The sequence below is a fragment of the Aedes aegypti genome, chromosome 1 (genome assembly GCF_002204515.2).
Source record: "Aedes aegypti strain LVP_AGWG chromosome 1, AaegL5.0 Primary Assembly, whole genome shotgun sequence".
Lineage (NCBI taxonomy): Eukaryota > Metazoa > Arthropoda > Insecta > Diptera > Culicidae > Aedes > Aedes aegypti.
This window is the reverse complement of record NC_035107.1, coordinates 209,903,796-210,021,653: the sequence shown is the minus strand read 5'-3', so window position 1 is coordinate 210,021,653 and position 117,858 is coordinate 209,903,796. Positions and strand designations below refer to the sequence as shown.

At 38.4% G+C, this 117,858-nt stretch overlaps 5 protein-coding genes across 10 annotated transcripts; 2 read left to right on the top strand and 3 right to left on the bottom strand.

Moving 5' to 3' along the window:
* Positions 1-3,341: 3,341 nt before the first annotated feature.
* On the bottom strand, positions 3,342-32,339 carry LOC23687402 (transforming acidic coiled-coil-containing protein 1). Of its 5 annotated transcripts, XM_021857438.1 has the most exons (6): positions 32,164-32,339; positions 21,668-21,821; positions 16,234-16,371; positions 15,427-15,555; positions 12,952-13,615; positions 3,342-4,622 (listed from the first exon to the last, which is right to left on the bottom strand). In XM_021857438.1, exons 2-6 carry the CDS (start codon positions 21,785-21,787, stop codon positions 3,526-3,528), a joined length of 2,148 nt encoding a protein of 715 aa, XP_021713130.1. In that variant the 5' UTR covers positions 21,788-21,821; positions 32,164-32,339; the 3' UTR covers positions 3,342-3,525. The 5 variants fall into 5 exon arrangements, with proteins under 5 accessions (XP_021713130.1, XP_021713131.1, XP_021713132.1 ...); XM_021857439.1 differs by lacking the exon at positions 15,427-15,555 and having other exon boundaries at positions 32,164-32,338; XM_021857440.1 differs by lacking the exon at positions 16,234-16,371 and having other exon boundaries at positions 32,164-32,337.
* Positions 32,340-40,419: 8,080 nt separating this feature from the next.
* On the bottom strand, positions 40,420-65,893 carry LOC5567840 (mediator of RNA polymerase II transcription subunit 7). Its single transcript, XM_001657699.2, has 2 exons — positions 65,385-65,893; positions 40,420-40,973 (listed from the first exon to the last, which is right to left on the bottom strand). Exons 1-2 carry the CDS (start codon positions 65,712-65,714, stop codon positions 40,644-40,646), a joined length of 660 nt encoding a protein of 219 aa, XP_001657749.1. The 5' UTR covers positions 65,715-65,893; the 3' UTR covers positions 40,420-40,643.
* Positions 65,894-74,631: 8,738 nt separating this feature from the next.
* On the top strand, positions 74,632-76,135 carry LOC110681513. The gene is made up of 2 exons (XM_021857436.1): positions 74,632-74,815; positions 74,881-76,135. Exons 1-2 carry the CDS (start codon positions 74,757-74,759, stop codon positions 76,040-76,042), a joined length of 1,221 nt encoding a protein of 406 aa, XP_021713128.1. The 5' UTR covers positions 74,632-74,756; the 3' UTR covers positions 76,043-76,135.
* A 23,400-nt stretch (positions 76,136-99,535) lies between these two features.
* LOC5572339 lies at positions 99,536-101,074 on the top strand. 2 transcript variants are annotated; one of them, XM_021857435.1, is made up of 3 exons: positions 99,536-99,620; positions 99,702-99,764; positions 99,840-101,074. In XM_021857435.1, the coding sequence occupies exons 2-3, from the start codon at positions 99,706-99,708 to the stop codon at positions 100,993-100,995; spliced, it is 1,215 nt and encodes a 404-aa protein (XP_021713127.1). In that variant the 5' UTR covers positions 99,536-99,620; positions 99,702-99,705; the 3' UTR covers positions 100,996-101,074. The 2 variants fall into 2 exon arrangements, with proteins under 2 accessions (XP_021713127.1, XP_021713126.1); XM_021857434.1 differs by having other exon boundaries at positions 99,573-99,764.
* Positions 101,075-110,020: 8,946 nt separating this feature from the next.
* On the bottom strand, positions 110,021-112,650 carry LOC5572338 (zinc finger protein 366). The gene is made up of 2 exons (XM_021857433.1): positions 112,522-112,650; positions 110,021-112,451 (listed from the first exon to the last, which is right to left on the bottom strand). Exons 1-2 carry the CDS (start codon positions 112,542-112,544, stop codon positions 110,720-110,722), a joined length of 1,755 nt encoding a protein of 584 aa, XP_021713125.1. The 5' UTR covers positions 112,545-112,650; the 3' UTR covers positions 110,021-110,719.
* Between the last annotated feature and the right edge of the window lie 5,208 nt (positions 112,651-117,858).

The following is a 117,858-nucleotide window of genomic DNA, read 5'->3' as shown; positions in this document are numbered from 1 at the left end:
ACCAGTGCTGAACGCGTCGAAAAGAAAGCACATGCTGGTAGGAGAGGAATTTTGCGGAAAGAAGAGAATCTGCAAGCACTTGGAGTATTCGAACCACGGGTGCTCAGGACCATCTATGGCGATATGCAGGAGAACGGTAAGTCGCGACGGAGAATGAATCTCGAGCTGAATCAGACGGACATTTTCTCTTTATAAATTAAAACCCGAAGACACAAACGAAATCACCTTTAAAATACGTTTATTTACCACTAGAAGTTGGCAATCTTCTTTGCTTATGTAGGTATTCGCGAAATCAAATTCGAGATTTTTTGCTTCAGGGAAAAATGAACTTTCGTTGCCTGACGTGTTAATCGAAATCGAAGGACGATAAATGCATTCCTGTTAAGTTAGAATTATAGCCCGTGAATGTTACTGCTACTGTTTACCTATAACCAATTTATTATATTTGACAAAGGAAACTAGTTATAAAGGTACACTTTCGGTCGTTTGTATTGAACTAGTTTTTTTTTTAAATTGTGATAGGAAAAACCGCGGCATAAGAATTATGACAACACCTCATAGTATTAGTTGATTCTTGTAACTTTTATTTCAACTAACTTGTTGCTGTAGTTATTTTTGGAATTATCGTCTTTAACCTATAATTGTCTGTTGAGTGCTATTAGCGGTAAGTGAGCTAAAGTCTTGTAGGGATTAAAATTGTATCACGAGATGGTCGTCGTCGTTGGCTCAATATGAGAAACTTAAGAAGGGGAGAACGTTGTTGGAGATGTACCCGGCGGCCAAGTACTGTGCTGGGTGGTCGTCGCGTTTAGGCCTTCTTCGGGCGTCCTCTGCCACGACCGGTCGCTGCAACCGCGGGTTTTTTGGCACCCTTCTTCGGTGGTCGTCCACGTTTTTTCTTCGGCTGATCCTGATCCTCGGTCTTCTTCTTGGCTGGGGATGCACTAGCCTTGCGCTTCTGTGGGGGCGATATGAAAAAAATACCTTTTATATCCGAGTTCTACGCTGTTTTCCACAAACGTATTTCACTGCTGACTTACTGGTTTCGATGTAGAAATTTGTTAGCTATGTAATGATTTAGCCTGCCCCGAATGGCATTAAGTCATTCAACATAAGGTCAGTTGGCATAATTAAAAAATGACCCAAGGACCATTTGGAATAATATGAAGAATATCCTAATTGAAAGAAAGAAGCATAACTATGATGAAACACAAACTAAACCACATGTTCACTCATTTAATATGGCTATGCTAAATGGATGTATGCCAACTGAACTTATGTCAAATGAGCCGGTCATCTAAAAATACGAAAAATACATGCTAACTTGAACCCGTCTTCTCCAGTTTGTTTTGGTGGCATCGAAACCTCTTCCGGATTTGAGAAAGTAACGATTGGTTGCTTAAAATACCTATATGAACTTACTAATGTCTAAAAGAAAAGAGACTTTCTGTTAAGACGAGGAGACTAATTTTGTAAAAAAAATCTTCAACGAATACGAAAAGACTTCTCTCAGAGAGCACTTCAGATTCTTTTGAAGATTCCTTCTGAAATTTCAGAAAAAAAATTCCAAGATTGATTTAAAATTTAATTCAGTAATTCTTACACGGATTACTCTAGGAATTCCTGCCAGATCTTTGTTCATGAGTTCAACCAACAATTTTCCAAAAATTGCCTTCAGCAGTAACTCTTTCAGTTTCTTGCTAAAATTCTCAAGAAAGTCTTTTATTTTCAAGAAATGTAACCAATAATTCTTCCATAGACTTACTCCTCTTGGAATTCCGGTAGAAAATATTCTGACTTTCTTAGGAACCTTTCTTTAAAAGTCAAGAAGTTCTCTATTGATACCCTCAAGAGTTATCTCAGATATTTCTTCTGGGCTTCCTATATGAATCAAGACAATGTCGAGAAAATTTTCGTAAATGATAGAAACAATCTTGAGTCTTGAAGTAATCTCTTATAAAACTCCTACATGGATCTCGAAAAAAAAACTAGAACCTTGAGGAGATCTTAGAAAATTCTCTTGATTTCAGCATTTCCTGGTGTAAACTTTTTGGAAAATCCATGTTAAATTTACTTGAGAAATCCCTGAAGAAGTCTGTTGCAGCAGTTTACTCCAGATGAAATGCAGGAAAAATCGTAGATCTCTGTAAGATATTCCTGGATTAACTTCAAAGCTTGAACGAATTTGAAAAAAAATAAACTCTTTCTCGAGGAAACTGAAGGAACATCTGCAGAACCTGTGGAATTGTTCCATCCTCTAGGATTTATACGAAAATTCTTAAAAGAACTTTTCCACGAATTGTAGAAATTCCAATGATCGATTACATAATAGATTTTTTCCATTATTATCCATAACATTTTCTGAAATTCTGTAGGAGTTCCTGAAGGATTCTTTGCCCCGAATTTTGGAGGAAACATTCGAAAAGCTCTCTTATTAGAAGAATTGAAGCTCTGGAGATATTAAATGAGTACTTCTGCGGTACTTCTCTGCAAGTATCTGGATGTGTGATCTTCAGTAGACTTTTGACAGATACAAACTGATAACTTGTTCTGCCGAAAAGTTGCACTGCAGTTAGTCCATTGTGCAAGTAAAGGAGGCAGCCTGTTCAATTTGCTATGCTTATCCTTTTCTTCCCCTGATAGACTATTTCTTTACGAAAAGCGCTCGATAAACAATGTTGTAAATTGACTAAAATGATCTAAATTAGTTTATTTTTGTAGTTGTTTTTCAATAATAAAATCGATAATTTATCAATAGTTTTACTATTGAAATCATAAAAATGTATTAGCGCGATTAGGAAATTGACTTTAAATACCATTTGATTTTAGAGCTCTTTCATTGGAAACATAATTTGTTAGAGCCTTGCACCACAAGTCTCTAAAAAGAAGCCAGCTACCAGCTACCAAGGATGCAAGTGGCGGAAGTCTGTCAACTCAAAATATGATTTTTGGGTTTAAAGCATAGAAGAAGTATCGGAATGCATCCTCTGCAGTCGTTATATAAAGACATCTGAATGAATCGAACCAGCATTCAATGCACTTTTATGCACCATTTCTGCCACAATTATATTCCTCGGTCGATGATGCCATACCTAGCAGAGCACACCACTATGACTCATCGTTCCAATGGAAAATATCCTTTTTGGTACGAAACGGTACGACATCATCAGACAGCGTTTATTGAGGAAATAATTGAGCACTTCCAAGCACCAGAGGAGACACACAGAAAAGGAAATCGATAAAAACACAAACACGCATTCATCTCGCACCTCTTCTCGTCATCCGTCGTCACCCACCCACCTAGAAGGCAAAGGCAAGGCTATTCAGAAGACATCCATAGCTCAGAAGAGGAAACGCACTTTCCTTGCTCTTTATTAAAGTTGAAGGTTTAACATGTGTATTTCAGTTATTAATATACGATTACCGCATTTCAATGTCTTATCGTTACATTGTTTTTTTTTTCGCACACTCAATTCACTCTTAATCACTATTATCATCACTCCGTCGCCGTTCGGATTAGTCCAATTAATTAGCACCTCCATTAATTAGCTCTTCACAGATCTTCACCAGTTCTTCGTTCTCCCGCGACTTTTGGCTTAGCTGTTCGTTCACCGAGGCCCGGTAGATTTCCTCCTTCTTTAGCAGAGCCTTCAATTTGGTCACCTCTTGGGCATGATTCCGGACCAGTTCGGCCAATTTGTTGTTGGCAATGTCCAGCTGCGCCATGGCGTGGCTCTTCATGTTTTCGTAGCGCTTTTCCTGCATCCGAAGGCTCTCCTCGAACCGGTTCCGCTCGTTGATGAGTTCCTCCTCCCGTTCCTTGTACTCCACCGTGATGACTTTCATCCGTTCGTACTTGGCGTGCAAGTCGGAGAAGGTTTTCTCCAGCGATTCCAGATGCTGGGCATTGATGTCACTGTCCGCCTTGAGGGCTTCGCAAGTTTTTTCGTAGCTTTGCGTCGTCTGTTCCTTCTGGGTGATCAGATCGGCGATGGCACGTTCGTACGCTTCCACCACTCCACTCATTTTAGAGATGGTTTTGTCCTTGTCGGTGATCCGTTTCAGCAGGGCTTCCTCCCGGAGTTCCGCCTCGCTGAGCTTTTTCTGCAATTCCTCGATTTTTAGCGATTCATTTTTGCTCTTCTTGTCGGCCAGTTCATTGCTGGTGTTGCTGCTGCTGCTGTTGAGGCTAACGCCGGTGCCATTGAAATCCTGATCCGCCTCCATGTAGCTCATGTTACGTTCTGCCATCGAGGAGGAGCTTTCGCCACCGTCCAGTATCATCGTATTGTCAACGCTCATTTTTTCATCCGCTTCTTCGTCATCTGCGCAGTGTGGTTGCGGATTTTTTGCCTCCTCGTCGACGTTCATACTCATGCCAGTCGTGCAGGCGGATGGTGAAACAGCGGCAACAGCAACAAATCCACTCGTCTCCAGTCCCGTCACCAGAACACCTCCACCTCCAAGCTCGCCCACAACACTGCTGTTCTGCTCCCCCTCTTCCAGCTGCTGCTGCGGGTCGAGGCTTTTGCCTTCGCCGTCTTCTGCTGCGGGTGCAGTTTCTACGATTATTGGCGGCAGTGGGTTGTTGGTGCTGCTGCTGCTGTTTATTTCTATGACACCTACACATGAACCGGGGGAAAAAGTTTGTATGTTCAATATCCCGGGCTTCTGGCTATGCATGCCGGGATAGGGGCGTCAGAATTTCGTGAAATATCGACCTATTTTGAGGGGGTTCATATTTGGTAAACCGTTCGTGATATGTGATATGTGTTTTACCATACTCATAAAGTTGCTTCTCATTTGAACAGTAGTATATTGACAATACACAACGAAAGGAATCATACCCAGGTAATTAAACTACTTGGGCACAAGCTGACTCAGATTTACGGAAAAGGTGGTTGTCTTTAAAACTGTCTGATAAAAATCCGATGATTAAATCGCTGTGGAGTATGGGTCTATATGACCCAAAGTCGCTTGACATAACCATGAAGTGGACATTATGCATTACGCTTAATGTCAATTTTCGGCATAACTGGTTTTTTATCATACATAGGGGAATTATTGGCATAATGGGCACGTTAATCAAATGTTCGTTTTAAGAACTGCTGTTTTTAATTTAACCCCGGCTACTTTTCAAGTTTGATGCTAGTACGACGTGCTACATTCGTTCATGACGATAGAAATCATATTATATGTCAGAAAAGCGAGATAGAAAACAAGGTTGGTAAAAAGGTATCGGGGTGAAATGAACACTTGCATGAAATTTAGTGATTCCAATATATTTAATGACTGTCAACGATCCTAAAGGTATTAGGTGTAGATTAAAGAGTCTAAATTATAAAGAGACGAAATCTGATCATATTCAAAATAAATCAGCTAGCAACTATGCCAAATCTATTACGCAGCACTGCCAATGTTTAATCCCACGCTAAAAGTGAGTCACAGGTTTTATGTGTTGAGTTTTCACAGGTTTGGGTAACGAATGAAAAATTGACTGAATGTGTGGAAAACCAATGTAATGAGTAGAGCATTCTTTATGCAAAGCATGAAAATTGCAACCGACACTCAAGTATTCAGAAAATATGCTACTTCAGAAAAAGCAAAATTTTCGTGGGCGGTAACATTTTTGTGTGAGCCGTTTTCAGCTTGTGTGAAACAGTGTTTGACAAGTCTCCTGCTCGATTGGAATGACATTGACAGTAAACTTGGAATTCCAATTGGAACATTTCGCTTCTTTGCTTATAGTTTCTTTAGTGTAGATGACCCCCGTGCGCCAAATCGAGCTCGCTGATCTAGTATACGCAACATAAGTACGAAAAGCCACTAGTAAAACAAATTCATAATCAGCATAGAATTTTAAGTAAAAATGGATTTTATACTGTGGATATCTGACATAAAATTAATAACTACGATGGGATCGTTCAAATATTACGTAACGCAACAGGGGAACGGAGGTTACGGTCCATACAAAAACATTATTTTGTTTTCATGTAAAAGTTGTTATGTGAGCGAGGGAGAGGTCTAAAGTTGGCAAATTTTGCGTTACGTAATATTTAAATCATCCCAAAGAAAACAAACTTTTATGGTGATTATCAACGCGCGCAGAACAATTTGTTACTGGTGGCATTTCGTCCTCATGCTGCGTGCACTAGAGCAGCGAGCTCGATTTTGCGCACGGAGCCATCTACTCCTAATACCTTCAGGGCCGTTGGGGGACCACTTAGCGTCCATGTACGGATTTCAAATTTTTACCTGATTTTTTCTTATCAAAACGAGCACTCTACAATGACGAACTTTTAACATTTCGCATTTTCGAAAAATAAGGGACAGCCTAGTGTCAATTTCGCCCCAAATGTTCATTATGCCCCCAATCCCCCTACGGTCGGTATTCAGACAGACTGGACCAAGTGCTTTTTAATGGTTTCAGGAAAGCGTACCCGAGCTATTCGAAATATCAAAATACTTGTATTATTTGTTGTGATAATGGAACCTATCTATTAGGCGGCGTCCATTTATTACGTAACGCTAAAATTGGAAATTTTTGACCCCCTACCCCCCCTCCGTAACGCTTGAGCCTACTCCCCCCTCCCCCTAGAGCGTTACGTAATTTGTGGATGCCGCCTTAGACGATACATCTGTATCAAAATAGCATCGAAAAAAAAAATTGAAACTATGCAGTCCTGAACCTATCTTTAGAACGTTAAAATAGCATCTATTCCGGTCTGTCTAAATACCGATATTTATGATTTTTTTTTAACAGCCTGTATTCTTTACGTTATGGTGGTGAAGTAATTGTAAGAGCATAGCATGCTGTTTTGCTCGAGAAAAGTAAAAAAAAATCTTGAAAGAATGGGTCAATGCACTGTTTTGATTTTGTATGGGATTTTGACGTTTACTGGCCTTGTTGTTTATCAATTTTATGAAAGAGTGAAAGAGAACGACTGATTCTCGTGCAGAGCCACATAAACTATGAACAGAGTTCTATTTGAAAATACATGTCGCAGCTGCGTATTGCGATCAAAGAAAATTAATTTTCTTGACCATTTCGGGCAAGTATTTGCCACGCATCGCATCAAGATGTTTTTATATTGAAATAACTCAAGTTACCTACTTGTAAGATGTATTCGGCTTTAGGGGCCATGATTTAACCCGTATCCGCCCAGCATATGGGAAACAAATCAAACTGCTGTAATTCTTAACTTAACTTCTTAATTTTTCTATCATCACTGGATCCCCCGAAAATGTTCACCGGTTTTGAATTATTCCGGTGGGTCACTGAGTCATGTCGTGTAAAAATGACCTCAACTTCCTTTTCAATAAACTTTTACCTAACTAATTATTATACTTGTTTTTAATTATGAATCGTGGTTTACGGCTAACCAGCCGAGTGGAAGTTCAACTAACGAAAAGCTAAACATTACATATACTTTGCAATTGGATTAAATGGACAAATTGATGTGAAGTTTTGCGAAAAAGCTACACGTCTTCTCAGTGAGAATCGAACTCACGACTCCCTGATCTCTAGTTAGCAGCGTTGCCAACCTTCCAGATTTGTCTGGAATGTTCCAGATTTTAGAGGCTCCATTTTACAAAAATCTGGAAGATCCAGATAAAATTTGAATTGAATTTGTAAGGTTTTGTAAATAATATGTAAGATTCTCCATATACGGCATAAGCGATCCAGACTTTTCCAGACAAATTTTCAAAATCTACCAGATTTTTGAAAAATTGACTTGGCATCACTGCTAGTTAGGGCGCATTACCACTACGCCATGAAAGGACTCATGGACGCAGAGACCGTTAGACATCCAGATGATTCCGTTCGAACTAAAACGAAGGCAATCCGACAAGAATTGCCGAAATGGCAGCAATTTTAACTTTTTTCCATTTGCTGGACAGATACGGGTAAAGATTTTTCAATAGGGGAAAGTGGGGCAGTTTGGCCACCCTAAGGAAAAGTCGATAAAAGTGCTGAAAATATTATTATTTTTTCGAATGTTTGCATGATTTCCAACAATTTTTAGATGAATACACTAGATCCGCATAATTTCCTTTGGCTTATAAAGTTCAGGGATGAATGATTGATTTTTCAAAATTTGTAATTTTTCGAGTCGACACCCCATTAGTAAAAATGGGGTGGTATGAGCACCCCATTTTTGATTGCAAAATAATCTCATAAAATCTAAAAATTCATTTATTTTGTTACTACACTTGAAAGTTATTAGTATTTATGAACACTCCGTGCAAGAAGATATATTTTTTAAAGAACATTCTAACAGTCAAACATCATCATTTTAAAATGATAAAATTGAAAAGAGCCATTCGGGGCAATATGAGCAGTTTTTTCGAACATCATTTATTTATGTTTCTTTGAGTTTTGAACACTGACTTATAACTTGCCTATTGCTCATTCCCTCATCAGCTTTGGGATTGCATGTTGTTTCAGATGAAATTTCAAGAATTTATGCAGTTTTCAAGGGGTGCTCATTCCATGATCAATGTTACCCCATATCAGCTGAATAAAAAAAATGCCTTAAATATAAAACATCCTTAAATTTGTAAAAACAAAAAAAAAATACAGCATATAGTTACGAAAGGTGTGTTGCCAGTACTTTTTTTAATATAAAACTTGCAACAATTGCATTTTATATCATTTTCTTAAAATGCAGTCCACTCTCCATAACTCGATATTCAAGGGACCATCTTCTTATAGAATTATCGATTTGTAGAACGTACCGCCACAACAATATTAACATCAAATAAACAATTTTCAGTATTTTCAAAAGTTTTGTGTTCACTTCTGAGAGAAAGCAATATAATTTTATTGATAGTATTTTAAAAACTTTTATTTGGAAACTTTTGAAATTTTCGAAAAATCATATTTTTATTTTCAGGTTTTTTAACTTTCATTGCAACTTGCAAACAATTTTTCACCGCACGGTGCATGAAAGTTATATCGAGTTATAGAATATATCGATTTAGAGTATTTAAAGCTGTGGAGAGTCGACTGTATAAAAAAATGATCAATGTTACCCCGGATTACAACAGCAACATCCCAAATTTTTCATGATGTCAGTAGTGGATTTGAAACAAATTTGGATACATAGAATGTTTTTTACGAGATATTTTCTAAACGGGTTTTGTACCGTGAGATTTTTTACCGGGTACTTGTTTGTTGATTCTTTTGAAAAATGTGTGCCTTTGAAGTTTTGATACAACTCTCCAGTCAAATTCTGAGATGTTTACTTTCGCAACTTCATTATATGGGTATCAATATTATCCCAAATGAACAAACTCAAAATATCAATTAAAACCAAGGATGGAAAAAAATCATCTCTAGCGACAAACAAAACGGTATTTGAACGGTCTAAGAGGGCCGTCGCTCTTGCAGCAACATGATTTGAACACCTCACTACGCACGATTTGTACCGATCAGGGAGTGAAATTATCGGTCACGGCGATAATCATAAGCCTATCGCTCAAGCCGATTTTCCGGCGAAAAGAGACGTGCGATAATATCCTACCCGTCCAGTACTGCGAGAGTGTGCTCTCACGAGATCTGCAGCAGCGAATTTATATTATCACCAGCAACGAAAAGTTGGCTTCCTTCTTTTCTTCTCTTGTTTCATCGTTTTGAGTGTCCTTTGCTTCCGCATGTAGCTTTTATATACCAAATTCCTCTCCTCCTTCGTTCAGCTGACGTGGTCGAGTGGTTATGGTGCACGCGCGTTTTGACAATGTTTTTGCTCATGGATATGGGTTCGAACCCCGTCGGCGGCAAACATTTTTGTTATTTCCCGTCTGATAATTATCGCGATAAGTTTAGAGCCGATAAAGTTGGATCAGTGCATATTATCGGATCGATCTTGGCTTCTCGTCAGCACAATGATCAACAATTATAGCAGTTCACGAAATCTGTTTCTCGCAGATAAAGGCTTCTACTAATTGTCGGGTTGCTTGAAAAACGCCTATTTTCGTCTCATTTACGCGATAATTTCATTCACTGGTACCGATATATGAAGCATCCGATGTACTGTTTGTCATGGGACAAAGAGTTCATCGGATGTTGTTACAACTAGCGATCAACTCGAATCGTGCCGTCTGCACGCTATAATTTTTCGCACAGCCCATGCTAAAATGATTTTAGATTCATTAACAGCATATTCGAAAGTAGATCACTAATTAAAAACGGAAAAATCATTAAAATACCTAATAAAACTTTGACTCGTGAACGATTACTCGCTAGGGCACATGCAGAACGATGCATTATTTGCGGAGCGTAGTTTGTTGTGATAAGGGGTCGTCCATAAATGACGTAGCTTTTTAGGGGGGAGGGGGGGCTTCACGAATCTGTGACGATGTGTGACGAGGGGGAGGGAGGGGTCCTAGCTAGTGGACGTAGCATTTTGAATCACGTCGGTAAAATAAGAGGCGCTGAAAAAATGACATACAATTATTTTTTTATTAAACTTCTTTTTTCATTGTTTGACTTATAAAGTTGGGTTCTAAAGTGATGATTCAGCTTCAAAACATTCATATGACAAGATTGGAAAAAAAGTAAGAAATTTTATATTTTCTGTAGTGCAATCAAACAGATTTTTTGATGCTTTAAGAATTTTGTAAACATTATATTCATGTAATAATAAATTTATTTATAAATAAAGATTAAAGATAGATAAATTAATTTAAAATCAAGGCATTAATGACTTGGAAAACATTGTTTCTTTTATTCATATTTTCTGTTAGAGCAAATTTCTTTAAAAAACATATGTTCGTTTTGGCAAATATTATATTAAAATAAGATATTCATTCCGTGAATTATGCTCTCAATGTTGCAGAAGATCTCCACCCTATCAACTCATCGATTTGTTTGGATATATCAATGCTCTTGATGGAATAGCCTGAATTAAATTTGATGGAAAAGCCTGGACAACAGATTCGATTGTTATCGAAATTGTTCTATCATTCAATTTTCTTAATAACTCGGTAATATGAAGAAAGAATATTTTTAGTATTTATTTGTTTCGTTATAGTTTGTGTAAGATTATTTCAATATGGGGAACGATAATGAAGTTAAGCTGAAATATCAATAAAGTTGAATAACTTGTACAATAATCGCTAAGATTTTCTGAACATTTCAAATATTACAAGTGTAATCTTTTCTACATCTGGCACCTGACTGCTAAATGGATTTGAATTTGGATGATAATGACAAATATCCATTTCAAATCAAATATATCTTATCTTGATCATTTTCATTGAAATCTATTTCCTAACAACGAATAATTAAAAAACAATTCTTTAATATAACTAATTTTCTTTTCAACATATTATAAAATCTATTGTACCCTAACTCGTTACTGTTAGCTTCATCAATCCAATCAAAGATTTTTCCTTTTTTCTATATTTTCAGCTGTAAACTAATTTTTCATGGTAACAACAGCAATACAGTAATACAATTTAGCCAACAACTTAAACAGAAAAGTTCATTTAAAACTGTTTTCCAAATTACTTTCGAGCGCTACTGCAAATCAATCATTTATTCGTTAAATTATCCTTACATTTCAGTCAGTAATTAATATCAAAATCTGTATTGAACTTTTGAATTCCAATTTTTTGTTTTAACCCAACTGTTGAGGAAAACAAATAAAAAAAATATAGGGGGGGGGGGTGGGGGGGTTTGCTTGAAATGCTACGTATTTTCCAAGGGGGGGTATCAAAATTTGTGACGAAATGCTACGAGGGGGGAGGGGGGTGTAAAAAATCAGTGAAAAAATGCTACGTCATTTATGGACGGCCCCTAACATAACGACAAAAGTGTGACAAAAGGTTAATCGTTGTTGCTATGATCGCAGTTTGTTGTGATAACTTAACGACAAAAGTGTGACAAAAGGTTAATCGTTGTTGCTATGATCGCACGATAAAGACAACCGCGATGCATCATGGATTTTGTCATGATCACTAGATTTCCATACTTGATGAAAACATTTTCGTGAATATGCTTAAATTATTAAGAAACTATTTAAAAGTCCCGAATATATAGACGTCATATTTAAGTAGCTGTTGAAATGAATATTCAAATAGGCCAAAACAAATTAGAGGCTGTTCATAAAACATTTTTTAGATTTCTCGATTACTTTTTCAAATCGACGTAAGTAACTTTTATACGGTTTTGAGAAAATTAATTAGGAAAAATCACAATCTATCTTCTAAAACTGTTTTAAAATGAATCACCTTTTTAACATTTTTTTGCCGTGTACTTCGCTCAAATTTTGCATACACTCAGCTCACGTTCAAAAACTAGGTAGTTTCTATTATTTCCCACAAAAATAATTATAAGAAAATGATAAGCCGTTTCATTCAGTTACTTTCGACGTTTTTCTACCAGTGTAAAATCGGCTCAAGTAGTGTTTTGTTTTGATTCGTGGTTAAGTCACTTTGTCACTCCATACAGCGGGGCGGCGAAAGTAGTGGTTAGGTTGCGAAAGTTGAAAATGTTACTTTCGTCGTTTTGTAAATCCGGAAGTCAAACGTTCTAAAAGTGAAAAGTTGAGTTGGTACAGAGCGGTACGTGTAGAATTCCGCCTGCTTAACACGTAGGATCGATAAAGTAAGTTTGTATACTTTTTTGACTTGAGTCTGTATGTAGTTTTCGAGATTTATTGGAATCAGACTATACAAAACACTCAAAGTTTTCATGAACCTTGGTGGCCAGAACACCCAATAATGCATAATGTCTGCTGTTAATGACAAACGTTAAGCAAAACGCTCGCTTTTAGCATTTTTCTGGAAAAAGAAGCAATCTACTGTTATTTTATTTCTCTTCTAGGACTAGGAAAGGTAAACCTTTTTAACCGAATGTATTTCACGAAATTCTGACTAGACCCGCAAATCGGGGCACCATTATGAACCACCACCACCAGCAATGTGACTCGCAACAAACAATACCTTCGACAAAATCCGGTAATTCCTGCAGCTCACTGGTACCAACTTCTTCGGGTGTTTCCTCGCGCGTCACGCTGAGCCGCTGACTGTTGATCAGAGCAGGTGCCGTTTTCAGCAGAGGATCAAATTTCAACAGCAGTGAATCGCGAGCTGCATCCACTGTCTGATCCTGTCCTCCGCCCTTCGACAGTAGAAAGTCGAAATCGGACGCCGCAAACTGAAAGTTTTGCGCTGGCTGGAACTGATCCTCGTCGATGGTGGCGTTGATTTCAATGTTCGTTATGAACTGATTGTCTTGTTGGCTCGCAAGATCCGAAAACTGTAAATCCGTCGAGGACGTTGTGGACGATGGAGCGGGCGAAAATGCTGCGACAGGTAAGTGCTGAGAAGGCAGGAACTGAGTATCGAACGTAACCGGAAGTGGTGGCACCTTGAATTCACAATTGATTGGTGCTCCCTCTAGGGGCGTTGCTGACGGTATTTCGGCAACTTTTTCGTGTGCAGGCTGTTCCTGTGCGGACAGAACTGCTGGGGTTGCCGTTTGTTTTGCAATCGGGTTATACCACTGCTCGGGAGAGCGGGGCTCTTCTGGTTGGTTCCTCGTCGGATCACCTGCCACCGAATGATACGGGAGGGGAGCACCAGGGGCGATGTCCTCCTCCGCAGCCTGTTTCAAAGGAAACAAAATCAGAACACCGTTCTAGAGCACCTCTCGGTCTAAGTGGACATACGTAAAACTACAAAGTTAGAACAGCTGGCTCGCTTCTTGCACTGGGATGGGATCTTCCGTGGAATCCGAAAAGATGGCGATTTCACATCACACACAACTGGTTGGTTGGATGGTTAGTAGGTGTATGTATATATTAAAGTCGCGAGAGGCTTTCCTATGGTTTTGTTAGTTTACAGTTTTACACCACGGAAAAATGACATGACATCTCACACAATGCACTGTTGTCATTGACTGGCTTGACTTTTGATTGAATGAAGCTAACAGAGGCCAAGAGGCCCCACTGGATGTCCGATGGAGTCTATCCTACGTCAAATCAATCTAACGAATCATGGAAGGTGAAGCAACAATGGGAATGTGTTGGTATGGAACGTAGAGCTGGATTCTGTGCGAGTAGTGAGAAGCGGTCCGTTCACACAAACATGCTGTTACAATCACAAAGAACGCCTCCGGTCATTAGTCAGTTCCATGTTAATTGCCAAACGTGTGCTTCCCCCTATGTACAGTGGCGGACAAAACTTTAAGACCACCATACTCAAATTTTCCATAATTGGTGAATTGCTTCTACAATTTTACTTAACTATCTTATTTTACGAGTAACGCATTTGCAAAACGTAACGAAATAATGGGCTGGAACATATAAACATGAAGTTCTTGAAGTGCGCGATGAAACATAAGACCTACTGGAACATGTGTTGTACAATGTCATACATGATTTCTTGTAGAATATCCTTCTTCTTTAGCAGTACACTGCAATTTTCAAGGTAAACGTTTTGATGATGTCTTGGAAAACGTGAAGTACAGAAAATTTATAGGATTTTTTTCACGAAATCTCCGCTAAACTAAAAAAAAGCTTTGCAAAATAACTTAATTTTATTTAATGATTTTTCGAAACAACATTTTGATTAAACGTGGACCAAAAACCCGTAATTTTTGCATAAAATTCATGTCTAGGTCTTCAAATTATATTTTAAAATAAATATGAATTAATGTCAGTGGCAAATTAAGTAAGCAAATGTTGTATTTCCATACTTTTGTATGAAAAACCAAAACCCAAGTTTGGGAATACTTTATCATAGCTTTTGATAGTCAAATTACCTACTGAAATTTGAATTGAAAAGCTACGAATAATCTGAACTTGTGTGTATGGCACGCTCATCAGATTTCACTTCACGCCATTTTCAAAATTATTTATCTGGGAAATTTCAGCGTATTGCTGGAAGATAATGGTTGTTGTACAAGGAATTATGGGTTGTTTACAATCAATATATATTTGGTGTAACACTATTTTCAAGTAGATAGTGGTCTTATGTTCTCATTTATTTTTCAAAGCTCATGTATTCATACGTTTCTGCTCATTCTGTGTGCTTCCGTTGTTTTACAAATTGCGTTAAAATACCAAAAATAACAGCGAATATGAAAAGTTTCAGTGAGGGTGTCTACCCTAAATGTGTCCGTCACTGTATATGGGAGAGCATAAGTTATGCTGCACGCTACGTAGAGCAATGGCGTCGGTTTGGAGTGGTGAGCGAGTCGAATGTTAAAGAGAAATCAGAGAGAACGAGCATCACACGCCACACATTCCAGAGGGAGCATTCCATGCGAAAGCAACAACATCGGTGAACCGACTCCTTTCGATTTCTATGAAACTTTATTGGAGAAACGTGAATAATTGTCAAGCGTCGAAACGGGAGAAAATTGGATCTAAGTTTCATAGAAATCGAAACTTTTGCGAAACCGTTTGTACTCACTACTGCAACAGCACACGGTTCTGGACTTGGGGACAGTTCGGTAGGGAAGTCGCTGCATCTGACGGCCGCTGCCGAATCGGCAACAGTAATACCGGTAGTAGTAGTAGATTGGCCAGGCACTTCATGATGCTAATATCAATTAAAGTAGGTTTTTGGAAGGAACGGAAAGGGAAACTACAATTAGAACGTTCAGATATCCTCAATGTTCTGGAACTTATTCACAAACGACATGGAGAGTTGTTAGCGACCTGAGAATTACAACAATGTGAATGGTTTTCGAGTTATTAAAGGGGGGACGAGACAATTGTGTAGTTTTCATGTAACAAAACAGTAATGAAAGTGAGCGAGCTGTTCTAATTTTGTCAAATTTTAGGTATGTCACATATGACCTGATGCGTTTGGTTAGAGCAGTGTAAGTAATTTTGAATCCTTAGAAACTAGAAATCGGTAATGAGTACTATATCGACAATGACAGTAGATACAAGCAGCAACAAATCTGGGAACACATATCTGGTTTGAGTATGAAATATTGCGTTCTCCATAGTCCAGTGATGAATTAGACCATATATTGAAGCTTTGTCAAAGACGTCTTTGTTTCATTGTACTCAAACTTTGTATGTGTCCTGGATATAAGTTGAACAATGTTGTAATTCTTAATGATTTCAAATGAGCTATTATTGCGCAGTTTTAACCACATTCACCCCCTCTCTCACATCATATTTCTGATTAGGCGTTAGATCTTGCTTGGAAACACAGTTTATTGAGCGATGATTGCACACAACTTGATTTTCACTTGCGATTACCAACCACTAGAATGTGTCCCACCTGGGGGACCGATGATCCCGGCGTTGCCGAGTGACCCCACAGGGTACCCTTGAATGCGGTGAGCATTGATTCCAGCTTTTCAATCACAGCGTTCGCTCGGAAACTGCTGCTAAGCTCGCGCTGAGGAATATATTGTTTTTATTGTTGATACTTTTGTGATGTCCTAGCGTAACAATTTATAGGGGTCGATTTTTAATAATCGATTCAGAGCTGGTAAAATATATCCCTTCTAGCTCTAAACCGAATAGCGCCTTCCCCTTTTTTACTAGAGTTTGCTTCCCTGTACGTTAAACCTAATTTCGGAACTAATGGCCTGTATAGATCATCAGATGATAGGAGTAACGTACAGGAAAGGCAGTAAAAAAGCGGAAGGCGCTATTCGGTTTAGTACTAGAAGGGGTATATTACCGTGAATATGTAGCCGATAATGTTTGATAATGAATCAAAAGCAGTGAATTGATCAACAGAAATACTGCCCATAACTGCAATTTGTCACATTCGACATTTTTGACAATTTCGAGTTAATACCGGGGAGAGTCATCAAATGATAAATACTTTCGGTCAACTCACTGAAATCTGTGAGTTTGTTATATAAAATCCGGAAAAATACCAATTTGTTTTGTCCCATTGGTTATTGTAACCGCATAACAGTCACATTTAGATTATATATGAGTCCAGTGATAAAGTAGCGATGAAATTTCTATCAGAATTTTTTTTCGACTGTTCACCCAGTATGCGATATGAATTGTACAAAATTTCAGCCTCAAATAAGCAGTTTTAAATTCTTGGTAATTTTTGGAAATTTTATTTTCGTCCCATATTGCCATAAATTTTACACTGGGTATTCCATTTACTCAATGCCTACTTTTATCGAATGTTACAAACATGCAGTTATGGGCAGAATAGGCCCTGTTGAAAATGTGCGGTGAAAAGGTATATTTTTTATATTTCAATTGTTGTTTTTGTTACTACGTTAAAGCCAAACCATAGAAAGCATGAGTTGCTAATATCATAATAATGATTCTCAGTGACGATTTCCTAACCTGAAATCTACTTGTTCTACGAATAGAAATTCATGAGTTTTCGCAATTATTGCGCATCCAATTAGTAGGGAATGGCAAAAAACTTGTCAAAATATCAATTTCTAGTGCCGTGAAACAGGTAAAAAGTTAGGTTACAAATCCCCTCTAGATATGATGTCCAAAAAACATTCTAAATTCTATAGCATTACCTAGAACGTTATGTTTCTTTTAAACTTGTTTTCAATAAAAAAAAAACGCTATCAGAAGTTGCATAGCACAGGGTAACATTTTCGAGGTCATGAATGTGAACAAAATTCCGACTTCAGTTCCTGAAAGTGCATGCCCATATTAGCAAAACCCTTTATTTACGGAATAATTGAGTGGCATTTTCCGTACACGCAAAAAAAAATGTGTGGTAGAATTTACCATATTAAGGGGTTAACTCAAGCGCTCGCACCGACAATTTTCAGCTGATCACAAATGCGCATGATTTTACCATATCTGTAGTCAAAATCAGATTGACGAAAAGAATTTCTGTCAATCTAATTTTGACTACAGATTTTTTTTCCCGTGTACGGAACAGTGACAGCTCCGTTTGATTTGTACGGTAGGCGTTACCGACGTTATGAAATCAGCTCTACTTCTCAGCAGCGTACAGCTCAAGTAATTTCGGTAGCGGAATCATTCCTTGACCATTTCTTGTCCTATATTTTTGCACAGTACTTTTGATCAGCGTACCAGCCATAAGACGAAACATCTTGGAATAGGCCTTTTCATGTGACATGAATATGCATTTGTTTACATCGGTGTAGGACCGATGCTAAGACGGGCCTGTCATTTTCTTAGAAAAACTGTCAAACAGCTTCTGGATCAGCTGATTTGAAACGTCTTGTGAAATGGCCTATCCAAAGATGGCCGACTTTTGCCACTACTCACGTTTTCAGCGGCTTGGATTCCAAACTGTTTCACCATAAGGGAGTGGGTGAGTGTTTACAGCTCATTCAAAAATTCTTACGAAAGGCATTACGATGGTGTCAAAAATGGCTGTTTTTGGCATCATCAAATTTGTGGATGAATATCATATCTTAATTGGGGTTGTTGAGAGATGAAAAAATACAAGTTTTCGTAGCTAGATCGAAAGAGCACATTTTTTCTAAGTATAGGGGAACAGCACTAATTTTCGACCTAGCACTGATTTCGACCCATTCATACGATTTTAGCCTATTTTGTATGAAAATCCGAAAATTGGCACGGATTTCTTGTAGGTCGAAAATTAACGCTTTTCCCCTAATACGATTTTATTGCGGTTCAATATTTTAATTTTGACATTACATTACGGCGGTTGCGTTTTGAAATTCGCTGTCACATTTTGTTTCGTTTCCGATGCAGATAAGTAAGAAAGTTGATGTTTTCGATAGCCCTTTCGGTACACGTCTGATTAGTTGGATTGTTGGCAACTGAGGGGGACTAGTGAGCTGAATATTTTAAAACCTTGTGTATCGAAATGCTGATAACTTAGTTGTAGTTATTGTCGACAGAAATATTCATTGCTTCTTCTCAGTTGGGAGCCATTAAATTTTGTGTTTCCGGTTTTAGAAACCTTTGGTGTTCGTTTGCTTTCGTAATACCAGATTATGGAGAAACCACATACAGTTAACCCTCTTACTCGATAATCTGTATCTCGATATTTCCTCTAACTCGATGGAATGCGCGGTCTCTTCAATCTAGCATGCTTTGATACTTCTGTAAGTCGATACCTCTCTAACTCGATGTACCCTAACTCGATGCTATCTGTTTCAGTTTCCCATGTGAGTTTACCTCTCTAACTCGATATTTTTATACAAAGTTACGAATGTCCTCCAAATGTTAATAAGTTTCATTAATTTCAATATTATGATTATATTGATAGTAAAGTTAAGGTTTACTGCCCATTTCTGGGTTATAAAATTTTCAATTATAGTCTTTTAAAAAAATGTCACAAAGGTAAATGTGGTAAAATTGTATTATTTTTCACGTCAAAATTACTGTTTTGAATGTATTTTGTCAAAATAATGAAAAGCTTAAAATTTGAAAAACATGTGTTCTGTATCTCGGTACCTCCCTAACTCGATGATCCCTTCAATATCGAGTAAGGGAGAGTTCACTGTATAAACTTGATGGAATTCGATAATGGCGAACGATAGTAAAACTTTTCCGAAAGCATAAATCTTCAAAATTGAGTTAACCCGTATAGGCCTGAGTGAAAGAAAAAATACTGAAACCCTCACCGCTCAGCGAAATCTTAACGGATTCAAATGATTTTTTTGTCAGTTCACTGGCCCACATATCTAGTTTCTGGAAGTGGCCAGAGAAACTCTGAAATATTCATGTGGCCGGAGTTATTCCGGTGGGTTACTGGGTCAAGTCGAGTAAAAATGGGCTATTTGTTGGGACATGCCAAGTTACCTTTATTTATTTGCAATGACAATCATTTCAATTTGCATAAATCATTAAGATCTGATGTTCAAACATTATAAATGAAGAGTTTTGCACCGTTTAAAATATACCTGATGTGGCCATTCGGACGTAATGCCCGGAAGAACCGGCTGTAGATTTGTTAGCTATTAAACCGTTTAAACTCTTCGGGCATCTCGGGACCCGAAAATGGTCATTTGTAGAATTCATCAAACGCAAAACTCATAATTATCCAACTCAATCGTTCCTCAAAAAGTTTACACTGATGCAATATTCTTAAAATCCCGTCATGTAGTGGCCACATTACAGCCGATTCCGGAAATTATCTGTGACTTGAAATTTGCCTACCTTCAGGGGCACAAACGCACAGTACCTTTCTCACCCGACCTGACCCAGTGATCCACCGGAATAACTCTGACCACAAGAATATTTCCGCGTTCCTCTGTACACTTCTAGAATTTAGATATGTGTACCAGTATACTGACAAAAAAATCATTTGAATCCATTAAGAATCCGCTGAGCGGTGAGGGTTTTAGAATTTTTGCTTTCACTCAGGCCTATACGGGTTGAGAATCTTGAAGCATATATAAGTTTGAAATATTTGATGCTCACCAGTGCCTCCTAGCGGCAGTTTTTTGAGTTAACGCTCAACGCTCCGTCATCGTAATCATCGTCATCATCAAAACTGAAAATTATTCGACGAAAATGTGTTCACCGTGTTGTGCTAGAAGAATTGAATACAGTAAACACTTTTTCCTGTAAATTTTCTTGACTTTGAACGAAAAAACTGCTTTTGAAAATTCCGAAATCGATGACGCATCCTGCCCCCTTAAGCAGTAAAAGTAAAATTTTATATACCTAGAACTCTTTCTGAGATATAAGTGTCAAAAGATTAAAAAATTCCTCCAATAAACCAGTGGCGATTCCCTAACCTCAAATCTACCTGTTCTACGTATAGAAGGGGCCCAGATAGCCGTAGCGGTAAACGCGCAGCTATTCAGCAAGACCAAGCTGAGGGTCATGGGTTCGAATCCCACCGGTCGAGGATCTTTTCGGGTTGGAAATGTTCTCGACTTCCCAGGGCATAGAGTATCTTCGTACCTGCCACATGATATACGCATGCAAAAATGGTCATTGGCATAGTAAGCTCTCAGTTAATAACTGTGGAAGTGCTCATAAGAACATAAGCTGAGAAGCAGGCTCTGTCCCAGTGGGGACGTAACGCCAGAAAGAAGAAGAAGAAGACGTATAGAAACTTTTGAATTTTCACAACAAATGCGTACCTACTTAGTAGGGAATGGCCTAAATAGTCGATTTCAATCATTTGTATTTTGAATTAGATAGTAAATTCGCCAAAATATCAATTTCTAGTAACGTAGAACAGGTAGATTTTAGGTTAGGGAATCGCCCCTGCAATAAACCCTCCACGCGATCGACCAGCTCCTTTGATTTTTTTTTTTAATTTTTTAGTAAAACTTACCGTAAAGTGCCCTAATTCAGCGCATTGCCTAATTCCGCGCATTTCATACAAAATTATTTATACATAGAAATACAGATTAATATTGCAGTAACTTTTTATACTAATGCTACCTTTAAACAAAATGCTCTTCGCACAAAAATCATAACTTTTGTGAACTTTATCACAATCTGTAAAAATAGTGTTTCGTGCCTTGAATTACCTTCAATAGAATAATAATGAATTTAATTTGTGTATTTAGTAAGTTGAACAAAACAAAAAGAAACAATAAGAAATCGTCATGTTATGATTTTGAGAAGCAAAACAATATAAATGCACTAGATGAGTGAGATACAAATTTTTGAACAAAAAATTGCCCAATTTTTCATATGAAATATTCAATAAACTGCTATAACATCGAAACCACAGTGAAAAAATATCAGCAGGAAAATTGTTTGCAATCAAACTAAAACAAGCAACTTACCTCTGCGCTGGACGGAGTCGCAGCAGCTGCCTTCTTGGGACGGCCGCGACCTTTTTTCGGGCTGGTTGCTTTCTCCTCCCCCTCTTCGCTACTCTCAATCTGGACCTCGTCTTCAGACATGGTGGTGGTAGTAGATGTAGGTTTTAGCAAGTCGCTAAAATAAATTAATAAAAACAATGAGCATGTATTAGTACTTAATTAAACTTGGCGAATCACAGTGCTGTTAAATGTAAAAATTGGTTCTATAACATTCCCCAGAACACGATATACCTTGAAATATATTTATATAAAACTACACATAATATATTTGTTTTTTTGACGTTGGATAACGTCTTACGGCAACATACTGGGGTACAATTTGGAACAACGAAAATCGCTCGCGTCACGGAAAGTGGTTAGATTTTGACTGTTAATAACATGCTAACGCTCAGTTATCAGCCAGACTTCGCACACATCGGACGCGCTTCGTAACTTCTCACGCTTTTGTTCGCACTTCGTGGAAAATGTCCGGCGCGCGGCAAAATACACTTGTTGTAGATTTCAGTGTTCTCCCGGTTCGCCCTGAAGTGTCCAAGGTTCACCATTTTTTGGAGAATGAACTAAAACTTCAATATGGAGATATCAAGAGCATACAGTTGCATCACTCACGTAACTGTGTGCTGATTGAAATGCGGTCAAAAGAAATCGTCGCACGCTACCAATTGGAGCACAATTGGAAGCGAACGATGCTCTGTAATAACGCAAAGTTTCGTATTCCGGTCTATGCGGATTGTGAGGCAGTGACGGTCCGAGTGCATGATCTTCCACCGTCGATGAGTCACGTCCAGGCATTGCAGAATTCGCTCTCATTTGAGTATGAAGCACGATCGAACCAAGCAAAGAAAAACATCCCATCTGTTGCGGTCCACGATCGTCATTGTATCGCAAGGTGTAACAAGTCTGATAAATGGAAGCAGCGAGCGAGAGCCCCAAAGAGAGAGCGATGATAAAATCCATTTTTCTCGCTTGTTTACCGTTGGGGATAGGGGTTTTTCTTTACTGGCACGATAAACAATCCACGAATTTCCAATAGCAATTGTGCCCCCCAGGCTTGGACCATGTTAGAGGGGTTTTATCATGCACTACTATCCCCCCAATCTGATCAAACTTGTAGCAGTAGACGATAAACAGTCTCTCATAATGTGCAGCATGTTATGATAGTTACAGAGAGCGATACGTGAGAGATTCTCTCAATTTTCTCAGGATTCAATCCCTGGTCACGTCACAATCGCCGACCATATGTTGAAGTATGGAGAGGTGATTTCCATTCGCAACGAAAAATGGAAACACTATTTCCCCGGAGTATCCAACGGAGTGCGGGTGCTTAGAATGAACCTACTGCGGCCAATACCATCGTTCATTACCATTGAAAATGAGGAAACAATGGTCTCTTACAATGAACAGCAAAAATCATGCCGGCTATGTACCCAACCGTACCATCCTGGCAACAAGTGTCCGGATCGAAGCACTACTACTGCTGAAATTCCACCAACATCGACAACATCAAAATCTTCCGACGAGTTGTTCACTCCGGATGATTTCCCGCCGATAACGAATGATCGGCAAAAAACACCATCTCCCGTCCTTGCAAACGAAACAACAGAAGAGGGAACGAATCCAGCAAAACAACAAAGCGACAACAACGACGACGACTGGACCGACGATAATGATGCTTCAAGCTCATCCACTGAACACAATAGGACTACACACAAGCGACGGCGATCGAGGCGAGATAACAAAGACAGTAGAACGAAAAAAGCATGTGCTGATCAGTGTTCCCCAAACACGGATCATGAGGATCAACTCATCATCAGATGAAAATGGAAATCGAACAATAATTTTGTTAAAAGTTTTAATTCTGCTATACAATATAGAACCAGCAAATCGGCTCTGTTAAGCTGAATACGGTGTGTGAGCCTAAAATAAACGAATTGGTAAAAAAAACATGCTAACGCTCGGATAGATTTTCGAGATTCTTGCACCAATCGATTGAACATCTTTCTACGAATCGGCTCCAATTATGAAAACTAATAATTTTCATGACTAAACTGGGTGAATATCGAGGCATGTCTTATTTTCCATAGAAAAGCACATTTTTCTTGCTGTTATAAGGTTTTGACGTTTTGAAGTTTACATGTACCGTAATTTTGGGTGAAATTGATAATTTTTCATGTTTTTTCTTGTCTGTTTTCAATGTCAAACAACTGTCAGGGTGTCTACTCATTAACATAAATGAAATTCCCTGAGATTTCCAGGTTTTTCCAGGGTAAAAATAAAAACAATTCAGGGTTGTAGGAATTTTTCAAAATACATAAATGATTGGCGAATATTTCATTTTTCATGACCACAAATTTATTTTGAAAAAGTGCTTCAAAGCACTTGAACAAAAAAAAACGATAAATTTCAAAGTATTTTTAATTTTAATAAACAAACATTTTATTATTATCAGTTTGTTCTAAACGTAAACAACATCAGAAAAAAATAAAACTTGATGATTTGTTTTTGATCTCCACAAAAAAAACAATCATCCAAATCAAATTAAATGATCTGAAAGCGCCTTTAATCATTATGATCAGATACGAAGAAAAAAGTCTATTCGAAGTTAAGCAGGGTTGGTAGCAAAAAGTGGTACAGAATAAATAAGTGACCAAAAAGTGACTTTCGATTCTCGAAAAAGTGATTAAAAGGGACTTGAAAATCTAACCGTAATTCGTTCAATTTTAATATTATTACACTGTTTTACGATCAATATCCAATATGATAGGGAATATTCAACATGATGTAGTAAGTCAACTTGTGTTCCATATTTGGAAATTTTTATTGTACTTCCACATTTTTTTTTTCCAAACAGAAAAAATAGTTACAATTTACAAACAGAAAAAATAATTAATTTTTTTCAAGCAGAAAAATAATCCTTTTTTTAACAGATTTTTAATATTTTAAAAATTTAGTGTCTTTTATATCACCCAAGTATTTTTTTTTAATTTTAATAAGAATTTGAAATATTTGTGAAACTAAAACTAGATCAAGATTACGGAAAATGTAATACTTGGGCATTAATCAATATTTCAAATTAGAAATGATGATAGGAGATCGAATATGATTGAAATACTGTCTAAAACCAATGTATAATAAACGCGTCCTTCGAACGCCGAACAAATAGATGACATAAGCCTGAGTGACATTGAAATTTTCCATCAGTTAGTTTAATGGGAGGTACCTTTGGCCGAATGGACATTTAGTATAAAGACAATAGGTTTTATAAGCTATTCTTTTGAGTTATGATGTTAAAGTAGTTATTAGCACTAAGACTCTAATATTTCAATATTTCAATTTCAATTCGCGCATATTATTGTCAAATATTAGCTCTGCGACTTTCAGAATATCTCCTGCCGAAGCGAATCAAAAAATCCAAGAAGAGGATCCGACATTTCTTTGAAGAAAGCATGCATGATTTAACGAACGAGTCAATGAAAACGATAAATTATTTGAAGCATTTCTGTATTAACTTTCTTATTTATTAACCCATGAATATATGTTTTGGTATCATTCTCAAAAAAACATCGAAAGAAATTTAAAAATTTATGTTCAGAAACAATTGATAAAATACATTCCTAAATTTATGCTTAACCTTCCAGTCACGTGATTGGCTACCGTCAGAACCACCACGCTGCTGTTGTGAATGAAAAGCGAGTTTTTTTTTCATAATAATAAAGGAAGTACGCTGATTTTTTACGCGGTTTCGCATAAAAAATCCGCGTTATTTCAAAAACGAAGTAAAACCTAAGCAATTTTTTTTGTGTAAAACAATGTTTTGTTAGGATTCGTATGGTTATGAAACGTCCAAAAATACAAGGTTTTATTTTACGTCGTTTTTTGAAATAACGACCGACGTACCGACGTAAAAAAAAACATCAGTGTATACTCTAGCTAAGATCTATCCGGCCATTTTTAAAGATTTGGTTTGCAAATAAAGTCTGTCATAAGAAGTATGATAAGTGTTTACTCTCAAATAGAACATTAAATAATTATGCTTTGTTTTGCGTTTCAGTGTTAAATACCTGTATTTTAGATTTTGTCAAATTTTAAAGCTCTAATGTGCTTTACTAAACATTGAACCTTTAGTTTTATAACAATGAACTGACGACACCATGCTAATAATACCTTAGGTACAACATATTACAAGTTACGTGGAACTATATGAAAGATTGCGTTTTTTTCAAGCTATTTTCACAAGACAACCATGAACCAATATTTTGAGACTGACATGAAGTTGTTTTGGTAATGACCTAACTACAAATTTAGCCTTTATTAAAAAAAAGGCCGATTCATAATTTTCTCCTGAAAATTTAGCTCAAAATAGTTGAAAAAAGTGACTTTTTGACGAAAAAAGTGACTTTAGTTGAAATGGCTTCAAAAAAGAGACTTTAAAGTGACTGGCTTAAAAAAAGTGACCAAGTCACTGAAAAGTGACTCGCTACCAGCCTTGAACTTAAGGGAAAAACCTTTTCCCTGAAATGGTATTCTGAATTATGGACATCAGCGATACACTTACAAAATTTGTCTAAAGGGCGTTTTGTATTTTTTTTTTCGATTTTGTCTTGCGGGAATTGGCTCTGGTAGCGTTTGATCGTCTTTGAAATTGATTTTTAAATACCTCTTGCTTGAAAAAAAAAAAGAACATGAACCAAAAAAAAACCATACATGAATTATGAATACAAAAATAAACCCAACATGAACCACGTCATAAGATTTTGGTTCCTCATTTGAACGGACATTCCTCTAAGAATGATTTTAAGACTTTTTGTTGGAGTCCCATGACATTACGACAAGCATTACTGCTAGTTTTAATGTGGATTTCTTCCACATCTTAGTCTAACGAACTCTGCAGGATTTTGTTTTGGGATTTTTCAAGAAGTATCTACGAAATTCTTCCAAGAATTTAGTTTACCTCCAAGAACTCAATCTAGAGTTTTTCTAGTGATAACCATAGAAACTACATCGGAGATTCCGTCAGAAATCCCTCCAAATACCGTTGAAGAAATTTTCAAAGGAAGTCTTATGTTCTCAAGAAGTATATCCATTTTTTTTCCATTGATTTCCCTAGGACTTTCTTCAGCATTCCCGTTCAAAGCATCTCCAAAATTCAAAATTCATTCAGGAATTCCTGTTATTTTTTTTTTCATTTCTCAAAGAAATGTCAAGCAAATTTCCTAGTCATTCTTCCAGAATTTTCTCAAGGGCAATGTCAAGGATTTGATTCAGATTTTTGGAGGAAATTTTGAGTAAAACCCGCATGGAATTAGAGAAGTTTTTTGGGTGAGTTCTAAGTGTGTCTCGATGGATTCTTACGAGGATCTCTGGAAAAACTACTGTATTCTTGATGAAATTCTACTTAGGATTTTCTTGATAAAATGATAATATAACTGAAAAAAACATCGAATCTCTGTGTAATGTCCTACAAGACTGTTGGGAGAAAATTCGGAGAGACTTCCTTGACAATAGGTATGAATAATTAGAAAAATACCTGTAACAATGACTAATAATTGACGTGGAACCTTAAATTTAGTTTTGAAGAATCCATGGAGTTTGGAAGTATTATTTGACAAATTATTAGACAAATGTTTGAACCACAGCAATGATATTTTGATGAAATGCTGGAGAAATTTCTGGAGGAACTTAATGAGGGATTCCAGGACAAATTTTTTGAGGAATCCTTGGAAAAGTTCATAAAAGATTCCATCGATTAATGCTTGAATGAAGCCATTTTGAGCAATTTCTGAAAGTAATCGTCACTGAATTATTTATAGAATACATATGAAAAATGAAAAAAATCGGCGTAATCGAAACTATGGAATAAACCTTTGTAGAAGAACTTCGTTAGGATATGTTGTAAATCTCATAGAAGTAATAACTGGAAAAACCGGAGTGGAGAAACATTTGAAGGAAATCCTGGGATAATGATCACTGTCATTTTTTTCAGAGTGATTTATGTGAAATATACTGGAGGTAATAATGTTGCAGTGCTCTACGATTTTCTTGATAAAATTTGTGAGGGAATTCATTTGAGTATTCCTTGCAAAATTACTGGTAGCATCCCTTCAGAAGTTCATAAAGGTGTTTAAGAAAGAATCACTAGAATACCTGAATAATTCCTTGAAATGTCCTCCAGAACTTATGGAATAGTCGAAACACATTTTTGTAACCAAATTTAGAAGGTTTTCAACCAAGTTTCATATGCTCATGAACGACGCCCAACTGTAAATGGGAACTGTACTTGTCTTTACCAACTTTCTAATATTAAGTTAGGATTAGAGTTAGTTAACGAGTTAAGATAAGGATGCAATTATCTGAACATATTTTATGTTGGATAAATAAAAATCTGTAAACAATTTAAGGACTGAACATCTCTTGTAGCTTCTTAACAGTGGCGCAGCCGAAAATTTTTATGATTGAAAAGATTTTCTACCACAAGAAGAACATATTCTACCTTGTTTTACTGATTCAAAATAATTTCCCTGATTATGGCCGAAATTCCCTGAGAATTCCAGGTTTTTCCAGGTTGAATAAAATTCCCTGATGATTCCAGGTTTTTCCAGGTAGTAGACACCCTGTGAATGCAGGAAAACAAGTACGACGGTCAGCCTCTTTGGCTCATGTGCCAAAATTGTCTAAAAAATTGCTAAAACTGCTAATGCTAAAAATCACCCCTTAAATACACAATCGGGGAATCCCATTTCGGGGTGAAATTGATCTCTTGTCAATGCGATTATTGTTATTTTTTAAAACGACTCTACATAATGAATATGAGCTCCCTGAATCAAAATATGCTTGCCAAATTTCTTAAAAATGCAATGTTTAAAGAAAGAATTAATAAGAAATTTCAATAATTGCAATGAAAACGCCTAAATGTAGGCAATTTCCTAAGGAAATACTTGATATCTTACAGAAATTTAATTATTTCAACCGAATGAGCCAATTGGTATGAGTTAAGAAGATGAAACCGGGCTCGGAATATATTTTAAGCATCCTTACAAACTTTACTTACCTTGAATAATGCCATATTGGGGCTACCCCGTTTGGTATAAAGTCGTTTGGCATACACTCAGGCAAAACTACTATTAATACTCATTATTTTCCCTTATGTTTATTAGCCACAAGAAATCGGTAAGCATTTCATTGATTCACCTTATGAATTGATCTGAATCTGGCCAATGTAGTGTCTTGCTTGTTTCATAAAACAGCATTATGAACATTGATATGATAATTTAAGAATCTCTTCTATCAGCAGTATAAACTACATTACTTTTCATAAAACTAATTATTACTTCACTATACGTTTTTCATATCTCATGCACAATACATTTCATTCTGAATATTTACAGATTGCGCTCGTCTACTTAATATCAGGTAATTGATTACCTAACGTGTGGAAATCGAATTTCCACTTACTTTGTCATGTTGCTGCTTGATTTACAATAATAGCAAAGTACTATTGCATAGCGAGTTGTGGCACGACGAAGAATTAAAATCCGTTTTTCACACGTTGGTCAAGTCATTTTATAAAGCAAAACAGATTAATGAAATAAGCAATAGAATTGAACAATTGTTTTCCTTTTATTAATCCATATTTCCGTCATTTTTCATATTTTTTTTTTTCATTTTTTCCAAACTTCACAATTGTTTATTGCCGTACTTCCTTCTGAAGACTTCTAAAGAAGCTGCCGCATTATGTGGGATGTCAACGATGATGATGATTTTGTCCCGATCTCACTCAGTTCTAGCGAAATTCTATCTGAAAATTTAATTCCGCATTACTTTCAAATAAGTTGAATAAATAGCAACTTCTTACCTTTTAAAATATCCGAACAAATTGATAGTGCTTCCGTAAAGAGATCCGCAATCAGCGTCCAATACAATGCTTCTAATCACAAATTTTCATAATGACAACCTTATGTGTTTTTCACACTACTGATAGCTATGTGAATCGTAAGGAAGCTTAATGAAATTGATATACGGTAATTAAGTATAATATGCTTCGCAGTTATGGTTTTCATCGAACTGATATGAAATCCATAAAAGCCTTATGAAACATGGTATCATCAAGGATATGACTAATGACGGCAATGGAAATCATAAGGCGCGCAATGAAATTTGTTAAGGTTCATTATATTTAACTATTTTCTCAATTATGATTATCATTCAAACGGTATGAAATCCATACTAGCCTTCTGAATTCGGGTTTTATAGATATTTTAATGCTTCATAAGGGAAAATTTATGAAATTCGTTAATTAATTTGCCTGAGTGTAATAGTCATTTCGCATAATGGACTTTTGGCATGAAAAAAGGAATTAGGAATTTGAATAGTGCTGCTTATAAGAAGATCTGGTAAAATTATAGTAATCCTTTCTAACGTAAACAACAACAATCGGGTTTCACGAGTTTTTGACGGGTTTTGCTACTGAATCATTTACATCGCGCTGTTAGAATTTTAGACAAAATAGAATTTGCACACGAAAATTGTGAGAATTGCAAAATGTCCTGATTTTGAATCTCCAGGATATGGTCACCCTAATCGAAATCCATACATTTTGATTATAGAAGGTGGAACCGATTATTGAACGCTTAGCGCATCATCTCACATCAAGGCGTCGATAGGCGCGTGGTGTACGCACGGGCCTATCGATCTCAAGGTACTTGGTTCGATTCCAGGTTGCCGCGAAAACATTTTGTATTATCAAATGTTGGTTTCATAAGGCGAAGCTATGAATTTCAACCCGACTTTCATAAGTGGATCCTATGTATTTCGACAGTCCATTTGCTTGAGTGTACGTTCGTTTGAGCGCTCGTGTTGTGCACGCTGTATGCAAAGCTGTCGAATGTCAACGAAAACGGGTCGACTACCGTGATCGCTAACAAGTAACAACACTGCTTCAAATGCGGCAACACAAAGTAGTCAAAGGACACTTAGAAACTATGATCCATATACAAAATCTATCTTTGACTTCGCCTACCTTGTTAAAAATCTTACCGCATTTGATATTTGTGTTTCAAACGCACACAGCAATAATGCAATAATTGCATTATTGTTATTATTTTTGTCTTCCGGTATTTTCCCAACCTTTGAGAAGTAGGCTAAGTAGCCCGTCATTCGTTTTGGCTAAAATGACGACTTTTCAGCTTGCATTTCAAAGTGATAAAAATCAGTCTTGATAGTTTACATTGACTTGAAAAAGTATCACTGTACGCTGTAACATGCATAAAGTATGCTGATACTTTTTCAGCTGTGCCAGTGCAAAATCAATCATCAACGACGCGTACAAATTTCAATGACGGCCTACTTCGCCTTAATGGAAATCTTTTGGGTTTTGCGCCGACATAGCTGAAAAATATCAGCATATTTTCTGGATGTTACCGTGTATAGTGATCGTTTCCTAATCAATATTTACAATAATCACTTAGTTTTTTTTCTTCGAATTTGCGAACTGTAAAATAGCCATGTTGAATAAAACAAATGATGGGCTATATCCAGCTTTTTACGAGCGCTAAAAATGACCCAAGCCAAACTTCAAATCGACATGTCCCTACCAGAAAGCGAGCCTGTTTGTGGCAGCCATTAGCGCTTTTAAAAACCTGGATAGCCTTAATTTGCCCCAACGCACCATACTGTGCAACACCCAACCTTCACCCTAGGCGGCATCTGTAGTAAACAAAACCGTATACCGCCGCCGCCGTCTCTGTAATTGCATTTGTGTTTGTAGGGTCGAATTTTGCCCGTTAGCACCAACCGTACGATTGATTCTGGAAAATCGTACAAGTCAGAGTGAACCATACATTTCGCGCCATCCCTTTCCCTCACGCACACTCCCAGTAATGTTCAGTTGGCATAGTTTTGTGGCTGGGGGAAACGGCGGCGCTTTTCCCCGAGCGCTATTTGAATGTGTCCCATCAAAAAAATGACGGTTACAAAAGCAGGCCTTTGATTTTGAAACGCACAAAAACGTTGCATTAGCAACCGGTGGAATATTTTGTTTATCTTATCACCGAAAATGGGATTTCTTGCATTTGCATCGGTCAATAGAAATCAATATCAGCAACATGGAAAAACTTGATTCCGCGTTCTTGCAAAATAATCAAAAATGTCGGCCGCTTTTCAAAATCGTGAAAATAATATTAAAATTGTGTAACTATTTAGACGCGATCCAATTACGAAAACACGTAAAAACATTTCACTTTTGCCATTATAAAGTCCGAAAATAAATCCCTCAACATCTGTTCGCACACGTTTATTATTACTTTGCCTTGGCATCCAATTCCAAGCGACGCCATTATATAAAATTTGACCGTCACCTTTGAAAATTAATTAGCGGCACTTGCCAAGCGCCAATCGGCCAGAAAAAATATCGTCGCTCCGTTTCCAACCCTGCCCCAACTGGGAAAAATATTTTCACTTACCAAAACGGCTGGAAAACGCTGGGAAAAATTCACTTTTCACACTACTGAAAATTAGGGATCTTGTCTTCAAGCCGTGAAGCGCACTTTTCTTCAGAGATTGATGTTCCGACGGACGCACGATGTTGTCAGAATGACGGTTCACGATACAGTGAGCGAGGCGAAGGAGCAAAACTGAAACCTCGAAAGAGACCGGCGCGCGAGAGCGCGGCAAATCAATGTTATGGATTTTACTGTGTTTTGTTTGACTTTCGTTTGTGTTAGTGATGGACTGATTCAAAATTGTCCAGTCTTTCTCCCTCTGGCATACGCTAACTGAACCAGATCAGCTTACTCGCTCGCACATGCAGTGTTCCCATATCAGATTGCGAATTTCAGTCGGTAAAATAGCAATTTCCGAACCGACTCGCGATTAGAGCGAAACTGTCCAATCAAAAACAATCAACACACCCTTGAAGGGTTGTTGATAACCTTTGGGCTGTCGTGCTGTTGTACATTGTATTACGCATTTCCTTCATCACTGGACTATCGCAGAAGTTTTTACAAGTGCGGGAATGCCAATAAAAGTGCGCGATTGCATCAAATCGTGTCTTCAGTGGGGTTATTCCTCGCAGTTCAAAGAACAAAAGTGCTCTGAAGACACGAACATGATTCGATGCAGTCCCGCACTTTTATTCGCATTTTCGCACTCGTGAAGCCGCACTTCGCAGTCCAGTAGTGAGAGAAATAGACAATACAACAGATGTGATTTATATGCTATGATTTTGTGACAAAGATATCTATCGACACCAAACCAAAATGTATTCTTCAAAAATCTTCTTAAGAACAATACTCGACATTTTTTGTTTACAGTATGGCTCTTTATAACGCGGTAAAATCAACAAATGTACATAGAAGTCGCAAAATAATGAGTAGACCGCATTTTGAAATCGGTATATCTTAAAATCCAGATAATTTAGAAACATGCCCATGCCCCAGGGTCTTCTGTAAAGTTGTTCTGGAGGTTTTTTTTCACTAATGGACTGCGAAGTGCGGCTTCATAAGTGAGGAAATGCGAATAAAAGTGCGGGATTGCGTAGAATCATATTGGTGTCTTCAGAGCACTTATTTTTTGGATTGTGAAGAATAAGCCTGCTGAAGACACCGACTTGATTTGATGCAAACACGCACTTTTAATAGCGTTTTCGCACTTGTAAAAACTTCTGCGATAGTCCAGTGCTGAAAGAAATGCGCAAAAAGTATTATCATTGTTCGAGCTACTTGATTTAAAATTTTGCCACCAGGCGGCGCTATTGAGCATGAAATTTTTGTTTTGCTGATACTTCACTTGGACAAAGTTGATGCGTAGCTCAAAGACCATTATTATTTTAGCTAATCTCGAACTTCAAGGATTAAACAAAGAAAGGATTTGAGCTACTGAACAATTTTTCCGGAGATGCCATTTTTCTAAGTGAACAAGATCCTGAGCAAGGTATCTAAAAGGAAGGTAATACGATATGTCAAATTGCTGAAACCGCCATATTGGAAAAGCATACGACAGCTGGCCACTTTGTTTTCATGGAATAGTCTAGCATGCCATAGAAACTAGTCTGCTTTTTTCTCTTCACAGTTTGTTTTGTTTTGTGCACCAACTGAAACGTCAATATTTTACTATTGTAGAGAAACCAGTTGGAAGCTTTCAAGGATAATGAAGTTCTTTTATAGGTAACATAGTAAAATCAAGAGCATACTTCACGATCTATTGGCAAAAAGGTAAATGATAATCTGACTCACTTCTGCAGATATTAATCATCCTAATCTACACAGAAAACTTTATTATAATACAATTCAATTGTGGCTCTTTTTGCTTAGCAGAATGCGTTGTATATTTCCATATTGCTTGACTGTTCTGTGATGACCGACCATCGTATTGGTCACATGACGATAATCACAATTGGGTTTCGAATAGAAATAATAAACCATAGAAGAATAATGTCGCTGGTGTTCCCTTTGTTCTCGCTCAGAAACATGTTGGGTACATAAGTGTCAAACTGCATATATTTTCGCGTTGACATTTATAGCCCCGCCTATCTCCGCCAGCAAATGACGTTTTGTCGCAAAACTTAAACAGTCCATGCGACGCCTAGTTGTGGCGGATTGAAACGAAGAATGATGATTGTTGTTTGGTTTGCTAACTTTATTGATCTGAACAGCTGGAAAAATCGCGTTTTTTCGCGAAATTAATCGAAAACCAGTGAAATGACTTCTGAAGCAGGTAAGAATTTATTTTTTCTTCAACGTTACGGTTATATCGCATTTCAAACGGTCAAGAATTACGGGAAATCTTCGAAAAATCAGAGTTTACAGGAGGTTATGGTGGTTTGTTTGTGTTTTTTTTATTCATTCCAGCCGACCGCTCAATGGCTGGAGCAAATCAAACTGCATCGGTGGATGATTTCCCAGTGCATGTGAAACTGATCGATATAATCGATTATGTAGGAGATTCCGTGCGACCGAGCAGAGAGGGTTCCGCAGTTCACAGATCCGGCAAAAACATTGAGACAAGACGGCACGATACATTTCACAATACGGTCAGCCGCCATGGAAACGAAGCACAAAATTGCAAAAAAACACCTTTTGCAAACGTTGTTAATTCAAGCCGCATGAAAATTTACAGAGAGCAACAAAAATCTAATGTATACAAGAAATAGTTTTAGAATTTAATTAAATAATTACACCAAGAAAGACAAATTTTCGACAGAGTGCTTCGTGAAGCCCAAGCAGGACAGTTCGGTTTTGCGTCGTCCGATTGATTTTGCTGACGGATTCGCGCGTATTTTCGTTGCCGGAGAATTTTTTTTCCCCCTGTTTTGGAGCGTCTTGCTGGGTAGTGCTTCGTGAAGCCCAAGCAGGACAGTTCGGTTTTGCGTCGTCCGATTGATTTGGCTGACGGATTCGCGCGTATTTTCGTTGCCGGAGAATTTTTTTTCCCCGTTTTGGAGCGTCTTGCTGGGTAGTGCTTCGTGAAGCCCAAGCAGGACAGTTCGGTTTTGCGTCGTCCGATTGATTTTGCTGACGGATTCGCGCGTATTTTCGTTGCCGGAGAATTTTTTTTTTCCCGTTTTGGAGCGTCTTGCTGGGTAGTGCTTCGTGAAGCCCAAGCAGGACAGTTCGGTTTTGCGTCGTCCGATTGATTTTGCTGACGGATTCGCGCGTATTTTCGTTGCCGGAGAATTTTTTTTCCCCCTGTTTTGGAGCGTCTTGCTGGGTAGTGCTTCGTGAAGCCCAAGCAGGACAGTTCGGTTTTGCGTCGTCCGATTGATTTGGCTGACGGATTCGCGCGTATTTTCGTTGCCGGAGAATTTTTTTTTCCCGTTTTGGAGCGTCTTGCTGGGTAGTGCTTCGTGAAGCCCAAGCAGGACAGTTCGGTTGTGCGTCGTCCGATTGATTTTGCTAACGGTGAGGCCATAGTAACGCGTCTGCGTCCGCGAACGCGATGCGATCAAAGGATTTCCTGTTGTTGATATTCTGCTTTGCGGGCTCGCACACGCGGACGCGTCGCTCGACGCGTTTACTATGGCAGCGCCCTAATGGATTCGCGCGTTTTCGTTGCCGGAGATTTTTTTCCCCCTGTTTTGGAGCGTCTTGCTGGGTAGTGCTTCGTGAAGCCCAAGCAGGACAGTTCGGTTTTGCGTCGTCCGATTGATTTGGCTGACGGATTCGCGCGTATTTTCGTTGCCAGAGAATTTTTTTTCCCCGTTTTGGAGCGTCTTGCTGGGTAGTGCTTCGTGAAGCCCAAGCAGGACAGTTCGGTTTTGCGTCGTCCGATTGATTTTGCTAATGGATTCGCGCGTTTTCGTTGCCGGAGATTTTTTTCCCCCCTGTTTTGGAGCGTCTTGCTGGGTAGTGCTTCGTGAAGCCCAAGCAGGACAGTTCGGTTTTGCGTCGTCCGATTGATTTTGCTGATGGATTCGCGCGTTTTCGTTGCCGGAGAATTTTTTTCCCCCTGTTTTGGAGCGTCTTGCTGGGTAGTGCTTCGTGAAGCCCAAGCAGGACAGTTCGGTTTTGCGTCGTCCGATAGATTTTGCTGACGGTTTCGCGCGTTTTTTCATCGCCAGAGATTTTTTTTCCCTGTTTTGGAGCGTCTTGCTGGGTACGTATTTGGGAAGGCCCAAGCAAGACGGTTTATTGACGGGACGCCAAGAAGTTTTGCTGTCAGTGTCAGTTTTGTGTTCAGTCGAGAATGGATTACCAACTGGTGAGTTCGTTTCATGCTTATGATAACACATATTTTTTTGAAAGCGTAACTTTTATGTAATATTAAAACAGACTTTGTATGGTTTGTCACTATAGGTGTCGGCATTACGCTCTTTTCTTATACAATTTGATTATACATATATTTTTCTCTTTTTGACATTATTAAAAATTATCTTTTGAATTGTTCGACATTGTGAATGTTGACGTATTTTCTAAAACTTCTACCATATCGAGACAAAATGCACAGTAATACTCATATGTAATTTTCAAACAAACTATGTATGGTTCGTCACTACAAGTGTCGGCATTATTCCTGTTTCATATAAGTTAAAATATATACATGTAATTTTCAGTTTTCGTTATTAATAAAAACGTCTTTTGAATTGTTCGACATTATAGATGTTGACGTATTTTTTTTCCAAAAACTTCTCGAGACAAAAATACAAAACTAGCTTTAAATAAAAGTCGTATATTTCCCCCTTGTCCATGGATCGCATCACCGACCAGAGGTGACTCCCAGATCTTTTCCTCCCTCACTAATAAACACCCTTCCCGTGGTGATTGTGGAGATGCAGAGGTATTCTCGGTCTCTAGAAGCAACAATCATTACACCCTAACATTCCTTCCCCATCCCAACTGACTGTAAGGACTTGGCCGGCGCCGTTATTGATCAATAATATTAGATCTGCTAAAATTGCACTTCGAGAGTAAGCGGAAACTCCCATCCCTTATTCATTTGGATCGTAGTGCAATTCTTACCAGTTCCGATCAATCACGGAGTAGCAACCATTGACATGTACAGTCAGTCTATGCTATGCTATGCTATGCTATGCTACACCAAGAAAGACAAATTTTCGACAATTTTCTGCGAAACTCTTGTATTTTGACCAGTGTCGTAAAAATTCAGCCGAATGATACCCGATCAGTGCGAAAACGAACAAAAACAAACTCCGCTAGCAAGAAGCCAATCTGACTTCGAGTGCGAATGCGACGAGAAAGAGAGTGGGTGAAACACACGCACGCATTCAGTTTCACTCACTGTTGGTGTCATTTCAAAATTCAATTTCACCTAGAGGCACTGAAATTGAAAATTGAATATAAAAAATTACAAATGAATTTTATATTACTGGTGTAAGAAAACGGCAATGTGATGCCTCTAGTTGATGAATCATGATTGTTTTCTAATAAAAAAACACAACTTTTGCAATTTGCGGATGTTTTTGTGGGGTATTCTGACGGAAATGAATTTTTTCACTAGCGAGTTGAATTTGCTGTCAGTAGGTGGATGAGAATCAGTGTAGAAAAAGTAATTGAAAAACTGAATGCACGTTCTACCAGATTCGTGCATGTATTGTCAAAAAAACATTCACACAAAGAAGAATTCAACGATGACGGATCCTACTGAGGATCGGCGTTGTTGACTGTATATTGAAATATGCAGACACTGATTTTGACAAATTGAAAACAAAACATCATCATTCATTTAGCAGTGCCATCTGGTTGTCGTTCCTTCGTAAAATCATCAAAAGACGTTCCTACTGCGACGCCAGCGACATTCTTCTTCTATGGTTTACTACTTCTATTGGGTTTCGCTATCAAACGTTCGGGATTGATGAAAAACCACACTACGGTTTTTAGTGTTGGCAACCGTATTCCCGGTAGTTTGCGTTTACTCTTTAATGGGTATAAATTCACCCATTTTTGCTTATAGTGCCTCTCCACATTTAACGCTCAACGCTCCGTCATCGTAATCATCGTCATCATCGAAACTTCAAAAGCAGCTTTCTGTTCAAAACTGAAAATTATTCGACGAAAATGTGTTTGAAAATTCCGAAATCGATGACGGATTCTGCCCCCTTAATGAGTAAATACTTTTTACTCTTTAACGGGTAAAAGCGGTTTCTGTCAATGGATGGGTAAATTTTTACCCTCTTTTGTTCTTCACGCTCACGGCATAAAAAGGGTAAAAATTACCCATTTTGAGAATGGTCAATGGCGCTTTTAAGGGGGCAGGATCCGTCATCGATTTCGGAATTTTCAAAAGCAGTTTTTTCGTTCAAAGTCAAGAAAATTCACAGGAAAAAGTGTTCACTGTATTCAATTCTCCAACCACAACACGGTGAACACATTTTCGTCGAATAATTTTCAGTTTTGAACAGAAAGCTGCTTTTGAAGTTTCGATGATGACGATGATTACGATGACGGAGCGTTGAGCGTTAAGAATAATGACAATTTAGGGATAACTTTCGTTCTGCTTCAATAAACATCTCCAAAAACATTATGTAATACTGGATCTAGTGTCCTGCCCCATGATTATTCCTGGGATTCTTATGTAAATGTATCTGTTCTTCCGGAATGACTTCTACGATGCTTCTTGGCATTCCTACTGAATTTTTCAAGAAATCTCCGTATAATTATTCTATAGAATATCTCCCTAGGATTCTTACGGAAACCCTACTGGAGCATTTCTGGATTTCTTCCGGAAATCTTTGAAAGATATTATGAAGCCTTCGATTATAATATCTTTCAAAGATTCTTCAGTTTTTTCTTTCGGCATTATTCCTGTTCTTCCGTAAAGCTACTGAGATTCATCCGGAAATACCATATCATCCAGATATCATTCGAAGATACTAACAGACGTTTTCCTACCGTGAATCGATCTAGTATTTTTCCGTAAATACCATTGCGATCCCTCAGATAATAATTCTAGGACTTTTTCGAATAAACTTCTGAAATTCTTCTGAAAATCCTTCTGGAAATTTCTTCGGGATTGTAGAAGGATTTCCGTGATAATTTGCGAAAGAATCACTGAGAGATTTCTGAATGAATTATGGGGGATTTCTGGAAGGAATGAGAAACCGGATCCTATTCTTGACACTTTTGATTAACTTCGGCCGTGAGGTTTTTTGATAGCTATTGCTCATACTTTGCCCAAATATGCGTCTTATCAAAGTGATGCTTATTGCAAAGTTTCACACAAGCATTGCAAAGTTTCATGAAGCACCAAAACGATGTTGGGAAGCGCCGAATGTATGCAGAATGACGGTGTCAGTCCCCTGATATTCTCACAGGAGGGAATGTTTCTTTTCGCTCGGGTATTGTCAGTTTAATCGAAGACGGCGTCGAAACAGCTAGCACTCCGCGAGTGTGATGTACGGTTTAACACGTGCCGAAAGAATGGAACCCGCCCAACTCGCCCCAGTGGCGTCCCATAGGGCAAGTGTACCATTAGTGGTGCACCTAAGGGAAAACTGCTAAAACATGGTGATAAAACCATGAAATATATGATTTTAATGTAACATTCGATAGATCTCAAATCCTTCTATCACTCAAATGTATAAAAATTACGACTCATTTGAAATTTCCCTGCAAAAAGCCTTGCACCAATAATAGGAACACTGTTCCTTTAGTGGAGGTATGTTTTAAGAATGGTTCCTTTAGTGGCGCAAACCATTGATTTCTTATGGGACCCTCCACTATGGGTACTGATGCACCACTATAGGTGCAAAGGAGCAAAAAAGTTAAGCAAAATAATGGTTTTAAATAGTTTTACGGTTAAAATTCATGAATATTTTTCGATTACTTGTATCATTTTCACATCGTGCATCATAAAAAAATATCACATTATCATTTATTAGTACGAAACATGCAAAAACACACTACCTCCACTATTGGAGCTACCTCCACTAAGGGAGCGTTTGCCCTAGAGGATTTTTTTCGACTCTCAGTGACCTAGTGTACAAAAATAATTTCCGGGCCAAGGATACGAAATCGAGAATCCGGTATTGTGTGAGTTGCGTCGTACAGCTGATCAGAGCCCTGTCTCCAATATTCATTGAAGTTTGTTTTAAGAATAAACATTGTTTTTTTAATAAAAAAAACTGAACTAATTGTTTTAATTGAATTTCCGCTATGTAATCATTAATATTGCCGGCAAAACTGTGATAAGATCCCTACTATAATAATGTCACTACTACAATACTCATAATAATTTAATTTATATTTTCATTGTTTTCATTGTTGATTAGTATTTAGAAATGTATGATACTAGGAGAAAAAAAAAACACAATTACTTGAATGTGAGAATGGACCCACTTCGCTTTCGATATCGTTCCGATAAGTCCCGGTGTACGAAGCAACATTTAATCCAGTCCTCAGCAGATACATATTGATAATCTTACTTAGAAGTTAACGAAGAATCAGCGAATATAAACTATGTTCTCGCCCATAATACGCGTTATTACGGTCTACATTTTGTCCACTAATTCGCACATCAGTCTGTCCAGCGGATGGCATCCTTCGCCCCGACTCTTACCCGCCTCCCCGTCGTCGCCAGTGTCCATCGGTTCCACGGTGCTATTTAATCGGTCCGACTCGGCCGGATCCGGAAGCGAAGCAAATGCATTGTTCACCATCTCCCGTACCTTCTCCAGGTGGTTCTGGAATCGTTGGGTGGTTTCTTGCCGTTGGCGCTTTTGCAGCTCCATCATCACCCGGAGCGTTTCCCGGGCTTGATGAGGCCGGAATTCGTTCAACAGATGGTGAATGTGGACGAACAACAGGTTCAGGTCTTCAATCTGCAAAAGGAGTAGAAATTGATGTCTTCTTTTTAAAGATTTCGTCTATATTTTAATACAAATCTCTTAAAAAACTATATTTCAAAGCAAGGTCTTTAAAGTCTCTTTTAGCATTAGCATTAGCATTAAGCATTTCGCACAAATTCGTAGGTGGTACAGTCCTAGACCATTGTATGAGGGTTGCCTCCTTCCCGTCCGTTACCAAAGTAAGAATTTTGGGACTAACCTCTAACTCTTAGACAAGATTGACGCATCCTCCAATAACCGAGAACTGTCCTGGCCCGTCCTTGCGAAAGCTGGGGAATGGGAAAGGATGATTGATTGAACACCTACTTAAGAAAGATGCAGAGAACTCTACGACCTCTCATAGGTATTACGGGATGTTGTGGAATGTTGATGGAAAGGTTAGTGCCATAGGATACGATTGGTAGACGTTCTGGCCGACGCGACAAGTGGTTGTTAATATTTACACATTGTGATCATGCGCTGCTGATCAGAACAAACTCACCAAATTCCTTTTTCGAAACTCCGTTGCAATCCGTCGCTTTTCACATTCCATATTTTCAATCAAAACGCTTAACATAAACAGGAGATAGAAAAAAAACGAGTCGCGAGAAACGAATTAAATTGCTGGATATATCACAGAGCACTTTCGAGCAAAACGCAAGCAAATCATCTCCCGAAAAAAAAAACACTTTGAAAAACATGTTTCCACAGAACATTTGCACGCTTAATGTTGCCACCGATACCATCACAACGACCTTTTCCATGTGAGGTTGGGAAAAAGTGCCATTCTGCTTTAATTTTAAAATCATTTTCATGGTTGCATACGTTTTTAAAATTTGACATTAAGCGAATGGCTAGAGATGCTAGTATTAGAAAGTCAGCAGAAATTAATAACGCCAGACAATTTTTCGACTGGGCTGTGAAAATATAATTCATTTATACCAAAAGACGAACGAAGCATTTTTGCTAGTGAATTCTCAGATGCACTTAAAAACCAAGAAAATACAGCAAGCTTTTTTTTATATAGGCACTCCGTGCTCGTGGCCACTACTGTGCCGGACTCAGTTGATCTGTAGCTTCTTTATCGATACAGATCTATTTTCAACTTATCTATATTTACATCTATGTCGTTTTCGTTTTTAGGAACTGGGTCGGTGATCAACACATAAACAAACCAATGTCAAGTAAATTGTAGTTCGGTCGAACCTGAATCGGGTTGGGGTTGAAACTGTGATTCAGAACGGGTTGCGCCAGTTCCAACCTAGGTTCAAAAACGAATTCGACACTAGTTTCACTCTCTCCTACTCTTTTTACTCTCAAACCGAGCAGGTAGGAGAGAGCTCTGCTATTAGTGAGGCTAGTTGCCTACGAAGAGGGTCAGTTTGTCTCAGTCACCATCTGATAGTGACGGAGGATGGATATGCTCCCCAAAGCACGGTCCTCCATGACCTTCCGCTTATGAAGCGAAAGCGTAACCTCAAGGCTACAGACTTTTCTTACAGCATGCTTTGTCCTTAATAATACAAAGAAACGAAAATCTTCTGGTGTTAGCAACCAAAGACAATCTTCCCGGTTGAAAAAAATAGATGGTATTAAGATGAAAATGTAAGTTATATACTGAATAATTGAAAAAATAAAATCAAAAAAAATAATATTATTTGTTCCATAGAAAAGAAAGAATCCCTTTTCAGTGTAATGAAAAATTGAGGCAGAAACAGTTTTTTTTCATTTTTTCTTAGCGGTGTAATTTTTCATGAAAAATATCATCCATTCCGACTTATACTTCATTAAAACCAATCCCTTTTTTTTTCAGATGTTTTAGAAAATTTGTAATTGCTTTGATAAAAAATCTTTGTTTTTCCGATGCTTCGTTTAAAATGTGGGTTTTCAAAGAAAAGGCTTATATGGTCATTTTCCACAAAATTGGCCATAACTCAAAAACGAAAAAAAAGTACATTTCAAAAATTTCAGCGATTAAAGCTTATGAAATTACCTTCTCAAAAATATATTTTTGAAAGTATTCCACTAATTGGAACATAGTTTTTCACGAATTTTCTCAACGGTGGAAAATTTTGTGGAAAACTGTTTCTAGTTAATATTTCATTTTCATAAAAAAAAACTTTGTTTCTACGATGCTTCTTTCTTGAGTTCTTCTTCTTCTTTCTGGCGGTACATCCCAACTGGGACAAAGCCTGCTTCTCAGCTTAGTGTTCTTATGAGCACTTCCACAGTTATTAACTGAGAGCTTTCTATGCCAATTGACCATTTTTGCATGTGTATATCTCGTGTGGCAGGTACGAAGATACTCTATGCCCTGGGAAGTCGAGAAAATTTCCAACCCGAAAAGATCCTCGACCGGTGGGATTCGAACCCACGACCCTTCTTGAGTTATGATTTTTAAAAGAAAAGGCTCAAAATGGCACATCTGCATTGCACATTTTTTACAAAATTGGCCATAACTCAAAAACGAAGAAAAAGTACATTTCAAAAATTTCAGCGATTAAAGCTTATAAAATTATCTTCTCAAAAATATTTTTTTGAAAATTTTCCACGAGTTGGAGCATAGTTTTTCCGGCTTTTCTTCACGAATTTTCTCAACGGTGGAAAATTTTGTGGAAAACTTTTTCCATTTAATATATATTTTTTTATTCCTGAGAAAATTTGCTTTCATTTTCATAAAAAACTTTGTTTCTACGATGCTTCGTTCTTGAGTTATGATTTTTCAAAGTAAGTAGTGTCAGAGGAAAACAAAAAAAAAATACAACTGAGTTTTCCGGGAAAATAAGCGACCCTGAATTTTTCTCATTATTTTTTTTAATTCATATATTGATGAGCCCTGCCTGTGAAAAAAGTTTCATGAAAATTTGAGACCCTTCGGCCCACTTTGTACGGAAATAAAAAAAAAATCCCCTACAGCAACATTACAAATCGTATGGCAAGTTGTATAATTTTCTAAACTCGTCATAAGATTTGTAAATCTGTGGAAGATGGCCTAAAGCTACCATCGTATGGCAAGTTGTATAATTTTCTAAACTCGTCATAAGATTTGTAAATCTGTGGAAGATGGCCTAAAGCTACCATTTTCCTCTTTCTCGTTGCAGTAAATCTTGGTACATACAGTTGTGTTCGAAATAATAGCAGTGAAAGCCGATATTCATACAAACTGCTCAACTTTGAGCTGGACTCAGTTACAGCATCTATGTTTTCCTATGAGTAATCGGCACGAAATTTTGACAAAGAATGATCAGTTGCATTATCACAAAATTTGAAAAAGCACCACTTAAAATCACTCAAAACAATAGTAGTTTTATAAGCGGTTTCTTCACCACCGCTTAGGCCTTAAACCTGGTTTAATCGGATGGGTAAACGTGGTTTACGACAAAAGCGAAGGTGAAGAAATCGCCCCTTAATATCTTTGAATATCTACTGTAATTTGAGTTTTAAAATAAAAAAAATATTATTTTGATCATCGTTCTACCAGATTTATCCCAAGCTACAAATATATAAACAAGCCAATATTAAAAAAAATGTTGCTGACGAAAATATTTCTATTATTTTGAACGATTTCACTTGGTGTTTATCTTTCTGACTGGTGCTTTGAAAATTTTAAAATTTTGTGATAATGAAATTGAGTTTTGAACTTTGAAAATTTTCCCAGATGTTATTCCAGGAAGGGGACGGACCTGGTGTGATGGTTAGCACTCACGCCGAGGACCTGGGATCGAATCCCATCCCTGAGACATTCAACGAAAATGTAACGTCAAAAAATGTAATGAGTGTGACAATCACGCATTGACTACCACTACCTTCATGCAACAAAAACATTCATCCGATACTGAAAATAAAAGTCACGCGCGACTGTGACTTTTTTTTGCTCAGCTCACGGCATAAAAATTAACAAGGCAGTCTCTTCACTGATGTAAATATCGAGTTTCATTATAAACATGTGACGTCACTCCTATCGTACCATATACCTTCCGGACCACTAGATCATTTTTTTCGCAAATTTGTTCGAGGTGGATAGGAATGACGTCGTCAAGTAGCTGTCAGTTTTCGGAGTATATCACCTTCTTAATTTTAGTACACCGTGGCTCAGCTATAAAGGTATTGTTGCGAAGCAGATCGAAGTAACCCATTGTTATGCGTAGCTTAATTTGACAAATAAATTTCGATCATTCTTGTTCCAACCTTAGTACGAGCTAGTCAGGCAATGGACATGCCCTATATCAACTGCAGCGATTTGCAGTAGACAGGATGTCCCGGGCCCGATCTATCTGACAAGCCAATCGAGCCCTCTGTCACCATAGAAGATGGTGTCTCCATGCATGTCGATAGCCTGGAGCTAGTCGACTATTTATTGCGTACTCAATAGGTTATGGGCCTATTGCGGAACAGTTTTTTTCAAGTATTCAAGATACTTCTGAACTGTTAGCCAATCAAGATTGCAAGATGACCTCCAATACAGCTGGATCCTCAAGCGCTGCGGGCAGTAGCATAGTCACTTCAAGCCTTCCTGGAATTGAACGACTGACCGGAAGAGACAACTGGGCCACCTGGAAGTTCGCCGTGCAAACTTTTCTGGACCTCGAAGATCTCTGGTGCGTCGTGAAGCCGAAGATGAAGCCAGACGGAACCTACGAAGCCGCAAACGCGGACAAGGATCGCAAGGCAAGAGCGAAGATCATCCTGCTTCTTGACCCCATCAATTACGTTCATGTCAAAGAAGCGACGTCGGCGAGAGAAGTCTGGTCGAAGCTGGAGAAAGCCTTCGAAGACTCGGGTCTGACCAGGCGGGTCGGACTCATCCACAAATTGATCAAGACGAACTTGGCGTCGTGCGAATCCATGGGCGATTACATGAACCAGATTGTCTCGACTGCTCATCAACTAAACGGGATCGGATTCGCGATAACCGAAGAGTGGGTCGGAACGCTGCTGCTGGCTGGCCTGCCCGACGAGTACCGTCCAATGATTATGGCGTTGGAGAACTCGGGCATACCCATCAGTGGAGACATCTTCACAACAAAACTTCTTCAAGAGGTCCAGGCAATGTCCAACGATTCCGCGTTTGCAGCGAAGAAGCGAAGCGAAAATGCCGGTAAGCAAGTGAAGAAATCGGATCCTCCCAAGGGGCCGAAGTGCCGGAAATGTGCGAAGTACGGCCACATAGCGAAGGACTGCCGAAGCTCGAGGAAGGACAACGCATTCTGTACCGTGCTTTCTACTTTCGGATCGATGCCGGACTCGGAATGGTATTTCGACTCCGGGGCAAGCGTGCATATGACGCGCAATAGCAGCCTTCTGGAGAACATCAAATCGTCAAGTGGTACTGTGGTAGCAGCAAACGGAGATAACAAGAAGATTACTGCGACGGGTTCATCTGTACTGCAACCATCCTGCAACGACGAAGAGATTCCTGTCCATGACGTTCAGTTATTACCGGATCTGTCTGCGAACCTACTGTCGGTCAACCAGATCGTGAAGAGGGGCCATACCGTCGTCTTCAACAACGATGGGTGCAAGGTGATCGACCGGGACGGCGATGTAATCGCTACTGGAAGCCACCGCAACGATCTATTTAAACTTGAACAACGGAAACAAGGTAAGCAAACCGCTTTATCATGTTCATCAGCAGGAAGCTTGGAGATGTGGCACCAACGGATGGGGCACCTGAATGTCAACGAGATGTGGCACCAACGGATGGGGCACCTGAATGTCAACGGCGTGCGCAGCCTGGCCAACGGACTGGTGACTGGCGTCAATATCGTTGGAGGAAAAGGAAGCATGGCTGACTGTAAGGTGTGTCCGATGGGCAAGCATAGTCGACATCTGTTTCCTAAGCAAGGTTCTCGCGCTGAAGGAGTACTGGACGTGGTCCATTCCGATATCTGCGGGCCAATGGAGGTCAAGTCGCTTGGGAGAAGCCGTTTTTTCATCGTTTTCGTGGACGACAAGTCGCGCAGAATGTGGACGTATTTCTTGAAAACGAAGTCGGAAGCTGAGGTCGTCAAAACTTTCCAGGATTTCCACGCTATGGCGGAACGACAATCTGGACGAAAACTGAAAGTACTCAGAACAGACAACGGAAGAGAATACGTCAACGCGGGCTTCAAGAAGTATTTGGAGCGACACGGAATCGTCCACCAAACAACGAATGCGTATACCCCGGAGCAAAATGGCATGGCGGAGCGTGCCAACAGGTCGATCGTGGAGCGTGCGAGGTGCATGTTGCACATGGCGAAGCTATCGAAAGGATTCTGGGCGGAGGCAGTGGCTGCTTCCGTGTACCTGCTGAATCGGTCGCCAACCAAAGGTCACGACGTCACCCCGGAAGAAACGTGGTCTGGCAAGAAGCCGGATTTGTCCCATATACGGATTTTTGGAACTCGTGCCATGGTCTTCGTTTCGAAACAGAAGCGCAAGAAGTGGGACGCAAAATCCGAAGAATGCGTTCTTACGGGTTCCAACACGAGGTCTTCCCAGTTCCATTCCTTCCCAGAAACAAAATGTAATGCCCCCGGGACCGAGGAACCAGAGTCAATTCGACGATGGTACAACATCCCAAAGCGAAGTCCGTAGTTCACGTGATGCCACCAGACCCGAGAGCCAGGGTCAATTCAGCGGGATCGTAACGTCCGAATTCGAGGCCAGGATTTCAACAACGGTTGAAGATCCGTACACCCATCAGGATGCACTGGCGCGTGACGACTCCGAGCGGTGGAAGGCGGCGATGTGTGAAGAATTCCAGGCACTAATGGACAACAACACGTGGACGCTAACGGCCCTCCCGGAAGGAAGAAAGGCTATCAAGTGCAAGTGGGTATTCAAGACCAAGCACGACGCAGCCGGGAACATCGATCGCTACAAGGCGCGGCTAGTCATCAAGGGGTACTCTCAGCGAAAGGGGGTGGACTACGACGAAACCTACTCGCCAGTGGTTCGTCACAGTTCGCTCCGGTTTCTGTTTGCGCTAGCTGCCAATCATAATCTTCTCGTCGACCAGATGGACGCCATCACCGCTTTTCTCCAAGGTGATTTGGACGAGGTGATATATATGGAACAACCCCCGTGTTTCGAGCAACCCGGAAAGCGACCAATGGTGTGCCGTTTAAATAAAGCCCTATACGGACTGAAACAGTCAAGCCGCGTGTGGAACGCGAAACTGGATGCGGCGCTCAAGAAGCTTGGACTGAAGCCTTCGAGATACGATCCGTGTCTTTACTACATTGTTAGCGGCGGGAAAGTTCCGTTTGTCGCAATCTACGTAGATGACCTGATGCTATTCTCCAACGACGAAGATTTGAAGAACGAAATCAAGGCCAAGCTAAATAGCTTGTTCCGTATGAAGGATCTCGGACCCGCAAAGAGTTGCCTAGGGATCCGGATCACGCGCACGGAGGAGGGCATAGGAATTGATCAAGAAGCCTACATCGAATCGGTTTTGACCCGCTTCATGATGCAAGATTCAAAACCCACAGCGACACCGATGAACACCGCGGTCAATCTGACGAAAGAAATGTCTCCGCAAACCGAAGAAGAAGCCAAACAAATGGCGGCGGTACCTTACCAAGAAGCGGTAGGGTGCCTAATGTATCTCGCTCAGTGCACCAGACCCGATATCCTGTTTGCCGTCAACCAACTGAGTAGGTACAACACCAACCCCGGACCAAGTCATTGGCAAGCCGTGAAGCACCTGATGCGATACCTGAGAGGACCATCGACGTTGAAGCTTCAGTACTTAAGAACTGGCAACGAGGACATCTGTGGTTTCTCCGACGCTGATATGGACGACCGGAAGTCAACCAGCGGATACATGTTCCTGTTGCAAGGCGGAGCGGTATCCTGGAGCTGCAAGAGACAACCGACCGTTGCATTGTCCACCTGCGAGGCGGAGTACATGGCGTTGTCTGCAGCGGTACAGGAGGCTTCCTGGTGGCATGGACTCGTGTTGCATCTCTACTGTGACAACCAAAGCACCATTTGTATAGCAAAAAGAATGGCGGATACACCCCAAGGACAAAGCATATAGATATTCGTCATCACTACATCCGAGACGCACAGGATCGGAAAATTGTGAAGATCAACTACATTAATACCGACGATCAAGTAGCTGACGGATTAACGAAACCACTCCAACGGATGAAGCTGGAGCGGAATCGACGAGCCATGGGAATCGCATAACTGGCTTAAGGAGGAGTGTTGCGAAGCAGATCGAAGTAACCCATTGTTATGCGTAGCTTAATTTGACAAATAAATTTTGATCATTCTTGTTCCAACCTTAGTACGAGCTAGTCGACTATTTATTGCGTACTCAATAGGTATCATGATTGTATTGAATTACTGTGGTAGTCGTTACCCTGTATTTGATTATGTGCCACTCACAATGTGGACCGATGACACCGATTGAAATTTTTGTTTTGTTTTTATCCTTGTGTCAATCAGCCACACTAGCTTGAGGGCTGTCCATAACCCACGGGCTATTATTTTTACTTTTGGACCTCTTCCCCTCGTGGTCTTTTGTTTATACAAAAAAATGTGTTGATCGTGATCTTTGGCCAGAAAAAAAAACACTCCCCGTTCCTCCCCCATAGATGACCACGTGGTTTATGGACAGCGCCTTGTGCGAGATCGACACGAAGCAGACATGTACGAATAGAGTAGAAGCACACATGATTTTGTTCTACCGTCAAACGGGGTAACTTGCAACAATTTTCAACTTCAAAGCAATATGGATGAAAAAATTGAGGATTCAGATGAGACAAAAACCATCTGGTACCCTAATCGCTACGTAAAGAATACCACGCGGTATTAATTTTATCAGTATTTAGTTTTATGGAATCAGGAGAGACGAAAAATATGCATTTTTAATGCTACCCCTGATGTGGGGAAACATGCAACACACAGTGCTACCTAAAGTACACTATTAAAAATGTTTCCCTTATCGTATTGTTATGGTCCATTAATAATTTTCAACAGTAAAAGCATGACAATTATCAGAAAGGCTAGTTTTCTCTTAGAAAACTAAATATTATTGATTGAATTATGAGTATTGAACCAATTTGATTGAAAACTTCATTGGTATTGCATAGGGTGTCCACACTGGAAAATTGTAGCATATTATAAGTCTTGACAGTTATTGGAAAGCCATCAAAACGTTTTAATGCAACTTTTCTACAAATAAAATGGTATTTTAGGTTTTACTTCACATAAATTATTTTTAGACATACAGTGATCCCTCCATGAGTCGATGTTCCATGACTCGATATCGACTCATGGAACCATACTGGAAACAAAATTTCATGGTTACTATGATGGTCCCTTCAAACAGCTTTCCAAAGGATTGCTGTTCCATGACTCGATATTTCCATGAGTCGATGGTCCCTTCAATATTGACTCATGGAGGTTTCACTGTATTTAAATCAAAGCGACGTATAACATATTAATATGTATGTTTTAAAATGGTCTCTGTTGGGTTTTGGCCAGTGCTGGGAATGGTAATAGTAGTAGGCTTAAGTTTTTGCGAAAATCACGTGGCTCTCCTAATACAGTAGTTCAAAATTGTGAATCTCATCAAGTAGCCTATGTTGGGTACATGAGTTTTCTAAATCAGGAGTGTCATTGAAGGCTGCAAATGCGGGAAATGCAACGGGAAATAGAACATTTTTCTACAGTAGTTTTGGGTTGCCCTTAGCAACGGGTGTTTTGCTATTTTCAAGGCATTTTGCCTACAGCAGCGATACGCGTGAGTTTCACTGGCTCCGGTGACTGTGATTTGCTACGCTTGCCTACTGTAGTGTGAATCTTTTCCCAACTCTGGTTTTGGCATAACTTCCATCACAATAATTTAACTGAATGCTGAACAAAACGACTATTCGGTTACATGTCGAAGTGTTGCAAGTTTCACCCCTGTTGTAAGATACTGTAATTTTTGTATTTAGGATAGATAATCAAGCATTGCTGATACAGATTATTTACGAAATTATGAAGAAAACGTCCTTGAAGCACTTCTTCATAAATTGCAACAGTATTTGTTCTGATTCAAAAAATATACTATATAAATTTCTCAATATACAGCCATTCCATGAAAAAACGATCTAGTAGGTCACCGAATTCCATGAAAAGTTGCTATTTTGTTCCTTATCCGAAATAAGGATACACGTGTTTTTGAATGTTTTGATTAGAGTGACCATTTCCGAAATAAAATGACCAAAAAATCGATATTAAAAAAAATATATATAAATTTTGAACCGTTCGACCGATTTTCAATCTTTTTGGACAAAACGAAAGCTAAAGATTTTGACTTTTCAGGAAAAAAATAAAATTTCACAAAAATTGTCTTTTACATGAAAAGAAATCAATAATTTCCGTTTTTTTCGTGTTTAGAAGGCATTGGGACCGAAGGGCTTGTTGCTGTTCTCATTTTTTCTTTAAAGTTCAGAAAATTTTACGTTTAAGCTAAGTATGCTGTTTCGCTCAAGAAAAGTAAAGAAATTCCTTGACTGAAAGGGTCAAGAAATTTCCTACAGAGAGCCCCCTTTGAAGTGACATTTCTTCTCAACTGCGTAGTGCGATCAGAAAAAAGTGATTTTCTTGACCATTTCTTGGGAGAAATTTTCCACGCATCGAGATAGGCGATTCCTTTTCTTGTCAGTAGCAAACCGGCCTTTACTGTCAAATTTTCAGCGATGTACACTACCCACCATAAGTATGGAATCGCATAATTCAGTATCCAGCTTTTTACGAGCGCTAATGGCTGCCGCAAACAGGTTCGCTTTCTGGTAGGGATCAGTCGATAAGACGTTTGGCTTGGGTCCGTTCAATATAAAATGACCCAAGCCAAACGTCAAATCGACATATCCCTACCTGAAAGCGAAGCCGTTTGCGGCAGCCATTAGCGCTTTTAAAAAGCTGGTTTGCAACACCCCAGTTGAATATTGCAGCACCCCGAAAAGTTTAGCATCACCCGTAAACTATAACACCAATAACGCAATATCTTGGAAACCTCACTTTCTACAAAGCTGCGGTCTTCAGCAAAGTTGTTCGGAAGCCTTACGGCGTTCATCAGCTGATTGATTTATTACCATTTAATGCGCCATTTTGCCGCTACGTGGCTAGTGTGCATGTGATTTGGTCATATTTTAGACGGCTCTAGCTCATGAACCCGATTACTTAGAATGTTCGTGTCTTCAGCAAAGTTGTTCAGAAGCTTAAAAGAAATCTGAGGCAGCACTGATTGGTTAGCAATTTTGCCGCTACGTGGCGCTAGTGTGCATGTCATTTAATCATATTCTAGCAGGATCTAGCTCATGAACCTGACCACTTAGAATGTTCGTGTCTTCAGCAAAGTTGTTCAGAAGCTTAAAAGCAATGTGAGGCAGCACTGATTGGTTAGCAATTTTGCCGCTATGTGGTGCTAGTGTACAGCTGAAAGAGGAGACAGCTCACTGACAGTTGGCATGTTTTCTTGCCTTCTTAGTTCTTTCTATAGTTTTTGGGTTGTGCACAACGGTCTAATGATTTTATTTTGGTCAAAATCATTCAATTCTTGTTGTTCACTATGAAAAAGGTATGAATAAAAAAATCAATACAGTGCCTTCCCGATTTTGGCAACACCCGCTTTTGTCTACCTCCGATTTTGGCAACACCCGTTTTTGGCAACATTTTCTTCCCGATTTTGGCATCACATGGAAAAATATTTTCAATTGATAATTAAGCACTGAAACCTAATATTGTGAGTTCAAACAAAGCAAAAATAAGTCAAAATGAAAATGTTGTTGACCATTGCGAGCTTAGAAAGCTAATGTTGAATGTACTTATAAGTAAAACGCGCATATTTCAAAGAGGAATTGAAATAAAGCAAGCAAGCTGTAAAAATAAATGCTAATTGTTTAAAAGGCATAATAATTTGGTGGAATAGAATAGTAATCAACAGTAAAAACAAGGGTAATAAAAGCATCAAATGTTAAGATGATTAGCTTTACTGTGTTGATCGTTAATGTTTTGTTATTGTTATGTGCTTGTAATTAACGTACAAATCGGATTATGTGTGGCGGTTTGAAGATCCTTAAAATGTTTTCAAATTGTCTCGTGATCATTGATTAGTTAAACCGTAGAAGATTCTATTGAATAATTGATGAATGATTTCTTTTGGGTATTTCTGTAGGAATTTTAGTAACAGTTATTGAGGAAAACATCGAGAAAGTTTGTTCATAATACTAGTTGACAATTTGGGCAAATTGTTGAGAATGGGTTTTGAAGTAGTCATTGAAAAACTTCTTTAGAAGAATTTAAGAGTGAGTAAAAAGCCCATGCTCAAAATTCTTTGGACATTGTTAACATTTATATGAATCTTCTCTACAATTTAAAAGATGAAAAAATAAATGATTACAGGTCGGGATTCGAATCTCCGGAATTTAAGACTCGATTATCCGGAATTTGATTTTTGATGTTCTTGTTTTGCAATTTTTATGCATAAATCTGAGATAATTTGGTATTGCAAATACAACATCAATGGTTTTGCAGTTTTGAAAATATTTAGGAACAGGGGGGTTTAAAAAAGTGGTTTTTGTGTATGCAGGTCAAAGAAAAAAAAATTTCTTGTAAAGAGCCCTACTTTTCCTAGAAATAGTTTCAGGTTACACCACCGCGTCATATAAATAAAGCAACAAAAAAAAGATAATATTTATGTTCTTTTATCGAAGATTTCATTTTTTTCTCAGTGATTCGATTATCCGGAGAATTCGATTATCCGGAGTGAAAAAAAATCGATACTCCGGATAATCGAGTCCGACCTGTACTACAATTTTTTTTCCACTGACTCCGCATCTAAGCTACATTTTTTGCTATCCGTTTTCATTTTTACGGATGTTACAGAATCTTACAGAAATCAAATCAAAACAATCGCTACATATTGTATTTCTACCAGAAGCATCAAATGGTGAAATCCTTGAGTAAATTCATATGCACAATAGAGATTTTGCAAGCAGTTTCTTGACGAGTTCATAAAAAAATCTAATAAATAAATCTTGAAAAATGAAACGCAATGAAATGAATGAAATTTGAAATTTCGGCAGCAAAATTTTTAATAACCTTCAGTTTGAATATAACTCCTCGCGTTGCTCTTCACACATTATTTCTTCTATAACATTATTTTTTTGTTTCCATAAATATCTTCCAATCCTTCTTCTTCTTCGTCTTGACATTACGTCCTCACTGAGACAGGGCCTGCTCCTCAGCTTAGTTTCAATGAGCACTTCCACAGTTATTAACTAAGAAGTTTCTACGCCAAAAATTGCCATTTTTGCATGTTTATATCGTATGGCAATCCGCCCAGGGAAGTCAAGAAAATTTTCATTCCAAAATCTGGACCGACCGGGAATCAAACCCACGCCTTCAGCATGGTTTTGAATTGTAGCTACGGACTCTAACCACTCGGCTCAGGAAAGCCCCTCTAATAATTAATTTTGCAACTCTCAGCTTGATTTTTCCCGAATCTCAGCAAATGAGCATAATGCTTGATAAGAACTCGTCATTAACTCTATTTCTGGGTGCATGGCGGTGCCAGTCTTGACAAAAAAGTTGACATTACATTTCAACCGTGATAACATTGATAGTAAGAAGTTATTTAGAAAAGCTTCCACTTTTTTCCACTTGAAACTTTCTTCACTATTAAGACGTGTGGTCACCAAAATTGCGCTCTTTGTTCAAGAAATCTCTAAAATAAACCCACCCGAAAGGATCCTCAACCGAACCTGTATTCATAATCTGCTACTTTTGATATGGTCTGGTTTTAAAGCACATTTGCGCTCTAGAACAGTCGCAAATGGCCACTGGAAGTAATACCACGCTTGTACTGTGTAGAACAAGTGTGCTTTTCAGATGGCGCATATAATCAGTACCGTAATCCGGGGTAACATTGATCATTTTTTTTAGTTTTTCCTAAATTTTTCATTTCACAATACAAATGTTACAAGTTTCATATTTTTAAAACAAGTACTGGCACCCACCGCTCCTAGCTATGTACTTTATTTTGGTTTTCGAAAGATTTAAACATGTTTAAATAAATGTTTTAAGTGATTTTTTGATTTAGCTGATATGGGGTAACATTGATCACCCAAGTAAACAACGTTCGCTAATATTGGAAATGTCGTTACTTACTAAAATCAGGGCCCCTGAAGCCGAATATGAAGACCAAACTCTTACAAGTCATTTACTTTTTGAGTTATTTCAAAATTAAAAACACCTTGAACCGCGTAATACGCCTAAAAGTAGGCAATTTCCTCAGGAAATTCTACATTCGTAATAGTATTTAGATAATGTTGCCTAAATGAATAAACTTATGAAAGATTTGACAACGGAATCGTTTTCGGCGATGCCATTTTTAGTAACACCCGCATTTTCCTTGATCACATCGTCTGCAGAACTCATGTGAGACATGCATTTTCGGTAGTGTCAGTGAAAATAATAGAAATCATTGTTTCAAAAAGTAGACAAATTTGCGCATGAACTAAACGCAATTATGGCAAAAACCTTAATTATCATTAGCTTATGAATATACGAAAGAGAGGCACCATTCATGGTTCGAAAATGCTTCAGCAATAAATCTTTATTTGAACGTTTAACAAGATGAGTCATCCCGATCAATGTTACCCCGCTGATCAATGTTACCCCGGATTACGGTACATGTTTCTACTTTTAAATCAAAAGCTGAACTGAAGAAGGCTCCCAGACATTTTTCACATCATTCGTAGTAATTGCCATGCATTTTCTGATACTTTTAGAGAATAGAATGATAAAAACACAAGCATTTCAAAATTCCCGAATTTGGCAACATCCCAATTTTGGCAACATAAAAATCGAGCCTTGTTGCCAAAATCGGTAAGACACTAGGCCTGTTGTTAATTACACCTATCGTTTGTCTGGTGAGTTGCAAGCTTACTGTCAATGATGATGTCACGCTACACGATAAGTGTTCATCTGCAACAACCAGACAGCTCACCAATCCACCGCGAGGTGGATCGTGCTGAGTTGTTGAGTTGAAGGAGAGCGAAAGAAGGAAGGCACAAAAGTCTGTTTGACAGCTCTGCAGAAAGCGCGTGCGCACGGACAGAGCGCGTGCGCACGGAAAGAGCGCGTGCGCACGGAAAGAGCGCCAGTTCGGCTCGATTTGCAATGATCGGTTATTATTATTATTTTTTCGCTATTGGATATTCTATGGTTTGGTTGATCGATGTTAAAGTTTGTTTTAAAAGCAGCTCCACTTATTTTGAAACATATTGCCGTGTACAATAGTAGACAACACAACTAATTTAATTAAAATAATTTGAAATTATAATTAGTACATATACAAAAGGGGAAGAACGTTTAGGCTGGTTGTGCATTACGATAAAATCTCTTAACATAAGCAATGCTTGTTGTTGGTTCTTGTGGAAGGATCAACATGTTCGGCTTAACGAATCTTATTTTAAATATCGAATAACACCACATGCAATTGAACAAAAAGGATGTGATTACAATAGACTTTTGATATTTTCAATTCTGAACCACCGCAAAAAAAAATATTGGGAATCAAAATTCTCCTGAGAGGGATGATGTGGGGGAGGCTCATTCTAATTAATATTGTCGTTCAATTATGGGGATAAATTAAAATTGTTATTGTTCTATACATACTTATTTATTATAATTACCTGTAAATATTGATACAGCACAATTCAAGTATTTAAATATCAAATAGCAAACATAGATATGGTCGGTGTTCAGACAGACTGAACCAAGTGTTTTTTTCAATCGAGTAAGAAAAATGTACCCCAAACATGTGAAACATCAAAATATTATAGATATTTACTGTAATAATGGAACTTATCTATTTGATGATACATTTGTATCAAAATAACATGGAAGATTTAAAATTGATGGAGTTCTTTACGTATCCTTAGAGCTCCAAAATTCATCTAGTCTGGTCTGTCTAAACACCGATCATATGATTCTCAAAAACTCATGAGAATGGTATTTTACTCTTTGAGCTGTTATTTAATTTGGATGTGTTTAAAAGATTTATAAATTTAATTTATTATTGATGTTACGAGCTATGTCTGTAGTTAAACTTAATGCTACACAAGAAATATATTTGAATCAAAGTATTTTTATATATAAATCATATGAAAAAAAAAATGTTCCAGAAAGTACTCTAGAATTCTTTGGGAGCGTCTCCCGGGATTCTTCCTTAAATCATTCATGAATCCTTTAAATCCTCTCTGGGATTGTTCTGCTGAAAATCTTGAGATTATTTCTGAATTTTCTTCCAGATATCGCTTTGGGATTCATCCAAAAAAACGTTACCATTCCGGTATTACTGCTGAGATTCTTTCGGATATCCCATTGAGATTATTCTGGACATCTTTTTGGATTTTTTTGCAGAACTCTGTATGTGATTTTGCGTGTATCTCCTTAAGGATTACTTTTGAAACCCAGGAAATTAAATTCTTTGAAATTCTTGAAAATTGTTTTCGAAATACTATGGAAGATTTTACCATAAATCCTGATGCAATCCATTTGGATATTTAAAGAGGATTTTATCAAAAATGTACGACTCTACTAGAAATTCTTCGAGAATTCCTCCGAAAATAACTCTAGATTTTTATCCGGAAATACTTCTGGTATTCTTATGAGAATGCCTCTGGTATTCTTCCAAAAATGACTTGAGATGCTTTCGGAAATCTTTCTGAAATTCTTCAAGAAATTCCACTGAGATTTTTACGCCAATATCTTTGAAATACTCCTGGGACTCTTACAAAAATCCTGTTGGAGTTTTTTTTTCGGATATCTCTCTATTCTAAATTTTTCAATAAATTTTGCTGGGATTGTGCTGTAAAACCTGCTAAGATTCATCCAAAAATACGACTGTCATTCTTCCGGATATCATTCAAGAATTCCACCGGAAGTTTTCGTGAGATTCAACCGTAAATCGTTCTGGTATTTTTCAGAAATTCCAATGAGATTCTTAAAAATATCCTTCTGAAAAAATTTCTGAGAATTGTTTTGGGATTATAGAAGGATTTCCAGAAGAATTCCCAGGCGATTCACAGAAACATCACTTCTGTATGAAGGATTATCGTTAATATCTGAAATAATCCCATGAGAATTCTAAATCCAAATTACAGTGATATTCAAAAGAATCCCAGAAGTTATTTCGCCAGAATCCCTGAAAGATTTAAAGATTCCAGACATCCAGAAGATTTCATGAATATTTTCCAGAATAATTCCGATGTCCAGATGAACTGCAGAAAGATTCATGGAATAATTTCAAACGGGATTTTCGGAATCATTTGAAAGTAACTTTTAGAAGATCCTCAGAAAAAGAAATCAGTAATCAAAGTAATCGAAAAAATCTCATTATTTCAAGCAATGCTCGTTGGTTCATGTCGAAGGATCAACATGTTCGGCTTAACGAATCTTATTTTAAATATTGAATGACACCACATACAATTAAACTAGTATGTGATTACAATTCTGAATAACCGCAAAAAAAAAAAATTTAGAATCACAATCCTTCTGAGAGGGATGATGTGGTGGATGCACATTCTAATTAAAATTGTCGTTCAATTATGGCGATAAATTAAAATTGTTATTGTTCCATAAATACTTGTTTATTATAATTACTTGTAAATATTGATACAGCATATAAAAAGACATTGGTCCAGAAATTACTCCAGAATTCTATGGAATTTCCCTCCTGGGATTCTTCCTTAAATCACTTATGAACCTCTCTGGGATTGTTCTGGAAATCTAAAGATTATTTCTGATTTTTCTCTAAGTTCTTCTGGAAATCACAGAATACTTACAGATATCTCATCTAAAAAACATCGTTAGCATTCCGGTACTATATCTGAGATTCTTTCGGATATCCTTTGTGATTCTTCTGGACATCTTATTGGAATATTTGCATAAATCTGTATGTGAGTTTGCGTTTATCTCCTTAAGGATTACTTTTGAAATCCTGGAAATCAAATTCGAATCGAAATTCTCGAAGATTCTTTCGGAAATTCAATGGAAGATTCTAACAAAAATCCTGATGCAATTCTTCTGGATATTTTTAGAGGATTTTGCCAAAAAATGTACTACGACTCGACTACAAATTCGTCGAGAATTCCTCCGAAAATAACTCTGGCCTTTTTCCGGAAATACTTCTGGGATTATTATGAGAATACCTCTAGTATTCTTCCGGAAATCACCTGAGATGCTTTCGGAATCCCTTTAGAATACTTTCGAGGATGCTTCCGACAATCTTTCTGAAATTATTCTAGAAATGCCACTGAGATTTTTACGTCCATATTCTTGAAATTTGTCTGGGACTCTTCCAAAAATCCTGTAGGAAATCTTCCAGATATCTTTCTAGCATTCTTTCGGGAAGCCTTCTGGGATACTTTCGAAAATCTTTCTGAGGATCCTTCAAATCCTTCTGTTAAGGATTCTTGCAGAAATTCTTCCCGAATTACCTCTAGACTCTGGGAGTTTCCTGAATTTTTCAAGAAAACTGTTATTATTTCGACTATCTCTCTAGGATTCTTTCGGAAATTCTTCTACAATACCCCCAGATTTCTTTCTGTTATCCTGCTGGAGGACTTCAAAACATCTTTCAAAGATTCTTCCAGAAATTTTACTGGAATTTTCCAAGAAATTCTGCTGGGATTCTTCCGTAAAACCTGCCGAAATTCATCCGGAAATACGACTGGAATTCTGCTTGAATGATAAGCATTCAAGAATTCCACCGGAAGTTTTTGTGGGATTCAACCGTAAATTGTCCAGGTATTTTGTTTAAATACATTGAGATTCTTAGGTAAAAATATACAGGATTCTTAAAAATATCCTTCTGAAAATTCTTCTGGAAATTGCTTTGGAATTAAAGGAGGATTTCCGGAATAATCCCAGGTTGATTTACAGAAGAACCACAGAGAAATCACTAAAATATTATCAGGGAGATTTCTAAAGGAATTATTTTAAGGATTCTCGTAAATTCCTGAAACAATCTCAGGAGAATTTCGAATGGATTTTGAATGTTTTTTTTACAGTGATATACAAAAGAATCCCAGAAGTTATTTCGCAAGAACCCCTGAAGATTCAATGAAAAGTCACAGACATCCAGACGATTTCATGAATATTTTCCAGAATAATTACGATATCCAGAAGAGCTCCAGAAAGATTTACGGAATAATTTCAAATGGAATTTCCAGAACCATTTAAAAGTTACTTTCAAAAGATGCTCAGAAAAAGAAATCAGTAATCAAAGAATCTCATAGGTATTTTTTTAAAGTCCCAGTGACTGTCCGGTAGTTTTCTTGGAGGATTTCCATTTGAAGTCAAGAGGGATTTTCAGAAATTCTGCCAAGGATTTAAGAAAATTTTCAAGGAAAATCAATGATAAATCACGAAAAAAAATCAAAAACACTTCCTTATGAATTTCCAGAAGAATCACAGAGTTTTTTTTTTCTCAAAAAATCTTAGAAAAAAATTCTAAAGAATCACGAAGGAATTTTCGGAATAATTCTGGATATACAAAATTATCTCAGGCAGAAACAATAAAATCAATAGCAATAAATCTGTAGAATATAAGAAGGATTTCTGTAAGAATATAAGGAGGATTTACAAACAATTACAGAGGAATTTTCAGATGATTTCCATAAATAAAGATTTAAAAAAATCCCCGTCATCTGGAAGATTCTTAGCAGGATTTTCGGAAGTATTCCACAGGGATTTCTAAGAGAATTCCATTTCCGAAAGAATCCCAAGAATTTGCACGGAAGAAAGTGAAGTGAAATAATAGATTTTTTTGATTATAGTCTCAGGCGTCTTTCCGAGAGTATTCTAGAATAAAAGGTATAATCTAAGACATTTTTCGGAAAGAATCTCAAAGGGATTTTGAAGAACTTTCAAAGAGTTTCACGGAAGAAATACTGAAGAATTACGAGGAAAATATCAGAATTTAAATAATAATTTCGATTGGATTTCCAGAAGAAATCCCGAGAAATTTTGTGAGAATCCCCGAACCCAGATTTTTAAAATAGATTCTATTACACTGGAAAGCAATCATTAAATCATTTTCGGCAGAATACCAGAATTTTACAGCAGAATCCTGAAAGGATTTCTATAATAACCCAAGATGGGTTTCTGGGATAGTCCAATAGGAAGTCCCAAGGAGGTTATTGGAAAAATCAGAGCGATCAAAGAAATAACTACATATAATAATTTCAGAAGGGTTTCTGAAAGAATCTCAGTGAATTTTCAAGATGTCCTCTAGCAACACAACTAATATATACTAATATTTACAACTCAATACTTAATTATAAATTGCGTTAAGGTGATTATAGAACAAAGCCACACCTCAAATTTTCAAAAGCACAAGACTTGAGAACCAAACAGCTCTCACCGTTGAAAATTTATCCCATTAGTCACCACCAGCAAGCAAGCAGATTGATTGGTTTTCAACGCAAACTGTTGTCAGATTCTCCAGTCTTGTGCCCTTGTTTGGCTTCGTTTTATAATCACCTTAAGCTGAGTGTACGCCATCCAGTTTGGGGGCGGATTGACGGTATCGAAGTGGATTAAAAACAATTATAGGAGAACGTGTGGAAAATACATATGAACTGCGCAGAATACATCAGACCGATTTAGCATTGCTGCGCACTTCTAAAAGCATTTTATTTTTATTAAAATGTTTGATAATAGTAGAACGACAATGATCATCAGTTGATTTTCCGCTACTGTTTTTTTTAAATCACAATTGTTATTTCTTTCCGTGCACGCGCTCGGGAAATGAATCTGGCCATGGTGCAACAACCGCGCTACATTCGATGAATCCTATGCGACAAAAGTTGTCGGCGCTATCCGTCAAATTCGCTCACCAAAGCTATTTTGGTGACTTTAACATCACAGCTACTGTAATTGCTGTAGTATTAAGGTTCCACACCAGACCTCAAATGAAGTTTTGAAGAGTCCATAGAGAATAAGAAATTGTATTTGAAAAAATATGAATGAAGTGTTTGAACTGCAGCAATAATATTTTGATGAAATGCTGCAGAATTTTCAAGAAAAACATAATGATAAATCTCATTTTTTTTTAACGAATAATGCCTTTTAAGCAATTCCGGAGAGTTGTTGTTGAGGATTTTTCTAAATAATCTTTATAGAAATTTCTAGATCAAATGAAAAATAAAAGGCATAGGAATTATTGGAATTTCTTGGATGATATTTTTCAAAAACTCTGAAATAAACCTTTGTGGAAGAATTTCTGTAGGACCTATCCTAGAGAACACTTGGAGAAATTGGAGAAGAATCAGTGGAAAAACATCTGGAGGATATCCTGAGATTTTTTTCCTCAGAATAATCTCCATGAAATTTACTGGAGGTAGCGTTGGAGTGCTCTAGGATTTTCTGGACCAAATTCTGAAGAAACTCCGCTAAGCATCCATTGATGAATTGCTGGTGGCATCTTTGGTGGAGTTCCTGAAAGTATTCCAGAAGGAATTTCTGCAGAAATAGTCACATAATAGTCTCTGAATGTTTTTCTGGCCTTTAGAACGTTGCAATAGAATGAACAATGAAATAGATTAACCCTCTTTTTCCCACGACTTTGATCGACTATTACCTTTTTTTTTTTGGAATACAGCAATGTTTTAAGTGCTCTAATTTTGTTCAAATCAGTTTTTGTATTTGAATAGGAATTTGATTGTTTATGAATAATTTTACTGTTGAAACAGTAAGTTAAATTTTGGAATAATCTAAGGAGTATTGAATGATATTCTTGTAACTAATACATAATATTCTTCTGGTTCGTCGAAAATTAATGGAGCTCTGTAGCTACCATGGGGGTTAAGACAAAAAAGTGACCAAAAGTAGAATTTGTTTAGGGACATGCATTGAAATAGTGATCAAGACTTTTGAAAGAGACCTACTTATCTGATTATGTACTATTCGTACCTTTTGTAATTTTTACTCTTTTCCTACAAAATTTATTATTTCATATGCTCATGAAAGACACCCAACTAGAACTGGGAAATGTCCTTGCCTTTACCAACTTGGCAATCTTAGGTCCTGCTTCCTTTTTTAGATATGTTTTATTCGGAATAAATGTAGATCACTAAAAATTAAAATACTGAACATCCCAAGTAGCATTTTAATAGCGGCGCAGCCGAAATTTTTTTTCATTGAAAGGATTTTGTGTTATAAAAATGACATATTCTACCATGCATAACTGTTTCGCAGTAATTTCCCTGAGTGTAATCGGAATTCCCTGAGAATTCCAGGTTTTTTCCAGGTTGAATAAAATTCCCTGATAATTCCAGGTTTTCCAGGTTTTTCCGGGTAGTAGACACCCTGATGAAGTATTCCTATAGGAATTCCATAGGAACCTTCTTGCGAAAGAGGTACCCCTGTTGTATCCCTGGCGGAACTTCTGGCAAAATTTCTGGACGTATTACTTAAGGTATTCCCAGAGTCCTATCGGAACCAATCTAAGAAAGGTGGCTGCGTCTATTTTTTTTTTTTGAAGAAATATTAAGAAGAAACTACTAAACACACTCGACTGTAACTACTGAAGCATCGGAAATTTCATGTAACCTGCCAGATTTCGTTTTTAATTTTTAGATAATTATTGATAGCATCTAGAAGAGAATTTCTGAACGGGTCACTGAAGAAATATCCGAAAAAGAAAAAAATGATTCTGGAGGAATTCTTGAAAAAAATATTGAGAAAAAATCTTTAAAATTATTTGGACTAATATAAGAAGGAATATTTTAAAGTATTTTTGAAATAATCTTGTAATAAGTGTTTGGTACAATACAAGTTTTTATTTTTGCAAGAAAATAATTTAATGAACCTATCATAATTTACCAAACATAACTAGAAAAGGGACCATCCTTAGCCGAGTGGTTACGTCCATGGCTACAAAGCAAAGCCATGCTGAAGGTGTCTGGGTTCAATTCCCGATCGGTCCATGATCTTTTTGTAATGGAAATTTCCTTGACTTCCCTGGGCATAGAGTACCATTGTACCTACCACACGATATACGAATGCGAAAATGGCAACTTTGGCAAAGAAAGCTCTCAGTTAATAACTATGGGAGTGTTCATAAGAACACTAAGCTGAGAAGCAGGCTCTGTCACTTGAGAGACCTTTCAAGACAACGTTGAACAAACGATCAGTTTTGTCGTCATAAGTAAAAAAGTGCTTCTTTTCGTCAATATGTTTGAGAAGAAGTTCGCGATCTTTGAGAGTTTCCGGCAAAAAGCGACAGTCCCCCTTCTTTGCAATTTCAAATTGCCAATTTGGAAGGAAACTTTAATTCCCCTAATGGAGTTCATGATCTCCTACCTGAATCTCCCAAATTCGGAACAACTGACCACGGTAGGCAGCGCTCCTGGCTTTCTCACTTGAATCAAAGGCTTGGACTAGAGGCTGCTGTGATTTGGTGTTCGGAAATCTAAAGTATCGGTCTGATTGCTCATTTCGATGCAATTATCAACATTAATCATTTCACCCTTGGAAAAAAGCTCGCATTCCGGAGAAACATCCTTTATTCCATTTTTGCCAAGTTTAGTGGCAATGTTAAAATCCCACTCCTTTTAAGGAAATTGTGAATACAAAAATTCTCTTTTCTTTATTCGTGGTTGCAACCGTATTCAAAGAATTAAAGAAAAAAGAAGTGACCTTCTAAAAGGTTTTTTTTTTCAAGATCCAACGAAAAATTGGAGGCACGGGTCCAAACAAGGATTTAGAAAGGAACAGGTAGTAAAATATAGTACATACTGAAAAAGTACTGTTTTTCTAGCACTACAAGGTACTGGTCTATTGCTTTAGTTAGTTTTAAAAACTTCCGAGAGCAGAAAGAATTTGTGTCCGCACAGCACGAGGGTACGATGCGCACTGTATTTTCAAAACTGTTGTTTCCTTATTGTGAAAACGTTTTTGAATTTATTTTGCAGATCCTGCAACATTTATTGCCACAGTTTATTGTGATTTATGACGGTTTGATATTCAGATCAGAGAATCAGTCTTTAGAATAATGAAAATCTATATAACAATGCTGGCTTGCTAATCTCATCATTTTTTTTTTTACTTTTGAGGGGAAAGTGACTTTTTAGTGACCAAGTTACTAATTAGTGATTCTCTACCAGCCCTGTATAGGGATAAGGCTAATAGTGATTTTAGAGACCGCTTTAGTTAAAAAAGATACTTTAGAGACCTTCCATTAAAAATAGACTTTTTAAAGATTTCCATTAAAAAACAGACCAAGGCTCTGCAAAGAAGACCTGCTACCAGTTCTGCGTGCCTAGTTTTAAGACACTCAGTCGCTACCAGCCCTTACATTACCGGAAATCGTCTCAAACCGTTGAATACAGTGACTAAGCATACCTTTTCGGCCCGTTGCGGACTGTCCGGATTGTGCACCAGCAAATCGATCAGATCCAGGAAGTTAACCAGCAGCGAATGGTTCAACTTCTTGAGCTCCTTCCTGCGGTCAAAGTGCTGCGGGTAGAGCCTCTTGAAGCCCTGGGCCTCCAGTGGCCGTATGATGTTGTCCTCGGTGCTGAACTGTTGGCCGAACATCTGGTACGTGCCCTGGATCGGTGCTGGCGGTTTCGGGGCCCGATTGTTCCGGACGTTTTCATCGGTGTACAGTTTATAGTACTGAGCCGGCGGCAGGGGAAACGAACTGACCTGGATTGCGTCGGTGTTCTCCATGGTTTTCGTCCGGAAGTGTGTGCACCCGCAAGTGTTCTAGTGGAATGTTGCAATTTTCCGACGTTCTGCGTTAGTTTCTGGCGGAAAAAAGTAGAAAAACTGTCTCCGATTTGGTTTTTTACACGAACGCGGACTGCTTCATTTGCGATGTTGACGTTTTGTCATACGCGATTTTTTGTTTTGCTTTCCTGATTTGTCTTTTGGTGGGTGTAAGTCGGTTGACCCAGCGGGTAATATCGGTAATGCAGAGCCAGGGAGGCCAGATTGATTCTCCAAAGATAAATCTGGAGCTCGATTTGAAAAAGTCCTAAGTAACAAAAGTAAATAATTCGTGTTTATTTCACCATTAGGTAGATTCTACTCAGCTTAATATGAGGGTAAAGTACCATTTTGATATTATATTTCTTCATAAATACAAACATTATTGATACTTTGACGTAATTAACAATACCTAGGAACAGTAAAAAATTGTTCATTCGTCCTATTGCGCAAACGGACGAAAGTAGCTAAATCCGAAAAACGCGTATTCGACCTTTTGCCTTAGGGCCCATTCACAAATTTCATAACGCTATAGGGGGTGGGTGGGTGTCCTTAATCTGTTACATCGCATACAAAATTTGAAATATATTCATACAAATAGCGTTACGAGGGCGTGAGTGGGTATCAAAAATTCATTTTTTTGGCGTTATGAAATTTGTGAATAAACCCTTATATCTTCAAGTTGACAAAATCTCCCCAGAATAAGACTCTGGTTGCGCTACTGACTAAACCATTAATTGAGATGGATGCAAACAGCAGTGCTGGTGCCGCGCCGTTTCCTAGGAATTCATGTTTTAGTGTTCCCCCTTATGAAGATTCCTCCAACGATATAAACAAGTCTGGAGCTCGATGTGAAAAGGTCGTAAGTAACAAAAGTAAAAAATCGCGTTTATTTCACCATTTGGTAGACTCTATTCAGCTTATCATGCTGGTAAAGTATCATATCGATATCATATTTCTTCTAAAATAAAAAAATAAATTGACACTTTGACGTAATTAACAAAAAACAGGAATAGTAAAAATTTGTTCATTCGTCCTATTGCGCATAAGGTCCAATGTAGCAAAAACACCAAAATTTAAAAAACGCGTATTCGACCTTTTTTCTTTCATCTTGGGTTTACAAAATCCCCCCATAATCAAAACCTGCTAGCTCAACACAGTTAACCATTTACTGGAGCTCGATTTGAAAAGGTCGAATGTGACATTTTTGACTATCTGAGATAACTCTCCATGAAGTTTCTCAAACAAAATTCAATTCCTATTTCAAACAAATAGCTCAAAAGTGTTCAATATACGTATTAAGACACAAAATGAAATCCCCTTCAATAAACTATCGAACAAAACCATGAAAATACACTCAATTTATTGATTTATTATCATAAAAAAGCTTTCCGTCGATATAACATTGTTTGATGTTCATTCGACCTAATCGATACGACCTAACGCTAGTCACCGCTGCACTTCGAACGGGTACGTTCAGACGTTTGACATCTGAAAATGTCCATACGTCAAAGTACGATCGGACTGATTGGTGTCCAGTGAAGTACATACGACCCACCGTTGTAAACAAAAATAGAGAATTTCAAAGAATTTCTGAAGTTTTCTGCATGAAGGTATGTATTTCGTGAAGTTGGCAAACGATTTATGCGATCAGCGATGTTGCTCAGAGCAAATCCCCATCTGCGCTGAATGTCTACTGTAGAAAAAATGCAACGGAAGCGATTATGGATGGGTTTGTCGGATGGATAATGGATTCATTGTATTGAACAACAAACAATGTTATATCGACGGAAAGCTTTTTTATGATCATAAATCAATAAATTGAGTGTATTTTCATGGTTTTGTTCGATAGTTTATTGAAGGGGATTTCATTTTGTGTCTTAATACGTATATTGAACACTTTTGAGCTATTTGCTTGAAATAGGAATTGAATTTTGTTTGAGAAACTTCATGGAGAGTTATCTCAGATAGTCAAAAATGTCACATTCGACCTTTTCAAATCGAGCTCCAGAAGTAAATCTATCCGACAGCCGCATCCGTTGCATCTTATGTAAAGTAGACATTCAGCGGAGATGTGAATTTGCACTGATCGCATTAATCGCTTCGTCAACATTATGCAATACATATTCGTTTATGCAGAAAACTCCAAAAATTCTCTGAAAATCTCTATTTCTGTTTACATCGGTGGGTCGAATGATAGATATTATTGGGAAGTAAACGCAAACAAATTTTGTTGTATAATCTACCGAATCCATGGTAGAATTAAGAACTGCACCAACGATTTTCAACCGACTACAAAAATCTGTTAAGTTTACTATAATCTGGTGAAAATCACTGAGCAGTGCAGTAAATTTGACTATGCCCATAGTAGCATCCACGACAAAGCATTGTATTTCAATCCATGACACCCACCGTACAACACAGTGTGGTCAAAAGTATGATGCTAAACTTCTCAAATCAAGAATGTTTCTAGTCAAAAATACTACAACTCTGGTTAAATCAACAGAAAAAATTTTCTTGTGTAGTGATATTGACTATGTTTTGGTAGAGTTAACAGATTAATGTAGTCGGTTGAAAATCGTTGGTGCAGTTCTTAATTTTACCATGGATTCAGTAGTTTCTACAATAAAATTCATTTCAGTGTATGCACTTCAACAGAAAAATTATCGCCTATCTCGATGCGTGGGAAATTTCTTGCAAGAAATGCTCAAGAAAAGCATTTTTCTTTGATCGCATTATGCAGTTGAAAACAAATGTCAATTCAAATGGGACTCCCTGTAGAAAATTACTTGACCATTTCTTTCCGCAGAAATTTTTACTTTTCTTTAGCTGAACAGCATACTTAGCTTATAGTACAAGATAGAGATTGTCCACAGACAAACAGACGTCACACTCTCATCATCGTCCATCAATCACCTTTTTAACGGTCGATTCAAAAATATGATAGGTGGCCAATCCATCACTCGCAGCGCTCGAATCGAATTTTTGTTCGCATTTGACGTTTACACACTACCGCCATCTATAGGCCCGTCGGCCAAACACGCTAATTTTAGCATTGGGCGTACATGTCGTCGTGACTACGGTTTTGATTGAAATTTGTTCTAAGTGTTACGTCTGTTTGTCTGTGGATTGTCACTAGTGTTCCCATTGTTTGGCTTGCCGAACCATCCTTGCATCTGGTGGGTACATAACTGTCAAATTCAAACGCGAATGAGTTAAGGCCAAACATTTTGTTACTTTACAACAATTACTTTGAAACTCCGCTCACGCTCCTGTTTACGACACAAATCTCAATCGTTGTTGAAAATATGCATTTAATATTAGTTTTAATTACTTGGTATACAATTTACTTAGGGCTCATTCACAAATTTCATAAGGGTTCATTCATTTATTTCATAACGCTGAAAATGACCATTTTTGACATCCACCCACCCCCTCGTAACATTTTTGTATGAATATTCTACAAATTTTGTATGAGCCGTAACATCATGAAGACACCCACCCACCCCTTTCAGCGTTATGAAATTTGTGAATGAGCCCTAATGCGTAGTATGCACCTGAAACGTAAAGCGCTCAAGTAAAATTTCTCCTTCTTACCGAAGTAATTTTGACAGCTGATCCAATATTTGCGAAATGTCACTTTTACTTGCGGAATAATTGAGTGGCACATTTTTCCGTACGGAAAAGTGACAGCTCCATTTGATTTGTACAGCAGGCGTTACCGATGTTATGAAATCAGCTCTACTTCTCAGCAGCGTACAGCTCAAGTAATTTCGGTAGCGGAATCATTCCTTGACCGTTTCTTGTCCTATCCTTTTGCACAGTACTTATGATCAGCGTACCGGCCATAACACTGAAAGGGGTGGGTGGGTGTCTTCATGATGTTACGGGTCATACAAAATTTGTAGAATATTCATACAAAAAGTGTTACGAGGGGGTGGGTGGGTGTCAAAAATGGTCATTTTCAGCGTTATGAAATAAATGAATGAACCCTTATAGAAAGAATACAAATAAACTCTTAATATTGCTATTTTTGTGACGATTTGTGTTTTTGAAAACGGCGCGCAGCAGTGGCAGTGTAAACATTTGGATTCTACATATTTTGACCTATATGGCGGCAGCGGAGCTGTCCCGTGTTTTGCTACTTTTTTTCAGACACGCTTAACAAGATCCACGCAGCGCATGTGTTCGAACTTCACAGAATGAGGCAACCAATGCAGAACTGGCTGAATGAGTGAATATTGTGTATAAGTCGCACTCATTCTGTGAGTTGCCAATGACCAACTAGTTGTGTGCGGCTCGAAGGAAACAGAAGTCATCAGTCATTTCCCGCTCGGCAGCAAACAGTTGGCCATTGGTAGGATGAGAAGTTTTCGGGATTTTTTCTGTAAAAACCTTTACTGCGGGCCGTGTTTACAAAAAATGAACGATTTCGTTGTGCATTCATCCACTTCGTGTTCATCCGGTGAACATTCGTTGTCCGGATGTCATTTAATGTAAACATTGCCCGCATTTAGAGCAGAAAAGAAAAATAAAGTCGAGGATAAAAGAAGACAGTGGATAGGTCCATAATGGAAGATTTTCGAAATTTTTTTGGAAGAAATGTGGATCCGGTGGATCCTACACTCAGAAACACGGGTATTCAGCGTATTCATAGAATTACTTAATTTTAGTAATTTATGACTATTTTCTATCTGCCTCTCTTTCATTCTGTGGGAAATTTATATGCTATTTATTAATTCGCCTAGGCTGAAGCATCGCAAAGCTTCAACCCCACATCTTGGACATGCCATATCAACTGCAGCGATTGACAGTAGTCTGGATGTCCCCAGCCCGATCCGTCTGACATAGCAAATCCAGCCCTCTGTCACCATAGAAAATGTTGTATTCATCCATGATGATGGATAACAGTCGGAATCCCAAGGATTCCAGTCGGATTCCCAAGGATTCCAGTCGGAATCCCAAGGATTCCAGTCGGAATCCCGAGGATTCCAGTCGGAATCCCAAGGATTCCAGTTGGAACCCCAAGGATTCCAGTCGAAATCCCAAGTAATCCGGGCGGAATCCCAAGTATTCCGGGCGGAATCCCAAGTATTCCGGGAGGAATCCCAAGTATTCCGGGTGGAGTCCCAAGTATTCCGGGTGGAATCACAAGTATTCCGGGTGGAATCACAAGTATTCCGGGTGGAATCACAAGTATTCCGGGTGGAATCACAAGGATTCCGGGTGGAATCATAAAATCCCAGAATTCTCCGAAATCGATAATATTACGAGGGATCGATTATTTCAAAAACTTCTATCGGATTTCCAATAATTGCATCAGATTCCTAGTATTCTTATCAAAATCTTGAAGTTTTACCCGAATCCCAAAAACTTTGTAATTTCCACTTCATGCGCATCAGATTTATATTTAAAACTCCCAACAGAATCTCAGATCTTCCACCGGCTTGAAGTCAAATCGAATAACAGCGCACACGCTTAAATAAATAAATTCTAAGATGCTTAAAACTCATACTAAAATCATATTCGGTCCATTCACCCCATGAGATGCATATCTTTCTTTTATTCTTTCAAAGTATAAATGATATTTAAGAATGATAATGCATAATGGGGCAATTTAATTTAGTTGCCGCTATTTTTGTTTACATTTAAAATCGAATGCCAGGAATATAAAAATCACATAAAGTAAAAAAAAGGTTTAAAAAAAATCATATTTATTTCGTTAAATATCAGTATACTATCGCTTTTTGAGTCCTACGACAATACAGTGTTCCGACGTTACATAAGTTGCATGAGTTTTTCCTAGGTGTAATCGGAACGGAATCCTTGACAGAGTCCCGGTGAGTATTAAATACCTTCCGGCTCGCTTCCCGGTATACAAGGGCGTTGGTGGACCTTCCTCTGGAATCAAGGGGGAGGTCACTCTACGCACTTCATTTGGCACAGTTGTGTCTTCAGAGCGCCAAGGTGTGCCAAGCGTGCCATGCTTGCTATAATACTACATGCTATGAAAAAACAATGAACTGAAATTATGGAAAAATGGTCTCAGCAAGCATTGACATGTTTAATTTTTTTCTGGTTTGCCTTTCGAATTTTACATTACTTCCCCGTCATTGTTTTTCATGGGCGGTAGTTTTCCGGGATACATTTTACCTGGAACCGTCCATAAATGACAGCAGTTTAGGGGGGAGGCAGGTCCGTCACACTCGGGTTCAGATTGGGTACCACTTCTAGTACTGCATTTGGTCCCTCGGTAGTGCAAAGGGTACCCAAGTTTGACAGATCGCAGTACACTTTGAACGGCATTCTAGATTACCTTATGAGCCATAAAATTTTGAGCAACTGCAAGGGACATGGGGGTCTTTAATTTGTCTTTGGGGGAGGGGGAAGTCTACGATTTTGTGACGAACCATGTATTAAGTATAGGAAATAAGGGCTACAATGGGGGAAGGGGTGTCAAAAATCTGTCAAAAAAATGCTACGTCAATTATGGACGTTCCCTTATCGCTGGAGAAATAAACTAGAAAGCCAAGACAAGTTTACGTAAGACTTCAATGGGGAGGTGTAGAAAAAGACCCATATGAATTCCAAGGCAACATGGAAACTGTTGCATGGAGCATCAACGGTTATGTGCGGAATCGTGGCGCAAGGAAGAGGGGTGCGAAGAGTTGGGAGATTATTACGGTGAAATCATTGCGATGCAGTAAGACGTATGTCATGCGTGGATTACTGTAATCCTCAGAACACACAACGACGATAATATACCCGAAGATCTCCAACATGTTTTACCCATTTCTTCGTCTTTGGAAGTGAACCCGAAGCCAACGCGAAAGTTTTATGAAATTCGTGTTTGACAAATGACAAACAACTCAGAAAACTCAATGGTTGCTAGGACGAAAATTTCAGTTCACTGTAATTTTTATAGCAACCCACTTTGGTAAGGTGTGCCAGTCAGTGCGCCGAAATGTGCCATACCTGCGTGAGGCACAGTGCGTAGAGTGACCACCCCCTCGTCAGGAATCGCCAATTAGTTTAATTTGCCAGTCAAGGGTGATTTGTAGAGTAGAAGATAAAATCCGCTCCCGAGGATGTCTGCTTCGTTTAGCTTGATGATCACATCCGGAAGGCTGAAATGAATCCAATTCTTCCTACATGGTCTCTTATTATTTACTGTAGTTTTTTTTACTTACCTGTGGGACCCTGGAGTCTTATAATCATCGATCTATCGTATCACCACAGACAAACAGACGTAACACTTAAAACAAATTTATTCTAAATCCATCGCCCAGTTTACACTACCATCATCTGGTGAGCATGTTGCACGAAAAGGTGTTTCGTACAACAAGACCGGCAGATGGCGGTAGTGTGAAACGTCAAACGCGAAGAAAAACGATGCGCGCGCCTCTGGTTGTGAGATTTGTAACATAGCGAATTTGAAATGATCGTTAAATGAGTGGTCGATGGAAATTTTATCAGTGGTACGTCTGTTTGTCTGTGGTATCACCATCGATTCTATGAAAAAATCTCGAATAAGTAGCCACATTTTGTTTTCGACGCGAGCAGCAGGAGTTGAAACTGTAAAAGAAAATGGCCAAGTCCCATGTGTTGCTCATAGGACCCATTCATTAATTTCATAACGCTGAAGGGGGTGGGTGGGTGTCCTCGTAGCGTTACAGCTCATACAAAATTTGAAAAATCTTCATACAAAAAGTGTTACGAGGGGGTGGGTGGGTGTCGAAAATGGTAATTTTTAGCGTTATGAAATTTATGAATGAACCCATAATAGTCGAAAAGCATTGCAAAAAATAATTTTCTAAAATGCATGGCAAAGTATAAAACATATGTTGATGGTGCATATTTCATATGCTGGGCAATGCATAAAATTAAAAAATGCAACGACTGTAATAATTAACACCCTAATTAGTATTTTCGAAGTTCTCCGTGCAACTTTCGCGCAGCTATTGAGCTCTCGCCGAGCGGTGTCACGAACACATGCGCAAATTTGCTGGTTGAAAATACTGCCATATGATTTTGCTGGGAACAGCTGATCTTTGTTTATATTTTCCACCAGCAATTTTTAAGTAGTGTTGGTGACATGTACCGTGTATGTACACGAGCGCAGAAACCACTATTGCGGCGCTTATATTAAATCCACATCCAGCGGCGGCGGTAACGCGCAGAAGATATGCGCGCAATTCAAACGCAACGTCAAAATTCAAGTAGACTTGGATTTTTTCGTCCTTCAAGGACACAAATGTTTCAAATTTGCTAAATCTGTAACATTTGGTGATTTTCATTATCACTGCGACATTTTCAGATAATCGCATTAAGGCCCATAGAGCTTAGTGACATTTGAACACACGAAGACTAGCATACGCTCGTCATACACAGTTTGTTTATGTTTTCCTCAAAGAAACTTGCACACGCTTTCCAGACTCATCAAAATGCATATAGAAATATTACCCAATTTGAAAAATTTATACACGGATTCTGGGTGTTTTTCGAGACAGAGTGCATATTGTTTTCCTCTAAGGTTCACAACTACATCTACACTAGGGCACCCATACCATCGGGCGTGAAAACCACTATTCACAAATTTCATAACGCCGAAGGGGGTGGGTGGGTGTCCTCATAATGTTACGATTCATACAAAATTTGTAAAATGTGCATACAAAAAGCATTACCAGGGGGTGGGTGGGTGTCGTAAATGGCCATTTTTGGCGTTATGAAATTTGTGAATAAACCCTTACGTGGATTTATCTTGCAGAGCACAATATTTAAATTTGCTCACCCGATGCTTTCCGTAAGCAGCGCTATATCTTTTTCTCCGTGTAATGTGCTTCGGTTTCTGACGGAAACCGAGCACTTTTACCCACTACCTTTTCAACAAGACCGCGACGAACGCGACTGCAAAACAAAACAACAAATTTCTCGTTCAGAAATCCCGCAGAAGCTTATGCGGCAAATTCCAGTCAAAAATTTGGACGAAGCTGGTTCAAGAAGATGAGCAAACGCCCGGGCCCTTTTGCGGATGATGTCTGCAGTGATGATTACCTTGAGCTGTAAGTATTTCACTAGAATATTCAATGAAAATTGACATGATTCTCCACTCTTTGAATGACGGCAGGCCTCACGAAGATTTCGCCGCATATTGCCGGTTGTGCTTTTCCATCTCCCAGCTGGAACCGCTGTTTGCTTCGCGGAAGGACGAAAACTACCAGCTGATCGGGATGATCGAAATGTGCACCGGGATCAAGCTGAGCCCGAAGACGGACAGCCCCTCGTCGATTTGCCTCCAGTGCCGCATCATGATGGATGAATTCATCAGCTTCCGGAAGCTGTGTCAGCGCCTGAATCGAGTCTATCGGCGCAAAAGGAACGAAATGGACGCGACTAAGGGAACAGCGGGAGCTGTGAACTATCACCAAAGTGCGACAATTATTGCAACAGAATCGCAGGAACTTCCCATGGAAGCAGTGGTTTCGGATGAACCGATAGCGGCGGAAGGCGTTGCGGAAGATCCGGCTCCAATGGAGATAACGGACGAAATGTGTGCTACGACTGTGGCTCCTGAACCATCCGCCCTGGAAGCTTCCGTAGTGGCGGAAGGGGTCGCTCCGGAATCGTTCATTGTCCATGAATTGTCTGACGAGGACGAGGACGACGACGACGTGCAGATTACGGCCGTGGAAACGATTCCGATTGCATTCGATCTGAGCGAAGATAACGACGATCCGTTCATCAAGATGGCCAACGATTGGTACTGTTGCAAGGCGTGTTCCCGCCTCTACCAGGCGTTTCCCCAACTGGTGGAGCACCTTCGCGATGTACACCCGGACAAGGCGGCGATATTGCGCCAACGATCGAAAGAATCCTACTTCCGGCCCAAGGAAAGTGACCTGCAGACGGTGCAGTACGGATCCGGGACCTACATCAAGTGTGATCTATGTGATGCCTTCTGGAGTAGTAAGGTCAACATCATGCGGCACCGCTGGAGGTATCATGGAGCATTCGACGATTGTCGTAAGATTATATGCCGGGAGCCGTCCTGTAAGTGTTTCTTCATGGAGACCAAAGCTCACAATCGCCACTTGGAGATTGTCCATGGGCGCAAGCGCAGGCAGAGGAAAAAGGCCGCTCCGGAAAAGACGAATGGCGCATCCGCTGAGAACGAGAACGGGAACAATGATGACGATGATGATGATGTGGTACTCGTTACGATGGATGAAGACGCCTCACAGGCCAGGGCATCGCCGATTGTGGTGGAGGTCTACCCGATTAATGAATGATGGTAAGTGGATCCACTTTATTATGTCATGGGATATTGTATGACTTGTACCGTTTTACTAGATGTCCATCAATAATATAAATTCAAGGACTGATTCCGTGTTCATGATGTGTGAAAGAACTCTTCCCTAATAAGCAACTTCACCGGTGCACACAAGAGTAATTTGGGTAAATCATGGCCAAAATTATTGTTTACCCTAAATGATCTGCTCATACTTTGATATTGATTAAAAAACTGTTATAACTCAATTAGGATTAATTTCGAACCGTTTCAGGATCGATAAAAAAATACCGTTGAAGACAAACAGTTTTTGAGTTCATGTTTGTTGAATATTCTAGCAACGGATGGAAAACAGGTTTGTACGTCATAAGTTGATGCGCATCTAGCTCGCCAAGAGGGTAAAAAATCGATGAATAATTAGAATTTTAACAGTTATTGGATATTCCAGCTCAAACATTTTTTGTAAGTATGCTTAGAAATTCATTTTCCGATATTCTTTTATTTTTTAAAGAATACAATGCAATATTACATTTGGAATTCATGAAATCAAATTTCTATTTAATGGAATAATATTGACTGGTATGTTATATCTGAAACGCTTTTTCCATGCCTTTTGCAAAAATTTTATGTATGGCTCATTTGTTCAAAAAATCTGATCCAAAAATTTCAAGATATCACGAACGGATTATTTTGACTCTCTTTATTTTTTAAATGTGAATCGCACCAACAAAGCTAGGAGTTAGCCTAAGCCCATCAGTCTTAAAATTTTAAAGAAAAAGTAGACGCATACTCATAAAAATTCCTTCATAATTAAGTGAACATAATTAGGTAAAAATTTGACAGCATAATCAGGTAAAAACTTTACAACTGGAACAAATCCTATTCCCATGAATATAAAATCATGACATTTGTTGCTCAATTCATTCATTTTTCACACACAACTTTCAAGTTCATTGAGAATCCTTTAGATACATGTCATTTCTGAAAGTTGGAACCATAAAACTCGATGAAAAGGACTTTTAAGCGAATACTACTGTCGATTTTTTTTTTTCAAACAATGGCGTGAATGAACGGTGTTGACTATTATTGGATCGAGTGTTATGAAGATTTGTTTTGCATTGAAGAATCTTTATTTCTATGAAAATAATGTAAAATGCAAGAATCATGTACGGTACAGCCTAAAACTTTGGTAGCTTGCCTAAAAAACATCTCCAAACAAGATTTCATCAACAAAACTCGTACCGTCAAGCTACCATTCACCGTGCATTTAAGAAAAATTTGCACTTCAAAAAAATCTATAACTTTTCCAAATAATTTGTAGCGTACTAAAATACCACTACGTAGCGTGCAATTATATCGTAATTCAGGGAAAAATCTAAAACTAGTGATACATAACAAAAAATTACTCAAAAATTATGTTTGCAACTCTCATGTTAAGGTCGCCTCGTACCGTTCTATGCAGTGTTGACCAGACTCATTTCCCCGAAATTCGAATTGTGAAGCCATGAACTGTTATAACTGTGCGTTGTATTCCTGAGATGGAGGGGGAGGTGGTTGGGCTTGAGTATTGCACATGGGATCCGACAATTTCGATCTCGGTGGGCCGCAATTCAAGTTTCGGTGAAATGATTCGGACTCACTCACTCACTCATTTCATTTCACCGAAACTTGAATTGTGGCTCTCTGGGATCAAAATTGATCGATTTTGTGTGCAGTACTCAAGCTTAACCATCTGCTTTTCTATCTTAGGAGGATAGAGCATGATTGTAGTAGTTCGTGGCTTCGTAGTTCGGAAAATGTTATTTTCGGGGAAATGAGTCTGAACAACACTGGTTCTATGTCACCATTTACCGTGCACACTAGTGCACCATTCACCGTGCGTATAGTTTTCGTTATGATTTTATTTCGTATCTTGAAGAAACGTTGTTGATGGAGCAACTATGTTGCTAGTAGTGTGCGCAGTCATTTTTGAATGTATTCAAATCTTCTTGTACAACAAAAACGTAAAAAGTTCAAAACTCGGCAAAATATTTATTTTTTCACTAAAACGTTATAAGAGGTTTGACTGTATTGTCCAAATCATTCCATATTCACTCAAAAACTAAATATGAAGTAGTTAAATCACGACATAACAATAAATCTAATATTATCGAATAATTTCATACCTTTTACACTAATGCACGGTAATAGGAACCATATATACTGAAATGGGTCCATTCACCGTGCATTTGGGTTTCCACTGAGACACAATAAAAAATTCTAATTTGCAAAATCTCAAAACTCATACGATGAAATACATCTTACTAATAGTATCCACAGTGAAAACTTGTTGAAATTTTGAAAAATTTCATAATCTAACGTTAAAACGAAAAATGTGAATTTTTGGTGTTTCTACTAAGAGTATTGAAAAATCTCATTATCAAACAGAATTCACATGATTTTGACTGCATAAACTAGGTTTTTCAAAATGCTTTGTGACAAAAACTACTGCATTTCATCAGTTTTATCTTATTTTGCTGACAAAAGAATAATTTGTGAAAATTGTATGAATATTTTGTAAGAATTTGAATATGTGCACGGTGAATGGAGGCCGCACGGTGACTGGTGACTTAACGGTACCCATGAACTCATTTTGTTGCAATAATTCAGTATCGGTTAGACATCAGGAAACTTTTTTCAAAATTGCCTACATTAAGGCGTTTTTCACAAAATTCTTGATTTTTTTTAATTATTTCCAGAAATAGAGTTGTTTTTCAAATTTGGAATGCATAGGTATTCGTATTCAGGGAGCTGGAATTCAGTATGTAGAGTAATTTCAAAAACTCACAATAATCGCATTGACAAGTGATTAATTTCACTTTGAATCCCCCCAGTTTTTATTTTAGAGATTATTTTCAGCACTAGATCCACATTTGTTAGAAAATTTCTGTACATGAGCCGATGAGGTTTACCATCGTACTTGTTTTTCTGTATTCAGTTGTTTAGCATTGTCAACATTAAAAATAACAGATAAAACAAACCGGTAAAAAATATCCATTTCAACCGAAACTACGGTATTCCTGAAAACCTATTAATGTGATGCTAATAACTGTAAGCTGAGAAGCAGGCTCTGTCCCTCTGAGGACGTAATTCCAAGAAGAAGAAGAAGAATTTCAAAACACATGGAGTTTTAAACCATGGCACAATTGCGTCTCTTACAAAGAATTTCTGTTTATTTTAAAAATTGGCAAAATCTGATTTGGCGATGTCATGTGTAAAAACTGTGATATACGTGATTTATGAAATTAACAATTTTACTTAAGTTAGTTATGCAAATAAAAGAAATATGTTTTAAATATAATTTTCTCGGACATCACATTGAACAAACGCATTAAGAACATGCACTTTAAATGATTAGGAATAGAAGGTTATTGAAAAGCGGGCAAAAATATTCGAAAAAATGATAAAAATTGCTATTTTCAAAAGGCTTAAAATTTCAAGTGCGGAAATATGCGGAAGAGTTTTATGCTGTAACTGATAGATAACATATGTAAGTTTCACACTGTGGTCGAAACTTTGCCGGATATTGCCGTATAAGGTAACTTTTTCAATACTGAAGTTTACGAAAAATGATTAAAAGTTTGTTGTACAAAATTGCCTTAAAAATAAACAAATAAAAAATATTTTTTGGAAAATTTTATGCAGAAGCTCTTTTTGTATTCATAAACAAAAAGTTCAGTAAAAATATATGTTTATTTTGGAAAAATTGTCACATGTAAACAATTATTCTGATTATATAATATAAACAAATGAAAAAAAACCATTGAAAAACCTGTTTTTTTAACTCTTTTAACATTTTTTCAAGGTTATATGACGTCTTATCAATGTAGCCACAACATGCGGCATACTATTAGCTATGTTCAAAAAATATGGCGGGGTCAAAAATCTCAATTTTTCAAATTTGAAATTATGGCCACGAATTTGTTCTAGGTGCTCTTCTGTGCGGTGGTCCATTTTTTGGTCCAAATGGGCCTGTCAAAAATAATTAGACCATTAGATTTTTTGTAGAAATTCACGTAACAACCACCGGAGGAATGCGCATTAAACATATCGCAAAATTTACAAAGCAGTTCCTGGCAGAGTTTAGTCATCCTGGAATTGCTGGCGGACTTAGGAATTCTGGGATTCATGGAGATATCTCTGAAGAAATCCTTGAAATCTTCGGAGGAATTCCTGGCGAAAATCCCCAGAGAAGTGCTTGAGGATTTCCCCGGAGGGATCGTTAAAATCTCCAGGAGAATTCTCGGAGAAAATCACCATCGAAATTCCTGGAGGAAAACTCCGGACGAATTTTCTGAAAACATCCCCGAAGGAATTCATAGAGAAATTCCCGGAGGAAATCCCCGAGAAAAATTCTGGAAAAAAAACCCCAGGGGAATAATTGAAGAGAGTACCTAAAGGTTTTCTGGGGGGAAATCTCTGGAGGAATTCTTGGAAAAAATCTCCGGAGGATATCCTCGAAGGAATTCCTGGGGGAAATCACCGGAAGAGTTCTTGGGGGAAAACCTCGGATAATTTCATGGAAAAAAATCGTCAAAGGAAATATTGGATATCATGCTTTTGAAAATCCACTGAGGAATTCTAGGGGGATATTCCCGAAGGAATCCCTGAAGGAGAACTCCTGAGGAAGTCCCTGAAGAAAAACCCCGGAGGAATTCCTGGAGGATATCTGGGTGCAAGTCACCAGCGAAATAAGAAGAGGAAATATCCGGATAAATCTTCTGAAAAAATCACCGAAGGAATTGGAAATGTCCTGATGAATTTCTGGTGGAAATCCTCGGAGGAAATCTTGGAAAAAGTTTCGCAGGAATTTCTGGAGAAAATCCTTGAAGTATTTCCTAGTGCAAATTTCCGGAGAAATCCCTGGAGGAAATACCCGTACGAATTCTCTTTGAAAATCCTCTAAGGAATTTTTGAAGAAATGCCTGGAAGATTTACATAATGAAATCCCCAGATAAGAGCTTAAAAAAATCTGGAGGAACTCCGGAGGAATTACACGAGGAACTCTGAAGGAATTACCGAAGAACGTCTAGAGGAATTCACGGAGAAACTCTTGAGATTTTTTTTTTTTGAATTCTGGAGGATTTCCCGGAGAAAAGGTAGATAATTTTCCGGAGTAACTCCAGGAATATACGTAGTGGAACTCCGGAGAACTACTAGAGAAAATCTAAAGAACTCCTGTAGAAATTCCGAAAAAGAAATCTAGGAGGAAATATAGTGGAAATCCGAAGGAATTCCCGAGGGAGCTCCAAAAGAATTGGATGAAATCTAACTCTAGGAGGAACTTCAAAGAAATTCAATAAAGAACTCCGAAGAAATTCCATTTTTGGAGGGCCTCCAAAGGAATTCCTGCATGGACTCCGAAGCAATTGTTGGAGGAACTGCGGAATATTTTTTAGAGAAACTTCGAAGAAATTCCAAAAGGAACTGTGGAGGAACTTTGGAGAATCTCCAAAGAAAATCCTGAAGGAGCTCCGAGAAATTCTTGAAGGAAATTCGAGAAACTTCTTTCCCGGGTGAGCTCCGAAGGAATTCCCGTAGTAACTACTATTGAATTCTCAGACGAACTTTGAAGAAATTCCCGATGGAGCTCCGAAAGAATTACCGGCAAGTGTTCTATAAGAATTCCTGAAGGAAATCCGGAAAAAAAGTATAGGGGAATTCAGAAGGAATTCCTAGAGAAACTACGAAACTATCTATCAGTCGTAGGCCGTTCTCGTTCGTCATCCGGTAGACGCTGAACGTTCCAATCGTCGGTCTGAACTCTTCGCCAACCTGAGCGTTCAAATCTGCTATGATGATCTTGACGTAGTGGCTTGGGCAGCGCGTAAAATGCGTCCTTGTTATTATCAGTGCTTCCGCAGTGTAGGCTATACACGTTGATTAAGCTGAAGTTAATCGAACCTTTGATTCTTAACTTACACATTCGTTCATTGATCGGCCACCACCCGATCACACGCCTTTGCATGTCATCGATCATTATAAAAGCTGTTCCCAGCTCACGTGTGTTGGCGCAGCTCTGGTAGATGGTATTGTGCTCTGCAAGATAAATCCACGTAATGCGATTATCTGAAAATGTCGATATACTGTCGTAGTGAAGAAAGAAAATCGATTCACCCAATTTTAGATGCTCCAAAAATCGGTTCAAAAAATCGATTAATTGAAATGAAAACATCGATTTTCGGAACATCGATTCAAAATCGCCCAACGCTAGTCCCATACCAGGAAAATAAAGCCGGACAACAATGAAGTGTGCACCAAAATTCTTAGCAAAGTCACTTCTAACGATTTTACTTACCCCTTAAAATGAAACGGTTGGTACGGTTGGTTGTCCCCGTTTCTTCCTTTGTAGCGTCTGTCATGTTATTCATACGTGAATAATCTGCATTGTTCGGTTGGCTTTTGCTAAGTGCGGGCGTATTGAATTTTGATAGGAGTTTTCGAACATGTTTTCAGCTTGGTGATTTGATTACGGAAAGCGAAATACAGAGGAAAAAGTGAAATTGTGCTTTTGAAAGAAGAAACACATCCAAAAAGTGAGAAATATTGATCTGAAGAAATAGTTGTGAAGGAAAAACTGCGGCGACAGGACGCTGTTGCCCAGAGCAGCCATTTTGTTCGGGGGAAAAATAAAACGAAATTGTGGTGAAGTGAGGTTAAGTGCAAAATGGCGGAACCGCCAGGTTCCGAAATAGGAGCTGTTGGTGGCTCCATAGCAGAAGATGGGGAAAGGACAAATACTCAAATGAAGGATGCGAGGATACCTGGAAGAACCTTGGAGAACATCACGTACACGTTTGCAGATGCGGCTCCATATCGAGTGTACATCGAGCTGAAGGGTAACAACAAAACAGCAAAAATCAACAAATTCTCTGTCGGAGCTGCACTAAGAGAAATTGAAGGAATCCGCGGACATATCGTGGATATGAAGTATGTGGGACGCTTCAAAGTCATGGTGATCATTAACAATTTCCTCAAAGCCAACTTGTTGGTAGAAAAAATCAACACGCAAAGTACAACCTACAAAGCGTACGTCCCCAGTCATTTGGTGTCGATGACAGGCGTAATTGCAGGGGTACCGATCGATTTAACAGACGACGAAATCCGAGACGGACTGGACTCCGAATTCACAGTATTACGGGTAAGTCGACTACATCGTTTTGCTAACAATGAAAGAATCCCGTTGGCACGCATCAGTGTAACTTTTCGTGCTAACCAACTACCGGACCGTGTGAGGCTATTCGACTGTCCAGCGAGAATTTTGCCTTTTGTGCGAAAAGTGGACCTCTGCGAACACTGCTTGAGGTTCGGCCACCGCACACTGAACTGTAGAGGATCCCGCCGTTGCCACCAGTGCAGCGAGCAACATGAGGATGATCAGCAATACGAGCGATGCGAAAATCCAGTGAAATGCGCTAACTGCAAATCAACCAAGCACACGACAGCGGAGAATAATTGTCCAGAAAGGAAACGGCAACAACACATCAATGAGCTACGAGCAAAAAGGAATCTCACCTACATCGAAGCACGTGAACAAGTACCTATGCTGAGTCAGAATCCATTCGAAATACTATCGAACCTGCAAGAATTCCCGAGCATGGCGCAAACGGTCGAAGCAAATGTTGACAATCTCAAAAAACAATGGGACCAAACCAACATACCTCGAGAACCTGTCAAACCGGCAGTAAAATTATGGAAGCCAAAGGAGTCGAGCAAAGACAGAAACAAGAAGGGAACTAAACGACCAAAATCAAACGGCGATTCTGAAGCGGAGGACTCTGTGAGAGAGGAGTCTTCAAGGAAATCCAAGCAACCGTCAAGTAATGGAGTGTGCTTAAACAACCCCCACAAAACTACGGATGTCGAAAAAATAATTAAGGAAGTAACTGAGAAGACCACCGAAAACGTGAACCTGCGGTTCCAGGAACAGGTCATGAAATTCTACTCCTTGTGCATCGAGCAGGACTTACCAGCAGGCGTAAAAGAAAAAATCAAAGATATTTCGAGGCAATGCTTCGATTTATCGAAAACTATTGCTTAATTGCCTTCGATCATCAAAATCCAGAAATGAAGATCGTGCAATGCAATATACAAAGCTTAAAGAGTAATAAATTGGAACTTCAAAGAGTACTGGCAGCAGATGGCTACGAAGTAGCACTGTTGTCTGAGACATGGACCCAAGAAGAACTAGAAATGACGACGAAATACCGTATCTCAGGATACCACCAAATATTCAGCTCCCGATATGACAACTATGGAGGAGCAGCTATTATGCTTAAAAATTGTTTCAACTACTACCCAATAGGGTCCTAAAGGCAGGGTGACCAGCGCACCGGGAAATCGGGAAAACCGGGAAAAAGCCGGGAATCACAATTCACCGGGAGAAAACCGGGAAATATACGGGAATTTCAATTAACGCCGGGAAAATGTTGCATACTAGTACTTATGAAACTGTTTAGTGATTTTTTACTGTAGATTTAACATTTGATAGCTAGTCAATAAAGTCAGGGTATAGAATATGGAAACATAATAGTCTAAACGAAGACTTGTGTTAATTCAGTAATTAATTAGCCAATAAGTGAAAATTAAATGAAGAAAAATCTTGCGAATGCTGTTTCTCATGGCATTTCATAATACACAGCATCCTTAGGATAATATTATTGCAACCATTTTTAGGAAGCAGGAAAGGAAAGTTTACCATACTTTTCAAAAACATTATTTCTATGAATTTGATATTTAAATATAGATATAACATAGCTTCTCTTAGGAATTTTGAAAAATATCTTTCCGAATATATTTGGAATATTTAAACCTATGATCATGGTAAAAGATTTGATATTCGCTCCTTGTTTTATAATATAAAATAAAATATTATAAAACTTTAATCCATTCCAGATTTATAACTATCTGTGTTAATTTGTCAGAAATAATTGCACTGAGAAAAACATTCTATGTTTTTGGGGCATATAATATATTGAATTAGTTTCGAATGATTTATGAATTTCCATGATGATGAACGAAATTTTCGACAATTTATGAACTCTTTTTGAAGTCTACCAAGGCTGTGTGGCTGTTTTAAATTAAAACTATGGTTTATTCTTCAGTTGGCTAGATATCATGTAAGCAGTGGTCAAACTTTTAGTGAAACTAAACATTTTCATAAAAATAATAAATTCCACGCTTAAGTTAAGTTTGCCGTAAAAAATTCTGCGACAGAATTGACCAAGAAATTTTCTACTGCAAGCTCCGTTTGAAATAAAATTTCACCTGCAATGAAAAAAAAATGTTTTGGGCATTTCTGAAAAGAAATTTAAAAGTCGCGGCAACAAATCTGATTTCCGTTTTTTTATTTACCCTAATAGTATGCTTTGGTGTGTGGCCAAAAAAACTCGTACTTGAAGTCGTTTGGAATGGTAAAAATTCTCGTAATTAATTTTTTGTTGTTTATTTTTGCTTATAATGAAACCGGGAATGTTTTTGAAATTCCGGGAAAAAACCGGGAGAAAACCGGGAATTCGAAATTGGCTTTTCACTGGCCACCCTGTAAAGGCCTGTCCCAATTTTAATGCCAAACGCTTAAGTTTAGGCTAAAAACACATGTTTACTCAATTTTTTAATTTTTTCTTTTGTTTAAGTTCAAAAAACATTTTTTTTAGATTTTGTCACACTCCTTAGCTTAAACTCAAATTTTGGGTGTATTTTGCTTTCCGTGTCCCTTCCAAAATGTCAGATAGAAACAACCCCAGTGTTAAAACTAAATGCCCTGTGGTGTTTTTGTCGATTGAGCGAACGTCAAACATGATCAAAAATGTCAAGCATTAGCATTAGCATTAGCATTAGCATTAAGCATTTCGCACAAATTCGTAGGTGGTACAGTCCTAGACCATTGTATGAGGGTTGCCTCCTTCCCATCCGTTACCAAAGTCAGAAATTTGGGACTAACCTCTAACTCTTAGACAAGATTGACGCATCCTCCAATAGCCGAGAGCTGTCCTGGCCACGTCCTTGCGAAAGCTGGGGAATGGGAAAGGATGATTGATTGAACACCTACTTAAGAAAGATGCAGAGAACTCTGCGACCTCTCATAGGTGTTACGGGATGTTGTGGAATGTTGATGGAAAGGGTAGTGCCATAGGATACGTTTGGTAAACGTTCTGGCCAACAAATGGTTATTATTTACGCATTGTGATCATGCGCTGCTGATCAGAACAAACTCACCAAATTCCTTTTTAGAAACTGCAATCCGTCGCTCCTCTAACAATGTGAGCCGCAAACTTCTGCTTATCAAAATGCGCGCACCGCACGAAAAATCGACTAAAACTGTAGTTTATAATCCATCCCGAATCGACCATCCACGAACCAAAATCAAACGAATTCAATTGCTGCAGCTATCACAGAGCAATCTCGAGCAAAAGGCAAGCAAATCGAATAAAAAGTAAAACAAAACACCACTAATATCTGAAAAAAAAAACACTTTTATCACTTTGAAAAATATTCTCCCACAAAACATTTGCACGTGGCATCCGCCGAATCTAATTTTCAAGCCGAAACGAAAAAAAAAAATGCGAAACGAGGTAAACGTGACACAAACTTCAAAACGCAGCCGCCCGCGCGCACGGCTTGCTGCGATCCTCACCAGCCGTAAACTTAAGTTTTTTCAAACATGATCAAAAATGTCAAGGTTCATTTATGGACCCAATTTTTAAATTAAAGTTTAAATATGATGTAGACGTTATTTGAGCGGGAAAAATTGCTGAAATAGTTACAGTAACATGCTCTTTCGTGTCATTAAATAAAAACAAGATTTCATTAAACATTTTAGGACCCAATTACGCTGCCTGCTGTATCGGATTATACTCAGGCAGTAGCCATAAAGATTGCCACAATCGATCTTGTCGTGGCATCATTATATGTGAGTCCTTCAATTCCGAATGCAATCTTCGAAGACGATATTGTAAAAATTTTCGGCTCTCTTCGATCCTTCAGGAAGATCGTCATAGGAGGCGACCTGAATGCCCACCACATTGCGTGGGGCAACGAAATGACCGATAGAAGGGGTGAGATGTTGATGAACGCGATTGATGGGCATAATTTGCTTTTGTTGAACGACGGTTCCTGCACATATATACCAGTGCAGCTGAATCAGAAAGCGACTGCCATCGACTTAACTATATGCACACCAGCAATGTATATGGATTTGAAATGGAGAGTGTTAGACTTCAGCATTGGAAGCCATCATCTAGCGGTTGAGACAGTGGTCACCGCGGACGTACCGAAACAGAACGTGCGCTACGTGTACGATAAGAAGGCGATTAATGAAGAAATGTCCAAACTAGATGGAGACGATTTGCGAAATATAACAGATCTGTTTAAAACCGCTAAAGTGGTTTACAAAAGGAATAGAAGAAAGGATAAAAAGACTCCAAAATTTTGGTGGTCCGAAGATGTTGACAAGGCTTGGCGGGAAAAAACGGAAGCTCGCAGAGAATTCAACAGAACATCGAATGAAAGGACGTTACTCAACTATAAAAAGAAAGCAGCGATTTTCCAGAGAGAAAAACGACAGGACATATCGAGAAAATTACAGGAATTTCCGAACGAAGTGAATCCATTCACAACATCGAAGGAACTCTGGAGTAAAATTGGACGTTTGACGGGAAAGAAGAACTATCGGAAAGAAAACAACCAGAAGAACGCTACGGAATTGCTGCTAATTATGATTTGCTAGATATGGAAAGCTGGCATAATATCCTGAACAAAAAAAAGAAATGCACAGCGCCAGGCGAGGATAGCTTAACGTACGAAACGCTAAGGCAGCTGAGTCCGGCGGCGACATCCAATATCATTGCGGATTTGAACAACATGTGGAAAAGTGGGTATGTATTGGAGCCGTTGAAAAGGATAAAGGTAGTGCCGATCCCAAAACCGGGAAAGGACCAAAACAGTGTGGCTGGAAAGCGCCCTATTTCTTTGGTACCTACATTGACAAAGGTGGCCAACACAGCGGTACTTGGAAGACTTCAAGATTTCATCGAAGAACGGAGTTTGCTACCGAAAACTTCTTTCGGGTTCAGAAAAGGTATGTCTACGAATACATGTCTGTCGTTCGTGGTGAACTGCATCAAGAAAAATAAAAGGGAAGGATTTATAACGGCATTAGTCTGTATCGATTTGTCAAACGCTTTCAACGCGATAAAAACAGACAAGTTAGAAGAAATTCTTAGTTCTTACCTGATTCCAAATGAGATCAATATTTGGATCACTGCTTTTTTACGCAACCGGAAGGTGACAATGCAGTTGAGGACGGGATCGGTTTCCAGAACCATCAGCGACGGACTTCCACAAGGTGATGTTCTCTCGCCAACGCTCTTCAATTTGTACACGGTTGGACTGCACAGTATATCAGGCGACGGAGTAATACTGGTGCAATTCGCTGATGACTTTGGAATCATTGTCAACACGCTAACTCAGAAGTACCCATTTAATGGGTTCCATGTACCCATTTTTATGACCAGTACTGAGTTGTCAGAAAAAGGGTATTTTTTAAATGTCATAAAAAGGGTACTTAATCCCCTTAATGAAGTTTATAGTCGATAACTAATGATGGGTACATAATACTCATGCTGCTTTGAAGAGCAGCAGTGCCATTTTCCAATTGGCTGTGCGTTGGCGTTTGTTTTTGTAAAATAAATATTTTTCTTTCCTGTAACTATTTGTAAATGGGCAATAATATTGAACACATCTCTCAAGGTAAGTAATTTTTGGTTTGCTTAAAGGATCGTTATTTTCATTGTTTTCATTCTAGAATGAATGCTGCTTACAACATCCGAATATGGCTGTGACGCAGACAATTTCGGGAGCCGATGTCCAATGTGCGAGGTTGGATGTGAATAGGAAGAATATCAGGGAAGCGTCCTGTAAAATATTGGCTGTATGGTCCATAGAATGATCTCCAATAAAGAACATAAAGCATTACATGATCCTGATAAATAATAAATATTGATTGTTTCATTTACATTAGTTTGAGATTGTTTTAAATTAATTTTGTGAAAAACTCGACTTAAATGCAGAGCAAAATGAATGAAAAAAAGAGGTTTTTTTACCCATTATTGTGAAACCAATCAAGAGTGAAAAATATCCATGTTTTGAAGTTTCGGTCGAATACTCTTTAAAGAGTAAATGGGCCGTACCCATTTAATGAGTTAAGCCACTTTAGTTGGAAATGGGTACGAAAGTACCGATTAATGGGTACTTCCAGGTTAGCGTGAAGGCGAAAAGTACTGGCCAACTGAACGAAAAAGTACAGACGACAGTTGATCAGTTCAATGAAAAGTAAGGTTGTTTCCGAGATACGACCGCCAAGTTGACGTTGGATAACGTTAGCTTCTCTTATTTCCTGGTTTGAGACCGTCACGAACTTATGAAAGATTTGTACTGTTAAAAACCTAATCAATTCTCACACTATTTGTTGTATGTTAATTATGACTTATTATTTACGGACATTGTGTGTTATTATTTGCTTGGTTCAGTTAACACTTCAACACCGATAGAATTGGTCAATGGAAGAAGAAGCATTAGCGGAAACTCTTGCTCTCCAATCAAATATTCCAGTTGAACGTTAGGTCCACAAATGATTCACTAAGATTGATTGCTCTAGTGGGTTCCAGTTTTAGGTTGAGGTACTTCTCCATGAAGTCCGCGAACTCCATGTTATTTTGTTTGCTCATATCGATGTTGAAGTTGCCTGTCACGATGATTGGCATGGTCTCCTTTTGATACTCGAAGTTCCACGCCATAAAGAACTTCTTCTGCTTCGTCGTGGTATCCGGGAAAATGTGCCTCTACATCTACCAGTAGTGCCCGACAATTCATTATAGTGATCTCGGCAGCGCATATATCACCATAATCATCTGTCAAGCCCAGCTATACATCATAACAGGTGCAAATATTGATGCAACCTGCAGGGAATCAACGGTGTTTGTGGTAACTATTCTTGAATTGTGTTAAAGAATGTTTCTCTCTATGAAAATAATGTAAAATTTAAAAATCATGTACGGTGTAGTATTGACAAACATTCATAAACTTCTAGTTCTAAACAAGGATTTGATCATGGTATCAAACCTGGAAGTTTGTAAGGATGCTTAAAATATATCCCCGAGCCCGATTTCATTTTCTAAACTCGTACCAATTAGCGCATACGGTTGAAATAATTTAATTTCTGTTAGATATCAGGGATTTTCTTAAGAAATTGCCTACATTTAGGCGTTTGCATTGCAATTCTTGAAATTAACTAGGGTGCCGGTACCAATGGTTGTAATGTACCAGTAGATTGGACTATGGAATAAAACGTACATTTTACGATAAACACGATATGTGCTATTTTTGGTGGTTAGATCACTAGAGGCGATTTGCCAATTTTCAGCTTTTTATTTTATCAAAAAGTCATATAAATAATTAAGTTTGTGCAAAGAATTTGCTCCCTTGCACCAGTAGTTGCCGTCGTGTTCCAATAGTGGATCAACGGATGGAAGCAGTTTTTAAAATAGATGTATAAATATGTAGAAAAGTTCCAGAGATGATCTTTATGCTTCATTCAAAAGATATTAGTTGCTGTTCCGAGGGAAAAATGTTAAACCTATGTAGAAATTTAGATTCCCGAACGTCTACTACTGGAGCACTAGCGCAACTACTGGAACACGTGTACCAATAGTGGCTCAAGCGATTTTATGTTAAAAAATAGTTTTATCACTCTTTTTATATTTTTCCCATATAGTAGAGGTTGAAATCTTTCTGTTGACGCCAAAAGATCTCTGTTAAGGCTTTTCGTTATGATTTTTACAGCTTAGGTAGTCCACTAATGGCACCGGCACCTTATTCATTATTTCTTTAAATATTGCATTACATTCAAGCCTCCATGAGTCGATATTGAAGGGACCATCGACTCATGGAAATATCTAGTCATGGAACAGCTATTTTTTGGAAAGCTGTTTGAAGGGACCATCATAGTAATCATGATTTTATGTTTTTAGTATGGTTCCATGATTCGATATCGAGTGATGGAACATCGACTCATGGAGGGATGGCTGTATTAAGAACTTTGCAAGAATAATCGGATTCAGGGAGTTGATATTCATTATGTAGAGTCGTTACAAAAAAATAACAAAAATCGCATTGACAAGTGATCAATTTCACCCCGAAATGGGATTCCTCGATTTTTTTTATTTAAAGGATGATTTTTAGCACTAATAACACATTTGTTAGAAAATTTTGGCACATGAGCCGAAGAGGCTGACCGTCGTACTTGTTTTCCTGCATTCAGTCGCTTGGCATTTTCAACATCATTGAAAACAGACAAGAAAAACCATGAAAAATTATCAATTTCACCCGAATTTACGGTACATGTAAACTTTAAAACGTCAAAACCTTATAAAAGCAAGAAAAATGTGCTTTTCTATGAAAAATAAGACATACCTCGATATATCCCAATTTTTCAATAGTTTAGTCGTGAAAATCAATAGTTTTCATTATTGTAATAGATTCGTAAAAAGATTTCCAATCGATTGGTGCAAGAATCTTGAAAATCTATCCTGGCGTTAGTAAGTTATTAACAGTCAAAATCTAACCACTTTTCGTGACGCGGACGATTTTTCGTTTTTCGAAATTGTACCCCAGTATGTTGCCGTAAGACGTTATCCAACGTCAAAAAGCGGAGGAACTAAACTTCAAAGTCAACTCAGAGAAAACCAAAATAATATTGTTTACAAATAACAACAACTCACTGACTGTTCACCTAGATGGTAGTCCGATTGAAACGGTCACAAGCCATCGTTACCTACACTGTAAACTCAGCATTACCCTTTAAAGAATAAAAAATGCCCATTTTTTGCTGATATATGCAGCTGTCAAAATAATGGGTATTTCAAAATTTCCAATAATGGGTATTTTGTGCCCTTTTACATATTCCGTTCATTTACCCTTTAATGGGTGAAAAAATACTTGACAAGAATCGGTCGGCAGTGTTTGGGATGTGCTGCAAAGTTTTTTCCCGTAATATCTAAATAAGTTAGCAGAAATGCGGGAACGTCCAAAAGGTAGGTACATGAATTGCTTTCATTGCCGTTTCATCTATAAAACAATCCGATTTTACAGGATACTTTGGCTGCAGAGTACATCCCGTGTGAATGTTCTGCTCTTTGCTCTACAAGAATCTCCAGCGCCATTTTACAGGTCCAAAACAAACTCAATCCCTGATGGATGAAGAGGATGCATGGAGATATTGATCGGAATAGTATATTTTATTATACATTGAATAAATTTGTTTATATTTATAAGATTTTATTGTTGATTATTCTATGAAAATGAATATAAAAATTAAATAAGATTTTCATCTACAAAAAAGAGTAAATTTTACTCTGTTTCTTAAAAAATATGTTTTGGATAATGGGTAAAATTTACTCGTTGATCTGACGTACAAGCTAGTGATCCTTTATAGAGAGATAAGCGGAAGTAAAATGGCATGATTTGGCAACAGACCAGCAGTGCTGATTTTGCTCGGCGTCGAGAATAATACTGTAACACGGACATGACTTCCTCATTGCTATAAAGTGTATTTTGTTTCGTTATTGATCTTTGGGCTACATATCAAAACTAATAAACAGCCGAAAAAATCAAAAACTAAAAATCGCATTGACAAAAATTTAAAAAAGTAAAACATTCATATTTTTGCTTCATGCAAAATTGCTTTTACCGAAATAATTTCAAGCGGATTACATTACTCCTCAAGAAAAGTTCAAAACAAACATAACGCATGTTCGTTTGGCTCACACTTTGACAGCTCTCGCTGCTCGATTGGCTCACACTTTGACAGAAATGTCAGCTTCCGCGAATCTCTCTTATAAAGGATTTCTAGTACAAGCCGTTTACTCTTTAAAGAGTAAAGGCCCTTTACTCTTTTTATGAGTTAAACTAGTTTCTCTCAAAGAGGGTACTTTTTTACCCTTTAAAGGGTACTTTGACCTTACAGTGTAGGTGTGACGATTGACCGTTACCTGAGCTTTGGACAGCACTGAGAACAGCGTTGCGGTTGAAAATACTATATCAGAGGGTTAAATTAAATACACAACGCCACTTGATTTGTGCAGACTAAATTCGCATTTATTTTGTGCATTCAATTTTACCATGGCACCATTTGTATAGTAAAAATGACTAAGTCATGGTTAAAAACTTGCAGCAGACCAGAATCGAACCGAGGATCTGGCGATTGTCAAGCGCGAACGCTAGCCGCTCGGCTATCGACGCGGTTGGATTGAGAGGGAACAAAACGCAAATAAAAAGCGTTCATTATAGCTCAATCGTGGTTGGAATAGTAAATTTAAAAACACGTTCATGGTTCTCATTACTGCAACACTTGTTTCAGTGAGCACATTAAATAAGACCCGAGTAAAAATGAACGACAGATTGAACATGTTGAAAGTAATATGTGGGATGAAAAACGGAAGTCATCCTCAAACGGCCATGAATATTTACACTGCCTTAATCCGAAGCGTGATCGAATATGGATGTACGGTTACGTTTTTTACATACAAAGGTATCGACCGTGATGATTTTATTTTGAAATTGTTTATCGGCATATCGGTCTATTTTGCTCGAAGTAAGAGGGAGCATGGAGAAGAAAGCAATGAATACTAGATGGATAGGTACCGTAAGGGAACGGCGAGAGAAATTGGATTAGATGTTGAAGAGGGCATACCATATGAAACAGTATTACTTGAAACGTCACTTCCTTGTGGCTAACGTCCCCTATGGGAACGGCTTGGGTGTGTTTTGAGAATGACACTACCAAGACAGCGGTACCTATCCATCTAGTATTCATTGCTTTCTTCTCCATGCTCCCTCTTACTTCGAGCAAAATAGACCGATATGCCGATAAACAATTTCAAAATGTACGGTTACGTGTAATGCAAAAAAGACAAATCGGACTAAATTGGATATAACGAACAACCAATGTCTTAGGAGAGCTACAGGATGCACTCGAACCACACCAATAAATGCACTAACGGTGATAGCAGGACAAGACCGCTTGGAACATCGACTGGATTATGTCACGGGAAAAAACGTAGCCAGATGCTTTGAAAGGCGCAATGTAGTGGCCGAGCAGCTGCAAAGCATACCAGAAATAGCTGAAGAAAACGAAGATGGATTTTCGTACCAAGAAAAGACCTACCGTAAGAACTGGAATGTATACGCTAAAATAATGGCGCACGTTGCAACGACTCCAGGGGATGTGGAAATACATTCCACATCAGAAGGAATCATTGGGCCGAAAAAGGATTTACCACCAGTAAAACTAAAGCAAGCCGCACTTTTTGTAATGAACTGGAAGTATGCAGGGCGTGGACGGATTTTCACAGATGCGTCCAAAGAAGACACGACTTGTGGTATTGGAATTTTCGTTGAAACGAAAAACATGAAACAGTCATTTCGACTTAAATGGAACACCAGTATTACATCTGCCGAACTTCAAGCAATCAAAGTTGCCATGGATATTATTGAAACCAATCAGCTGAATCACTATGTGGTATTCACGGATTCGATGACTGCATGTCACATGATCGAAGACGCAATAATGAGGAAAAAGGCCGAAACACTTGTTGCGGAGATAATAAATGCAGCACATAAGTGGAAAACAGCGTTCCAATGGATTCCCAGTCATGTGGGAATTTTTGGGAATGAAATGGCGGATAAGCTTGCACGAGCGGGACTGGAGCATACGGCAACAGTTTTGGACCACAACTTGTTCGTTAAGGACGTTTTTGGAATTTTGAAAATACAAATGAGACAAAACACGGCGACGGTACACAGCGTACTCTGAAGAGAAGGGGAAACACTTTTACGCGATTCAACCGGATATTTTGGAGAAACCCTGGTATTTCGGAAAGGAAATCAGCGGTAGAGATATTCGACTACTAAATCGGCTGATGACGGGGCATAATTACGCCAAGTTCTGGTTGTCCCGGATGAAGATTGTTGACAGTCCTAAATGCGAATGGTGTGAGGTGGATGAAACGGCAGAACATTTGATCTTGCTATGTCCAAGATATGGGCTCGTGAGAATGCAGTATAGTTTTGATTGTGCATTTGTAAACTTGAAAGAAGTGTTTAAAACGAAAAACATGGTGTTATATGAAGAAATAGTAAATTTTGTTAGAGAATGCAAATTAGACTTGTGAACACGCAACAAAGCGTTTCGATTAAACATAATCGAAGAAAAACAACTGGGCATATAGTCTAGACACTGGCCCAAACACTCGAGCTGACAACCACCAGCTCGGAAAAGAAAGAAGAAGAAGAAGAATAATCTGATAGCCGTGAGCTTTTCAATTCTAGCGTAACATTTGAAAAGGGCCTATCTGCAAAACGTAAACATTGAGAAATTCTCAATTGAAGATTCCGTACCATATTTATAATTCCTATTTTAAACCCATTCGCATTTTTACTAGTTTCATACCTGTGTTCGACACCCATTAATGTCTGTTGCGTGGCCCATTATGTTTCTAATCTCAAATAACACAACAACTCGTAAAAATTGTTGAATTCAAACATAATCGGCAGATAGGCCCTTTTATGAATCTTCAAACCAGTTAGGCCCTTTCAGTTAGGCCCTTTGATTGAACATGGTTTCAGTTAGGCCCTTTCATAATTTGCTAATATTATTGATTTTTGAATTGGTTTGCATAAATCTTGAACAAAATTTAGCGATTATGTGAAAAAACACTATATAATAGCTAAATATTGGAAATTTTCGGTTGAAGATTCAGTACCATATTGATTATTCCTATTTCAAACCCATTCGCTTTTTACTAGTTTCATACTTGGGGAAGATCCAAAAATCGTTTTTTCGGGATTTCTAGAACCCTTCTACCCCCTCTGTCACGCTTTTTCCAATACCCAATCCATGCACTGTCACATTTTCGTACATCCCCCCATTGGAGGAGGCCCCAATTGATGGACGTCATTTTCGGATAACCCCTTGTGTTCGACACTTATAATGGTCTATTACGTGGCTCACAACGATTTGAATTTGAAATAGCACAACAACTTGTAAAATAGTTCAATTCAAACATCATCCGCAGATAGGCCCTTTTACGAATTTTCAAACCAGTTAGGCCCTTTTTGAATTTGCTAATTTTATTGATTATTGAAGTGATTTGCATAATTCTTCGACAAAATTTAATGATTATGTGAGAAAACAACACAATATCATACAAGCTAAATATTGGAAACTATTCTATACAAAATCAGCAACATTGATTATTGATATTTCAAACCCATTAACTTTTTTTTACTAGTTTTATACTTGTGTTAGACACTCATTACGGTTTATTACGTGGCCCAGAACGTTAGTAATCTCAAATAGCATAACGACTCGTGAAAATGGTTGCATTCAAATATCATCAGCAGTTAGGCCCTTTAATGAATCTTCAAACCAGTTAGGCCCTTTCAGTTAGGCCCTTCGATTGGACATGGTTTCAGTTAGGCCCCTCCAGTTAGGCCCTTTTATTAAACATAGTTCCAGTTAGGCCCTTTTGGAATTTGTTGATTTTATTGCTTATTGAAGTGATTTTCATAATTCTTAAATAAAATAAAGCGAGAGAAAAACAATGTAATAGCTAAATGTTGGATATTCTCGCTTGAAGGTTCAGTACCTTATTGATTATATCTATTTCAAACCCATTCACTTTTTTACTTGTTTTATACTTGAGGGCCTTCCTTAGCCTAGCAGTTTAGGTCCGCGGCTACAAAGCAAAGCCATTCTGAAGGTGTCTGAGTTCCATTCCCGGTCGGTCCAGGTTTTTTCGTAATGGAAATTTCCTTTACTTTCCTGAATATAGAGTACCTTCGTACTTGTCACACGATATACGAATGCGAAAATGGCAATTTGTCAAAGAAAGCTCTCAGTTTATAACTGTGGAAGTACTCATTGAACACAAAGCTTAGAAGCAGGCTCTGTCCCAGTTAGGACGTAATGCCAAGAAGAAGCATAAGAAGAATTCTTGCAGGGCTGTTAAAAAAACAAACGAATTTGTTTTTGTGAAAATCGCGACTTTTGGAACTCGATCCACAACTAGAGGCAACAAATAAAAATTATTCAAAATTTGTAATGTATAATTGATTTTTTTTTTTCAGGATAAAAAATCAGTTTTTCAACTAACTTCGCATTAAGATTATGATAAAACTAGTAAAAAAGAGAATGGGCTTGAAATAGGAATCAATATAGTACTGAATCTTCAATAAAGATTTTTTATCAATCAATGTTGATTTTCTCACATACCTAATCGATTGATTTTGTTCTAAAACTTTGAAAATCACTTCGATAAGCAATAAAATTAACAAATTTTAAAAGGGCCTAACTGGAACTAAGTTCAATAAAAGGGCCTAACTGGAGGGGCCTAACTGAAACCATGTTCAATTAAAGGGCCTAACTGGTTTGCAGACTCGTAAAAGGGCCTATCTGCCGATGATGTTTGAATTCAACCATTTTCACGAATTGTTCTGTTATTTAAGATTTAAAACGTTATGGGCCACCTAGTAGACTATTATGAGTGTCGAACACAAGTATAAAACTAGTAAATAGGAGAAAGGGTTTAAATTATGAATAATCAATATAGTACTGAATCTTCAATAAAGGATTTTCAATATTCAATGTTGATTTTCTCACATAATCGATTGATTTTGTTCCAAAACCTCGAAAATCTATTCAATAATCAATAAAATTAACAAATTTTTAAAGGGCCTAACTGGAACTATGTTAAATAAAAGGGCCTAACTGGAGGGGCCTAACTGAAACCATGTTCAATTAAAGGGCCTAATTGAAAGGGCCTAACTGGTTTGAAGACTCGTAAAAGGGCCTATCTGCCGATGATGTTTGAAATCAACATTTTTTACTTTTTTTATGTTATGTTAGATTTAAAACGTTACGTGACTATGAGTGTCGAACAAAAGTTTAAAACTATTAGATAGCAATGAGTTTAAAATAGTAACAATCAATATGTTACAGAATCTTCAATCGAGCATTTCTCCATTTATACGTTATGCTGATAGACCCTTTTCAAATATTTCACTAGGTTCCATTATGTGAGAAAAACACTATACAATGGCTAAATATTGAAAAATATGGAGGAAAATTAAAAATGCACGGAAGGGCCAATCTGATTTTGATGGAAATTTTCAGTTAGGCCCTTTTATGACCAGTTAGGCCCTCTTAGTTTTATTATTTTCAGATAGGCCCTTTTAAATTTGAATAAAATTACCATTAATAATGCATTTTGCATGCCTGTAAGAGTATGTAGGAGTAATTTACGTAAAAAATGATACGAATAATGAATAATCAAGTTTGTTTACATTTTGCAGTTAGGCCCTTTTCAAATGTTACGCTAGAATTATCTTCAAACCCAAAGTCTGCACAGTGGGCCTGGCCATTTTAATATTTCTCGATTACTTTTTCAAATCGACGTAAGTAACTTTCATACGGTTTTGAGAAAGTTAATTAAGAAGAATCACAACCTTTCTTCTAAAACTGTTTTAAAATGAATCCCCTTTTTAACATTTTTTTTACAGTGTACATCGCTTAAATTTTGCATGCAACCAGCTCGCGTTTAAACTCAAAGTAGTTCCTATCACTTCCCACATAAATTGTATGACAAAATGATAAGCCGTTTCAATCAGTTACTTACGACGTTTTTGTACCAGTGTAAAATCGACTCAAGTAGTGTTTTGTTTTGATTCGTGGTTAAGTCACTTTGTCTCCCATACAACGGAGCGACGAAAGTAGCGGTTAGGTTGCGAACGTGGAGAATCTTACTTTCGTCGTTTTGTAAATCCGAAAATAAAACGTTCCAAAAGAGAAAAATCGTGTTGGTTTAGAGTGGAACGTGTAGAATTTCGTCTGCGAAACACGTAGGATTGGTAAACTTAGTTTGTTAACTATTCTGACATGAGTCTGTTCGAATAAGTCTTCGAGATTTGTATCATATCTTTGATGTGCTGCAAATATTAATGTTGACAAGAAAATATCTAAAGAAATTTCACACTCAGGCAAATGGACTATCGATAAACATAGGAACCCCTTATGAAAATTCGCCACAAGATATCGGGTTGAAATTCATAAATTTGCCTTATGAAACCAGAATTTGAAAACAAAATACGTATATGCGGCAACCTGGAATCGATCCAAGAACCTTGCGATCGATAGGCCCGAGCGTACACCACGCGCCTACCGACGCCTTGATGTGGAGAGATGCTAAAACAATACATAAAGCGTTCGTATTGCAATATTCGTTCCACCTTTCATAAGGCAAAATGTATGTAATTCGATAGTCCAGTTCGCTGCGTGCAGTATTTCCAGGATGCTTTTCAATATTGGCTGTGCAAGCACTTGGATTAGATTAGAACTGTTTTCTCCGTGTAGTTTCTTCTGCTGAAATTGTTGAGTGTTTTTGACTCAGTGTAGTTCAGGCATCATAACAAAATACGCAAACGCGGTAAGCAACAGTTGCTGTTGTTGTTCTCCAAATAAAAGCCTACGAAATATTCAATAACGATTTTACGATAATTCTGCATAGGAATATGGACGCACACCCGGACATGTTCGCAAACGAAGCATACGACTATGCATATCTTGACCTGTAAGTACACCGATTACAATCACCATTTCCCCTTCCGTCACTGCTATGCTATAACTGCCCTCTCCAACCCCTCAGACCCCACGAAGATTTCTCCGCATACTGCCGGCTGTGCTTTTCCATCTCGCAGCTGGAGCCCCTCATCATGAGCGGCCAGGCCAGGGAAAATAACCAGATAATCAGTGTGATTGAAACGTGCGTCGGAATCAAGCTGAGCCCGGAAACGGACAGCCCAACGTCGATCTGCCGGCAGTGCCGGTATATGTTGGACGAGTTCATTTCCTTCCGGATGCAGTGCCAACGACTGAATCGGGTTTTTCGGCGGAAACAGAACGAAAGGGTTGGTGAAGTCGGAACGACGGACTCGGTTTACCAAGGGAATGAGATTATTGTGGCTGACGCTGAATCGTATGTCGAGCCGGAAGTGGCACCGGCAATGATGTCCAATGAAGCGACTCCGATCGAATTGCTAGATGGAATGTGTGCCACATTAGTTACCCATGAACCGTCCGCCTTTGAGGCTTCGGTGGCTGGCGGGAATGAAACCGGTCCGGAACACTTCACCGTGCATGATATAACCGATGAAGACGACGATGGTTTCGAATGGATTCGCGTTCCTGATGACGTCGAGATGGGTGAGGGTAAGGATGATAATGACACATTTACCGCTCTGGCCAACGATTGGTTCCGCTGCAAGTTGTGTTCCGGCATGTACCTATCATTTGTCCAGCTGGCGAAGCATCTTCGGGAAATTCATCCGGAGGCGGCCATTGCCCTGCGAAACGTGGTGAACGACTCATACTTCCATGTCAAGGGCAGTGAGCTGCAAACCTACAAGCACGATGGTCATAATTTGGTCAAATGCGATCTCTGTGATACCCTATTGTGCAGTAGAGCTGCCATTAGGCGACACCGTTGGAGATATCACGGCTTGTTCGACGAAAACCCGGTGATCCGTTGTAGAGCGGCGGCATGTGGCTGCTTCTTCATGGAGAGGAAAGCACTGAACCGACATCGGGAGGTTATCCACGGACACCAAAGGAAGAGGACTGTGAGAAAGCCGATGCAGCAACCACAGGTGGCAGGCGCAACCGGCGATGGTACCGCGACAAATTTCGATAACGAAGGGGGCGACTACGATGACGATGACGATGATGTCGTGTTCATTTCCGATGATAGCGCTCCTCAGGATAGTCCGGCGATGACGACGGATGCGATATGCATTGATCAGTGACTTACAATTGATTAATAATATTAATACGTATTAATGAAAGATAAGCTGGAAATGCACGCGTTCATGATTTGCGAGAGAACATTCAATGCATTTATTCATTCCTTTTACCTTTCCCTGCAAAACCCTTTATCTAGATCTAGAGAGTAAGGGCATCCAGCACACCAACATCTTAGTTGTGGGTTCGAATCCTGATTCCAAAAAAAAAAAATCATTAAGGTGAAACATCTCGGAATCCAAAAATGGCCGTCACAATGGCCGACTTCTGCCCCTACTCACGTTTTCAAAGGCACTAAACTGGAGAAATAGTTGGCAAACGTTTCTGATCTTCTTATTTTAAGCTTTCTGCTAGTGCACAAAGCCGAAATAAAAAGTTCACTGTAGTTGGATGTGTTCTTCGCGAGATTTGTGCCTTTGAAGTTGCAGCGCAATCTTAGAAGATGATTCCCAACTGTTTCACCTGGTAAAGAAAACCATTGAAAGCATTGAAAGGTAGTCAATGGATTCATTGTTTTGTTTATTTTTAACGCAAGCCCTAAACATACATTATTTTAAGCTAATATAAGGACTGTTCATTTTATAAAGTGGACACCTTGTGTATGCTGTATCTTTTTTATTTATCAATGAAATTTCAATCGGTTTTCTGCACATCGTTCGACTAGTACTGTACAATGTTGTGATAAAAAAAAATCTCCAAAATAATTAAAATTCACACAAATATGGGACAACGATTATAACGGTCGATTTTTGGAGGTTATCAAAAACAATGATTGTTAGAAATTGGCTTAAAAATTCGATAATTTATATTTTTTATTTTCAAAAAAGGCTTGTTCTTCAAAAACATCATCAATCAGAAGCCTGATGGAAAAAATCAAGTAATTTTTGGAGCAACAATTTTACAGATATAATAAAATCATTTTCCCCTATATATTTTAGAGAAAAATATTTTAAATTTCAAGGGAATTGATATGAGTAGAATTTTTTGGCTAAAAGTATGTCCTGACGGAAGTGCTAATGCAGTGTTAATATGAAAAATAACTTACGCCTTCATAGAGTTAGTTATTTAGTCCGCACGCCACATTTAAGGCACAATATAAACACAATTGCTTTATTCTCAGAAGACCTTTCAAAGTTTATTGAAAATCATCAAAATTGGCAACACTGCTGTAATAAAATCGATTTTATTTTCCTCATATTATTTTCATAATATGTCATTCTAAGATTACCAATTGAAATATACGGAGAAAACCGTTTGCAATTTGCTGTATATCGATAAATATGCGTACATGATTTTAAAAGTATGAGACATTTTAGTAAAACTACCATAAACAGTAAAATTTATACTTAAGACTTTGGTTTAAACTCACGATTTAGCTCTCGTTTATACAAATATATATTCTTTAGCAATCCAAACTAGTTTTGTGGGCTTCGTGGCCTTGCGTTTAGCGGCGTCAGTCGTATAGGCGTATTGTACCACGAAGCGTGGGTTCGATTCCCGCTCCAGTCGGTGGAAACTTTTCGTCAAACGAAAAATTCATCACTGGGCCAATGGGTGTTCAGTGTTGTCCGTTGCCTAATGTTCGTGATTGTTCAGTCTGTGCAGCCTTTGGCTGTAGACGGTGTAAATTGTCTTTATAATACGCTTTTTACTTTTCTCTTTTGCTGGGAGTGAAAGGATGGTGTATCAGCAAATTTCACCATAAATGGGAAAATCACTAAAATTACTAATATCAGAGAATGGTGGCATATAATTGATTTTTTCAAAGCTTTACCTTTAGTAGAATAGTGAAGGATACAAACATACTATTTGTTCATAAAAAATAGGATTTTTGTTTTGCGAAAAATAATGTTAAACTTTGACGAACTGCTTTTCTTAGTAGTTTTTGGAAAAACTATTTAGCTCTTCAACCAAAAGCACTTTCTGAGATCTTATATGTTCCTAGTATTGTAGAATAATAGTTCAACGATGCACAGAAAACCGATAACGATTTTATCAATAAATAAAAAAGATATAGCATAAACAAAGTGTCCACTTTATAAAATGAACAGTCCTTATATCATGAACCCTAAATATACAAACATAAATGCTTTAGTAGGGCTTGTGCATTAAAACTGCTTTACCAAGTATTGCATTAATTTGGTTGTTGTGGGGCCCTTTTCCACTTTAATTATGCATTATAAAGCTCTTAAAGGTTATGTCACTTTAAAACAAAATCTGATAGCACACTATAGAGCAAACATAAAGTATTCATGTGGGGATCCCATTTAAATTGCTCCAGCCAAGCATCTTCTCGGATTATAGAACACGAAAACACATTTCAACTACTATATTACGGGCAGATTTCTACTTGTGCTCTGCCGCAACGCTAAACAACAACTGCTTTATTCATCTTCATTGTGATCGATACAATTCATTTAATAGGGATTTCTGACAATTATCAATGCTTAAATTTAAAACCCAACAATCGGCCACCCTGACCGACATCCGCCTCGGATGTCGTCATTATCGTCGTCTTCGTCATCATCATCCTCTTCGATCGTATCAGATGCTCCCAGTATAATATCGACATGCCTCTTCCAAAATATGATTCTTTGCCATCCAGCAAGCAAAATGTAGCGAAACGGTGTGACGTAGTGAGATTGTGAGTTAACTTTATTCCAATTCTGACGAACATGTTTCTTTTTGCCTCGATATTTACTCGTACATTTCTTGGGCCGAAATGATCGAGAGCCCCGAAATCTATTTTGTCCATTTTGCCTCTTTTGCCTTCGTGGTAGAATACAACTAATGCCTTACTATGTTCTTACTGTCCATAGTTTTGTTTGCACCTTGCTTCGTCATCACCATTGCTTCAATGTTCGCGTTTGGTCTGCCAGATGCTGTAGAAACAACACTTTCGTAGCTTTGGCTATTGCCAATTGCTCTTGCATTGTTACGAGGTTCTTCTTTCGTTCCACAAACAGTACTCTTTGAACGTGAGTATATTTCGTCGATGATAGAGCTTAATGAAACTGTTTCAGACTTTATTTCGTTGAAGTCTGATTTCATCGCGGCTACTTCTTGAACCAATTTCGATGTTCCAACCACAAGCACCTCCACTTGAGCAGCGAATATAGTCCAAAAACTCTCGAAGTATTTTGGATCTATTTCTTTACAATCTTCAACACCATAACTGTTATTCGCGTCTATATCACCTATCTCCACAGCGATAGTTTCTTCCCAATGTACATCATTTGGGATTCCCGGACGAGCCCCCAAATTTGTGGGGATCCCATTTAAATTGCTCCAGCCAAGCATCTTCTCGGATTATAGAACACGAAAACACATTTCAACTACTATATTACGGGCAGATTTCTACTTGTGCTCTGCCGCAACGCTAAACAACAACTGCTTTATTCATCTTCATTGTGATCGATACAATTCATTTAATAGGGATTTCTGACAATTATCAATGCTTAAATTTAAAACCCAACATTCATATATAGCTTCGTGGTTACTTGGGCATGTTATTATCCCTATCTTTTATCTCACTCTAACAATCATCATCAAAACTTTGCAGAAGCAAATCTCGAGTTGAGATTTCCTTCTTCAAATGGATAGGATGATTATGATGACGTCCCGTGCGGTCCTAAAGAGGGAAGTGTTGGATCCCCAGTTGTTATCACATCATAAAAACCACTTATTTTTAAATTTTATTTTTCAATGCCAGCAATCATTGTATGACTATATAAGGGCACCGATTGAGAACTCAGTTTTTATAAGTGATTTGACTTCTAATAAATTAACATCTAGTTGTGACAGTTACAGTCAAGCTCTTCTCATTCCGGAATTAATCTGGATATAACTGAAATTGACACATTCCCGTCTGTTGACTACGCCCCGTCGATTAACTCTATGCCACTGCTTGCAGCGACCAATGCTGACTCTGGCATCGTAAGCAAAGCAGATACGTAAAGAAAAGAGATAATACATTATATCAACAAACCGCCATTGTGAAAAGTTAATATTACGGAGAAATCTTGCTGAATTAGAACAGTATAGTTTATAGTTTAATTATTGAATTACCATTCCCACTTGCCGATAATAAGAACAGTTCGAGAGTATCTAGCTTCATAATTTCAAATTTGGTAAGCGTGGAATGCAGTAGGGGAAGTGTACCAGTTTTGGCCACCCTAAGGAAAAATATTGTTTATGCATAAATCAAAAGACCTTTGGTTAATGTCAATACATTAAACGAAAGCTTTCAATCCATGCTCAGGAGGGAAAATATAAAAACTAATCAGAAACTTTGTTTTGGTATTAAAAATGGGGGTGGCGAATACTGGACCACTTGCACCAGTATTCGCCACGATTTTAATTTCGGTTCCTGAATTCGCCACCTACGTTGATTTCTTATGGAGGGTGGCGAATCAGGGACACCATGGCGAAAAATAGGTGTAAAGGAGCAAAAATTTAAAGGAAAATGATTTTTTTCCATAATTTTCTGAGAAAATTTTGCAGTTTCCAAGAACGTTTCCGTATCATCTTAAAGCAATTTAGCGAACACTAAACAATTGGCAACCATATATGTCTTGAAACGGTATATAATCCGGGGTGGCGAATAACTGGCACATGGCTGTGGAGTGTAGATAATCAACGAGAAAGGAATCACCCTCCACGCGATGCTCACACAACTTACCCAGCCAAGTATCGAATCGCAAGTGAGGCAGAGTGTGAATGCATCTAATGTGCAAGTGACATTATTGTGTTAGTCATGGATACCAACATTGACAATATGACAGACCGCATCACAGAAGAACGTCTAAAACCGATTGCAGTGATCAACCCTCATGCCACTTATAAACGCAGTGGATTCTGTATCCCACATTCTCCCTCTACTCCAAAGAAATTTGAATTTCTTCAAATTTAAAGACGTCAAAATTCCAAAATTGATGAGCGAAAATTATTCTTATTAAAAGCATAATTTTCCATTAGAATTTATGTCAATCAATTTATTCATTCGAAGTTCTTTTTTGCATATCAAAAAGATAATACAGTTATTTTGATGATTCTGTAATACCATTCAAAATCATCAGTATTCTATGCTCAATTATAAAATCTTCTCATGAATACTTCATGTACTTTTCACATCAAATTTGGAATGGCCATACTCGTTACATATTTTAGAAAATCTTTTTTCCTTTTCTCCAATTTCCGATTTTTTTTTTGTACACAATATATTTGTGTTCCATTGTATTTTGGTTACACACAATTTCGAAGAAACAAAACTCTATATTACGCAAATTTCACCAAAGACGAAATAGTATTTCGCTATTAGATAAATTCTCGCCAACTTAATATTTTCATAAGGATCCAGAACCGTCAACTGGAATGATTCATATTGTCAATCTCTAGTTTTGACTGTGCTTTTCATCGCTATCTCTGGGACACCTTTACATTCATCGTGTAATACACCCATACACCCATCTTGAATCAAATTTTCACTCGTTTTAGGTTTGGCCGACAATTAAACCAATCTTAGAATCCTCCCATCATTTTTATTTGGTACTAGCTGTAACCAGGCAAACTTTATTACTCTAGGAAACTTAACAAGAGTACATGAATAGATTTTTTTTCACCAGAGGGCACTGCTAATTCAGCAGTCTGTGTTTATCACTCAATTTTTAAACAAAATATTCGATTGATTCATGCTGTACCATAAGTGAACTTTACATTTTTTTTTCTGCAGACTAGACTTTTTTCACCCTTGCAAAGAGTCAACAAGTTTCGTATGTCATGGCATGCTTAAAGTTTCTGGTTTGACTTTTGTAAATAGATCAACAATAGACTCGACGCATGTGTCGTCATTTCATCAGCAGACATTGCCGTGGCTTCTCTTCCCCACGGCAAACAACACATCTTCTTATCCGACATTTGCACACAGCAAAACAACGAGATTAACAATTTTAGCTTATCGTCAGCGGACATTGACGGGGATTTTCTTCTCTCACTTGCAAACAACACGTTAAGCTACTGATCTGACATATGCACATAGCAAACAACAAGATCAACGTAAACTAGCTTTTTGACAGCGGACATTGCCGAGACTCCTATTTCACACGGCAAACAACACGCTTTATCTTCTGATCTGACATTTGCGTATGGCAAAACAACAAGATCAATTCATTTTAGTTTTTCGTTAGCGGACATTGCCGGGGTTCTCTTCCCCAAGACAAACAACACGCTGTAAGCTTCTGATCCGACATTTGCACAAATCAAAACAGCAAGATCAACGAACTCTGCCTTTTGGGCTGCGGACATTGCCGGGGACTCCTCTTACCCCACGACAAACAACACGCTGGAATCATCCGATCTGACATTTGCTCATAGCAAAACAACAAGATCGACTCAACCCAAGACGCAACCTGTTGCTTCTCTGTTCACTTTTCTCAGCACGCCACCGAAACTCTCGGTTTTTCTTCAACGCAGGGAACTTTTAGGATAACACTTTTTCGCACTAGCCGAAAACAAAATAACTCCACTTTTTCACCTTCACTATTTCACTTTAGCAACGCTGCAGGGTGATTCCTCCCATTAAATATGAAAATAAATGCCAGGTATCTTTCCGCAAAAAGCTGAAAACTGGCTGGATCGCCAATGTGGAGTTTAGATAATCAACGAGAAAGGAATCACCCTCCACGCGATGCTCACACAACTTACCCAGCCAAGTATCGAATCGCAAGTGAGGCAGAGCACGGCATAAAAATTAACAAGGCAGGCTCTTCACTGATGTAAATATCAAGTTTGATTGTAAACATGTGACGTCAATCCTATCGTACCATATACCTTCCGGACCACTAGATCATTTTTTTCGCAAATTTGTTCGAGGTAGATAGGAATGACGTCGTCAAGTAGCTGTCAGTTTTCGGAATATATCACCTTCTTAAATATAGTACACCGTGAGGCAGAGTGTGAATGCATCTAATGTGCAAGTGACATTATTGTGTTAGTCATGGATACCAACATTGACAATATGACAGACCGCATCACAGAAGAACATCTAAAACCGATTGCAGTGATCAACCCTCATGCCACTTATCAACGCAGTGGATTCTGTATCCCACAATGGCGAATACCGGTACACCTTCCCTATATAAGCATCTGAGACGGGACTCGCGAAGATGGTCTTCTTTTTCTGTGATTGCTGAGTTTTCTTATTCCACTTTGTGTTTATACCAATCATGCGCAAGCCGTTCAAGCCCTCACATGAGCCTCTCAGCAAGAAATGATTACGTTTGCATCACACCGAATCATAAATAGCCTTATGAGTGAAATTTCATGCCAGCAAACGTAGCAGACATTAGAAATAACTAATCTTATGTTCAAATTTATCAGCAACTCTGGAAAAAGCTGCTCCGCCGTCTGAGGTTTTAAATGACAGTTCATTGCGAATACGATACTTTTCACTTTTGCAGCCATAATAACGGTGGGCTGCATGTGGCTTTTCGTGACAGCGGAATCTGGGCCAGGTCCGTCCGACTCGGGCTCAGATTGGGTACCACTTCTAGTACTGCATTTGGTCCCTCGGTAGTGCAAAAGGTACCCAAGTTTGACAGATCTCAGTAAACTTTTCACGGCTTTCTAGATTACCTTATGAGCCATAAATTTTTGGGCGACTGCAAGGGACATGGAGGTCTTTAATGTGTCTTTGATCTGGGCTACATATAACATTGATATTTTTCCTCTTCGCAAGTCTCTCTCAGATAAGCATATGCTACAACATAACTCTAATTTGTAATTAGGTGATAGACGGTGACCGGTTTCTTTGAGCAGCTCATCATATCTAGATAGAAGAAGTGGTACGCTTATAAGGGGTTGTACAACCATTCGCGACGGTTACATACCCAGCAACGATCACTAAAAGAATTCTCGCATAATCTGGGATAACGCCCTAAAAGCCAGGGGTAACCACGTGTGTAGTTCGTTGTTTCTGCGCCAATGAATGAGTAAACATCCAAATCAACACCACTGGCAGGTAGAGAATAATCCTTTCTTCACCATAGCATTGTTAAATAACGTGTAACTCCATTCAAATGCTCAGAAACAACGAGCTACACACATGGTTGTTACCAACGGGTTTTAGGGCGAGATCATAAGTTATGCGAGAATTTTATAATTTATCACATCCAGCAAATAAATTCATTGAATTCAGACTTGTCCTTTCTGTTTCCGCGACACTCTCTGTGTCCTCTCTTGTAGATTATGCGTATAAGGCCACCATAGTAGCATGCAAGAAAGAACTTGGAAACTATTGAGAGCCAGAGCTACAGGTCCAAAGGCCTGCTAAAGATGGATGGTTGTGATGGCTATGACCGTGGTCATCACGTAAACAACAAACGAACAGTGCTGTATCGTGTCAGCACCGAGGAGGCAGCCCCTCTAGCACGAGGTAGGTAATGCAACCCTAGCTAGGTGGCCTATCGAAGATTCCAACCAAGAAAGGCAAAAGTAGAGCAAACGGATTGATTTTGCGGCAACAGACCCGGCAACGAATAACGACTTACCATACCCTTAAATATAAATGTTTGAAGATTTGTTCTCGAGTTTATTTGCAAAATAATAACCAACTAAGCCTAATTTTGTAATTTTCCATCTAATACCTATGGATTAATGCACGAGTTCATTATTTGAGGTTTTAGCGGTGCACGCTATGTCTGAACCAGACGATTATAAAAATCGAATGTACATCGGATTTTATCTCGATAGAGTTTAGTATTTGGGTTATATTTTCATAATCGGAAAGTTTTAAAATATTCCATCGGTTAAATTTTTATTTTTTTTCACTTTTTAGCCATTTTTCATACTAAACTCCATGAAAATCACGTTTTCGACGCATTTCAACCCATACAAAATGTATGGAAAAAAATTCACCGATAAAATATTTTAAAACCTTCCGATTATGAAAATATAGACCAAATACTGATCTCTAGCGAGAAGAAATCCGATGTACATTCGTTTTTTATAATCGTCTGGTTCAGACATAGCGTGCGGTGCCGTGTTATTTATGTGACCACGGAAACGATTGAATTCGGTGATGAAACTATCGAAGTAGGCAATCATCGTTTGAATGCGCCAGCACCGTTTCATGCGTTTAGAGTTAGTTTAGAGCGAACCGTTGTTGGAATAAGTTATTTTCTAATAAATCTGTTGAACTTGTAAACGGGTGTTTCAGTTTTTACGGTTTGGCTTATCATTCGGCACCGCTCAAACGTCAAATTAGTGAACTGGTCCATAGTGGTAGAACCACGTAGAATTGTGCGGATCGCTGTCGGTACACGATCGAGTTTCCTAAACTGCCTGTGTTTGTCTCCTCGGATGAACGGCAGTCACACCAAATGACTAATCCACTAACCGCGCTAGTCTTCTTCCGAGTCTTCCGATAAATCAAGCGTGTGCTAGAATAAGGGCGAGGGTCGCATGATCGATTTCTCTTCATCGATCCTCTCTCTGTGAATAATGGTGACAAGCTACAAGTTTGTCAGCATTTTTTCTTCTCAGGACGCAATATTGCATCGCTGCCAAGCGGTCCGAAGTTAAAGAAAATGCTGACGAACCTGCATCTTGTCACCCTTATTCACAGAAGAGAGGATCGATGAAGAGAAATCGATCATTCTAGTACACGCTTGAAATGTCACATCATATGTACAAACTAACACAAATTGATGAAAAGAAATGCATGGTTAAGTTTTACATGATCAGCTTCATATCTGGATTGCTATGCTCCATCAGCGCTTGGTCTGGGTCGCCATGCATCATCAGCTCCATGCCTTGATCGTTATGTACCATCAGCTCCTGGTCGCTTTGTATCATCAGACTCGCCATGTCCTGGTCGCCATGTATAATCAGCGGTTGGTCCTGGTCGTCACCTTGCACCATCAGCTCCCGGTCCTGGTCCCGATGCATCACGGAGATGTGATTCTTGAGGGTGCTCATCTTGCAGAACGCCCGGCTGCAGTACGGGCAGTAGTCGATGGTCAGTGGGGGCGCCCCCGGGACGTGGTACTTTTCCTTGTGCTCGAGCAGCGCATTCTGGCGGGAGAATTTCAGCGGACATTCGTCGCACGGGTGCGGAAAGTTGTTCGTGTGCTGATAGCTGTGGCGTTCGAGCCGTGGCCGGGACTGGAACTGCTTGCCACAGTCGTCGCACTGGAAAACGATTCCCTCGTGGACGAATTGGCGGTGCCTCGAGAGGGAAGCGTTGTTCGGGAATTCCTGGAAGCAAACATTGCAAACGTACTGCTTGCAAACCCTCTGCGTGTACGTGGGATAGTTCATGAGGAGTTCGTCATCCAGCTGATCGGAAGTATCCGGTTCTGCTAGCTGTTGCTGTGCGTAGTAGATTTTTCCTAGAGGGATCTCGTAGTTTAGGATTGGGGGTACCAAATTGGGATCTAAGCGTTCCAGGGCTATAACGAATGGGTACATTCCAGGAAATTGGAACTCTTCCGTTGCTGGGTATGTAACCGGTTCCGGTTGTTCTACCTTTAAAGGCATTTGCTCCGGCAAAATTCCTTCTTCGATTGGCAAGCTATCTTGATCGTAAGATGGAAGAATCGTCATATTGGCGCTGCTATTCTGATCCTGGAAAATAGGTACAATTGTTTCCGGCATAGGTTCCTGTACAATTGGGGTCGTTAAGGAAGCAGGGACAATAATTGCCGGCTGAGACGTTGTTTCATCTCGAACAACCGGAGTAACATTCCTCCGAGGTTTCGGTGCCGGTTTGTGCACTTTCTTAACATGATGTCTCAACGATCCGATGAAATGGAACTGGGACCCACAAGTTTCACACATGAATGGCTTTTTGTTGGCATCATCTTTTTTCGGGGCATCCGGTTTGCTTTTCTTCACCGGGGGATCAATTTCTTTCGGAGCTTCCACCGGACCGTGCAGCACTTTGACGTGAAATTGCAGTTGCTTTTCATTGGCGAATATTCGCGGACAATGCGAGCAGCTCAGAGTTTGATCCTCAACCACACCACCATGGAACTGAAACTGGTGGTACTTCAACAAGCTTTCCGTTACAAATCTGGCATCGCAATGGTCACAGCTATTTGGCAAATCGTGGAACGATTTCCAGTGTTTCTCGAAATCGGTTTTAAATTGGAACTTTACCGAGCACTCGCTGCACTGAAAGGGCAGATCCCTCATCCCGTTTCGTCCCTTACCGGTAAGAGCGTAATCACACCGGAGACACCTGTCCCGGAAGCGCTCGAACTCCTCCAGCATCATCCGGCATGTGCTACAAATCCCGCAAGGGTTGTCTGCTGCCCCGGTAAGATCGATTTCCATATACCGCTTAACTAGTTGGACCAGCGTTTGATTGGGCTGGGTTAGGCCATTGGAAACCACCAGCAGCGATTCGACGTCGACCTCCGAGAGGCACAAACGGCAGTAGGAATCCGCCGGTCCGCTCGGCCTGAAATTGCGAAGACAAACATGTTTAGTCAGTTAATTGTCCACTTACTTTATAACTAATCTCTACTTACACGATGAGGAAATCCTCTTCCATCGTTTAAAAAGTCGAATTCTTTGGTAAGAAGCGTTGGAACAATCGACAAATTCAGCCACTGATGCTAAAATATTGACGTTGCAGCGGCTAAAAGTGCACTTGCATTTCTGGTTTTGACAGTTCTTTCACAGTGATGCCAGATGTTTTATGGGTTGTGCACCCGGAACTCACCGAAACTGCAAACCGTTTCTTGATCAAAATCGCGAGTGTTTGGAGGTGAAGTATAGCTATCACTGATAAAAGTTTGATCCGTGTGTTTAAAATTATGGATCGATTCATGTACGTCTATATCGATTTGTTGTGATTTTCATACAAACTTCGTGTGTGTTCAATTCTTTAGTTTTGCCATAGACTTAAAGAAGTTTGATGGTTTTGCTTCATGGACTGATTCATCAATCGACAACATAAATTTCATAGTTTTCTTCATAAGTTTCTGAAGCATTCCATTTCAAATTCGTATGCGTCAATCTATGGGTGCATAGATCATCACCCAACACGGATTCAGTGTGTTTAACTTATGGTTATCTTGTGTCATGATCATCATATTCAAGTTGGTCGATGTCCTGTCAGTTATTGATTTAATCTTGGCTTAAGATGACGCTTCCAATTCACTACAGCCTTGTCTTTCGATTTAGGTGCTAATCAAGGAATTTCGTTAAGCCAGTAAAAAGTTATAAACGTTTAAAATATTTCATCTCAACGTAACGCTCTTGGTTTTGAAATTCCAATTTGACTCTTGTGATGACATGGTAACTATATCGTCACAAGAGTCAAATTGGAATTTTGTATTCAACAGATTAAAAAAAAAAAAGTAAATGGTTCAGCGATTCATGAGCAATTTCATTAATGCTTTACTCAGTTGTTTCTGCAGATGCGTCAAATGAAAAAAATTTTTTTTTCTTATGTATTTCTTCAAAGTTTCGGAGACGAACCAGCCAACGGCTGAAAGTCTCGATAATAAAGATAATAATAATAATTCAAAGCATCTTTTAGATAATCTTCTATTGATGTTTATCAAATATTGTAATGTATTCTAATTTGGCGAATACTTATGACTCAACAAGATATTTTTGTGGATTTCGATAAAAAATTACCTTACAGCAATCGTCCTAGTAAATTTTTAAAAAGATTTTTTAAAGACAATCGACTAGATTTCCATGTAACCATGCTGCGAAGATAAAATTTATACATATAAACAGTCAACATAACGCTAGTATCAATGTATAACTACAATTAAAGTTGATTGGCAGTTATACAGTAAGGCCAGTTTTATGTACACCGTTTATATGTATAAATTGTAGAGTTTGAACAGCATGGTTACTTGGGATGTTTAATAAAAACTTTAATCACATACAAATATGAAAAGAAATCATGAAAATAAAACTGACTTAGGGGCGCCTACAGGGAGATTTGCCAAGGGCGCCATAAGGCCACGCTACGGCTCTGCTAAGACTCATCCCATTTCACTTTCTTTGCAGTACACATCTAGTTCGTATAGTTTGTCCTTGAGCCAACCTCATGAGGTAAGACACTTATTAATATTGGTATTAATATCCGTTAATACGGATTAATATATATTATTTTTATGATATCATCGAGTTACCTACGATTTTCCTAAAGACATCTGACAGAAGTATCTTGAATTTAAGTCAATATAGGGGGTTTATAAACAAGAGGCTAGGGATCGTGGATTGGATGTCTTGCCGATCTGTAGAAATATGTGTTGCATTGATGACAATGGAGCTTCACTGAATGTTATGCATTGTACAAGGTGCCAGTCTCCTTCTAGCCAGACTACCAGATAGATGTTGGCATCGAACAGTGTGGTCTGTATTGCATCGGACGGATTTCTCATATATTTTGCTCAATATAATGGAGGTTAGGATGTTATAATCACTGAACTTATTAGTGGTAGTATGGGGAATATCCTGATCTGCAGAGACCTGTCAGGTATAGATTCTGATACTATTCCAACACCTATTATGCTTCAGGCATCTTTTCTTGTGTTTATCTTCCTCTTATTGCCGACCACTTCCGTTGAATACATATTCTTATCTATTAAGCGCTTCCCATTGCTATAATTAGTGCACTTGGGTCAATGTTCATCCGTTTAGGCTATTTTTACTAAGAACGCAAAGCTACTATTTGGTGATGCATGATCCCAATGAATACGGAATTTATTTGAGTGGAGAAAATCTTTGCAGGCTTCTCACGGCGGTATCAAGATTTAGCAAATATGTACATGAAACTCCCATACAGGGGGCTGATTATATTTAAGAATATATTATTGAACATATTTTGCCTAAAAGGTATTTCTGATCCATTCACTAATCATGATATTATGTCCATATGGATCCGACCCGATCTGACAATAAACACAACTTGTTTTTTTTTTTTAAATAAATAATCAACTTGCCTTGGCAACTCCGGCAACAGGCAAACAGCAAAACTCCATGCATACTTGATAATCTTCTCAATATCCATACACAGCCAATTCAGATTACCGACCCCAGTAAAATTTTACTGGGTTTTGGAACTACGGTTTTTTCGGTAATTTTTACGATTACCGAAAAAACCCAGTAAATCAAAATATGTTTTGATTGATGGAAATTACTGACTTAGTCAGTAAAATTGTAAAGCGTTTTAACTGGCTTTCCAGTTTCCCATACTCCGATTTGCTTTCCCGGATACTGTTTTTTTTTCAGAAATCAATACAAATTAACACCCAATCGACATGAACATGGACATCGACATGCATTTTTCGTACGAATAAACATCTACGGTATGCTCATATCTCAGTGGAAGTAATCGAAAAATGTGTGACAAAATCATTATTTGGATGGTTTGCATACAAGAGGCAAACTCAATGATGCAGATGACTTCACCTCTTGTATGGAAACCATCCGAATGGTTGAGTTTCTCACTAAATTTCGATTACTTACCACGAGAAAGCGCAAAAAAGGTGCAGGAAAAGCTTGGTTGCCAAAGCCGTGACTCCCGGCGCCGGACGATTTTACAGCAGGAGATTCTCATTTGACACTTTCCCGCATGCGCATCAGTTTGTTTTGATTTGATTTTGACGACAAGTCAGTAAAAAACATCAACTACTGAATAGTCGGTAATTGTTTTTACTGACTTTTCGGCCTGTTCGGTAATGTTGCAAAATTGGGTCTGACAGCTACCGTAATTCAGTAAAAAGTAAAATTTATTACTGAACCTCAGAAGTTTTCAATTAAAAAGCTGAAAGTTCGGTATTTTTAATGATTTACAATTCGTACCCAGTATAAAAAATTACCGAACAAGCAAATCGTGATTGAGTGTGTATTAATATCAATAATAAATATTAATATTTTAATACTGGATCTACACTCATGATAATGTCCTCATTTGATTCATGTGCCAACCCATATGGATTTTTGCAATGGGGGTTTGCATATGGAAAGCATGTGCGTAATCAATAGATTGTCGCCAATCTTAATTTCCATTGAAAGCATGATTATTTCATATCAAATCCATAATCCAGGCACATACTTTACATGGGCGGCCTCAATGGAGTATATTGACCGACCAAATCATTTCAATGAAGGTTTTTTTGTTTTTTCTTGTTAAATCCAATAATGAGCAAAACAAATAAGTGAATATAAATAAAGTTTATTATATAGTCTGATAAACACATTAGAACAGTTTCAATACGTGTAGTACGATGAAATAATGAATTAGAATGAGCAGCAGAAGAAAACAAACCAAAAATTACCAACTTTTTGGAGCGACTCGTATTGGTTGATCGGTATCCACCGACCATAAATTAAAACCTTGAATATTGTAAATAGTGTACATACAACTAACCATAGTATTAAGATAATTGAACTGAATTCGGACTACATACGATCGATAATGAACCAGCCTAAATTGAAATCATAAGTGCTCACGAGAGCTGAGAGTAAAAAATACTCTCAAACGGTCAAGTTGCTGCTGACCATCTATCGTATATCGAGGAGCAAAGTTAGTTAGAAATACATCTCGGTAGCGTGTACAACACAAGTACGGTCGTTCGGTCTTTTGTGTGCCTACGTTATATCTTGTCCATTGATCGGTTGGTGCAATAAATTAGTGTGGCGAGAACAGCAAAATCGAAATTCGTTATCGATCCGAATATTGTATGCGGTGGTGGCCAAAGGGCAATTATTCAATCCTGAAGGTGGCCAAAGGGCAATTATCCAATCAAGTCGTGTTGACGGTTAAGGCCACGTAACTCGTGCGTGAGTGAAATTCACTAGAAGAGTGATTAGTGAAATCGTTCTGCCTTCGGTGAAGAAGGAGAAGATCATCTTGAGGCCGTCAGTGGTGTTAATTTGTGAACAAGTGGTTCCTGTGCGCCGTTCGAAGTTCGAACGGGAAGCAACCCCTTCGATTCCGGCAATTACTGAGTCCCCGGCTCGTTCATTGGTCTTCTGCGCAATCTCTGTGGGCAGCGAGTTCATCAGTCGGTAATCTTTTTTTGCTGTTACATCTTTCAGATGAAATTCGATTTCTCCATCTGAATAAAAGTAAACATAAGTTAAAACAATATCAAAGTATTGAATTTTAGCAAATATACTTTCCGATGCAGCCAAAACATCGCTGGATAAATACAGCTCAACGAGATCACTACCGCGAAACCTTCACACGGACGCCATATTTTTTGCACAATGTGCTTCAGAAGAACGTATTACTTGCACATACTTTGAATATGTTTCAAATGAATATATATATATGATACAAATATGATACAAATAAAACTAATGATTTTGGCAATTTGAGCACTGTATGTGCAAATTCACATGAATTGAAGGAAGCTATTTTCTTGAGTGTAGTGTCCTGCCCCATGGCCAACCTACTGCCCAAGTTACACCATTCTTCGACACTTCTGCCTTTTCCTTATCAAAGCTCACTTTGAATCCCAGTCGTGTGATTCGTTCAACGGAAAACAGGTTGCAGCTTAAGCCAGGCAAATATAACACGTCTTTGGCTTCACACTTCGTGGTTTTCCCGTTGACACGCACGTGGCCATAACATGGCCACTGTATTCGACTACAAGTTTTTGTCCATTTGCCACCAAAATCTCGATCGGATTCACTAAACGACGCATGGACACGAAGAACCGAGAGTCATTGACCATATGGTCTGTCGCGCCCGAGTCGAGATACCAACCAATCTTCACAAAATCTTCCATATCGGTTGCCACGAAAGCAACTTCTGGTTTTTCTTCTCGCACACCAATGTTTGCTTTCTGCGTACTGCCCGCATCGTTTTTCGGTTTCTTCTCATTCACTTT

Coding starts and splice junctions, on each gene's coding strand:
- LOC110681513 (XM_021857436.1), top strand. CDS start 74,757: ATGAGCAAACGCCCGGGCCCTTTTGCGGATGATGTCTGCAGTGATGAT. Junction 74,816..74,880: donor AGTGATGATTACCTTGAGCT/GTAAGTATTTCA, acceptor GAATGACGGCAG/GCCTCACGAAGATTTCGCCG.
- LOC5572339 (XM_021857435.1), top strand. CDS start 99,706: ATGGACGCACACCCGGACATGTTCGCAAACGAAGCATACGACTATGCA. Junction 99,765..99,839: donor GACTATGCATATCTTGACCT/GTAAGTACACCG, acceptor CCAACCCCTCAG/ACCCCACGAAGATTTCTCCG.
- LOC5567840 (XM_001657699.2), bottom strand. CDS start 65,714: ATGGAGAACACCGACGCAATCCAGGTCAGTTCGTTTCCCCTGCCGCCG. Junction 40,974..65,384: donor GTCCGCAACGGGCCGAAAAG/GTATGCTTAGTC, acceptor CTCCTTTTGCAG/ATTGAAGACCTGAACCTGTT.
- LOC23687402 (XM_021857438.1), bottom strand. CDS start 21,787: ATGTCTGAAGACGAGGTCCAGATTGAGAGTAGCGAAGAGGGGGAGGAG. Junction 15,556..16,233: donor AGGTGGGACACATTCTAGTG/GTTGGTAATCGC, acceptor AATTGATATTAG/CATCATGAAGTGCCTGGCCA. Junction 13,616..15,426: donor AACCGTGTGCTGTTGCAGTA/GTGAGTACAAAC, acceptor CCTTTGAAACAG/GCTGCGGAGGAGGACATCGC.
- LOC5572338 (XM_021857433.1), bottom strand. CDS start 112,544: ATGGAAGAGGATTTCCTCATCGT. Junction 112,452..112,521: donor GAAGAGGATTTCCTCATCGT/GTAAGTAGAGAT, acceptor TCGCAATTTCAG/GCCGAGCGGACCGGCGGATT.